The 144,179-nt window shown below is 41.6% G+C and overlaps 4 protein-coding genes across 7 annotated transcripts; 3 read left to right on the top strand and 1 right to left on the bottom strand.

Annotated features, from left to right (window-relative positions):
* The first annotated feature begins 32,894 nt into the window (after window positions 1-32,894).
* Window positions 32,895-48,324, top strand: LOC141739558 (epidermal retinol dehydrogenase 2-like). Its single transcript, XM_074577060.1, has 7 exons — window positions 32,895-33,035; window positions 36,008-36,351; window positions 42,666-42,797; window positions 43,818-43,917; window positions 45,121-45,265; window positions 45,866-45,991; window positions 46,534-48,324. Exons 2-7 carry the CDS (start codon window positions 36,031-36,033, stop codon window positions 46,625-46,627), a joined length of 918 nt encoding a protein of 305 aa, XP_074433161.1. The 5' UTR covers window positions 32,895-33,035; window positions 36,008-36,030; the 3' UTR covers window positions 46,628-48,324.
* Window positions 48,325-66,768: 18,444 nt separating this feature from the next.
* Window positions 66,769-71,642, bottom strand: CHCHD7 (coiled-coil-helix-coiled-coil-helix domain containing 7). Its single transcript, XM_074577059.1, has 4 exons — window positions 71,449-71,642; window positions 68,483-68,560; window positions 67,815-67,913; window positions 66,769-66,989 (listed from the first exon to the last, which is right to left on the bottom strand). Exons 2-4 carry the CDS (start codon window positions 68,534-68,536, stop codon window positions 66,888-66,890), a joined length of 255 nt encoding a protein of 84 aa, XP_074433160.1. The 5' UTR covers window positions 68,537-68,560; window positions 71,449-71,642; the 3' UTR covers window positions 66,769-66,887.
* Window positions 71,643-71,829: 187 nt separating this feature from the next.
* PLAG1 (PLAG1 zinc finger) lies at window positions 71,830-123,906 on the top strand. Of its 4 annotated transcripts, none has more exons than XM_074577057.1 (5): window positions 71,851-71,998; window positions 72,861-72,949; window positions 112,830-112,929; window positions 116,732-117,090; window positions 117,686-123,906. In XM_074577057.1, exons 4-5 carry the CDS (start codon window positions 116,849-116,851, stop codon window positions 118,947-118,949), a joined length of 1,506 nt encoding a protein of 501 aa, XP_074433158.1. In that variant the 5' UTR covers window positions 71,851-71,998; window positions 72,861-72,949; window positions 112,830-112,929; window positions 116,732-116,848; the 3' UTR covers window positions 118,950-123,906. The 4 variants fall into 4 exon arrangements, with proteins under 4 accessions (XP_074433156.1, XP_074433158.1, XP_074433159.1 ...); XM_074577056.1 differs by having other exon boundaries at window positions 71,913-71,998; window positions 72,182-72,949; XM_074577055.1 differs by lacking the exon at window positions 72,861-72,949 and having other exon boundaries at window positions 71,830-71,998.
* Window positions 123,907-133,682: 9,776 nt separating this feature from the next.
* Window positions 133,683-136,563, top strand: MOS (MOS proto-oncogene, serine/threonine kinase). The gene has a single exon (XM_074573624.1). The coding sequence runs from the start codon at window positions 133,744-133,746 to the stop codon at window positions 134,791-134,793; it is 1,050 nt and encodes a 349-aa protein (XP_074429725.1). The 5' UTR covers window positions 133,683-133,743; the 3' UTR covers window positions 134,794-136,563.
* The last annotated feature ends 7,616 nt before the right edge of the window (window positions 136,564-144,179 follow it).

The following is a 144,179-nucleotide window of genomic DNA, read 5'->3' as shown; positions in this document are numbered from 1 at the left end:
TGCTCGGTCCAGGCGTCATCAGCCTGTCCCAGCGGTGCTGCTCATCTGCCACGAGCTGCAGCTCTTAACATGTTGTGTGTAATGAATATGCTCAGAACTGTCAATTGTAATTGCAGGCATGTATTCCCCATGCAGCCAGCGAAAAGACCTAAGAAAAGGAGACTGAAGGAAGGTAACAAATCTGAAGTACGGCTGAGATTTTGAGACCTCTTTTTGTGTAAATTAAGTCTGCCTTCCCGAAAAAAGAGTCCGTATCGCTGCAAGAAACTGAACACGCAGAGTCTCCTTCAGCTGGCCCAGATTAGGCATGCATTTAGAGAAGCAGAAGCCTGAATATTTATACATAGCACGAGTTAGTAAACATTTGAACAAGTCAGTTACTGTGGGAAAGAGTCCTATAAATTTCATCAGGCTCTGGAAGTAGAGCTGCAGGAGTGTTACTTATTCATTGTTAAAATCTCACAATGTCTGCAGCTGTTCTTACAGATTTTATTGTCAGGGAACTCTGTGAGACTGGAGAATCGATACTGAAATAACGTGTTTTAAAGTATGGAAACTTGAATGTGAAACTTCACCTTTTTTGAAATCCACATTTCTTATTTTATCAGGTGCACGTTTTCGTTTGCTACTTTAGACATAGAGTACGCCATCAGGAAGATCGCGCTTGAAGTTCAAGTGGAAAAACGCAGGCACATTTTTACTTAAGCACTTAAGAATGTCTCTTTCCTCTTCACGGTCTCCTTCTTTCTGCCAAATATTGATTAGCAAAATATTGATTGTTACAAACCTGGTAAAAATGTGCAATAAGATAGACTGTCAAGCTCACAGTCATTTTCAATCTGATTCACAAAGAAAAAGTGTTTTCAAACCTTGTTATGTTTTAGGTGAGTAGGATTCCTATAGAAACACATGCTTCGTATATATTTTTCCAGTCCCATGCATGCATATATTTAGTCCAAGAATTTCCACGAGTCTCAAGCAGAATTCTCTGGCAAAATGCCCTCTGAGGGAGGAATCAACAATTCCGAGTTTCTGAAGCCGCTGTTACTGACTGCTCTCTGCACTACAGGGCTCGATTGAGGGAGGGTCCTTCTTCATTTGCAGCCTGAGAAGGTCTGATCCATCGTGAAGAACGGTGTCGGAAATGTAAATGCAGGATCGTTAAATTTATTACTAAAGAAGACAGTATTCTAGTAATGTCTGAATACCATATTGTAATAACTATATATTAAAATAGATATTGTGAATTTAACAGGGGGTTTTAGATACAATTAAGGGGGTTTTAGATCCCCTTAGAGAGGGGAACATACAATACTTTGGGGGCTAACTAAAAATGTCTCCTCAGTTTGGCACCTTCAAAAGCGATGCTAAACTCTTTCATTTACCTTGCAATCATTCATCGAGTGAAATTACTCAGTTTGTTGAAGACTGACTCACTAAAAGAGAAAAGACTGAAAGCAAATGGCTCTGAAGATCTTAAATACCAGCAATTCAGCCATTTCTATAATTGCATCTAGCCTGTATTCTTGGTCATGTGGATTCATCTGCTTTTGTTGCCTCCTGTGCAAAATCGCAAACATAAAACGAAAATAAAACTGAGACGTAAAGAAATACTGTGAAGTATAACTTAACCATTTCAATTTTAGATTGAATTACTGAGGATGAGGAAGGAGATGGTGACTTCTACAGTTTTATGGGCTAACCGAAATTCTGTATTTGCCACCTCAGTTTTGCACCAAGGAAAACAATAACGCTCATTTTAAATTACTTTGGGATTTTCAACCACCTGGATAACGTCATTGTTCAGAAAAGGAAGGACTGAAACTAGATAGCTTTAAAACATTGGTATGAATAATTTAACTTCTTCTCCAGTCATTAGCAGAATTAATGAGTTATTTAGATTCAGTCCTTGTTTAGGTAATATTTTCTGTATGATACTGAAGATTTTTCAGGATGTTATTCTTAATGTCTGTTAAATAAAATGATGCTGTGAAAATTGCTCTTTACTCTTTCACAAATACAGTTCTATTCATTATTTTTTAAAAAGCACATAACTCACATCAAGTCTCACACTAAATCTAGCTGGACTCAGCTCTTCCTTATTAAACAGTAAAAGTAAGTAAGTCATTTTAATATATATTTACACACTGCATGTAAAACAGTAAAAGAAATACTTTCTCACAAGGTTATTTTTAACTAATCTCTGCATAAACTCTGTAAACTGTGTACTCCATTTGTCAGTAAATAGTTGAAAATTTCTCCTGTTTGTAATTTCTCTCCTCCTCTCTCATGATGTATGGGGCTGTGGAGGATGTTAGATCAACATCTTCAAATAATAGGCCATGAAAATATTTGAATGCAAACAAGCATACCATTAAATAAATAATCAAATAAGAAAGATGAACTATGCTATCATGGAGCAGGCGTAATTTCTTTCCTCTCTAGAAACTAGTTTTCTCAACTGATCTAAGTATAAAAAAAATAAAAAAAAATGCATCCTCAAAAATAAACTATGGCCTTGAAGTTTCCCCTTTTCAATTGCATTTTTCTTTTTTTAATGAGTATTCTAAAAATGTCTTTGTTTGCATAATTGGTTGTAATTTCTCAGATTAGAGAGTGATAAAAAGAAATCATAACAAGAATTCCCTGGGTTATGGTGTTCAGCTGCAAATTCCACATCGGTGTGCACAGATATGCACACAGTTATGTATAGGGTCAAATAACAGGCTCACTAATTTCACGTTTAAATACAGAGAATGTTAGTTCATGTCCCAGAGTCTTCTAGATGCATAAAAGTGACAACAGACAGTCCCGATGCAATTCACATTTCACCCCAGAATAGAGAACCAGTATCCTGGCCAACTTCTGAAACGAATTTGCTGTGTCTCAGCCTTTTATTGATCTCTGAAAACTGCAGCAGAGGGTGCCTGGAGAAAAAGCTTCTTGCAAAAGCGAGATCTCACCTCTGGGAAGGGCAGTGGACATCTAGCCAGCTGGACCTGCCTTCTGCCAAAGCACCTCTCAGCTTCACCATCCCAAACTCAGTCCCACACCTGAAGAAGCTGGAAAATCAAGATGGCATGCAAACGTGGTGGAGTGAGTCGGTATGGGATAGTAGCTCCTGCAGGCTTCATACTGCTGGGAAAGGGTAAGAACATATAAAGGATAAGAAAAGTGCCAGGAAAGATTCTGTGCTGACTTTGGAATTTACTTAGAGTCTAAAAGAAAATAAGCTCAAATTAACAGTGGCTAGACTTGTTACCGTCTTTATTATCTGAGGTTTCAGAAGTGTAATCTTCAGCCTGGCCTTTAGTTTTCAGTAAATCTCCATATGAGTTAAATTAAATAACTGCAAATTAAGTTATGAAGCTATCATTTAAACTGTGAGTGTTGAAATGTTTTAAACGTGTGTTTTAAATGTTTTAAACTGTGAATGCACGACTTGTTGCATGCTGTTTGTTGTCTCATCTTCTTCCCAAGGGAAGATGCTTGGTCAGTGAAGTGTCGTCTTCTGGTAGAGCTGCTTTTATTATAAATATGTATGGTGCCTCAATGTTTTTGCTGGAGAAGGCCAAATAAATGTCTCTTGTACTTTGAACAGAAGGTCAGGTTTGTGACTGTCCTTATATCCCAGGATATTTATTTCACAACCTCAGAGTGGTCTCCAAGAACATTCTGTCTCCTGGACATGCAACTTTTATGACAGAATTTACCCCTACCGAGGTGCAGATAGGGAGCAAATGGTCTGCAGGGACAGACGAGCATAGTTGTCAACACTAAGCTGTAGATGCTTTTTGGCCATTGTGGGAAACCCTGCTGTGATGAGAAGGACCAAATCTTGCTTTTGACTTCATTGTGGGAAGAGATTGCAGGCAGCTGAGGACAGGTCTGATGATACAGTCAAAATAAACAGCATGGCTGAGGGCCTTTTATTCTAGGTGAATGGTTCTAAGTGCTGAAAAGCCTTGGTGACCAAATACATCAGACTCTTGTAGCCCAGCCAGGAAGCAAGTGAAGCATGAATAACTGAGTAACGTGTCATTGTCTGCCAGCATGGGATGGGGTCTTCTAGCCAATCAAAGCTCATAGAAAGCATTACTCATGGGCAATGCTATGTCCGAACTTAGCACAATCAAGGAATGCAAAAGGACTTCTAAATTATAGATTCAGTTGATCAATTACAGATGTGGATCGACTAACTCCAAAGTAGACTGCATTTTGCACTCCTCAGAAAGGCTTTCCTCACATCACGACTCTTGCATGGGTTCTGTTTCACACAGCTGTTTTTCATCCTTGGGCTAACTTTGTCCAAGTACAGAGCCAACAAGACAGAAACAGCAGCATGGTTGTACGGAGTAACGAATAGACAGAGCAGTGTATCATCTACCTTTTTCTAGTATTTGAGTTTATGCTGCCTGAGCAGTTTAGCCTGATGATAAAAAAGATCCAAGCGAGATTGTTCTTGAACTCCACATGTGAGCAGTTCGATAGTATCTAGTAATTATTCCTCACTGCAAGCCTGCAGAAAGGACTCAAAGCAACTCCATTCTCCCGCATCCTTCCCTTTCAGAAGAAACAACTTATTTTCATGGCTGACCATCCCAAGTGCTGTGGGAGGATACAGGAGGGTGTGAATGTGCTAGTTCTCTGTAAGTAGTCATTTCTATTAATGTTAGTGACGTTTAGCCACTCAAGCTAAATGGCTCTGTAGGTCAAATGCCAGCCCCGAGGTCAAGTAATCCTATTTCTTCTGTAGACTAAGTGCTTGCTTGTCGGAACCCACAGGGGGCTGACATGTCATCCATACCTGAGATCTGTAATGGCTGCCATTTCATTTTCTTTAGTTAATTGATCATAATGAAGACTGAAGATTTAGTGACTGGAACAGTTAAATACAATGAACCTGTCAGAATATTTTTTCAAATTCTTTGTCAGCCATAAGAGTCCTTTACTTTCTCATTCGCAGCACAGAACAAACCACTGTTTGGTCAAAACAGATATTCTGTAGCATTGCTTTATATTTTACACATCTTCGTTGTAATGGAATAGGAAAAAGTAATAATATCTGTTTACTAGTGCTTAGTTGCCTCTGCATAACTACTCAGGAATTTTTGACGGGAAAATATAACTTGCATCAGCAACATTTCTTGACTGAGGAAACTGTGAACGGTAGATGTGCAGCATATACATTGTTGTTAATTCTGTCAGAAGATTATTAAAGCAGTGCAAACAAAGCAAACAAATTATATATTCCAGAAATATTTTTCCTGAATCATTTCAGGCATCCATTTCCATTCATATCATTCAATATATCGCTACCTATACTAAGCAGAGGCAGTATCTGTTTCCTGCAAATGACTGACACCAGCAATACAGAATAGACAGAATTTCATATACTTTAGGAAAGCCACTACATTGCCTCACAGATCTATTGTTCTTCTTTGAAGGAATCAAGAAGTCTATAAGGGACACAAAGAGAGGAAAAATTAACATAGTCTATACATATACAAAAAAGACATTTGACAAGACTAAAAAAAAATACGCTGACAAGGGCTAGCAGGAAAAGCCCTTGTGTCGTTACAATTGTCCAAAAAAACAGGAGACATAGCAGTAAATGCCAGCTGTCACAGACTACATGGAGCACCTCTAGGACCTGTGCTCAGATCCAAAGTGCTCATCATATCCAAGATGACCACAAAAAGGTGTGACCCAGAAGGAGGCATGGCGTGCTGCTGATGCAGTTATACGGCATCATGAGGGCTGAAAACCAAATGCAGAAGAGCCTCAGGAGACTGAGTGACTAAGAACGAAAACAGCAGAGGAAATTACATTTATGTAAACAAATGTAAAATGATACATGAAAACACAATCCTAACTTTGCGTACAAAACTAATGATGGCTGCAAATTGGCTATTATTACTGCAGCGTGAGATTTTAAAGATATAGGTAGTTACATGAAAATATCAACACAAACATCAAATATCAGTGTTGAATAATGATTTTTAAAAAAATAATAAGGGAAATGCTATGAATTTTTAGGAAATTAATAGTGAACAAGACAAAAAATGTCATTATGCCACTGAGTAAAATCAGTTATGTGTATTACAAATACCAGGAGAATGACTGAAAGGGCGTAGCCAAAATGATAAAGTAGAGACAAACCTAGCAAGGATAATTTTGAACCACAGAGTGGCCTTCCTATAAAGAAGAGGTAGAATAGATTAGGATTAATAAACCTGGTGAGGAGACAGCTGGGAATATGATAAGAGGTCTAGAAATCAAGGGTGGCATGAAGAAGGTGAATAGAGAATTTGTTCTAAAATATCTGGGAGACATCAAATGATACTAGCAACAAAATGCACTGTAGATACAAATGTGTATATTGTTATAGCTTCTTTTTCACCAGAAGGGCAGCTGCAAGCTCTCGAATAATCATAGAGACAATAGATGAGCAGTTTTTATGGTACCTGAATCTACTAGCAACACTTCAATGTTTGCCACTGAATCTTCTTTCTGTCTACTGAGACACCTGAGAAACCACATTCTCTTACTTGACTCCTTGCACATAGATAGAACTTTGGACATTTTTGTGTTGCAACAAGCACGTGAATAATAAGTAGGATGTCAAGCTGCTGAGGTCTACAAACTTAAATCCTCTTCTCCACAAAAATGGGGTGGCCTCAGGGAACAATCCCTGGCCTGTACCGTCCTCAAAACCATAGTCACGCGTTGTCTGGGAGAGTGCTGACTGGTAAGGACAAAAACCGCATCAGGTAGGACACTAATCATGCCACAGCATAGATGACCATGGGAGAGTGCTCAGGCTCCGATGCTGTTTTCTTTACTAGTACAGATGCAGGCACTGAGAGATGAAAAGGAAAACCAAGGGTATGATGCATCTTTGCACAGTCCCAGGGGAGCCAGGGAAGGCTGTGGTGACTGATCACTTCCTTCTTGTGATTCATGAACTACTTGCTGTAGAACCATTTAAAAAACTCACAGTGTAGAGGTGTTTTCTCTTCTTGTTTATGGAATTCATATCCACAAGTAACCTGGGACGAGGACTGTAGGGGCTTCGTAGACATTTCTGTTTTAAATTTGTGCCATATAGACATCTATCGACCGCCAAAGAATGATAGCAGTGATTCTTTGTAACCATTGTACAGTCCAGAGCTGTGTGAATGATGTCACTGTGTTTGGAATAATTTCTAAATCACATGAAAAATACTCATGGGCTGTACTAAGCACAGCTGAGTGTTGCCAGCTTTCATTTCAGGCAGGCAGAATTATCTTTTCTTTTTCACAGGACTTATCACAGAATCATAGACACATTGACTGGAAGGTATCTCTGGAGGTTTCTAACCCAACTTCCTACTCAACACAAGATGGTCAGTCAGGGCTTTGGCTATCTGAGCCTTGAAAATTGGAAGGAGATTCCTCCATCTCCCTGGACTCACTCTCTAGTGCTGCGCTATCAGTCTAATAAAGAAATTTTTCCTAATGTCTGTCCTGAACATCCCAGGCCAGAGTCTGTGGTTACTGCACCTTGTTATTAGATGATTAGATGAGGACAAGAACTTCCTGCAACCTGCTGGCCATGCTCCTCCCAGTGTATCCCACTATGCAGTTTGCCTTACTGTCCGCCAGCACACAGTTTTGGCTCAAATATGACTCCAATTTGTCCCCTGTAACACCCAGGTCTTTTCCATCAGGGCTGCGACTCGGGCTGTGGGTATCTCTCTGCTGTTAGAGGAGCATGTCTTTGTGTCCATAAAAATAGACAGGTTGCTTTTTCCACCACATATTCAAACACTGAGTGGGATTCAGCTCTTTTGTGACACAGTTAACAACAAAGTTCAGATGAAAGAAATGTGAATTAACTGATGGGTCAGCAATTATGATTTCGTTTCGTTAGGACATGCATCAGGAACCCAAACTGTGGTGACTTGTTGTAGGCCTCACCTGTCCTTACTTTCAGCTGATGACTACATAGAAAATGGCTCAGAATAAGAAATGTAATTCTGTTTTCTTAACATGTCCTGGGGAAAAAAAAATGTGGCTTTCAGACAATAAGGTTCTGGACAAGTTGAATATATTCATCCAGCTCTACCACTATCTTTTTAACACAGAATGAATTTACCACATAAGATGTGTGAAGTGAGGTATTCTCCAGTGCTCAAGCATTGTAGAAATGCCAACCCATCAGATAGCTGTTCACTGCCATGACAATCTGTTCCGTACCTGATTCAGAGTGATAAAAGCCTCTCATTGAGATTGTGAGTATATTTGTTTATACTGTATGAGGCTGTGACTGCATAATCACTTTGATAGTCGGTTTCTGTAAATACCAAGTAGCACATATGTTGAAAGCTAGATTTGCTCTTGCAGACCATCTGAAGACCAGCATATTATTTTCAGCAGGGAAGAAAACAGAAGAACTTAAAACTACAATCCATTCCCTAGGAACTGGAAACTTTTCTGAAGAAAAAGTTGTACACAGAAGATCAGCAACATACTGAAGCCAGCAAAAAAATTGAATACATCCCTATTATTCGGAAGCCAAGTTTACCGACTATAAATCTACAGTGAAATGCCTGGAAAACCACACAGTAGACTTTCAGCCTTGACAGTGCTTTTCCCCACTTCTGATGTTTCAGCATCAACAAGCACAGGGCACTGCTCAGACTCTCTGAGTGAAAAATGGTGCCTCTTCCCTATCATTTGTCCAGACAGTATGTGTTTCACTCAGACTTCTCCCCATCACTGTAGCCATGTCTACATGTCCGCGTCTATCATGCCCACGTTGTTATTTTTTAATTGTGGAATAGGCTCTTGAGCTCTGTATTCTCCACTTCTGTTTAATTATGAAACAATCAGAAGCAGAAATCATGACAACTGAGACCAAAACTGTCCAAGTTTTCACTGGATAACCAGGCAGTCTGTCGCCCTGTCCCGCTGGATGGGAAGCCCTCCCAATGATATGAGGTTTTCGGAGTCTGACTGCGCTGTGCACACAGGCTGAAAGGATGGGATGCACTGTGCTCACTCCAAAACCATTACCTGGGGCAACCACACCAGTAGGCCTCAACTATCTCTGTCGGGAAGGCTGAAATTTCTTCTTTTCCACTCAGTTCTGTTCTCTTTTCTTCTCTAAATTTCATAGCCCACTTTTTAATGCATCCAGCAATGACTAAATCAGAGTTCTTCCTACAGACCCTCAGAGGGCCAGCCTGGAAGCTAACCTTCTTTTCATCCCACTCAAAACCATTTCTCTCAGATGAGCCAAACTCCGTACAGAATCGCCTGCTCCCACTTTACCCTCTGACACACCAAAGCCCATCTCTCATGCATTTACAGCAGAGCACCACAGCATCTTTCCTATGCCATGATCTCCCACGGCATGCAAAGTCCTCGTCCTACCAACCAGCCACACAAGGGCTCACAGAGCAGGACTGGGGTGGCAGCACTGCTCTTGACACCAGTGGAAGACCATTAGCAGGACCTCATGTGGAGCCTGCTTCCACCTGCAGCCTATAGCACTACCCACAATACATTACTGTCTAAATTAGCTTAATGCCACCTTCCATGCTGAAATGAAGGAGAATCTTCTCTGCCAAAACCATGATATTTTGCTCCTGATTCTTTTAAAACCTGGTGTTACCGTGAGACATTTACAATAATTCATTGCTACAGATTGTATTGATAGAGGTGGTAGAATAACCGTGTTCTGTTTAGATTATATTTCACTGTGGATTTTGCACTGAAATCAGTAGCCAAATTTCTACACATTCTTTCATCACTCGTACTTTTCCATACCAACAGAGGGAAGGGCTGTGGAAAAGGAATGGAGAAGAGCCGAAAGGCAGGTATCTTCTGGTGATGGCATTCCATCTTCGCAAAATACTCTACTACTTAGACAGGTTTTTGCAAGTCAAGTGGTGGAAAAGATCAGACATCAAGAACATTCAGCTCTTGTAAATCTTTCAGTTTTACAGTCTGGCTACACTCATACGAAATTCTCCTCAAGACAGTGCTGAAAGTGTGTTACACTCAGCCAGAATCCCCTGACTCTGCACCAACATTTATAAGGTCTGAAGACTCTCCTGGACTGATGAATTTGCTCGGGAAGAGTTGTATTTTAAAGCTGAAGAATATACGCTAAATTTGCCAGTTTGAAAAACAAACTGCGTTTTAACAGAACTAAATAAGACCAATGCCTAGCACGCCAATTTTACTGCTACGTTCTTCTCAGAGCAACTTTGCCTTAAATTGAAATTAGCAAATCCAGATACTAAATTCATTTTAATGATTAAGTTAAAAGGAATCACTCAGTTATATAACAGTTAGTCATCATTTCTAATCTCTTGACCACACTTCAAGAGATAAAAATGCCCTTTTCCTACCATACCATCATGGATGAACTCTACTATTTGGTTTGAATGGGTCTAGTTTAAAGCACCAAAATTAACTGGTTTGTAAGTTGTCTTCAAGACTCCTTTAGGACAACCTACTTTGTTTTTACAAAGGGGAAAGATGAAGATAGGCTTTCCAGCTAGGATAGCAGACTCCAGATCCAAGGAGTTGCATTACTCTGAGCACCAGCTCGGTCACGTCACTTTTATTAGAGCACACAAGATCATGTTATCATTGGAAAAAATGATAACATCCCTTTGGAGGACTGATAGCCACAAAAAAAACGAAGCCTCATAAAAAGTTCAGTTTCTTTTTCTGAAACTTCTTAACGAGCAAAAAAAAAAAAAATCTGAGTTCCCAGAACATAGATTTTATATCTTTTTTCACCTAGGGTTTTTTTTTGGTTGTTTTTATTTCCTTTGGTTTGGTTTTTTTTTTGGTTTTTTGTTGTCATTTTGGGGTTTTTTTAAGACCATGATAGTTCACTTATTTTGTTTTGGACTCTTGCCAACTGACTCTTTCCAGTTTTTCCACCATTTGCTCTGCTAATTCAACAATACCCAGTAGGTGGCCTCAGTGTATAATGTATTTCTTTACTCTTTTTTTAGTAATTCTGCTTTGCTTTTTTCAGTGCAACAATTCTATTTGACTTGGAGTCTCCTGCTTTTGATCACTTATTTTCAATATTTCAGCATCAGCTATTTTTTAAGTACTAATTCCTTTAAATATTACTCTCTTGGTGAATAAAAAATCATGCAATTGCTAAAGTGCGACTAATGATTTGGAAAAAGAACAAACAAAATCCACACAGTTCTGCTCTGGTTTAGAGACATCACCCATATACTTCATGATTCTCCCTTTACCTGTCATTTTACTTTCCTCAGAGCTTAGAGAAACATTTTCTTTAGAGAATGTGACATATTATCCAGGTCCAGACAGATATACTCATATGGGCCGACAAACACAGATCCTTGGAGTCTTCAGCTCTGGATCTTTCAAAGAACTATTGCTAACGCTTGTGGTTCTCCCACATCTCCATCTTCAGAACTCAATTAACTTTTGGGATACAGCCAGTCCCTGCTTATAAACAAGGGTGTTACCTACATTCGTCATCCTGTGTGAATACCCTTTCAGATAGGGAGGTTCCTTTGATATGAAAAGTGTGAAATGCACTCTTGACTGATTGAAGACGTTAATTATCCTATTTCTTGTTCTTGTGGGAAACATTTCTTAGTTTCTGGGCAAGCAAGACTACCTATAGCTGGGATCACTGACACAACATATTGGCAGCTTTTTGTATTTTCAAAGACCAGAATGAATTAAATGCAAGCATCTGAGACATATTCAAAGTCATGTATCTACCCGTTATCACAAAATAGGAAATTCTGAGCTCTGCCAGTTAGTGGAGTCATTTCTATAATATTTTGCCTTGATAAGACTCCATATTCATTCTACCTTGTCAAACATCATGCAATAAATCCTGCAACGCAAGATCAGTTGTCATTTTCACTGTGACCTTCCACACTGAAAGAAGTGCCTGTGTATTTGTGAAACTTATTTGCCAATGAAGTATATTTATCTACCACGGATTTCCCCAAACTTCCTGGCCCTATTTTTTGTAGATAATTGATATGTAAACTCAGTCTTTGGCTATTACCAGTAAGCTAATAAGACAGACAGTCTTATAGTTTCCCTACCATAATGAGGCCTGAAACCAATTTGGCTGGGATCAAGGAAATATGAAGCCTCCAAATATTTCTGGAATTGCCTCACTATAAACTTTTTCAAAAAGGCAGATTGAAACGTTCTATAATAGATGTGACTGTTTGCATCAAGAAGCAGATATTTTTAGATTTGTGTTAACAAGGGCTTCCTAAAGAGAAGTCGGTGTCTGGTCCTATCGTACCCTAACACCACTCTCAGCTAAGCTTGGGATCTTCATTGCCCAACAGTGTGGCCCCAGTACTGTCTTCACTTCAGGCTTCGTTTTCATGTGGATGCTAAGGAAAATGTCTAGTCAAGACAAGTTAACTAGTCAATGTATATAAGTGAGGCTTTATTACATTTTTATTCAGAAGAAAGGCTGTTTTATTTCACAGTAGGCTAAGATATGGTGACCTAAGTTACAACAAATGAGAGCATCTGCATAGAGGTTTAGTGCAACTTAGCATATATGCATCAGTTTATTTCATTTCAACATTCCTGAGTGTCCCAGTGCAGGCAGGTCCTAAGAAAACAGCATTAGTCGAAATGAAAACTTGGGTTTGCATTTGTCCCCTCCATAGCCTGCTCTGCTACCATGGAGACAGACAGCTCTGTCAGAATCTAGTAATCTCATCTTCAAAGAAACAAAAACATTCTTGGTGAAAGAGCCAGCAAAGCTATATTTGCCTTAAATGTGATCTTGTGCCCTTCATTGAAATCCCACTTCATCACAAAAGGAAACAGAACTATTCTCTGTCACCCTTGTTTTCTTCTCACCTCTTTCTCTGAATGGTAATCAGAACTCCTAAATTATAAATTGCTCCGTGGACAGCACAAGTAATCGGCCCTGTACAATGCCCTACATCTCCCCAGCAGCAGCATCACAGCACCCCCATTCCCTCTCCTGCATCCCTTCTGCTCCTCAGTGCAACTCTTCCAGCTCTTGCCCACCAAGGGAGGACCCCACAATACCTTCAGTCCAGCCTTGCATGCCCAGCTCAGGCTACTTAGCTCACACCCTTGTTGTCTCCTCTCCATAGCTCCTGCCGGTTTGACAGCACCCTCTCCAGATAGCACGGGAGGACTGGCCAAGTGTTGGCTGCCTCTCGGAGCCGGCAGTGACTCAATTCTTCCTGCATTTCCCTCAGTTTGACTCTCTTGTCTCCTTCAACTCTTCCCCAAAAGTATGGAAAAGTAACTTCTATGTCTTTCTGCCAAATATTCCTGATTGGAATACCAGCAGGGCAGCCAAAAGACATCCTGGTTAGTAATGTGTCGTCATGATCAGAAGCCAGGCCTGTGAGATGAGCGCCCTGGGGTCCTAACCCGAACTGACAACCAGCTTTCCCTGTGCTCCCCACAAAGGGACTTCACCTCACTCCTTGTTTCTTCATCTACATAATAGAAACATGAAATAACATCAAAACTAATGCTCAGAAAGGTGTTGGGAGTTTAAGACACTGGTTGAATATTGGAAGACTGCTGTTCTTTAGCACTGAAGACAGAACAGAGCAGCTCTTCTAACCCAGAAGAAGATATCGAAATGAAAAAATTAAAACTATATGCAAGTACTTGGGGATATTTTTAAAGAGAAAAGAAGTGACACATGGAAGTTATTTTCATGTTAGCTGGAGAGACATCGAAGGAAATGCAGATTTAACCCTCAGACTGGGAAGAACAGAACTCCAGCACATTCCAGTTTCATGAGATTTAAATAAGCCTCCTCTTCACCACAGAGTAGACGGAGCTTTCACAAGCCATCACAGATCTCAGCTCTGTTTCTTCCAGAAGCTGCTGCCAGAAAATCTTGAGCTCTTATTTCTTTCCTGGAGCACTTTATACCCATATGGTTATACATGATTTGGGTGACTATAGTGATCACAAGCTCTTTGTTAACATACCTGTGCTGTGCATAAATTACTGAGGAGTCACTGGCCTGCACTCATCTTCCAACCAACCCACTGATCTACTCCAATCAATGTAGTGATTTAACTACTGCAATTCATTCTCTGTTTTGATCAGATCTTGGTACAAATTCACTAGGCTGAACCCTTTCCTTTCCAAAGAAAAACAGTCAAGCTAATCACCCCATTATAAGAGGCTTCTCCAGATGAAGCACATCAGGTACCCCAGGTAACCCAGAACTACTGAATCCCAAACTAAACTGATGTCTATGGTATGTCCAGTAACAGAAAATGCGAGATGGAAAGCACCAGCTTTTTACACACAACTTTGCCACTTGCAACAGTTCAATGGGAATTAAAGAGGGTGAGCTGGGAATGCTGCCAGGTGTAAGGATGAGGTATCTGGGGGAAAGGTGAGCAACTAAGTGGAAAGGACAGTGATGTCCCCAATACGTTGTCAGGATTTGGCAGAATTAGACCAAATATTTTGCTTCTCTCACTGGTCCTAACATATTTTAGCTACTTTAAAGTATGACCATTAGCCCCGTTCCACTACAGAGAGGTGTACAAGGAGAGGAAGGATCAGACTAGGATCACATACCAACCATGCACTGAGTTCAGTGTCACTCAGACTTCTGAATTCAGGCAATAACTAGTTAAGATACACACCAAAACCACCTAAGTTCTGCTCTCTTTGAGCAACTGTAGTTTATTTCACATAAATATATTTTTGCCTGTAAATATTATAGATATTGTTCTAGAATTGAGGCTCTGACACTGTTTCTACCTCATTGATAAATCTAACCGTATGTTTACATAAAACATACTAAACCAAAACGTCCCACAAAACTGTGCACTCAAACTTTTAGTCCCGTACCCACAATTAACCCTGTTAAATTTTAAAACTGTTTTATTTTATTCTCAGCAACATAACTCTTACACAAAGTTATACTTTCACAGGTCCACACCATGGACCCCCACAACCTCCTCTTCCCTGTTCATCAGCAGCCCTTACAAGACCATGGGAGTCCACCACTGACACATGGTATAAAACTTGGCTGTGGCCATTCTGGATTCCTTAGGGAATCTTTCTTGTCTTCTTTTGATCATATAAATGGGGTGAATCATCTCATGTCCCAATAACAGCTCTCTCAAAATGCTCCAGATAATCCCCTAATCCCTCAATTCAGCATCATCTAAAGATGAGGACACAGCTGGATACCAGCAGACAACAAGTGATTATTGTTCATTCCGGGAGGCAGAGCTAAGGTTGCATTAGCATGTACCTTGATTCCTCGCTCTGGTTTTCAGAGAACAGAGTGTTATTGAACTGCACATCCTGAAGGAGCGTGAGACATTACAGAGCAATTTTGACAATGTGTTAACACATTTTTCTGCAGTGAAACCAGCAGGATTATTGAGCTAATGACCAAGCTTTTTAAATCACAAGTTCATTCACTTCCCCCTCACCCTTCTGCATGAAATCCTCTCTTCCCTTGTGCGACCATCCCATTCAGAAAAATTGAGACACTTTATCTCTCATGAGTCTATAACGCACTGCTGTCCCTGTGTTTTCTGGTTTAAGAGCTTATGCATGGTGTTCTTGTTTGCTGTAAACTTAGTCATAAGCCAAACAAGCTTGTATTTTACCTATGCAAACTATTCTGTAGAGTACAAAATATGTACTTTTTTTCCGTAAAGAGAAATATGATGGCATTTGAAACTGATGTGGAATATTGGAAAATAACATCCTGCAAAGACTGTAGCCACTTTGAGTTTTGACCTGCAACTGTGCTTCTAAGTGTTGGAAAATAGACAAAGTGAAACCTGAACAGACCGTAGAGAAATGGGAGAAGTTTTAATGGGAGAAGTTTTAATGGACACCTTTTTTATTCAGCTGGTGAAACTCTAATGTGCTTGTGTGCTTGTGCGCAGGACTTGCAAAAGAGTATCTAATTTTCACAAGAAACACCTAGTACTGTGCTCTTATTGGAAAAAGGAAAGCTCCTAAAAGTTGCATTTTCATATCAGTAAACAAAGAACAGGACTGTACAGAAAAGACATAAGAAGTTCAAGTATTACAATAATATGGAGTGTAGGACATGTAGAACCATGCGGATAACAAAGAAGGAAAATAAATGTAAAAGAAAAGAAATGTGTTTAAATTAAAAATAAACATTTTACTTCAAGCACCAACAGAAAAATAACCCACAAGGGAAGAAAATCTTCCCTTCCTAGCACACCTAAGTCTCAGAGAAGGTGTGCAACAAGGTGAACACAAGCTTAGGGCTAGAGGAACATTGCCTTGGAAAAGAACCCTTCTTTTCTCCCTTTGACAATAATATAAAGTTATTTTACAGGTGTATCTGTACAAGGTGATGGTATATATTTTATGACTAAACTATATTGACCTATATGAGGTAAATAAATCTAGCTACTGCTGATACAAAGTTATCTTAGCCTGTATGAGTCAACAAATATATATCGTTTCAAATCTAAGGCGGCATTTTGACTTCTGCCCGTGGTGAGCTCAGGTTCATATTATACTTCTGAGCCTTCTCATCTCTGATGTCTTTCATTCATCTCCAGTTCTGTCAGGCCTTGGGAGACAGTCACCAGGAACTGGAACGGTAGTGAGGTTAGGTAAGGCTGAACACAGCATGATGACAACCTTGCCTGCTCCATTTCGCACACGTTTAATTACACGAATACGAAAGCCCGGAACTTCCTCATTACATTTGTCCCGTTTGTCTTGGTAATAAATCAAATTAAGGTGTGATTTTATTATATGTTAAATATCTTGGTGTGTCTTTTACTGTGGTTGCTACAGGTCCTAAATAAATGAAGGAATGCATCCTTACATCTATGCAGGAGGTGTCAGAACACACAAAATGAAGTTCACAGGATTCATTCATAAAGAAGAAACAGGAGAAACCAAATGAAAGTAGAAATTTGGCACAGGGACTTTCTACAAAGGGACACCAGAGACAAGATGACGAAAACAAGTAGACAAGTAAGAGCTCCACTGTAAGGACTGATTAGTCTGGGCATTAGATCTGAAAACCAGACAGCACTGGCTCAGCTGTTCAGGATAGACAACTGCTGGCTCAACTCCTCAAGGAATCACATGCCTGTCACTGTGTAGGTTTTTCACTTAAGATTTCAGTCATAGGAGATTTAGCCATAATAATAAAATTACACACTGAGGAAATTCCTCTATACTAGTACAAATGTATCTTCTTTAAAATTACATTATTTTGTGAATCATATCAACCCATCAAATATGAAACCTGCGTACTGCACTGATCTTCAAATATTCAACAGTGCCTAGATTTAGACATTTCATGCACAGTTAATGTAATGAGAATATGTCTAAATACATAAGAACGAGATGAAAACTACACTTTCCAACATAATTCTTCATTCGCTGACTAGACTAGACTAGACTAGAACAGAATAGATCAGTTGGAAAGGACCTACAATGATCATCTAGTCCAACTGCCTGACCAATTTGGGACTGAACAAAAGTTAAAGAAAATTATTAAGGACATTGTCCAAATGCCTCTTAAACAGTGACAGGCTTGGGGCATTGACCGCCTCTCTAGTTCCAGTGTTTGACCACCCTCTTGGTGCTGAAACGCTGCAATGTTGTTCTTTTGGATTAAAAGTGATTCATTTGTGGCTTTCTGTGGCTCCACCAAGTATATGCTGTTAAAGGATAGACATAGGTAATTTCCAGCAACACCTAATGACCATCACCTCATAAAGCAGCCACTGTATCTGAGTTATGGCACTCAGAAAGCTTTTAATTATTATTTTTTTTAATTATAGGACCATCAGGAAATAATGTTCAGTATTATAAACTTTGCTAGGGAATATGTTAAACGCTTCAGAGGAGAAGTTAAAAAGACATCCTAGTTTCAAAGTGGTTACAGATCAATTTTCCACATGGCAAAGGGAGTTTGCCAAACATGAAAGAGGTTTACAGGGAAGTACATGAAATAAAACCCAGTGGGTTTCCCTTCCTATTACACCTGAACACAGTGATAGCAGGATAAATATTTGGCAGATGAAGAAACACAGATCTTTTTCTCAAAAAAAACCCCAACCAAACAAAAAAAAAACAAAAAACCAAAACCACACAACAAACAAAGCAAGCAAGCCAGCCTCTGGGCAAATTGTTCTTGAGCGCTTTGCCTCCTACACAAATTTCATTCACGTTTCATTACATGCAGAAACAGCCATATGGTAGTGAGATACAACAGAAACAGAACTGATGAAAAGGTGGACAACAAACATTAGCAAATTGTGGAGACAGACCTAAATATTCGAATGTTCAGCAAGATGTGGGAAGAATAGATAAGTCAGACATTATCTGTATAGGTTTTGAAAGAATTCTGCCTGTCACCAAGGTATTCCAATAACTTCTTGTTAGAAGAGCTCCGCGCTTTACTGTAGCCTTTTAGTATGTTATGGTAGGTAACTTAATGGCTGGCATAATTCAGGCCAGCAGCCTTCCAGTGCCAAGGAAAAGCAGTCAAGGAGGAATGGTGCCAGTAAAATGTTGCTGCTACCCCTCTTCTCCTCCTCACTAGCTCCTGTTCAGGCCCATGCAGCAGAAGGCTCTCTCATACTGCAGTCCTAACCTGTGTAAGTCAGGCTGGCAAACCGCGATCCTATGTGCTTTATTATCCCAGCTTTGACTACTGTTGTTCCCCCTCCTCACACAGCCTCCTCTGAAGGGGCAGCAGGCATGTGTATCAGAGGTCCTCCTGTCCCTGTTTTCCAGACCTCAGAGAAGGAATGAAGAAAGAAGCAGATCCTGTGGGTCACTAACAATGCATTCTCCATGCTCATACCCCTCATGCTTAAGAGGTTCTCTGGCTTTGCTGTATGGGAACTGATCTGACACCAGCCTCTCATAATCTCCTATACATTTCATTGTCCTGGTACTCAAGCGTCTGGCCAACCTCCTCTGTGGAAAGTCTTTCCTTAGATTTCTGAGGTGAATGGGGAATGACTGAGACACGGATAACCATTTTAGTAATGGGACTGGCAAGTGAAGGATTGATGTCCTGGTTTGAGGTAAAACAAAACCAATTTTCTGATTTGTAATTTTACTTTTTAGCTGGGACTCTTCTAACTGACTAAAGTCTGAAATTAACAGCATATTGTTCAGAAACTGATCACTCTCGGAGTGATAAGACCTGATTATACCAAGGAACAGTATGCACAGAGGCTCTTGCTTATACTTATTGCTATAACAAACAAGGTCATCTAACTTCGTTATTTGCCCCATTGGAGGGTCGGAAGAGGAGAAGCATAGAGGGGTTCCACCTACAGGGAGGAGCGGACGGGACAGGTGACCCAAAACTGACCAACGGGGTATTCCACCCCATCTGCATCACGCTCAGTATAAAACCTGAGGGATCAAAGGGGCAAGGCTGCTCTGGCTCGCTCTTTCTTCAATGGCTGACGTCTGAGGAGGACCCTGTCTGTTCGTCTGCCTTTGATCCCGATCTGAGCATTCCTGATTCTAGTTCCAGAATTCAGCTCCTGTCCATTGCTGACTCCAGTCTGGGACTTTCCCTGTGTCTGCTGGTGACGCGATCATCATTTTGGGAGCTGGATACGGTTTTGTATATATTGTATACTTTTTTCTTTAATTTTTATTATTCTATTATTATTTACTATTTTCTAATTTATTATTATTTTCATTAAAGTAGTTTAGTTCTTTTTCTAAACTTGTAAATCTCCTTATCTCTTCCTCTCCTCTCTGGGGGGGGAGGGGGCATCTGTCGTTCTGATTGGCCAATCCGACCAAAACCACAACAATTGATTTATAAGATTTAAAGAGGTGAAATAAAATAAGTTGAAGAGGACAGTAAGGGGGGAAAGAATAAAACAGTGGTCAGCTTGCTGAACAGGAAGGACTGTTGAGTTTTGGGAGCGCTGAGGATAGTAATGCACAAAAAGGGAATGGTGAGAAGAGGTGAGAATCTGTCCTTAAAAAGGTGTGTAGGAGATAACAGCCAAATGACGAATACGTGATGCTTATGAGAATGCTAGAATTACAACATGTAGTAAATACGGATTAGCTAAGGATCTCCAAACTGTTTCACTGGAAGTAGAAAGGGCTCCCCTAAAGGAGGAGGGACTGTGATCTGTTTCTCATACCAAGAGCTGAGGAAAGCATGACACCACCAAAGGCAAGGCCGCAGGGAACACAAGGCAAGCCAGGAATTGTGGATGATTTAAGCCTTAAACGTCACAGATGTGGAACGAGAGATACCAGCCCTGGCAACATGGAGAAGCAGGTCTGGTTGTAATGTGGCCTGTAACACTGAACCCCGGCAGCGTGAAACTTGTAGGGTGTAAACCTGCTTACATGTAAGCGCCCAGGTGCTCTTCCCACTCATGGAAATGCCACCACAGGGGCACACCTAAGCTCTAGGCTCAGGGAAAACATTTCGGGACCTGCGATACTCTATCAGATGCCAACTGCTTTTTCAGAGCCTGTTGCCCAACTGCCATCATTGACACATGGAGGCTCGTCCGCCCTCAGGGATGTGACTGAGCTTCGCGCCGGGACCGAACGCCCGAACGCCCGGCACCTGAGCCTGCCCGCCTGCTCCGCCGCAGCCACCGGGTGCCATTTTGTGCCACAAGCGGCCCCAACACCTCACGCAGCCTCTGCAGCGGCGCCCCCGCCGCTGCCCAGCCTCCCGCCGCCCAGGCCGGCCGCCCCAGGCGGGGCTCCGGGCCGGGGGACCGCAGCGGCCGCCATGCCGATGCCCGCGCCCGCCCTCGGCCCAGAGACCCAACGGAACCAGCAGCGCCGCGTCCCCCTCCCGGGCCGCGCCCCCCTCCCCGCGGCCCCGCGTCGGCACTACATTTCCCAGCAGCCCCCGGGAGGGGGACGGGGCCGAACAGCGCCGTGTCTGCCGCGGGGGCTGCTGGGAGGAGCCGTTAGCGGGGCGTGGCCCACCGGCCGCCCCTGAGGGGAGCGGAGGGGTGGCGCTGGGTGTCGTTAACTGGTACCGGTGGGCACCTGCAGCCGCCGGTAAAGCTCGGTGGTTGGCATATAACGTCATTGCTTATTGCGTAAGGGATGACGGCGGGGGCGTTGAGAGGGGCCGGCGGGGTTCGGCCCCCTTCCTCCGCCTCCTGTTTTTCCGGGGGCTCAGCGGCTTGGTGCACCGTAGGAAGGAAAGGTTGGGTTCGGTTTGGTTTGGGTTTTTTTTTTTCGTAGGTGCAAAGCTGAAAGGGAAGGTCCAACAGCCTGGGGAAAAACAAAAAAAGGGAACTCCGCTGACTCAGTCGCCATCGCTACTGGGACCAGTAACGGTAGTGCCAGTCGGTAGGAAGGAGGCGTTCATCTGTCTCCCAGGTGGTTGTATACATGGGGGAAGCCGCTCCTTCCTCTTGAGGGCTGTGGCGCTTCAGGGACCACTTCTAAAAACCATTTATTAAATTTACAATCTCTATAATCGCTTCACAGACATCCTGGGGAGGAACAGCTGTTCAAGAGCTGCCGTGCCTATGGGCTGGGACTTCATGTACGGGCTTTTGTTCCAGATACAAAGGTTGGGCCCTGGGAGGCACACTTCTTACGTGACCTGAGATTAGCAGATACATCACACATCTTTTTGTTTCTTGTGGCTTTTTGGTCTTTTCTAGGAAAGACCAGGAACGTGAAGTTGGTGGCTGAGCGATCTCTTTGGCAATACCTTCCTGAACACTGTTTTCTCACCCAATGTTACAAATAGGCAATCTATCAAATAACCATAAACAAGTGAAACAACACTGTACCCTCAGGTATTTGGGAGTGCAAATTAAAAAATGCAGACAATGTGAAAATGAGAACAGAATCTTTAAAGCTAAGGTTTGGGTTTAGTTGCTTCTAACTGAAAACCTTTGGGACAATACTGCACAATCTGGCCTGTGGATTTTCTTTGCTCAGAAAGTTAGTAGATGACTGTTTTTCTCAAGAAGTTTTGCGTGGCCTGTCGTCTAAAAAAAAAAGACAAAAAAAGGATGGAGGTCTCTGTTGAACATGATGGGAAGCTGTTTTCCACCTTCCTTGCTGATCTCCCCTTCATATATTTTTCCATCTCATTTTGCAGATGCCTAGAATTTTTCTAATGGAGCTACAGGTGCACATATGGCAAATTTAAGCCCAGTGAGAAGAGGTTTACTTTTTTAGTTACTGTTGTTATTATGATCCGCAGATGACACAATCCATGAATCACAGTTTAAAATGCAGCAGATAGATAGGCTAATATACATTGTTTTCCAATTCAGTGGTGCCTTCAATAATTAATTGGTTCCCCTAATTGCACAGTATAAATATTATGTGCCTGTACTCTAATGCCTACAAAGGCAGATGATTAGATAAAACCCTGTGACTTTAATTGTACGTGGGTGACATACTAATATGGACAAACTGACAACATGGACTTTACATACAAAAGGTCTTTCTTAGGGGAAATTCACACAGATTATCCAGAGATCAAAAGGCAGAAAAGTAACATTTCCATAGTTACTCAGAAGCTGTTGTAATGGGTAAGCACGTCAACTGCATTTGCTCCATTTATCCATCGGGACCATTAAACACAAAAATATTTTCTGTGGCTTCAGTCATCCCTGAACTGAATGTGTCTGTAGGCACTGAGGAAATACCACTTGTATGCTTTCCCTGTTACACTCTTTTCCTAAGTACGTGCTGCTGGTTACCCGAGAAGTAAAACACTAGATTAAATAGGTGTTTTGTCTAACACAGCACGGCTGTTCTTCTGTAGAGAACTATGTCACAGCCAGTACTGTATATAGGTACATGACTCAGTCATGCCGGATCAGCTATGTAATTTAGCTTTCTGAAATGAAATGCTTTTTTCTTCAAATTGCTGCTCTGATCAATAAGAACATTCTCCACAATCACTTTATATGAAGTATCTAATACATAACTTAGCTGACTGCTAATCACTGAAAAGGGGCTTCTGGTAGACAATTACTAGAAACGCTGGTTAATAAGTACACTTTTATGGGTATGCATTTGTTTTATAAATAACCTGCATAAAAGGGTTAAAATTTGCAGCAGGCAAATCAGTCTGATTTCCAGTGCAAGGGCAATTACTTCTATTTATAACTTCAGGATGGTGTTGACTCGTTATCACCTACTTATTTATTGTCAGAAACTGAACAATCATTCACTTCACCCATGCCATTAGGAATTTTATATTCCTCTATCACACCCCTCCCCTTTCAACTCTCTTCCAAGCTGTTGAAACGTCTCTTAAGCAAAAGCTATTGCATACTGTAACGAGCCTTATCACTCTTCTGCGTACCTTTCAAGTTCTACTAGATCCTACATGGGGGGAAGATGCAGGAGAATTAGTCTTCACTCAGGGTTGAAGATGTGAGTGTGCTATGGATTAAATCATGGCATGATCATTGCTTTCTATTTTATTACTCATTTCTTCCCTGAAAAACTATTACTTCATTTCACATGTTAACTCTCACATTCTTCCCAATGCTCCCACAGCTCTTTCCCTAATTCAGAGACAATTGTTTTGGATTTAGAAAGCAAGTGATTGCCAGTCTGACAGATTTTGAAACAAAGTCCACTCTAAAACCAGGTTCAGTAATCGTGTTTTGTCCAAGCGTAATTTTCAGGGAATGGGAAGGAGGCTGAGGAAATTAACGTTAGTGGAACTACCTTTCAGCTACAGGAAGTTCAATGGGCAACAGTGAAGCTTTTTAAAAATGGTTTTGTTTGGCTTTGAGCTATGGAATTAACACATTATAGATTTTGAGTCTAGAACAGAAAAATATTTCAGAAATTAAATGAGCACTGTGAAATACAGACATTTTAGAAAATATTAGGAACCTACTTCAGATAAATGAGAAATGCCACAGTGAGTGTTAAGATCATATCCTGCATTCAAAAGTAACCAAAAGAAAAAGGGAAAATAATTCTGCCTCTGTAATATTGAGCTGATTTCATAGGATTCTCTGTGGGTGAAGTTTCACACTTAGCTAGGTGATATCTGAAAAAAAAATACATCACAGAAGTCAAAATCTCCTGTAGCTATTCAAAGTCAGTTCTGAAAAAAAGTTTTAATTGAGCACTGTTTTTCTAGGTTTTCTAGTATAAAATACAATGAAAGATAAAGGGCTACCAAAGCAGCGATAAGCTTTTTCCTTAGAGTTAGCTGAGAGTAAAGATCTCCCGGACAGGTTTCCTTTCTTCACCAAATTCATTGGTGTTGATGTATTTTAGAAAGTGAGACTTTTTTTATCATACCACTTTGTGTTGCTGTGGTATCAAGTGCATCAGCCCTTTGTCACCTAACAACATGATGCTCAGTTTCACACCTCAAAGGCCAGGTATAGGAATTAAAATCAGAGCTGGAGTATGACAACAGTGACTTTTTAAAATACAAATACACAAAGATACAACAGTTTATTGTAGGAAAAATGTATTAAAAAATGCAGTGTATGCATTTCAAATAAATGTAGGCAAATTTATGTAAAAAATTAACAAAGTGTAAAGATAGTAATTAATATACACCAAAATGTTGTACAACTTACAAAAGGGTTGGGAAATGTGTCTGAAAGAGGTAGACAGGATTTTTTTCCCCCGCTTTTATATTCAAAATGTCTTTTTCCTTATACTCTCTAACTCTCTAACCAATAGCCTCGTTAGTACTCAAGACCTCAAAGTCCTGAATACAAATAATCTCCCTGATTTAGATCAGAATTTTACATCATGAAAACAGTGGCTTGCACTGCGCATAGTATCATATGTACCATGCAGCATAAGCGCGTACCACCGAGGCACATCCAGAACCACCTGGTGGAAATCAGGCCTTATCTTCTTTTGGGCAGCTGTTCAACTCAAATAACTATTAAGTGGACCACAGAAATCCAAATCTGTTAATGGGGGAGAGTGATGTTTAAGTTTGAACCAAACCTGGCAAAGCAAAGGTGATTTAATCCCTGGTTCCTCAGATACCGGCTGGATTACTCAGAAAGTAGCAGGTTTGGGGCTCTTCTGAAGTAACCAGGACAAGGTAGTGAAACCTAGTACAAGCCAGTGCACTCCTGTAAATACTTCATGATCAATGTTCATGAACTTACATGTTGTCTGACAAAATGGTTTCACCAAGGTTTTTATCTGTGGATTTTCTGTGCAGCTGAAGACCCTAATAATTTAGAAATGATAGAGAAAAAGGCAAGTTAAAATCCAAAAGCACCAGCACTGGAATTCTGCAAATAGTAGAGACTCAAGGGTCAATGTCATTGCAGCTGGTAACTAAGTATGAGATCATGGACATAAAAGTTAATATAAAAGTATCAGCAGTTTTTCCCTTCATAGCATTTTTCTTCAATTTACAGATCAACAATAAATGCAGAGAAATGTTGCAGCCTTTACTCCTCTCACAGCCATTTGCAGCATTATCTCAACTTCTGAGAAATATACAAGCCAAAACTGACTATCACAAGACATGCAAGTACACTCTGGATTTCTTCAGAATAGCCAAAAAAACCCCTGATGCTTAATTATCACATCAGCAGATATCCAAGAGACCACAGTGCACAGAGATAGAAACTCTCATCTCCTGTAAGACAGCCAGTAATGAAAGATGGGGGGGAAAAGCATAAGTTTCCTTTTTTATGGTAGTTTACAGTGATACGAGTATGGAATGAGGCTGAACACTCAAGAGAATTTGTGACCACATGTTACAGAGTGCATTAGAGTACACTGAAAGTTTTGTACCTCACTGCCTCTAGACTATTTACCATCTAAAACAAGACAAAAAGCAACAGAGTTCAAAAAGAAGGAAAAGCAGAGAAACTAAGATTAGGTCTGGCACAGAATCATTATCTGTTTTCTTCTCCCCCTATCATTTATCTCCACATGCAGCCCCTGCCTACCTGCAAGGCTGCCCCAACTTTCCATCCAGGCACAGATCTGCAAGCCCAGATGAGGTATTCATCACGGCCTCACCTGGAGTCTTCCCTCCAGCGCACAGAGGTTTAAATTAGTTCTCTGGTTTGTTATACCCTGCTGTTTCCATCCTGTTTTCCTCCAGTCCCTGCTTATTCCTGTATTAGAACACACTCTCCCACCCACTGCTTTCATGCACAATTAATTAAAACCTTGCTAACTTTTCTTTCTGTTAGCTGGCTATCAGCCTTGCTGCCTCATTTCCCAAACATCACTACAGACCTTGGATCTCTTTTGCTAGTTTTGCTTCCCTGCTGTGTCTCTAATTTTTCCATGTCAGAAACCTTGAATTACTCTTTATTAGGATGAAATTTTTCCAAGTCCCAAATGGTAGGAAGCTGCCTCACTCTGTTTACTATTTAGTGAGGACTATATTATTGTTTACTATTGTATAGTGTTTACTATTTATAGTCTGTTTACTATTCAGTGAGGATTATATTATTGTAAATGATGTTTTAGCCCAATCTCCCCAAGTAACCACTCACAAATACATTTTTTTTCATGGAGAAAGGACGTAACTCTCTTATTGGCCACTTCCTCCTGCAGTACAGGCAGGTTCTCTGAAAAGTAGAGATACTATGAGGAATACATACCACAGGCGCATAGGGGAGCATGCAAAAACAGTGAGCAGAGCTACACAGCAGCAATCTCTTTGCAGCCAACAATGGCAGGCTACTGATTATCTGTATTCATTGCGCCTCAGTTATAGCTTGTGCATTTGCAAATAAAATCCTAGTGGAGGGATCAGAGAACATGACGCTGCTAGATGAGGTCCTGACTTGAGTACGTATCCAAGGCCACTTGGACACATACTCAATATTTGAGCATACGCTCTTAACGCTTCTGTATCACACTAGAATTACTTGCACGTTTTCTTTCTGAATTAAATGGGTCAGCTCTGGGGGCAGATGCCAGTTCAGCCAATGCTGCCTGCTTACGTGAGTGAGCCCTCAGCTGCCGCTCCCAGCCGGTTCATGCCAAAGCATGTTGGGATCCACAGCCTGAACACTTCTGCACCAGAGGGGATCAGAGTGTGCCAATTCCATCCCCATAGCAGGGAGTTCAATAAAGTTCAGCGCCGTTAGCAAATACAGCTTCAAAGTGGTGATGCTGCTGCTGCCATCCACTTTTACACTGCAGGTTGAGGGTAGTTATCAACAAGGCCAGATACCTATGTTTGTCCACCATGACGCAAAGCTCTGCAGATCTGATGAAGAAATTATAAACAGCTATTTTATTTAAATCCTTCACACCATCATCGTCATAACCCTACCATAACAGAGACTGGCATAGGTTTCCATGACTGAGGGGCATACACTGCTTTTACCATCAGCAAACACCGGTTAATCCTAAGAGCTGATGTAGCCACCTACAAGGAATAATTGGACTTGAGCATTAGAGGACTAATATAACAAGCGCTCCTGTCTGTGTAAAGAACGTAATATGAGACACACCCCTGTCTATAATGCTACCTATTGCCAAGGTTAGTGGCTTCTGCCTATGCCACACTTTCACGTCGCATGGGAACTCCAGGTTAGTCTTGTTTTGCACGCTCTTCCCACGCAATCCTCTGTGCTGTCTGGGCACATAGTAATTTGATCACAGAGCTGGCCCAGATGAAAAAGCAAACCCCAAATATTTTCTTGGCAGGGTTTTACTCACCAGTTCTGTTGAGGTTCACCATGCTGCAGTAAAATGCCCAGGGAACGAAAGACAAAGTGTCAGGTCCTGACACCAACCATCACACTGTAAACATACTTGCTTAACAGGCTGTGAACTCTGGGATCTGGGCATCCAATGGATACATCATGATGGTAACTTAGTGCTGGCACGTTCCTCTTCCCATGAGGATTTGTTCCCTTCTTAATTTGATTTGCAAGGGGTAGAAGCACGCTATTCCGTGCACTAAGCTGCTGGTTATATTTGCTGTGTATGTAGTAAATACCTTGAGCAGAAGATGTTAGTGCAGCACATCTCACCCCCTCACTCTCACTAAACTGGACTTGGCACTCTTCCCACATGTAGTGAATGGGGCACCAGTGGGTAATAGTTTGTCACTTCTACAATTCCTGTATTTTCAATCTGCTGATAGAAGGAACTAGAGTTCAATAAACTCCCGTTAGAGGATAAATATAAGGAAACTCATACGGTAAATGAAAATTCAGAATGTAACTCAGTATTCTGTGTTCAGGATGATGATCCTTCCTTTTGACTGGAGTCTCCTTTGCCTCAGCTGTTTTTCTTCTGCTGGAATAAGTAGAAAAAAGTCAGTTTTGAAGAATTCTGGCTTAGTGGTGTTTGCCCTACTTCCTTCATAGGCAACATGGGAGACATTTGACTTCTATTAGCAAAGCACTAGTTTTCAAAGTAAGACCCACTCCTCTCTGGCCAGTTGCAAAAGGTGACTAAGGACAAGCTTGTGTAGGCTGCAATTGCAATAAGGTACCTGCAATTGCTAAAGCAGCTGACACTGCCATGGGAAAATTATTAGGATTTTACAAGTTTCACTGTAGACATATGGAATAAATCACAGTATATAGGCACCAGTGGTATCACCTGTACTGCCTTTCCTACTTCTTGCCACTTAAAAGAAAGCAGGAAGATCCTAGTAATTTTCCTAGCAGCTGGTACAGTGCTGTGTTTAGTCTTTTAGTATGGAAAAGATGTTGATGTCACAGTGTTTTGGTAGCATTTTTCCCAAGTCTGGGACTCTTCAGTTCCCCATGTTCTGCCAGAGAATGCAGGTACACAAGGAGTGTAAACCACAAGATGAGGAAGCTTCAACCCTCAGCTGAAACTGCAAATCACCAAGGTAAAGAGCCTGCCTGCCTGGACACAGAAAAAGAATCCAGTAAGATGTCAGAAGACCCCGGACAAAAAATCACCATTGGACTAAAAGACGCATGGGCAGCGCATGGAGGGTGTGTGAGGGGCGGGTGTATGGCTCACAAGGGTATAATTGCCCAGGGATTTCTTTGTCCAAGGTCCCTCTCTTTGGAGGTACCCAGCCCGAGCTGTCCTTGCTGCTGTACCTTTCAATTCAAGTAATTGTTTTATAAAATCTGTCTCCTGAGACTCTGCTGCGGGAAACCTAGGGTTGAGCATGAAGAAGGAGGAAGCACCTGAGCGTAAGCGTGTGTGTACAACACCATGAATGATGTGTGAATGCTTGGGCAGCGGCTTCTCCTTTAACATATTACGCTATTCCGCTTCAGCGGCTGGGGTAGGTGAGGGGTAATTAATGCTTTAAACTATTTATCATATTTTGAGTGCTCTGCTAAAAAGAAAAAAAAAAAAAAAAGATGAGAGCGCTTTTAGGAGAATATGGCTCCAACAAGAAGCCAGGCTGTTGTTGTTTTTTATAGTTCTAAAGCACAGATGAGTATCCTAGTAACCATTGAGTTGCATTTATCCAGCTTAGACCAACCCTTACTCTATTTGCTTTATCCTCATTTGTTGTGACACAACCATAATGAAGATTAAATGGAGATGAAGTCAGGTGAGTGTAATAAAGATACTACCACAGATTCACATGAAGCATAAATAGCAATTTAGCGTGCTCCTGGTTACACTGTTCCACTAGAGGTGCCAATATCTATCCAACAGCAAGTGCCAAGAGCTCTCTGGAAATTAATGTAGGCCAAAATACAGTGCAGCCCTCGGTAAAAAACGTCTACAGCCCAGCAGCACACTTAGGTAGCACAAGTACTACAGGCAAGCAAAAGTGAGAGCACTTACAAAGCTCCTCAAACTTGTTCGTATGACTTGAACGTCCTTGGGTTCCTTTGAAAACATCCAACACGATGTTACACCAAAACGCACAAACGATGCCAGTCTCGGTTCTGCACTCCTGGGATTTTGCCAACACTCACAAATTGGTCCAAAAATAATGTGTGGCAAGAGGGAGACATCTTCATCTAATACAAAATAGGTAGTTCCATTTCTAGATTTGAATCGAGAGTAATGATTCCACTTGGGTCTTCTCTGACCCCAGATTCTGGAAGACCCTAACTTGGCAATCTTTAAAAGGATTTCTTTACCTTAAGGCTGATTTTAGCCTTTCGTCATATGGACTAGTAAACTCAAGGTATTTGATGAGTTCTATTTTGACAAGTATTATTCAGTGAGTTTATTATTTGCAGGAAATCTTTCTACAAGCTGGGGAAAGGAGCCAGGTCTCCCACCATCTAGCCTCCAACTCTGATCACAGGGTCAGTCTGAATGTTAAACGTTATTAATTTCCAAGTATTACTACAAAGCACATATTTTATTCAAACATTTTTGAAAATTAAATGAATGTGGGGGTTTTTTTTACACTTCCTTGTTTTAAGCAAGCCACTGTAAATAATACAATCCACAAAAAGAAAGCAGCAGCCAATCTCCAATTTCATCAGAAAGGTCTTCCCGTGCCTTTTTGATATTTTTTCCGTTTCTTACTGGTGTTACTGCCTTTCATCTGTGCCAGAACCTCTGCACACATTTAGTCCCATTTCAAAGAGAATGAAGAACAGAAAACGTTACCCTGTGACTCCTCTTCTTCAGAAAGAAGAACTTGTTTCCCTACCCACTATGTTTTTGACAAATATTTTTCTGTTATCAGAATAGCTTTACCGTGTCCTAATGTTTCTCCCAGAAAACTTTCTGAAATAACTTGCTCTGTTCCAGCAGTGGCCTATCCCTTTTTAGGACTGGCCTTGTCACCCGAGTACAAAACCTGAGACTCATGATAACACGTGTATGTCCACATGCGGAATTTCATGAACTTTGCTCAGAGTAGTAGAGATCTAAGTAACTTACCTCTCGGCAATCGTCAAACACAATTACCTATACACATAGATAGCAATGTTAACTAAGAGATGTGATCCAACTGGGCATGTAGTGCTAAAGGTTGACGTGTAAGCGCCAGCGTGCTCCACCTTTAGCTGAGAAGGAAGATATTAATCCTTCATATTGTAGTTTGTCAAAGATTAAAATCGTCTTTGACCAAGGGTGCATTTGTTGCATAGCATTTGTGTCCTGGGAATTAATTGCCGTTCTTTCAAGGACTTAAATGCCTGCGTGGTGTCAGCATTACTGTGGCGAGTACAGCAAGAGAAGTATTTATTTAAACAGCACAGGACCTTTCAAACCCCTGTTCTTCTCATGGGGAGCCTTTTGCTCAAAGACAAGCAAGCAAATAAAGCAACCTGCTCCCTCACCAGTATGTATCGCCAAGCGTGCTCTCCATCCTTTCTCCTGGAAAATGTTTGTGCACAAGGGGTTTTCAAAATTTCTTTGGAGATTACTGGATCAAACGGCAGATTTTTAAAGCTGCCTAAAGAAGATCAGATTATGAATTGCTGTTCCATATTCTTTATTGTGCAGTATATTAGAATCATAGAATCATGTCGGTTGGAAGGGACCTTTCAGATCATCTGGTCCAACCGTCAACCTAACTCTTGACAAAAATCATCACTAAACCATATCTCTAAGCACTATGTCTGCCCGTCTTTTAAATACCTCCAGGGATGGGGACTCAACCACTTCCCTGGGCAGCCTGTTCCAAAGCTTAATAACACTTTCAGTGTAAAAATTGTTCCTAATAACCAGGCTAAACCTCCCCTGGCGCAACTTGAGGCCGTTTCCTCTTGTCCGATTGCCTGTTACTTGGGAGAAGAGACCGATCCCAACCTCTCTACAACCTCCTTTCAGGTAGTTGTAGAGAGCGATAAGGTCTCCCCTCAGCGTCCTTTTCAGTTAAATTAAATCTAGTCTTTCATGAGGAAGCATTTGTTTAATTGATCAGGTGAAAATAACATTCAGAAAGCTGTGTTCTTGAACTTCTACAGAAGTGTAACAGCAACACAAACATGCCAAGCTGGAAAGGAGGAATATTAATGATCTCAGTGCCACGAAAATTCCTTCAGTCATATTTTTTTCTGGTGGTACTAAGCATCCTCTCCTCATACAGCCTTTCCTTGAAGTTGTGAATACTCAGCACCTTACAGTTCTGCTGCTTAAGGATGAGCAAGTTAAAAAAACCTTCCAAAACAATGCTGCTCTAAGAGATTAAGGTATCTATAGCAGTAAATATAGAGCACTTCACCAAATTAGCAAGCTCGTGACTCTGATTGCAGCTAGAACACGTTTTGCAAGCTTAAATGTGTTCTCCGGGGAATGAGAATTCCCTTAGTTCCCTTGAGAGGAAGGCCCCAGGAAGGGCCACATTTGCCAAGTTAAACCTTTTCCATGGAGCATGGCTTCATGCAGGGCTTGGCCTTACAGATCTCCTCACACCCAAGCGTACCCTCCAGTGCAGGTCTCTCTGCGTGGAGCCACAACCACCCCAAGCTCAGTGACTTCTTCACATGGGCTACCCTAAGTCCTGCACCTCCCGGAGCTCAACAGGTTTCTCCAAACTTCCTCCCAGGACAAAATGCGCGCCCTCCTCTCCCTCAGCACCACCCCTCCTCCAGCTCCCCCTGAAGCCCACCTGCACCAGCCCCACGAAATCCACCTTCTCCCACTCCACCGCCTCTCCAACAGACGTTACTTCTCCCCTCACAAAAATCAAAAGGACGTAATAAATACTGCTATCTTTTAAAAGCAAAGCAGGCGGCAGGGGGTAAGGGGAGCTGCCCCGAGAGCCCCCGCCCCACAAGCTGCTCTGTCCTTAGGGCTCTTCTCCCTACTCCGGCCCCAGCGAGGCGCTGAGGCGGCCGAGCGCCTTCACCGGCCCCGGGCCTCGGCTCCCCGTCGCCTGCCCGGGCCGGGCGCGGAGGCTGACAACCCCCCCTCCACCGGGCCGGAGCTCATCCAGCTGCCGTCCCTGGCCCGGCCTCCCGCCCCCGCGGAGCCCTCCCGCTCCGCCCCCGGGCATCCGGTCGTCCCTGCGGCGGGGGCGGACTGCCGGCATAAAGGCCGGGCCGCCGCACCTCGCTGCGCTGTTTGCTTCCTTCGGCCTGCTCTCTCCTCCCGGTTGCCCCGGAGCGACCGGGCTACACTACGCCGGGCAGGCAGAGGTACCCACGGCTGCGGGGGCCCCTGGGCTGGGGGTCGGGGCAGGTTGCGCCCGGCGGGGGGGAGCCACGTTCCCGGCCTCCTGTCGCCCTTGCGAGGGCAGGTCCCGCTGGCGGGGCCGGGGCGGGCAGCGGCGCGTGTCCGGGAGGCGGCCCCGAGGGAGGGCGAGGAGCCGGTCGCCACAGCTGAAAACCGCCTCTAGGGTTGTTTTGGGCTTGTGTTTTTTTTTAATGACACTAATTGGGGTGGCAGATGAGGTGTACCAAGCGAGAGTAAGGCAGTCCAGCGTCTTCCAGGTGGCGAGGAGGGCACTGCTGCACCTCAGCCCTTGGACGCCCGTGGCTACAGGGCTGCTGTGGGGTATTTTTGGGGGCGTCACACACTGCAGATGCAGTGAGCAGATTCATGCTGGCCAGCCTCCGCTCGGGTGGCTGCGTGATCAGCCGTTCATCCCCTTGGCTAGCTGGCATTTGGATGCTGGCCTCAGATCTGCCCTTGTGCCCGGGGAGTGCGGGCAGCCTGCGAGAGCTCACAGGGCTACCACCGTTGGCATGCTTGGCAGCCCCTCCATGCTGGCAAAGTTGTCTGCTCTCAGAAAGAAATCTGTCTGCTAAGCTGTTGTAACACCTCTGGTGCTTCACTACAGTGTAGAAGCCCTCCACATTTATGTCTGTGCGGGTGTAGGCATGTTAAAAAAAACGATACGTGGTGTGAGAAGGGATCTGAGATCTTATGTGTGGCAAGGGTACCCCTGGCTAATTCACCTGTAAGTAGATTCCCCGCTCGCTTTAGTTGAGGAGCCGAAATCAGACAAGTGTGTTGGCTGATTTTAATTATCTGTATGGATATGTTTGGTAAGAGTAGCTGGTGTAATTAGCAGCACTAATGCAGTGAACCAGTGAGAATGGTTCCAGTCAAAGCTGGGTTGGGTGAGAGATGTGTCAGTGGAAATTAAGGGTCTCACTAAAGGATGTGGGGTTGGTGTTCTAACACAGTCTCCTGTGGTCTGTATGCCTAAACAGCTCTACTTCTCTAAGAGAAAGTCAGTACTTCTCTAAAATCTAATGTGCCTCTGTCCTAGATAAGCCTAATACATGATTATTTTACTTAATAAATTGCTGATGTAAGTTCTAAACTGGGTTTAGGTCAAATTGTGTACTATACTTTGAAGGCCATTGCCTCCCTTGTTTTTCCATAGGGACTAACTGTAACATCCTTATCTATTCCGGAGGTACCCATCTCCTTCACATGGAGGATATTAAGTGCATTAAGTTAGTTTAATCAAGTTAAATTCAACAACTGCATTTATTTTAAAGATTTGTTACTTCTGGTTTAGACCCACCAAAGAACTTGTCTTGCAAAAAACTTGCTGGGTTTTTGATGTACATGGAATTTAATAACACTTTTCCTGTGTAACCCTAGTTCTGCTTATATATATAGTAGCTTTATAGCTATGAGAGCCTATTACAGGAGATGTCAATGTTGGCCCTAGAAAGATGTTCCTGTGCCTTTTTGACATTTCTTCCATTTCTTACTGGTGTTACTGCCTTTCATCTGTGCCAGAACCTCTGCACACATTTAGTCCCATTTCAAAGAGAATGAAGAACAGAAAACGTTACCCTGTGACTCCTCTTCTTCAGAAAGAAGAACTTGTTTCCCTACCCACTATGTTTTTGACAAATATTTTTCTGTTATCAGAATAGCTTTACTGTGTCCTAATGTTTCTCCCAGAAAACTTTCTGAAATAATTTGCTCTGTTCCAGCAGTGGCCTATCCCTTTTTAGGACTGGCCTTGTCACCCGAGTACAAAACCTGAGACTCATGATAACACGTGTATGTCCACATGCGAAATTTCATGAACTTTGCTCAGAGTAGTAGAGATCTAAGTAACTTACCTCTCAGCAATCGTCAAACACAATTACCTATACACATAGATAGCAATGTTAACTAAGAGATGTGATCCAACTGGGCATGTAGTGCTAAATGCTGAAGTGTAAGCGCCAGCGTGCTCCACCTTTAGCTGAGAAGGAAGATATTAATCTTTCATATTGTAGTTAGTCAAAGATTAAAATCGTCTTTGACCAAGGGTGCATTTGTTGCATAGCATTTGTGTCCTGGGAATTAATTGCTGTTCTTTCAAGGACTTAAATGCCTGCTTGGTGTCAGCATTACTGTGGTGAGTACAGATGGTGAAGTTAAACGCATACCTGAGATGGCATGATTCAAGCCCATGACACTTGCTTAATGCAGGGAGGTGAAGGGAAGAAAGTCAACAGCTTTGCAATGCATCCCTAAACAAAACACTGCTCAAATGCAAAAGCAGGCTCTCACCAGTAATGGTACCCCTGGTAGTTGAAAAGCTAGTAGTCATATACAGTGTCCTGGTTCCGGTGAGTTCTCCAGCAGGGTGGAGACTATGAGTTGGTTTGCATATGATTTCTGAATGACAGGGAGTCCCTACAAAGCAAAAAAAGTCATGGTCCTAAAAGGAGAATTCTTCCTGACCTAAAATAGTAGCTTGTGAGTACTGAAGTTGTTTGATCAAGCCATAAGCTCTGATTTGTAATTGTCATGCATTTCTGCTTAAGATGCTCAAGAGACAACTATCACTCTTTTGATTCTAGTTTTTGAGTCCACATTCTGTCAGAGCAGAGATGGAAACCCGTGACATGAGAGGTGGGGAATTTCTAAAGCAGATGAGGGGAGGTGTTTCCTGCCTCTGCCCAATGGTAAATCAATTGTGTGTTGTGTTCTGGAGGGGATTAGGAGCAACCTGGAGATGATACAGAAACAGGACAAATGCGTCAGATGTGCAGATGTAAGCCTATGTATTTTTTTTGAAACAATACTCAGAAGCAGGTTAGAGGAAATATTTAGAATGGATCTGAAAGTGCTCTTCACTTTTGAAATACGCATGTTGGCATTTAATCTCTTTATGGTTTATTCTGTTTAGTAAACATTTTTATTTTATCAGGTATCTGAAGAAATAGCCTCAAGATGAATTTCTTCCTGGAAACACTCAAAGTCATCGGACTTTCTGTTTATTACATTCTGGAGTCACTAGTGTTCCTTATTGTGCCTAAACGGAAGAAGAGTGTTAGTGGTGAAATAGTATTAATAACAGGAGCGGGAAGTGGCATTGGAAGACTCTTATCTTTAAAGTTTGCCAGCCTTGGAGCCACGGTGGTTCTCTGGGACATTAATCAAGAGGGGCTCAAGGAGACAAGTAGACTGGTCAGAGAAAACGGAGCGGTGAGAGTACACAGTTACATCTGTGACTGTAGCAAAAGGCAGGACATCTACACAGTAGCTGATCAGGTAAAGTATCTTATTTGCATCTTTGACACTAATCTGAGTGCATGCATGTGTGTATGGTAAGTTTTAGTGACCTCAAGGTGAGATTAAAGTTAATTTATTCAGAATGTATTGTGCATGCTACCTATTTTAAGAAGACTGTTTTTTAGAGTTGAATTGTACCTCTGTTCCTTTTAAAAAAAAAAAAAAAAAAGCTGGTTCTCTTTTTCAGTAGCTAATTTCAACTGGATAGCTTCTCATTCATTCAATTACTGAGCAAGCACTTACTGGTAAAGTGCAGAAAATCAATTTATTGAAGCTAAAGCAGTATTTCAAGTTCTGGCATCCTTTTACCAAAAGTAAACCCTAAAGAGCATATGCTGTAAAAAGGATTAACTGCTTAGGCAATTTTCAAATAATTCCGTGGCTGTGAATAGACTCTTGCAGACTTGCTTTATCAGAATTAATAAATGTATCTTGAAGTCTTAAGTGTTTCTTACTTTCCTTTCCGAAGAGCATTGTGAATGTAGCATGTGGTTAGATATTTTGGGCAGAGTGGTAGAATTGCCAAAAGCTAAAATTGCTTAACAGTTTCCATTATAAAAACCTGTTCTCATTTGCTTAAAATGTTGCTAAACTTAACTGTTGGACTAGAAAGTTTCCACAGTGAGTGTTTGCCTGAGGATGAATTCTTAATAACAATAAAGTTCAGCTGTCTTCAGTAACATCTTTTGACTGAAATAATGTTGCTCTTTTGGTGCTTTTTAAGAAGCTCTAGCTTTCTGCTTTTTTTTTCTATCTGTGCAAAAACGACTAGAACAAACTTTCTGGTAAGTGAAGCTTGTGTATGACTTGCAGCTTGTGAGATGCTGGTACTATTGGGTTTGTATTCTGGTAATGCTGATCACCCTTGGTCCCCCTTGCAGCTCTGTTACACCAGCTGAGTTGCACATCTGCTGTACACGCAGAGCAGTTGCCTGTGTCTCGTTGCAGGCCTGTAACTGTGCTTCCCACTGAACTGGGAGGAGCGGAGGAGAAGGAAGATGAGGAGGGAGTATTGCAGTGTGAAGGACACTGGAATGAAGAAGATGGAAACTAACTGTCAGTTTTGAGGACTCAAGGGCTAGCACTTCAGTCCCATGGGGGAAAAGCAGTAGCAAAGCCTTTATGGCCAAACACAAAATGGAGAAGAGGGTGTAGATACGTGTGTGATGCAGGTTAGGGATGTTAAAAACAAAGGTAGACAGGAGTAAAGAAATAAGAGGGTCTTGGTGCATGAGTCCTCACTTATAATCTTCTGTCAGCAGTTCACTAACAGCTGCTCTGCTGACAATCCTCCTGCTGATCCACACAGAAGAAAATACCCTACTACTGTTATTTCAGAAGTGTCATGTCCCACTGACAACTGATGTAGGACCACGCTGACAACTTTCCCATCTTATTAGTGACAAGAAGGCTGGTATTAGTTAGTGCTTGGTGCCACTGTTTACTTAATGTGCTGTGGTAGACTTTGCAAGATGAGGCAGCGCGGTTCCAGGTTTTGGGGTTTTTTTCCCTGGTGATTCAGCTTCACACAGTGACTTGGAGTTTTGCAAGACTATAGCGAACTAAATTCATGCAGGCAGGGCAGGATATGGTTGAAAACTTTTGCCCAGTAAAACAATCTCAAAGCCAAAATAAAATGTATGTGAACCTTAAATACCTGCTTCTGGTACTTCATCAGCCACACAGAGAGACTGGGGAAAAGTCACTTCAGTAGGAAGAAAACCAAAAAGCCCTGCACATGTGGTGTCCTTGTTCCTTTCCTGTACCAACAGGATGAAGGACAGCTTTTTGCTATCAAGAGCCATAGCTTAAAATTTATTTCTAATGTTCCAGAAGTACCCAACCCCTAAAGGAATGTGGCCTTCTCTGATCTATCCCTCCCTCGAGTTCAGCTAAACTTTAAGAATCTGGGGCTTTGAAAGAGGGAAGTAACTCTCTGTTCTTTGATCCTCCTACTTGTGAGGAAACGGAAGCTTTTTTCTCATTGTGTTGGGGTTCACATGTACTTCCAGTATCTCTCTTGCACAGTACTTTTTGCCATATACACTGTTTTTTCTTGCTTGGTAGTCAAGATGACAATTTGCAGTCAGTTCTTCACTGAGAATAGCCTTTCCTGTGCAGAGGAGCAACAGTAGAAGCACGCTTCCTGGTGGCATTTCATGCTGCCTATAAAACATACGAAATGCTTTCTTCTACCTCCTGTAGGCTGTTATGGAGGGATTTCTGGTTCTTAGAACACAGATGCTTTGGGATGCTTTTTGTGAATCATGGGAATTACTTACTATTAAACTTCAATATAAAAACATAAATATAAATGCAGAAACAAAGAGGAAATAGTTTTTATACCTGAAAAAGATGTTTAACCAGATTAGCTGTCTGCATAATGCTTGCCCTACCTAGGCCTGAAATAAACACCTGGAACATGCTTTCCTGTACTGCACCAATGGAGACCTCTAGAGCTCTGAAAAGTTGACATTACACCCCACACATGCACACACACACCCCCTTAATAGCTAGGGAAAAGGCTTGATAAAGGTCTTCCGTACTTGGCCTCAAAACAAAGTGTGGGAGCCTGGGCTGAGTGTCTTGGCTCTGTCATGCACAGGGGAGGGCTGAGAGGAGAAGGGAATTAAAACAGCCAACTTGCTGAAGAAAAGAGCTGTCGCAGCTAGTTAGTGGGGAAGCAGCATCAACAGAGGTGTTGTAAAGCTGGAATTATTTGTCCAGGTTGCAAGAAGGCCCTCAAATCTGGTTTGAATTCCATCCAAAGCGTGAATATATCTTGGAAGACTGAGTAGAGACAGATGGCAAAGGAAGAGATTGTTTAGGTTTTCGCCACTAGTTAGAAATGGAATGATCAAGGTTCTGGTTTTATTTCCCTTCTCCCATCTAATCTGAATGCCCCAATCACCAAGTTATTAACTGCATGTACCACATCACCCCCACCTCTGTCCATCTTTTGTTCACACAAAAGAAGTGTGACCACCTATTAAGGTATTTGTTATTTGCCTCAAAGGGTAGATTTGGGGTACTGGTCCAGTCTTCCAGAATTGCTAGATCATCTGGCATGAGGCAGTATTAAAGCAGCATTTGCTAATGATTGCATCTATATCTCTGAATGCATGCTATTCTTAATTTGTGATGAGGGGTACATACTCAGGTTGGTGACTAGAACAACTTGTCTAAGGCTACCTGTGGAGATCATGTAGTGCTGCTTCAGAAATATTTAAATTGTTACATGACAACTTTTTGAGAGGTGAACAGACAGACAAGAATGTGTGAGTAATGACTGAGGTGGAGAGGGGCTCTGGCTGATGAATTTATTATAAAAGCTGTTCTGTGTAATCCTACAAAGGCTCCTTTCTGGTTTTTAAACCCTTACTTAACAAAAGTAGGTGAAATTGGAGCAAGTTTAAGGAAGATGAGTAAGTTAAGTGGGAATAGAGGATAGGTAGTAAATTATCCTCTAATTCTTTACTAGCTATACGGGCTAGTCTATCTCGTCTGCCTGTTGATTCTTCAGTTGCTGTAAGCACCTTACAAAGGAAATGCCATAAGAAATGAGGTTCTGTAATCTGCAACCACATGGCAAGACTGCATAAAACCAACATGGTTTCCCAAAGCTACTGATCAGCACATGTTTACCACTTGATCTGAAAATCATGAATTAAACAACATAAGGAGCACTGATTTCCTTTTTGCCAGATATCTCAGGTTAATAAACTGTACTTCAAATACTGCATTAAATATTTTCATTCTCCTTTTGAGAGCTGGCCCCAATATCTTGATATCAGATGGCCTACGGTTGTTCTCTCAAGTGAGTCTGTTCATGGAAGTCCTCAGTCTGGAGCTAAAATGAGAACTATACTTAGAATCATTGAATAGTTTGGGTTGGAAGGGACCTTTAAAGGTCATCTAGTCCACGCACACCCCCCCCCGGCAATGAGCAGGGACATCTTCAACTAGATAGGTTGCTCAGAGCCCCCTCCAACCTGACCTTGAATGTTTCCAGGGGTGAGGCATCCACAACTTCTCTGGGTAACCTGTTCCAGTGTCTCACCACCCTCACCGTAAAGAATTTCTTCCTAATATCTAGTCTAAATCTGCCCTCTTCTAGTTTAAAACCATGACCCCTTGTTCTATCACTACATGCCTTTGTAAAAAGTCCCTCTCCAGCTTTCTTCTAGGTCCCCTTTAGGTACTGGAAGGCAGCAGTAAGGTGTCCCTGGAGCCTTCTCTTCTCCAGGCTGAACGACCGCAACTCTCTCAGCCTGTCCTCACAGGAGAGGTGCTCTAGCCCTCAGATCATTTTTGTGGCCCTCCACTGGACCCGCTCCAACAGGTCCATGTCTTTCCTGTGCTGAGGGCTCCAGCACTGGACACAGTACTTCAGGTGGGGTCTCACCAGAGTGAGGGCAGAATCCCCTCCCTTGACCTGCTGGCCATGCTTCTTTTGTTGCAGCCCAGGATATGGTTGGCTTTCTGGGCTGTGAGTGCACATTGCTGGCTCATGTCCAGCTTTTCATCCACCAGTACCTTCCAAGTCCTTCTTGGCAGGGCTGCTCTCAATCCCTTCATCCCCCAGCTTGTATTGATACTGGGGCTTGCCCCGACCCAAGTGCAGGACCTTGCACTTGGCCTTGTTGAACGTCATGAGGTCTGCACAGGCACGCTTCTTGAGCTTGCCCATGTCCCTCTGGATGGCATCCCGTCCCTCAGGCATGTTAGCTGCACCACTCATCTCAGTGTCATCCGCAAACTTGCTGAGGATGCACTCAATCCTGCTGTCTGTGTTATTGATGAAGATTAAACGGTACAAGTCCCAGTACAGACCCCTGAGAGACACCACTTGCCACCAGTCTCCATCCAGACATTGAGCCATTGACCACTGCCCTCTGGATGCCACTGTCCAACCAATTTTCATCCACTGAACAGTCTACCCATCAAATCCATACCTCTCCAATTTAGAGAAAAGGATGTTTTGGGGGACCATGTCTTCCTCTTACTGAACTAAATGTGTTGATATTATTCTTTAGCCAACTTACTTTCTGGGAACCATCTTACAAGGATTCTTGAAGCAAATACGCTAGAAACAAGCTTCTGCACTGTGAGCCCCAGAAGCTTATAAGGCTTTTGCCTTCTGTGAATGCACGTGTTCTAAAATCTTCCTTTATTCAGAACCTTGCAGCTTTTGTTTAATTTTCATAACAAACTACTACTCTTCCCACAGGTTTTTTATTTCTTGTGCTGTCGTGAGGGCTAGCGTCAATGGAGACATGGTGTCCTTTCAGGCTGTCTTCATCAGAAATAAACTTGTAAAAAAACCTTTTTCGTTTAGTAAGATAAGCTCTTAAGTTTCTGTAAAGTTGCTTGAAATAGTCAAGATACTTGAATAAATAAAAAGGCTGTAAGGAGGAAATTAATTTTGCAGGTGGTTTTTCTCACTGCCTGTGCGGAATACTGCTGATCGAATGTGACTGCCCATTCTAATTCCAACACACTGAGGGCAGAAAACTCCACCTGCTCCCCCAGAAAGTCTGGTTTAACATGCGTGCTGCGTAACACAAGTTACCGCTGGTGAAAAACTACCACGTAATACATGTCAGTGTTTAACAGTCACAATCAGAAGTGGAAAACAGCATGGACAATCTTCAAATAGCTGAAATATTAAGATTCTATTAAGTAGCTGCTGCTCTGTCCAGTAGGAGAGATGAATCTGTGGACTGTTTGGACGCAGGCAATTAACAGTGCCAACAGGGAATCCAGTTTTCCCTCTGCTCGTCAAAAGACTCAAGTACTGTGCAAGCTGGCTTCAGCCTTCAAGTCATATGGCAGCACGGCTTCTGTGCTCAAGTCGCTCTGTGGAAAACGCAAGAGGATTTGAGTACAATGCAAGGAACGTCGCAAGTGAAAGTTTAGGTATTACAGCCCTCACGCAGATTTGATGTACCTCCTTCTGGTAAACACAAAAAGAATTGCTCATTGGTTTTTAGATGGGTTTACTGTAGCAAAATCCTTGTTGAATGAGTTAAGCTCTCTGCAATAGAGACTTAGCTGGAACAATTGCAGCAAGAACCAGAGGTGCTGAAAGCAGAAGCCTGCGTGGAGCTGTTGGGCTCCACACTTCCAAAGAAAGTCCAGCTGTAAGCTCAGCTCTAAAAAGGCATCAGGTGAGAATGTGCAAGAACCTGGATCTGTTTGAAATGTGCGATATTTCTATTTCTTATGTTTTCATATATAAAATTTGGAAAGCGTGTATTTATTGCATAACATCTTGAGCCTTTTTGTTTTAGGTTAAAAAAGAAGTTGGTGACGTTACCATCCTAGTCAACAATGCTGGTATTGTAACTGGGAAGACGTTTATTGATTCTCCAGAATCACTTGTGGAAAAAAGCATGGAAGTGAACATAATGGCACACTTCTGGGTAATACCTGTACTTTGCATATACATACAGCATCATCATAAAACATCCTTTTAGCATGTTTTCATTGTTAATTTTGTCTTTTGGAATTGAGGAAAATATGCAAGGATATGTAAGGATGCTCCTTGTAAGTTCAGACAGAAATGATGCAAGAAGTTACTTTCTATGCCTGGGAGTCTGTAAAATAAAAAAAAGGTGGAAGAATGGATCCTTTGGGAACTTCTGGGGTAGGTAGGTGGAAGCAAAATTGCTTCATATTTAGAAATGCTCTTAAGAGCTGAAATTTACCATCTGAAAATTCTGAAGCTAGTCATATGTTATAATCCCTCAATATTAATTGCCATGAAGCAGGTCCAGCCTAAAAGCTGCTGCTCTAGTAACAGAGAAGTGTTCAGTTCTGTTAGTGTTCTAATTGCTTTGTGGTTATGACAGTTTCAGTGAGAAAAAACACGCGTTCAGACAATGCTCTTAATAAGTGGGGCGTTTGTCCAAAATGAGTAACTTAATTTGCCTTTTCTTCCTTCCAGGGAAGGCAGGTCATCTATATGATATTCCTATCATAAAGAATTGGAAAGGGGATATTAAAACATGCTCCAGGTTTTTCGTAAATAAATTTAATCACAAAGATTAAACGAATTTAATAGAAGGAAGACATGAAATTCAAATTTTTGCCATTTTACAAAATTTGCAGTGAACGCTTAGTTCTCATTTGAAACACTGCAGTGCTGAGCTTTAGGCTGTAAGAAACTTAACAACTAGCTGAAGCTGTATCTTCAGCTTTCAGCAAGTTACCATCTGTCTTTGGTGTTGAGGAGAAAGTGGTACTGGTGGGGCCTGGAACATCCCACCTTAGTAGTTGAAGGTTACAGTTCAAACAACAAACTCCTTTTGCCCCTCCTCCCCCCTTTCCATAATGGAAGGGAGGGAAGCTGTAGGGATACTTTAAAAACAAGACTTTCAAAATATTATAGTATATAGTTTACTTAGTAAAATATTTCATTGCAACTCTCGTGTACATTGCAGACTTACAAAGCCTTTCTCCCAGCAATGGTGGCCGCTAACCATGGACACTTGGTTAGTATTGCAAGCGCAGCGGGAATTATTGGAGTCAATGGTCTTTCAGGTAGTGTATTAAATCTTACATTCATTTAAACAATTAATTTGATTTAAGCTGCAATCAATACTCATGAAAAAAGAAATCCTAATTTTGAGTTTCTGGGTCTTTGTGTATAGGTAAAGCAAATGGACATACTTTCAAACCAGCTGACCTTAAATAGACCATTTCTTTCAAAAGAGTTTTCCAGATGCTCAGTAGTGCTGTGAAACAGGTTTTTCTGTCAAGGCAGTTAGAGGATCTAGGAGCCATACAGAATTTTGGAATCTGAGAACTTCAATGTTGTTAAATTTAACCTGAAGATATTTGGTGGGGAATAGGCCCCTTTCTTTTTTCTTCTTTTCCCCCAAGGATGTTCTCAAGTGAAGCAGAGTCCTGCACAGGCTTCCCTAACTCAAAGAACTACTAAAATACAGATGTGATACAGAGGTAGAGGTGCGATACCTCTTTTTGCATTCTCTGTCTCTCAGCAATTCATTCAAGAGGACCCATACAGTTATTGAAAGAAAGTGTTGAGATTAGGGCAAACTCAGAAGGCATTTCTGTAAAACACATGCAAAGGGGGAGGAAAATGAAATAAAGCAACATAGCAGTAAAAGAAATCTAGCTTCAAGGCAGTGATAATGAAGACTAATTGAGTTTCAAGTTGAAACCACATTAGAGAGTCTTGAAAGCTTGAGTTTGATGCATGAGAAGCTAGTGCATGGATTCAAAGATAAGGTGTGGTATGAAAAGATAATTTCATTTGCTATTGTTCAGTAGAGGGTGGAAAGATGATAGCAGGGATGCAATGAGAAACCCTCTGGCTGCCAGTCTGGAACAACAGTTAAATTAGGAAAGGGAAATTAAAAGGAGTAAATTGCATCAAAGGCAAATTTTATTAGTAACCTCATGCTGAAAACAGTTCCTACTCTGTTGTAAAGTATTGTATTATCAGACAGTAATTTCCTGCAGATACTGCATATGTATCATACTATATCTATCTCATTTCTCTACTATTTCTATAGTACAGTGCTGCTGTTGTATACTGTAAAAAAGACCTGTGGCTACTTAGCTTATTTAGTAGAGCGTAGCTTTGTACCTGTTCCCTCTCAAAAGCTGTTACTGCTCCTGGGTACATGTTCAGCGGTAGGACTCACTGAACCTGTTTGGTAAAGTTTATTTGGTAAATTAAAATGTTTAACTGCAATTAATGTTCTATTTATTTTACAGATTACTGTGCAAGTAAATTTGCAGCAGTTGGTTTTGCAGAGTCAGTTGATTTCGAGATGAGAGTTCTGGAAAAGTCTGGTATTAAAACCACAATTGTGTGTCCTTACTTCATAAACACAGGAATGTTTGAGGGCTGTAGAAGCAAGTGAGTAAACTCTTGTGAGGTTTTTATGCAAGGTGCATGTTTAGCATGTTACATACTCCTGTTTCCTTTATGAAAATCATGAGCTAGGCTTTTCTCTGCTTGTGTTATTTTTAGGGCCTCAGATGGGCGTTAACAAGTGCTGTGCAGTGACTGGGCAACCCAAATGGCGAAGCCCTCAGTACTTTACTATTCATTTAAGCTCAAATGTGAAACGTTAATTGGTGTCCTTTCCTCTGCAGAAGCCAAATGCTCTTGCTGTCCTCTTTGGCTTCTAAACCCCCATTCATCTCCTGAAATCAGTGGCATAGCTTTGCTCAGTATGCTTGTATAATGACAAATTTAGGAGCCGAATAAAAGCCTAGTGTGTCATAATGTGAAGACTATGTGGATTTGTCTTATGAGAGGTCATAGGGATCATAGAGATCAAGGGAAAATAACAATGGCCACTCACTCTCTAGCATAATGAAGCTTCTGTTGTTCATGGGATTTGTGGTATTTATTTCTTCTTTCAGTTGAATAACTGCAAAATGGAGACTTACTTTGAGTAAAATGTGAATCCAAAGCAATTTGTATTACAGTAAGAAATGTCTTCTCTTCCAGGTGGCCAAGGCTGCTTCCTGGTCTGGAGCCAGAGTTTGTGGCTGAGAAGATAATGACTGCTATTCGGCGGGACCAAGAAATATTGCTGCTACCACGCATTCTTTATTTTTTACTCGTTTTGAAACAGTAAGTGTTTCCTTCTTTTCCTCTCTTCCTTTTCTGTCCAGAGATGTTTCAGTTATGTTTTTGACCAAAAGTGCGAACCAGGCTTCTACTTGGTGGTGATAATTTTCATTAAGTTCTGCACATTTCTGGAGTTTTCTTTTTTTTGTTTCTAGGGGTTCAGTCTACCCTTGGATCATAGAACAAAGACAGAAATGTCTGTCTGTGACTTGCTGACTCCGTTGGGGTGCAGTTTTACTGTGGGCTGTAGAGAAGGGGCCTGCTCCTCAGTGGCTGCGTACCTGGTGTCGTGCCCCAGCATTAGGGCAATTCTGACTCTGTTGCGAGCCAGGTTGGGAAACTGATCTGTCTAATAACTCAGGCTACCAAATGAGTGTAATGGATATTTTGAGAGGAGCGGTGGTCCTATATTGTAGAGAGTACACTGTCTTTGCCAATATTAGCCAGGTAAAACTAATTCTGTGGTAAAACTGCACAACTCTTCTGATGTCTGTTTTGTTTTGTTTTGTTTTTTCCTCTTCTTCTTCAACTCCCCTACCTTACAGTGTCCTGCCAGTGAAACTGACTGTTCTCTTTTTGGACTATTTTGGAAACCTCCGTATCATGGATACCTTCAAAGGTCGAGCGAAGAAGGACTGAAAAAGCATAAAATTCAGAGACCAGCAACTCTAAAGTGGACCTTGTTAAAGGTGGTGGTGGGAGAGGCCTGCTTCTCTAGCAGCTGTGAACTTAAGGTGCCTCACTTCTCATTAGTAACAATTTTTAAGGAAATTGCTTTTTATTTTGCTCTTAATCACCAGCTTTCACTTAAACTATTTTTATAATCCAGTGAACTGATTTCTTTTCACCTCATTATGGAAATGCATTAATTGAAGTTAGTTCCTTTGGTCATGTCTGTTATAATGCCTTAAATGATCCTGCATCACAAACTAATAATGGGCAACTTTGGGGAGAGGAGGGACCAAGAAACCACATGTATTTGGCAGGAAGACAGGAAAACCTCTACTGGACCTGACTTCTTACTGCCCTTCACTGGACCGTGAGGAGGGGCTGTGCTGCCAGTACCGTTACCACTCTCTGGGAAGCTGAGGAATTCAGGAGTTTCCTGAAACAACAGATTCGAATGTATACAAATGGAAGTTTTGTGAAATGAAAATATGTGCCGTGTTGGTGCAAAACCAATGAAATGTATTAATTTCTGGAGGTGGTGATCTTGGGACTCACAGATGGCTATGGATGTCAGGATGGGGAGGGGAAAGGATGTAAATTATGTATTTGTGTTGCTAATCTACTTTTTGTCTCATTTATTTTAAAAGCTAGAACTATGACTGCAACTTTGTAGTGAAAGATTTTCTATCTTCTAAGTGCAATACTTTAAGAACAATTTTAAATTTTCATCTCCTAAGCAGAATAAACTTGTAGTTATAAAGCGTAAGACTGCCAGTCTAAGTGGGCCGTCAGACATCTTGCTAAGTAAGACACTGAGCTACTAAAAGCAAAGATAATACATTGTATAATCAGGGCTTCTCTTGGGTTTATTTCAGAAAGGAATGATGCTGATGGAACTGGAGTGAATGGGATTGTTACACCCATAGCCTGAGTAACAGCATTATGTTTTGCTTCTCTGAATTGGGTGGCAGGTTGCCTTGTGGCTACAGAGACATGTTTTACTTTCTCTTTACTCTTAGGACTATCCATTTATTTTGGACATAGGCTGAGAAGGTCTTGCCCCTTTTGACAATGGCTGCTTAGAAAACTGAAAGCCCCTTTGACTTTTGGTAAATCGAAAATGAGAAAAAGAAAGATTATGCTTTAAATGTGTGCCATTTATGCACATGCTGGCTAAGCCCACCTCATGTCACGGTCCTCTTCTGGCAGTTGGTAACACCTGCAAACTAAGGCTAAAATGCATTAGCATGCAATTAATTGAAGGACAGTATGGAGAAAAGGGTGATTTCTTTAATGGGTTGGGTTTTTTTTCCACAGTGGCCTACAAACTACCTTTATTTCCCTTGTCTATACAATTAGTGAGGTTTACCAGCGAAGTTTACATAGACCTACTTTACTACTGATGAGCAAGAAACAGAGTAAAACAAATGTGTTGAAAATGGCCTTACCTTTATGATGGATTAATGAGAGTCAGAATTCAGACTGAAGAAGAAAAGATTTGTCTTACTATCCTTTCAGATTTGCAGATTTTCTGCCTCAGAAATTCTGCTGATTTTACACTATACTTCAGGAAATGTAACTTACTAATTAGAAAACAGATCTTACCTAAATATGCTGTCCTTATGTACATTGCACTGTTCGCTGGTAATAAAGTCAATCGCTAATAACTGTGTGGTCTATCTGTGTCTTGCAGACTCTTCACCTTTTTATGCTAACAGCATATTTTTCCTCCTAACTATGAAACACTAGGTGTGCAGGGCTCTGGAGCAAAGGAGAAGAGAAATGGATTTTCCATATGAACAGTATGGATCAAACTCCAGCTCTTGTCAGAGCAAGTAGCTTTTCATTCTTAGCGTCTCCACGAATATGTTGTGCTGAGGGAAACTGAAAGCAGTGAGCCTGGCTGTGGGATTTGTGGATTCTCAGCAGTTCCAGGTTTGTGACACCACTAGAAGGATCTTACCTGATACTCTGTGCCAGAGAAGTACATGCCCAGAGGGATTTTGTACTTCACAGAATCATTGAGCTTGGACAGGACCTCTACTCAGAGCAAGGTCAATTAGAGCATGTTGCTTAATACTGTGTTGAGTCAAGTTTTGAATATTTCTAAGGCTGGAGGCAACTTGTTCCAGTGTTTGTTCACACTCAGTTTAAAAACAAGTAAATGAAAATCATGTTTAAATTGAATGTACTTTTTTCTAATTTGTGCCTGTTGCCTCTTGTCCTTTCAGCGGATACCACTAAGAGTCTGGCTCTGTGTTTTACACCTTCCCATCAGGTACCTGTGCACATCGGGCCTGAGCCTTTTCTTCTCTAGACTGAGCAGTCCCAGCTCTCAACTACTCCTTGTGCAACAGGTGCTCCAGTACGTTAATTGTCTTTGCAGCCCTTCACTGGACTCACTCCAGTATGTTCATATCTGTAGAAGAGTAGGTGTGACTTTTAGAGACCGAGTTCTGTAATAGGTTGAGCATGAGGTTGAGGTTTTCAGTGGTGCCCAGGGACAGGAAAAGAGGTAATGGGCACAAACTTGAACATAGGAAGTTCCACCTAAACATGAGGAGGAACTTTACTTTGAGGGTGGCAGAGCACTGGAACAGGCTGCCCAGAGAGGTGGGCATTTTGTCTCGATTTCTGGAGACGTTTAAAACCCGCCTGGACGCGTTCCTGTGCCACCTGCTGTAGGTGACCCTGCTCTGGCAGGGCGGTTGGACTGGACTAGATGATCTCCAGAGGTCCCTTCCAACTGCTATCATTCTGTGATTCTGTGCAAAATCTGTCATGCAGAGCTCCACTAGAAAATCTCTGTTAGCTAGATGTCCTGGTAGGAGTACACAAATACTGCTTTCGTGCAAGTATGCTGCTACCACTTTGAATGTTATGGTCACCGTCAAATTACTTTGTGTGACCGGAGAACAATAGCCTGTCCTCTTGGTGGTTTTGATCTCCCACATCTCCTGAGATGGCATGGCAGATAATGTAGAATTGTATCCTGGAGGTCAAGTAGCACAAATCCTTTTCCTGTGTTCAGGGGGTTGTATGGGTTGAGTGTTTGGATCTTCAAGTGACATATGAACTTCTTGAGATAAAAGATGGCACGCTTCCAGCATAGCAGTGATCTTGATTGATTGCTTTCCTGATGCCAAGAAGGACTCTTTCCTCCTGCTCTCTGCAAGAAAACTCCTCACAGAGGGATTGCTGTGAGACCCAAACAAGAATATAAACGTGAAATGGAAGGGCATCTCATTTGTTGACAGCAGCAGGGAACTGCTTTCTGAAGTACCTCAGGCAGCTCCCACAAAGGAATTCCTGGTTTCTTGACCATTACTTGAAATTCTAAATAGTCTCTAACAAAATGACTGGGTCCTAAATTTGACTGGGGTGGCTGTATTGGCTTGGTAATCTCTGATACAGTGATTCAAAGACAGGCCAGAACATGGTATTTTGTTGCCTGTTGTGTTTCTTTTCCATGTGAGTTCATATTCCTGTGGTAGCAGAAATCTTACTATCCTCTAGTGCTTCAAAGCACAGAGAATATGATTTTTTTTTGACACTAACTTGATCCTCTGAACAAGACCAAGGAAGAAAACAACAGCAGCGACAACAACTAAAAGCAGCTGAGGTACAGGCTCTATTATTATTTACAGGGTAGCACCCTGGCTGCTAAGAACCCACACTCAGGAGACAATGGCATGTTCACATCTTTTTTTTGTTCACCCAGCCACAAGGCTAGCCTTTTTGCCATGATTTTTTTAGAACATGACATGGAAATAATGGATTTTTCACATCCGAAGGAAGAGGTGTTGCATTATTTCCACTGCGGAGGCCTGTCTCGTGTTCTCTCGTATACATATCCTTTTTGTCTTAGTGTATTAAAGCCACAAAGATGTACCATGAACATCTATCCATGTTCTCCACCTGAATTATAGGTTAGTTTGTTGGGTTTTTGCTTTTTAATAGTGTTCTCTTCATATCCAAAAAGGAGCACTAAAAGTGCACATAGATCGAGGGAACAAGCTAGGAGAGATGTCTGGGGATCACACCATTCCTTGGCTGAAGATTTTGGAGGAGGTATAATAGAACTATCCTCCTTCTTCTTCTTCTTTCCCCACTGTATAAGCAAGCAAGAAGCTTTGACTTTTGTTGGGATGCACTGATAATAGCTGCTAATCAGGGGCAGAATGATCCTGCATCTAACTTTTCATCAACCAAATATTCATGGCACTGCGTCAGTAACGACTTACTAGCACTTCAAAATCTCTGGAAATTCCTTGGCTCTCATACTATTACCACTCCCAATTTGAACTGTAAGGAGACTCGGATGGAAAATATTAAGAACCTTTGTATTTTGTCTGCGTAGAGAAAGGACTGCTATAAATTGACTGCTGTTATCTTAGAGCTTTTTAAAGAAGACTAGCAAAACGGATTGATTGTAAATGGTGTATAATCCCTTAAGAAATAAGATCCCTCTTAACAAAAGCAATTCTCTTATGAGAAAAAAATAATACCTGTAAACTTACATACACATAAATTGTGCTTAACTTTAGAATAAAGTTAATAGAAGGGTAAACAGTTAGCTTCGCTAATCTGGAGACTTCCAACATTAAAATGGCTGATGGTTTGAAAATGAATTGAGGTAGAAAGACAAAAAAAGGCAAATCACGGTCAGTACGATGCAAACAGTACTTGTTTGGCTCCAAGATTTGTGTTTGCTGTCATGCGACTAAGCACACAGCTTAGCAGTGGCTTTCCACTGAGGTTGGAAGGGTATCGGAGTGCACAGCGTCGCACGCCACTTAGAGATGTCTGTGTACCCTTACATTTGTTTTTCTGCAGATACTTGGATATCTGCATTCTGCATGTGTGAAGTTTTGGAACATTATGTCTCAACATCATTACGTCTCCATGTAAGAACATCAAATAGCATCAAGTCCAATGTCTGCTACCCCAGACAATGGAATATTGTTTGATACTAAAGATGTGGGGTGTTCGTGGAAAAATATGTGAAAGAATGCCTTTGAGTAGATCTCATATCTGTTTCTCAAACAACATGCTTATCATAAGACTAATTTGAAGGTTTATTGAGAGACAATAAGCACGATTATATGAGCAAACCTGGCTCATATCGGGATTCTGCCACATCCTTGGACCTTCCTCCACAAAAATGTTAACAACAATCAGACTTGTTCCAAAAGTAAGAATTGATAGAATTACACTTGTTCATTTAGCTTGGTCCTGCCAGGTGATAAACCCTCTGGCTTTGCTACAGTGAGGAGTTACACAGATACATAACTTTGAATAATCCTTTTTGGCACTGTTTTCTCTACCCTACACGACTGAGAATTTAACCATCATTGTGCAACCATTGGTTTGCAGGAGGATTTTGGCTCAGAGGACCCTGACAAAGATGATAAGAAATATCTGTTGGGAAAGGGTGATCTGGCTAACCAGCTCCACAGGGGCCATGATACTGCTGCTCTCCATGGGGAGGGAGGGAGAGCTGAAGATGTGCTTCTCTTGAGGATGGAGCCAATCCCCAAAATATATTAAGCCGTATAACAGAGAGTCCAAAGTAAACAACATCCAGCAAAATAATTGCCATTGTAGGTAAAGCTCTGTTTTTTCCTTTGCACTTACTGAATTCTATCCTCTTGATGGTGGGCAGCCAAAGTAACCAGCTGTGACTCTACTTTCTTCAAACTTCAGCCGCTCAAGGAACTGTTGCTGGTTAGATTAAGTAGTACAACTCTGTACCGCAGCAGGTAGAGAACAAAATGCATCCTGTTTCTTGCCAAGGTTCACAGCAAAGACTCGGAGATGATCTTCTCACAATATCTGCTTGCTTGTCAGCAGGGGTGGTTGGTGCTACTGTCGCTGACAACAGGCAGCCGGCTTGTACACTTCTTTGACTGTTAAGGGAAAGAACGTACCGACACTGAAATAGTCCAAAAGGCCCATTGACTGCATTAGTTAAAGATTATTGTGGTAAACTATGGTTTTGTATCTCTCAGAGCTTCTGTTTCTAAAGGACACTTAGACTGACCACATAGTGACAGGATGTTCCCCATGTTTTTCTCCCTGGCAGCTGGTTGGACACATGCAGTCCCGTGGGCACGTAGAGCCTGGCAAGTTTTCTATATGTTTTTTAGTTTTTCTCCTGTCTTCCTCCACCATCACCAATCCAGAAAACAGTAATTTGAAACAGCAAGATTTCTGATGGCTTTTCTAGATCTTGTCTCTTTTGGGGAACAATCTCTCCGGTTAGAAATACTCCATTACTTTCCATGTCGCCAACTGGAAAACAGTGAGACATTCCCTGACCAGTATTTCTCCGGTTACATTGTACATGAGCTATTCACCGACTGGTTTTCTGCTAAAGGAAGCTTTAGCAATGCCTGTGAAAAGCCCTATCATGCACGAGCAGTTGCACAAGGAAGCTTTTATTAAACAAGATCTCAACAGGGACTGTTGAAGGCACAGTAAAATCTGTGCAACGGCTTCTAATTGCAGCGAATCTAGATGTACAAGCAGGAAAATCCTCCCAGCTGCAGAAGACAATTTTCTTGCTCGTCTGCCTTGACAGCTCACTCTTGCTTGAGGAAACGGAGCCAAGCCACCACTTTTAGCACTTCAGCAGGTGATTCACCAGCAGCTGAGTCATCCCCGTCCAAGGCTAGCACATCCAAAACCCAGGGAGGGGTGGATGGCTGGGAGAAGGTACATAACAAACCGTCCTCCACTAATTCGTGCCATCTGGGAGTGACAGTCCATAGGCCTGCAACTTAATTTGCAAAATATTGTTTACAAGTTTTATTACAAAGTCCATAGGGAAAAAGACTTAATTTTATTTAACAATTCATCATCATTACACAAACTGTTGTTCTGGATTCGGCTTCAGAAAACAGGAAGCGGTACTCATAAGACTGGTTTGTCAAACTTTTTTTTTTTTGCAGACTTTTGTTGTTAAGAAGTCAAACAATTAGATGGGAAAACTGGAATTGAACCCACTGTCATGTAGTTGGAGTCTTTTGGTGTTAGAAGTCTCTCTGGTGAGCCACAGAGGACACAAGCTGTTGCAGAGTCTTGACTCATCACTTTGGTTGGTGGTAACCCAGGCTTACACGGGAGGTCTCCTCACCTAAATGTTCATAACTGAACAGAAGGGCAGAGATCACGAATGGTTATCTGTGAGCAGATGCTGGGCCATGCTCACGTGTCCCAGTACTTGCACAATCCCTTTGCTTAAGTGTGAAATTACGTAAAACCAGTCATTAACCCCACAGAAGCTGTTCCCTTTAGCCTGCTGGGTTAGCAAGTTTGATCAGTGCAGTGAAGGATCCAGCAAGGAACTGGCAGAAGTTTGAAGACGAGACTGTCCCTAGGCAAGGGGATGGGGTAAAAGCAGCAGGGTGTCCCCATTTGAAAATGGTGAGCTGGTAGATAGCTCAGCCCTACAATTTAACTTACAACGTTTTGTTTACTGATCTCAGATACCACTTTAAAAAAAAAAAAACGGAAGCAAATCAGTAATATTTAGTTGCTTTCTATCTGCTGCAACCAACAATTAAACACCAAACTTTGCAAGATAAAGATAGACAGAGGATTATTCATTAACCCAGAGTGCAGAAAAAGCAAATTCACAGACTGTGTAATGCTTTAGAACACTTGGCTACAGTCAAAATACGTCTTAAAAATCACTTTGATCTGTAGTTTCCACTAAAAAGGAGCATCCACCGCACTTCCACTCTGACCGCGCAGCCTGGGTTGTAAACAGTTTCTACCATCAAGGATGGGCATTAATGGAGTGGACACGCTTGCCTTCTCAAAGAAAAGGCAAACTTTGGCTTTACCTAAAGACAAGAAAATTGGACTAGAACTTAGGCTCCAGGTTCCCAAATCAGCTCAGTTTCTGTAAGGGAGCATAAGCGGAGGCAAAGTTTTCCCTTGTCCTCTCTCCCTTTTTGCCCCCACTTCACCAGACACAAGGAAGAGACAGGAATTTAGCATGTGGTGCAGGTTCCTGAGGAACTTAAATGAAGGTTTAAAAACATCAGGAGTGTGATATGAGAAGTTAAAGGTCAGGATTTGAGACGTATCGAGTGGTTGGGCATTTCCGTACTACGAGTAGAGCCTGAGGCATACCCAGAGGGCCAACACTCATAGGGAAGAAGCACTGCCTAAAATCACAGCTTTCCATTGTGAAAACCTCATCGGAAACTCATAATGTTTGGGCCCGGGTCTGTGGATACAAGAGTCCTGTGAGGATGCCACAGGTCTACAACGAATAGGACACAGACCGCAGTGTTCCCCATCCATGTGCTCTAATGGAATCTATCAACCGTGATTGAGGCTCCAGACTTTGCCATTTACTGATGTGGGAACTTTGATACTACAGGAGCATATGAATTTCTAAAAGTTATTTGAAAAAGTGAAGTATCTGTGGCCTAGGTCTGCTTTATTTTTTTTTTTTTAAATCCAGATTTTACGTTAGCATTAAAACCCCTATTCTAGAGGACTTTTTTTTAGATAAAAACATAGCTCTGTTAATAAATACCAAGACAAGTCTGCAAATACTCTCAAATATTTTTTTTTCCATTCTGTTTCCTCTTGCTTGAATTATCCTCACAAATGATACTTCACTTAGTAACATCCAAATAGTTTAAACAGATCTCAAAGAAGGAAGGGGGGGGGGAAAACACACTTACTTCTAGTTTTGAGAGCTAAAATGTGATCACTTCACCAGAGAGAAAACATGCACATGATCATACACGTGCAGTGAACACCGACATGTAAATGCCTACTTAGATGTGTGGTGGTTTCCCCTCTGGTTTTGCTCTGTTTTTTTTTGTTTGGTGTTTTGTTTTGGGGTTTTTTTTTAGGGGAATGAAGCCTAGAGGTTTGAACAATGAAACCACTGGTACAGGTTTACCTGGGAAACTACCTGTCTTCTTAATGGGGTTAGAGATGGCCTCTGCAGAGGTGCCATTAGCTGCTGTTCCTTGCATCAATTTTTTTCAGCACAGCTGGTAGAACATGGTCTGTGTGAGGAATATGGAAGTCATTTTTCTGCTCTTGGTTAATAAAATCTCAGCTGTCCTTGATGGTGGGGCAAAATTCAGGGCAAACATAAGGAGCACAGAGCTACTGCCAGATGTCTTTTTTTTTTTTTTTCTTCCCCTCTCTCAAGAATTAGGTTTTCATAGTGCCCGAGGAAGAAAAGTACCAGTTACATGATCCGGCTTCTTAGGAATAGAAAAAATACTTTGGTTTCCTACTGTCTACTGAATCAAAATACAGTTTAACTCTGCTGGGTGGCCAGAGGTTGTGGATACTTTCTTTTCAATGTCTATAGGTGAAGTTCACGTTCAGTGATGCTGTTTGCTACAGCCCCAGATAAGTTGTTCGGAGCAGATGACGCACCTGCTAATAAGCAGGATGTCACACTTGCATCTCTCTCAAACGGCTTGGATTCTGTTTAGCAGAGAGAGAACATTTCAAAAGGCTCTTATCCTCATTTACGGAAACTTGTGACATTCTGAGGTTCATTTGGAGGAAGAATAACGTCTAAACTCCCTGACAAAAGCAATGCATTTTCTTACACGTAACTAGCATTTGATATTTAAGTGTTTCTCATCCATCTCACAGAAGTGAACTTTAGGTCAGATATTGTGGATGTTTCTCAATAAATTAATACCATTTTATGGACACCCAGTGACAGACATCTTGTTATTGGGTTATATTAGTGGATAATACTCTTAAGAGAAGAGAAATTAAAATAAAATTAAAATAAAATAAAATGAGGTTATTAAATGAAACAACAACAACCAGTTGTCCTTCATTTTGAAATGTCCAGATTTAAGAAATTGCTTTTAGAAGCTTTTTTCTGTTGTCAGAGTTGCTAAACTTTAAGAATAACCAAATTGAATCAAAATATGCTCCTAATTTTAGAAGAACCAAATCTAAACTCCTTTTTAACAAAAACAGGTGACTAGGAAGAAAACCAATATTGTTTCAGCTTCAGAAACCAGGAAATTATGGTACATTCTAAGGAATATGTATATTAAGAAACATAAAATTAACTTGGCAAACAGACACCTTCACAACCAAATGCTAATATTTCAAAACAACATTAATTTCTATCTCACTTTGCTAACAAACTCTTATTCCAGTGGCTGAAGTAGTGACATCTAACATGGGTTTGCCCGATTATTTCGCATAACATCAAGAAAGACTTATTAAGCCCTAACAAAACAGAGCAGCCAGCATATGCTGGGGGACGAAGGTGTAGAAGTGGTAGGTTAAAGTGAAACAAAAGTGTTTCACGGGCAGTGAAACAAAGGGCTTGTGGATGCCTTACTCTAAGAAAAGCCCATGCTAAGGACCTGCCTGCACGATACAGTGTGACATTGTCATTCCGGCAGTCTAATCAGCTGTGTTGCACACCGGGAGAGTGCTACCTACCCAGAAACACCAGGACATATTAAACAATTGCTGTAAAGTAAATAAGGGGAATATAAACAGAGTCTTCTTCCTATATCTCTGAAAGAAATCTGATCTTTATGCAGCTCTTCGGGGGGTTGAGGTAAGGAGGGAAAGGCTGTAACCTTTTTTATTTTTTTTTTTTTCTTTGACTGCATCATTTTAAGGTCATTTGGATAAATACCGCAGGAGTCAACATTATCTGTGAGCTGCCTGACAGGCTCTGTGTGTGTGTGGGACAAAATCCAAAGCACATGATCTGTAATGTCTCATCCAAGACCCAGTGTGACAATACGGCATATCCCGCATCCCACACGCATCTTTCAGTAGAGAAAGGGATATAGGGAGGCAGTTTCTGGAAAAAAAAATAAAATTAAAAATATTCCTTTCTTACGGTACAGTCATCTCCCTTTGGAGAAATCACACTTAATTATAAAAAGCACTCAACTTTTGTGGTTCTCAGCCTTTGGGGATACAGAGATGACTTGCTGTCTGTAAACGTTGAAAACTGTATTGAATATGGGCTTTTGAAAGAAGAACTCCGCGTACGCCAGAGCATTCACTCCCCACGGAAGGGTTTCTGCATGTGAATTTAACACGGTGAATGGTTCCCCGCATTAGAAACCCCAGAAATTACTGTGAGATTGGAAGCAAGAGTCCTAGGACACTTTCTGGTGCGGTGACAACTTCCTACTCCAGCCCGCCTTGGGTTTTTATCCCCAGTGAGATGGAAAGCAGGGAGCTGGGCATATGAAATAGTTCATCTTTCTTTGGCTTTATTTCAAATTATGATATTATTATTTTTTAAGTTTCAGGGATGGGTTGTGTAGCACAGTGTGGATCCCTGCTTTAAAACCCTGGAGAAGGAGCAGTTCTGCAGTAATTGCTGCCGCCGCGCTCCCATCGGAGCCGCCCTCTTTCGGCAGGAAACCTCCCAACGCCACTGGCTCCGCTCCTTCCCCTCCAAAAGACCGCGTGAACCGGAGAGCTCAGTAAGCACCAAATTATACTGCCCTAATAAAAATAAATTTCTTGGCAAACTACTGGATTTGGCTCCATGCAGTTTGATGAAAAGCAGTTTATTAAATTAAGTCAATTTGCTTACCTAAGATTTGCTGATTATGTTCTTGCAACGCCACATGTCGAATGTCCTTTTAAAGGCTTGTGCAAGAACATCTGCGAGCCTCCTGTGTCAGAAACATCTCAAAAATACTAATCCCTCACTGAGCAGAAAACGTTGCTTCTCTTGGGTTAGCGCAGAATCCAGCAATGTGAAAGCTGAACTGAAATAAATCACGAGGAGAACCTTGCGCATAAAATCATTCTCTACAAGTCAGCAGCAATTCTAGACCCGATAGAGGATGCAAAGAAAAACATAAATTAATCTGCTAACGTTTTAAATTAGCAAATTACTCAAATTTTAGAAACAGGGTCAGCCTCTTGCTGCTTTACAGAGCCCAATTGGTACCAATAATCAGCAATAAAGGACCTCACCAGCACTTTCAAAAATGACCAGTCTGCATTTCCAGACCCGTACAAAGTCTGTACCTGTTTGGGTCCAACTGAGATTTCCCTGACACAGGGAGAGGCTGTTCGCAAACATCCAGCTTGACAGCAGCTTCTCCGGCAGGCCCATCTCCTGCAGCTGCCAACTGGAGACCGGGAGAGATACGGATGCTCTCTGCCAACTCCCGACTGGCAATTTTTCTACACCGCAGAAAACCAAAGCGTTTCGTGAACTCTTCTTGTGTCCCACAGCAACCCTAAAAGAGCTGAGGTGTTAAAAGTATTTATTAATGTAATTGATTCTCAGGGTTTTGAACATTAAAATTTAAAGGGCAGAAACCTGAAAATTGCTTTTAATGCACATCCTTCCATCCTGTAAAACCCACCAGCGAGCCTTTTCAGTGCTTTTCTGCTCCTCATACACAAGTTCTTGCAGCACTTAATTGCAATGTGATCACACCCAGGACTAAGACTGGTATGCCGTCAAGGAGCCTATTTAAACTGCCCAACTGGAGATGTGAGGAAATTGTGGCTCCTTCCGGGTTTTATCTGCTTTTAGCTGCCTGCCACCTGGAGAATGACAGCCCTCATGTAGTCACAGCTTTGAATACCTAAGCCCCTTTTTCAGGCACAGAAAGCCTTTGCTCCCCGTCTTTTGTTGCTCACGCAGACACCCTGGCATTGTCCCTTCCAGCCCAGGTTCACAAGTGGGGCTGCAGCTGCACAGCGAGGTGCCCAGGGGTCCAGCTGGGCTGAAAAGCAATGGTCCTCCCTTTCCCCCTCCATTTTCCCTTTGCTATTTTGCGGCTGGATACATTCCCCAGGCTGGAGCCCTGCACCACCACTGATGGTGGGGATCACAGAGAGGCACGAGTCGGAGGGCAGGAACAAGGGACTTGCAACGGCAGTTGCTGGAGGGAATCACTGAAAGCGTGACCAGCAAGTAACACCCTGCAGAAAAACACACGTCTGCCTGCTCGCCCACACCCTAGCAGAGTTCACAATTGCTCCCCAGGGCTGATGGAGTGAAATGTTTATTCCGTAAATCGCAGCAATGCCGAGGTGGGGACAGACACCCAGCACTGCCAGCACCAAAGGGCAAAGCAGAACACGAAGCACCAGGGACTTCTGATAGCCAAGTGTTTGGCACCCACAGGCTCTAGACGTCTGAGCACAGAGACAGCCAACGGGGACAGGCCTTCACAGGGCCTACAGGGACAGGCCTTCACAGGGATCTACATTTTAAATCTGAGAGTCAAAGTGGTTCTTCCATCCTGTATAGGACCAGACCAGGATATCTTAAACTGTCGTCTTTAACTTATTTAAGGAATTGCTTTTGATTATCTGTCAAGCAGAATACTAAAACACAGCATTTCTCAGACCATCGGTAACATCTGTTCAAATTCATTCACCGCGAAGAAACCTAGAGCCAAAGGCGACTGATACTGCAAGATACAGCAAATTGATAGCGCACCACCCTACTTTAGGATCTGTCCCTTTATCTTCATTCCATCCTTTTGTTACCTACGCATTGAAGCAAGCGCTGTACGGCTAACATATTCCAGTGCAGCAACTTCCCCCAATTCCACTATTTAACAAAAATCAGGAGAAAATACCACAAAACTCCTGTCATCCTACTTCTCACGTGCAACCACATTCACTGACCACTTCAACAGTCGCACTCAACTTGAGAGCCACGGACTGCTCTGGAGTCCGCACATTTCAAGGTAGGAAAAGTTTTGAGACATGTGGCACAAGAATAATAATAAAAAACAATATTACCAGCAGGCTTTTTCTGTGAAGACATTGCAAAATCCTTTTTTGTCAAAACAGTTGCGATCTTTTATCATCAATGAAAAAGGTTTAGATTCTTCATAGGTTTTTGAGTGTTTGCAAGCTCGAGCTGATGCCCCCTATTTCTGCTGTTAGCCTAACTTTGTCTTGCAGCTGTTAATTGCTTTCACTATGTTCAGTGAGTACCTCTTTTCTGTCTTGAGCATAATCTTTTTTTGTAGTACAGAGAAAAAGCTAAACCAGAAATCAATATCTGTGGTTATGTTTACCATAAAAGGGTAAAAACATTTTCCAGGTAAAATAAGAGTTTGGCAATAACAGAAAACATTTGTTACATAGCAGCTTCAAAAGGTGGCTCATAGCTTGTATCTACTGATGTGACCCAGAAGAAATATGAAATAGAAAGAGGCAGCAAGATGTTTTTGAAACTGTTTGAAAATGAAAACAATGTTAGAGAAAACAGCAAGGATTGAGCAACTTTCATTTTTGTTTCAGTCTGCGTTCTGCCAAAGTCGCTTAAATATCAGGAAGTGTTTGCAGCGCACAGCTGTTTATCAAAGTAAAATAGGTAAAGAGGTAGCCCAAGGGCTGTGGGACATTCAAGAGAGAGCAATGATTGGAAGAACAGTGCAACGCAAAACCTAATTCGCCAACAATTAATGTTTGGGTTTGAAATAAAAACAAAACCAACAACAATAGCAGGTTCTGGAATAGCTCCAGATAGATTTCTATAGGGTTGGGGCTCCAGACAGAATCTACTCAAACTGACTGTTGAAAAAAAAAAAACACCAACAAAAAAAAAAACCCCAAACAAACAAAAAAAACCACCCCAAAACCAAACCATGCAGCCCCTGAAAGAGGGAGGCTGTGAATATAAGCAATCTTTTGGCATATAAAGGACCCAGACATTAATGCAAATATCACAATTTACTTAGCGACAGGGCAATAAGCCTACATGTAGAAAACAATTCTTAAAGTTTATTTTAAAATAACGTTCTTGGAGAAAAACAGATGTATGCCTAGCTTCATTGACAATGAAGACTTTATTAGCTGTAAAAAAAATACCACCAAAAGAAACTTCTTTTCTATTGATGGAAGAGCCCTGTCACCCAACGTGTCTGATTTTATTAGCTATTATGCAATAAATTAAGGAATTACTCCCACAGACAGCATTGGGAGAAAGCATTTCATATTAAACGGCCCTCACGTCTCTCCTCAGAAGGGATTTTTTTAGGGAAGGAACGGCTAATAATAATTAGGCCATCTGCCACATTACTTCAGTAACAGAAAGACATGAAAATCTCCATCTAAGCAACTTCAGTATTATTTTTACGGCTTCTCTGGTGCCACAGCTGTGTACAGCACTCTACAAACTAATAAGAAATGGCAGGTTGCTGCTCAAGGAGCTGACAGCCCGAATTAAACATGATGCACCACCATACAATAAACGAGACTAGAAAGCTTTTTTGAAAAAGGGCTACCAGAACTTTAAAAAAAAAATATAAGGGGCTACCTAATTATCTTCTTATATAGATGCACATGTAGTCTTAAGAGTTTGCTGCTAGAGAAGCCTTGGTTTTTTTTAAATAACAGGGAATTAGCTACAGGAGTGCATTTTTGGGTAGAAGGGGAAGATAGTGTTGTAGAAAACAGATATTTAGGAAAAAAATAATCTGTTATATAATGCATATATGAGCTGGGAAGATATTCCAGCCAGAGCTAATAGAAATTAGCTTGTGACAGAGATGACTAGGCAAAAGGCAATTAGGGAAGATAATGCCGTAGAATGGAACCTCCAAGATGAACTTTGACTCTCAGGCATGGATGGTGATCACAGCATAACAAGACAGGATGGGAAGCAGTGTAATTAATAAAAGAAAGAAGGTAATATAGAAATCAGGAGATGAAACAGTACTGCGCCCAAGGGGAAAAAAAATAATAAAAATAACATAATAGGAGAACGGTGTCCACAGGGCAGAACGTAGCATCAGTGTGAGGAAGACAAGAGGTTCGACTTATTGAAAGGGACGCTGAAGGGAGAGACAGGCAAGTTGCAAAGGAATTTCAAATTAGCTGCCTTCAGTTTGGCAGCTCAATTGTCAAAAGGGAAGTAATCATGCATGATTTGAGAATCATTATGTCAAAGGCTTTAAAACCTACTACAGTTTTATTTCAATGACTCACTGCATTTAATCAGTATAAATACAGTACTTCCCCTCTTACCTTTTTTTAATCAAATAGGCTGCAAAAATTAGAAGAAATCTGTAGTATGCTTGTTTTACTTTTTAGTACTTTAATACTTAACGGAAGTATTTCCTCCAGTTGCAGGCTTTCATTCTCTTGCAAAAATTTGAGGCAATAGTGTACTATTTTTACAAACTTTTTTCCACACTCCAATTACTTTTTTTCATAGCTATTTTGGAAGACAGACTTTAAAGATGCAGATACTTTTAACATGAGTTAAGGGCTGCCTCCAAAGGCATTAGAGTAGAGTAACATTGTATACTCTGAATTCCTCTTACCTGTTGTACAGAAGTTTTAAGGAAACCTCCCCTATATGTACGTCCTCAGTCACACAGGAGCGTGTACGTTTTATTAGGAGAAGACCATGAAAAAGACTCGGAGCTGCAGCACATGCGACTCCCTGCCTTTCAAAGCTTCGGCTATTAAACCCAAAGGAGTTTTCAGGACACTAGAGCTAGACGACTTTGTCCTAATGCCTTCAAGAGCACAGACTCATCCCAATTGTGGCAGCAGAAAACTTCCAGAGCCCAGCACACGAAGGCCTTACGCTGTAGAGTAACAGGAAGGTAAGATGGTAAATGTAGAGATGGGAGCCTGGACATTCACCTGGGCCTGGCAGAGAGCCCGTAGCTGCTGCTCAGTTGCGATCAAGTGACCACAGTGAAAAATACTCTTTCAAGGATCATATTCCAAAGCTCCTCAGGCTGCACAGAAACCTATTTTCCAGCAGTGATTTAGACTCGTCCTCCTCCTCTTTTTATAGTGTAGAGACAACACCAATCTTCCCTTTCTCCTTCATGGATTCTGCTATCTCTGTGGGAAGAGGCTAAAAAAAACTCAAAAGAGCCAGTAGTGGGTGGAGTGATTCTGTTTTCATACAGTCTGTTGTGCAACAGCACCATCCAGCTGTCAAGCAAAAAATAATGAAACAATAATGCCACTATCCAGATTTGATCCTTATACCACAAGCAAAAATGAAGAATTACAACTATTAAATGAAAGAAAACCCACGGGTCTTTTCCCTGCTTCTGAATTAATTACATTGTGTCCACTGTGTTATGTTTTCTGGGTTAGCACACAAGCAAAACTAAGAATTCAACCCAGTTTATTCCTGCCCAGTAAGACTGGCAAGCTAGGGCTTACCTCTGTGTTTCAGTGAAGTGTGGAATATAAGCTCTCAGGTATGAGGAAGAGACCATTTTCTTTGGCTCACAACCAACAGTTAATCACACTACAAAAATTAATGGAAAAACCTCAACCATTTCATACATAAGAGCCTATGTTTTAGCTATCAACTAACCACTCTTAAGCTTCAGTGGTGAAAGGAAGAACAGCAGTGTCCAGTAAGGGAGGAAAAATGATGAGAACTCAGACTTAACTAATGGATTACTCGAGAGGCATTATAACATAAGGAAGAAAACTTGTGCTTTCCAAGATTTTCATAAGTTGTGTTCTTTAACAGTAACTATAAGGCATATGGAATTGAAACAAATGGCATTCCCCACAATAGATGACTGATTACCTGAATTAAATCCACGAGGTCACTGTTTAAATTGCCCTCAATTCTTCACTAAACCCATTTTTGTTGTAACACTCACAGGGAGCCTATCATGTGTGTCCACTGATGATGAGGAAGTCTAATATTAGAATATTGTTCTTGCATTACATGTGCCTTAGCCTGTCCTGTGATCCCACATTCTTTGACACTTGAAAGCAGGGAATGCATCTCCTTTTCTGACTTTCTGAAGTCCAGTCCTGGTTCTTTACAAACACTTTACAAAGCAGTACAAGGTATCTTGAAGTCTAAAGATACATCATTCATCCTTTAAAAGGAAACAAAAACAATAGCAACTTTCGAAGTAAATATTGGCAGGGAAAAAAATTGTGAATGCAACAATTAACCTAGGAGAAAGGGCATTTCTACACTCAAAGAAAACTTGGAAGGAAAACCTAGGATAAGTGAGATGACTTTGAGGAACTTAAGCTTATGCAAGGAAGAATCAGCATAATCATATCAAGAGGAGATGCCGCTTTTCTTGCGTGGAACTAAAACATACAGTAGACTTTAATATAAGCCCAGAATATAAGCGCACAACAACAGGAAAACAACAAGCACTAGAATAGTAGCCAAAGCCATAGGAGCAAAGAACATGCCCAAAGATACAGCAGAGGTGCCAAATGACAAACCTGTGCCAAGTGGGAGAGAAGGTGCCCTTAGACAAGCAAGACAGCAAAACCAGAAGAGTCCAGAGAGAGACACAGCCCTAAGGAGAAGGGGACAATCAGCTCCCCAAAAACTGCAGATGAGCAAGATCAAACAGAGGCATGGACAATGAGGAAGTAGTTTGGCTAAGTTTGACTAGCAACAGCAAGTTCTCCTCTCACTAAGACAGGGAGAGCAGAGAACACAAGACCTTCAAGGGGAGCTGTATTAGAAAGTTATTGCAGGAGTTCATTAGATCAGACACAGAACAGAGTTATTAGGAAAAAAAAAGCTAGAATGAGAATGGACAAAAATGCTCACATCAGTAAAAAAGAATTGGTGCCAAATGTGAAAAGAAAAAAAAGAGACTGGTATGTAGGAGGGTATTGGAAGAAGGTGGCAAGGAGGTGGTGGTCAAGAGAGAACCTTTGACTCTATAACGAAAATTTATTCTCTGTTCCACAAGAAAAAAAAAGTCAGCAAAGTTTGAATTTTAAGTGCAGAGAAAGTAATTCAAAATAAAGAATGTGATGATCTTCATTGAAGAAAGCTTATTTCCCTTGCCAGGAACTGAGCAGAGAACTTGTGTCACGGCTTGGAGGCTGCACAGCTACGCTCAGAGAACTGCATACTCAAAAGGCAGGGAGTTACACACTCATTCCAATAACAGAAAGGGTAGAATCAATCCATTTCAAAATGCAGATGTATAAGCAGAACAGATAGAAAGAAGCAGAGGAGGAAAAGCAGATCTCCATTAGTTACCAGTCAGGTCAAATAACAAGGGGAAAGGTGGAAACAGCATAAAAATCCCACTCAGCATAGAAATAGGCCTCCAGTGGAAAGAAAGAAGACAAGCCAGACAGAAGGAGAAACAGGAAGCCATGAAGTCTTTCCAAAACAGTCTAAATAGAGACAACACTTTTACACCATCCTCCATGAGGTCAGCCAGAGTTCTGCCAACTTGATCGCAGTAAGTCCTAAAGGATTTCACATGGAACTTGAGCTCATGACAGTGTTTTTTCTGTTTCACCACAGGGTGCAAGCTTTTAAGCCAGGACATCTGAAGGTACTAAAGGTAAGAAAACGGCGTTTCCATCAGACAGCAACCTGTTCACGCTTACTAGTTGTTCAGTTTAGTTAAGGAATCTAACTTAAGATTAGAGTACCAGTTTGACTGAGCTTTGTAGTCTTGTATGAGTAAGCATTTCCAAACCCAGGGCTTCAGCTGTCCCGAGAGCTAGATAGATGTACTATAGTTAAACCTGCCATGTCACTCAGAGTATATGTTTACATGTCTACAAGTCCCTCTGCCTCCCCGCCAGCAAAGTATCTATTTACTATCCACAGAAAGTACTATTCAGTTCAGACCTGAGGAGTTCAGTTCTATCTTCATCAACCTCTCTAACCTTGTAACAAGCAAAGCTTGCAGATCTGATTTATTGCAAGCTTCTGCTGTCACTGATGAGTGCAGTAGCAGACCTACTGACATAACTTGTTGGATTCGGGATTTTAGTTCATGATGTGTCTTATTTAAACCAGGGACGCAAAATACAACTCATGTGAAAATAGTGATAGGATCACACCTGATAAACCCAGAATATTAGGCATAACAGCTGGATACAAGAAACATGTTGCACATATCAGCCTCTCAACCTGCTCCATCCTTAGATCAACACTGCAACACTCACCAACACTCCTCTTTTCAAACAGACTTTCTGAGAGTCCCATTAATTTTATATTTAGCATTTCACAGCAAATTAGTTTCTACTTCCAAAGTGTCTAGACATAAGCTGTGTTGATACCCATGTCTTCCAGTGACGGGCCAAGTTCCCATGACATGGAATATGAATAAAACAAAGAAGTTCTATTCTAGAAAGCTCACACATTTCAAAATTTAAGAGCTTATTTTAATCCAAGATATGGCAACTGTAAAGTCCAGTTCACAAAAAGGCCATTAAGTCTTCATATGTACAGTGAAAACAGTCAATCAGTGCAAGTTTCTGGTCAGTAGGGCTTCCCCATTGATTCCAATATTTTCTTTCTCTCTTCTGCTGTGGGCATCTCCGGTTTCACACCATTTCTTTTCCTCTGCATCATAATGTCATGCTGAAAACAGAAGAAAGTGACCATGAGAACACAGATTTCTCAAAATTCTCTGCCTCTGAGCTCCAAATGAATAAGATTCTTTAACAGAAGTACTCTTTATATACCAGGAGCCAGATAATCTAAGTCTGATTAGCAGATAACTAAATGTACTAGTATTCAATTGATGACATCTGATAGTTTACCTTGCCGCTTCAGAAGATAGTGAAATTACAGTATTTCCATTACACCATATAAGACTGATGTGCAATTGTCTGTAAGCAGTTTTTTGGTAGTTTGCACAATTATTTAAAGATTTAGCTTAAAGTCTCTTCACTACTATGGCATAAAGCAAGAAAATAGCAGAGGACAGCTTAACTGCACATAGTTCCTCATGATACTTTTCTACCATAAGAGAGGAAATAGGGACACCACCAAATAAGAATGAACTCTTCCTAATTTTTATCTTAGGTTAAAGTAAACATGACCCAAACCAATGGAAAAACAGATGAACTTAACTCAGTACTTTTTCATTATATCCACTGAAAACAGGACTTATTACTAGAAACATCTGACTCAAATTCAGAGGGAAACAACTCAGGTACTGCAAGAACAAAGAACACTGACTTGCAATTTAAGAGGGTAAACTCCGGGGAACCAAGTACTTTGATGTGCATCTGCTTAAGTCTTCCAGCAACACATATCGGGACTACCTAGGCCTGTAAGTCACCATAAAAACAGCTACAGTCAGCACTCGCTAGGTCTGAAGAGTTCAGAAATCGGTGTGTCAGAAATAATGTACTTAAAGCAAAGCATGGAGTAAAATTTAGAAAAATCTACTGCGCTTACCCAGAATTTCCTGCAGCTTTTGTACTTCAAAAAATAAGCAGTACACATATCCTTCTTATAGTTGTTGTCATCCATGCATTTTCTAGAGGCATCTGTTTCCTTTAATAGGGAAAACATACTTCAGAGCTGAGGGAAGTTACTGTGCTCAGTGTCTAAAAATTCTAACAAGTCCCAGAATATCTATGAAGATAGGAGGCAGCTTCTCAGATGAAAGAATGCTATCAAAGAGAGCAGAGGAACATCTATCACAAAGGATAATCTGTAATACCAAGCAATGACTTCATTTAGAGATAACAGACATGAGTACTCTTCAAATAGTAAGGATAGGGTCCACAGAATACTTGTTTACAAAGATGCTTGGTATAACCCACAAAAGACACTTAAAAATCAACAAAGCTTGTCTAACCAGGATTTCAGGCTCTGGTTTTACAGGCAGAAAAATGAAGAGATTCCTATCAGTTGTACTAGTCCTATTTATGAGGAATTACTGGTTGTTATTTCACATGTAGTGTAACAGATGTTTTTCAGCTTTTCCCACCTTCAGACTCTTCAAGAAACTTTTCATGCAAAATGCCAATACAAGAGTGCTATCCACAAAGAAATCCTCTAGAAATTGTATTATTTAACTTTGAAACATACAAAGAGAAATCCCAATTTGATCATCTTACCGCTACACATGGATTTATATCATGGTCTCTAAGCTGTTGTGCGTGCCTGGACATTCTAGACAGACACTCGTACCTCGGCTAGAAACAGAAAAGAAACAGGTTAAGTATCTACTTTTAACAGTAAATCAGGATTAAGTCTGAACTACAGCATGTAATAAAGGCCTTACAATAACATACACAGTTTGGTTGCCTGTAAAAAAAGAAAAACACACCATCACAAAACTTCTTTTACAAAATGTTATTTCAAAAGCACTAACAGCAAGACAACTCAGGCAAATTCAGCCTGTCACCAAGACTGCTCACTCCCTGATAAATTCCTGCAGAGAATGGAGCCACTGTGGTGACTCTCATACCAGCCTGTCATAGCATTAAGGAAGTGAACGTGTCCAGGAGAAGCAGTTCTACAGAAGCTGTTCACAGCCAACACACTGTAGACACTTCAATTAGTAGCGTGGGGGAGCAACATGCAAGTAAACTTTTCCGGATTTGTGCCTACTCCTTAGCTGGATCACATCTCTATCTTCACTGAGCTTTCCCAGGTGTAACAAGTGCCCTACCACCTCCTGTGTTGCTGTACATTAACAGAAAAAGAAATGGCTTCACCACAAGGAGGGACCAGATCCACTTGCACTGTGTATGACAGCTTGAATCACATTTTTCACCAGTTTATTAGTTTGACACTGACTCTAGGAACTTTAAGCTTGAGAGACAGAGTTCAGCGCCAAGAACCTACACTGATCCAAGATGATGACATCAAGATGAACAGCAGACCCTCATTCCCTTTACTACTTCCCATACATTGCCTCTGGCACACATATGGCCATGCAGGTATTTTTCCAAACAAATACTAAATCTAACAAAAAATAAATTAATGTTGACCAGATGATTGTTTGAGCCAATGCAGGCAGAAACACAGGACTGAAGAAGAGTGCGCTCTTTCCAGCAAATTAAAGTACAGCTGATGAAGGAAACTGTGAAAGAACATCCTTGCTTGATCTTGTTGGGTGTTTTTTTCCTAAAGACATTGCTACTAATCGTAAACTTAAACCTCTTTCTGTTCATGTTAGAGATTGATAACTGCAAGTTTGCACTAAATTGCCAGTTTTGCTTGATATCAGCCAAAAAAAAAAAATCAAATCCTGTTCTTAGTGGCTCACAGACAGAAAACAATATTTTAGAGGAAGGTTCTTCTTTGAGTAAGCTATTCCAGGTGAATGAGCCCTACATTTTACATCCTGTGCAAGTATACTCTGCTGGTGCTTGGAGTATTTTTTTGCATGCCACATGACCGCTTTCTGCAAATGGGCCTTTTGAAGAACAGCACCAGGAAACCCTTCCACTTACCTTTGAGAACTATCCAGTGTTTAAGTTAACTTTACAAGCTAGGCAAATGTTTGCTTTTTTGGGGGCGCAAGAGGATTTTTGATCAGGCACTTCCAACTCAAATGGAAACAAAAGCATGTAGAACAATAGCATCACTCAGACTTCAAGGAGGAGGGGGATGAAGTAGAAGAAAACAAAAGCAGCATATCACTATGCCTCATCTAAGTCAGTACCACAGACACAACAGTTTCAGAGGTTTGTTTGTGTCCGTGTTACAGCTCTGTTTCATTGACATTAGAGGCATAAGTATCACTTAAGCAGACATGCCTCAAGGTGTACGGTATCAGACTGACTTCAGCCTTACTCTCGAAAAGAGTATTCAGCCTTACTCTCTAAAAGAGTCCTAGGATGTGTCATCGATGTCCATTATACAAGCTACAATTAACATTTTCAGTTTGATTACGCTAGAGACCGCAACCGTGCCCAGTTTAAAGGAACAATGCACACAATGCATTAAACACCTACTTAATGAACAGGCACTTCGGGTTCTCCCGAACCTCCTTAGTTTAGAGTAGGCAAATGCTTAAACATACTTAGCACTACCAAAAAGGTCTGACAGCTCCTGCGCGCGTTTCCTCTCTCTCCCTCTCTCCGAAGCACTTCAGGATTTGAAACATTAGCGGCGCGAAGGGCAGGCAGGTCACACCGAAGCGCTGCTGCCCGCCTGAATGAGCAGTTGAGCAGGAAGGGAGCTTCCCCCCCTCCAGTTTCGCCCATGCACGGGCTGCCTGCCCTTCCTGCTTTCAAGATTACAGGTCTGAGCCCGACCACAACCCAAGGCTTGTCTATTCCACAGTCCTTAATTACGCTTTGACACATTAACAGTTGTAAACTGTACCACAGAGAAATACATTTGTTGCGCGCGCTCTTTAACCCTAGGGCTTTTCCAGTTCATAAACCATCAGGATATTTTTCTACAGGCTCCCTCCCACTGAAAAGCGCTTGTGTTTTTTTTTAAACGCGCATATACATACAGCATTGCTAATTACGCTGTAATACAGACCAGCTTGTCAAACCTTAAACCCTGGAGCAAAGGCCGTATAAAAATCCGACTTTTTTTTTTTATCGCTATGACAGCGGGACGAGCGGGGGGCGGCAGCCGGCGGGTCGGGACGCTCGGCAGGGCCGAGCCGCCTCAGCCTCCATAAGCGGGCTGGGGGGCAGGCCAGGTGCGGCGAGGCCGGGCGGGCGGGCCGCCACCGGGCCGGACAGCGCCGGGGCCACGCCGGCGCCCTCCCGTCACCCGGCCCCCACCTTCCCCCCACCGGCGGGGGAGCCCCGGCGCCCCTTTCTTCCCCCTTCCCCGCCTCACGCGGGTAACGGCCGCCGCCCCAACAGCCGCCGGTGCCCAACGGCCGGCGCCCGCAGCCGCCTCCCCTCAGCACTACCTGCCGCCGGAGCGCGGTGCCCGGGTCCCGCCGGGGCCCCCGCGCCCTCCCGCCGGGCCAGGCAGGGCTCCCCCAGCCAGCCGGCGGATGAAGGGCGAGCGGAGTCTTCCCGCCCCCGGCGAGGAAAGGCGAAGCGGCGGCCGGCCGCAGGCAAGGCGGACGAGGGCAGCGCGGGTCGCCGGCGGCAGCACTCACCTCCGTCGCCGGCCGCGTCCGCGGGAGCCCAGAGCAGGAGGGGGGCAGCCCGTCTCCAATTCGAAAGACGTCAGCGGCTCGGGCAGCCCGCTTAAGTACGGGCGCAGCCTACCCCGCTCCCGGCCTCGCGGCTCCCCCCGGCCCAGCGCCGCCACCGCCCACGCCCCGGCGGCGCTGAGTGGCAAGGCCGGGCCGCCAATGGCGGCGGCGGCGGGCCCGCCCCGGCCTTGAGCGGCGCTGCCTTCCACCAACGGGGCGGGCGGAGCGGGCGGCAGGCGCCGGCGGCGGGGCGCGGCCGCGGCCCTGACTGACGGGGGGAGGCGTCCAACCCGCGGTGCGTGTGGGCGGCGGGCGGTGTGGGCGCGGCGTGTGCGGCAGGCTGGGCTGCACCGCAGCGCATACACTACAATGGCTGCTGGAAAGACGGGAAAGCAAACAATTTCCAGGCCCGCCGCGTCCAGCCCGAAATATGGGGAAAAAATTACAGAAAAATCGGAGAACACTGTAAAGGGTGGAAACGGGGCGCAGAGGGGATGCTGAGGCTCCCGCGGTGAGTCTGCTGCGGGTTTGGGGGGCAGGCGCCGGGGTTTAGCAGGGAAATATCAGGGTTATTTAAATTATGAAGGGGGAGGAGGAGAAGGAGGGGGGAGAGCAGAGAGGAGCAGCGAGCAGTGAGGAAAAGTTTGTGTTAACCATCCCTGCTTTCCATCCCTCTCCCCCCCATCTCCCGCAGCCCCCCGCCGGCCCGCGTCGGACCCCCCCACCGGAGGGGAAAAAGCAGGGGAGGGGAGGCGAGCGGTGCCCCCCCCCCCTCCCCTCCACCCCCCACCCCTTCCCCTCCCTCGGAGGGAGAAAGAGATGATTTTCAGGAGGAAAAAAAAAAGAAAAAAAAAACCCTCTCTCAGGAGTTTTCTCCACTCCTCCCCTCCCTCCCCGCGGCGCTATGTTGGTTCGCGAGCGAGCGGGCGAGGCAGCGGTCTGCCCGGGGGACGGCAGGAGGGCGCGGGGTGCCCGCCGCCGACCCCCGCGGCGGGCCGAGGCCGGGGCCGCGGCGGCGGCGCGGGGCAGGGGCAAGGAGCCGGGAGCGGGAGCTGCGCGGCCGCCCCCTCCCCTCCTCGCCTCTCCGGAGCCTGTGCTGTGAATGCAGTGACAGCGGCGAGAGCGGGCGAGAGGGAGCGGAAGACATTAGAGACCGCGGTGCCGAAAAATGAGGGAAAAAATTAATATAAATTCGCCCCTCGCCTCAAACCGGCCGAATTTCGCACAGAAATTTTCCCCGTGGACCCGGCTACCCGTGGGGTGTCCCCTGGACCTGGCGGCTGCGTCTTTGGGGGGATCCGGAGTGACTTTGGGGCACTCGACCCCCCTTTTCCGTCGTTTTTTGGACAAAAGTTTTTTTTTTCGTAATAAAGAAACGAATTTGCCTGCTCTCCCACTCCGAGTGGCCCAGAAGCTTTTCCCTTCCCCATCGGTGTGTGTTTAGAGAAAAGTGTGAACCCAAGTAAGTGCCGAGTCGTGTTGCATTGGGGAGGGGGGTTTGCTAACTGAAAGCAGGAGAGATCCGGAGAGAGAGAGAGAGAGAGCAGGGACAGCTTGTTGTCAGTATCATAAACAACCAAAATGGAGGGAGAACTGAGGCATATAACAAAATAAAAATCAGAAAAAAATGCCAAAAAATACCTAAAAATCGGGGCTGCTCCCCCTTTTCTTCCTCAAGGTAATAGAATAAAACCCGTGTCTTCCCGAGACCGTTTTAAGGTTTCAGGGAGCAAGGAGTTAATATTTATTATTTTTTTTTTTGTTGATGAATTCTTTGGAAAGGCAAAAGCCTCTTATAACTCGCCACCGACAATGAGAAAACGTGAAAATCGCTTTCAGGAGAGAGAGAGGTAGGGGGAGATGATAGTGCAGAAAGTGCATAACTTGGGGGTAATGTGGAGTGATCCTAGATAAGATAAATGCTGTATGTGCTGCTTTATAACTTCCTTTTTTAATGCTTTTTTGTACGTTTGGGGGGGGGGGGTTGGAGATGGGGGCTCCTTTCTTTTCCTCTTTTTTTTTTTTTTTCCTTTCCCTTTTTTTTTTTTTTTTCGGACCGGAATGTAATGCCTTTGTAGTGTCACTTTCCTGATCTAATTAGGATGTGTGAGGCAAAGAGTAAACCTTTCCGGTTTATAAAGTGCGTTTTCGTTGCCTTTGAATTTCAAGTTTTCCTGGTGGCTCCCTCCTCTATTTAAACTGGATTCTTAAGAGTAGTATGGGGTTGAGGTAGTGCTCCATAGGGAAAGCAGAGAGGGCTCAGGGGCAGGGCACCTCTTCTGCGGGTGGGTGCTGATTTCCCTGGCACGTTCAGTTCACCTGTTTGTCTCCTACAAAAAATGTATTCTGCAGTCTCCTCGTTTTATTTATATAAAATAATGATGCCTCATCTCGCCTCACGTTGAAGTTAATGCGAAAGTGCTGCTGATGTTGGTTCCACGTGGGATCACGGACATAGCAGGGCATTTTAAAGAGACAGCTTCTCTTTTCCTAGGGTTATCATCACCTCTGCAGCACCTCTGCCTCTGGCAGAGGGATGGTTCGTTGTTGGTTTTTTTTAATGGAGAGGTATCAAATCGGCCCTGGGCTGATAAATAAAGGCAGAATAATGGGGGGAAACGTGCAGATTCGTTTGGATCAAAGCAATTCTTTTGTGTGTAGCAGGTCTTCAGGGGAGTTTTCTTGGTGTGTTAATGAGAATGCTGTGTTTTGGAGAGCGTTTTTTGGAATGGGTGTTGCAGAAATGAAATAGTCTCAGGTTGTTTAATATTAAAAACTAGTGCTGTTTGCTAGCTGTGAATTCCCTGGGAGGAGACCTATGTGCATAGGGCAGTTTCACAGACATTTTGTAAAAGTTGTGGAGTGTGTTATTTTTGCTTTTGTTGGGGACACCTCAGTTTGTTGACAAGTACTGTAGAGCTTCTTCTATACTTCTATCTTCTGAACAGTCCCAAAAGGTTTTGAAAGTAGTGAAAATAACTGTAGGTTTTAATTGGCCAAACCAGGGGCTTTTTACAAGTACACCTTAGCTGTGTAATTATAACATCACTTGGAAGAATTGCCTCTGGCTTTGTTTAAAAAAAGAAAAAACATCCTAACTGCGGTCTAGTTTCATGTATATGTGTGCATGTGTGTGTGCATGCATGCTTTTAGCATGGGTTCTGGCTGATACAGTTTTTTGCTTAATTTTTAACTTGTAAATGTTTAACTGTAATGATGTGAAATGCTCTGCTTGTCCCTATTATCTCTTGTGTATTTTAATTTTCAGTGAAATATCCCATTAAAAAAAAACATTGCCTCTTAACATGGCAATTTGATATTTTTATGAGGAGTTAGGATGTTTCCTTTACACGTGCCTTGTTTTTGTAATCTTTGTATTTAATTCTAGATTAAAAATTGCATACAGGTATATGGTTCTCAAGCGGGAATATGGAGTACTGAACTTGTAGGGAGGCTATTTCAGCAAATGTTTTCTTTGAACTTGTGGAAGTTGAGTATCAGTTGTGATAGCCCTCTGTGTTGAATAGCATGTGTTCACAAATGATCTGTACCTTTTCTGCAAGTGTGACCAAAGAAGCTGTTGCACAGTAGTTGTTGACTAGGCTGTTCTTGTGGTTAGAGATTTTGGAAGAAAGCTTGGAGTTTTTCAGCAACTCACAGTTGTGAAAATTAAATCACGTTAACTACTCTTAGGCTAGGCAAAAATGCTCATTAAGGAAGAAAGATTAATCAGTTTGTATAAAGGAATGAAATTGAACATTTTTCCAACACTGTCTTTTATGGTTTAGAGATATCTTTTATAGTTAGCAAGAATTCATACTTCAAAGCTCCTTTCCAAATATTTCTTACACTGATCTCTTCTTTTTATTGACTGAAATAACATTATCCTGAAATGCTTAGAAATTTGATAAATTAATAGCAGTACACCATGTGTTGGTGTTCTCAGTGTACCAGGGTAGACAGATAGTAGTAGATATACAGAACTAACTTTAATAAACTAGTTAATGGTACTGAGAACAGTATTTAAGAATTCTTCAAATACTGTGTCTGTGACCATCAGTATGAAGTGTTTAATGTGTTACTGCATTTTAACCTAATTAAGAGCTTCTAAATCATTAATATTGTAATGCTGAAAATAGGTATAGGCACTGACAATAACAACATGAAAGAAGCACATGTTGTGGAGTATATTTCTTTACTTACAGTTATGTATTACAAAGTAAATTCAGTGTATCCAACCACAGTACAAAATTCAGGACATAGGCAGGAGGAAGAGGAAAGGGTGTTCTCACAGAATTTGATACCCCTCTAAACTGGGTTTAGTTTTGAGGTATAATCCAGATGGGGGTAATAATAGCAGAAGATAAATGTTGTTTAGGATTGGTTTTTACAAACTTACTTACTCTCTTTTTGTAGAAAATTGAATTCTTCTTACAGGGATGATGTGGTGTTTAATAAAAATAGAAATAACTTTCAAAGCTTCCTTACTTCTAAGAGTTAAGATAATCTTCTCTATTATATGTTGTTCCCGTTCTGTACATGATTCAGTATGATTTTTTCAAGATTTTCTAAAATTAAAACACCTGAGGAAACAAATAGTATGGGCTGTTGTTGGTAAAGTTATCCTGCTTTTTGTAGGTAAACTGGGGAGCTGTAAATGTATTAAAATCCTTCTTAGATACTTATCAATCCTATTCAATAACGTTTAAAAGTTAATAACTACAGTATGCTACAACAGTACAGCAAATAACAGGAATATAAATTGACATACATTCAGCTTCTTTTGAATGCTTAGTTCAAATGTGTCTGTTGGTGTGTACTTTTCATTTAGTAATCATCCTGAAAAATGAGTTTCCCAATGTAGAACTTTGAGATTTAAATTAAGAAACTTTTAAGAAGTTTGTGTAATTCCAAAAGGCGCTGCATACAAAGTGCAGCCACTTCTAATGGTCGTCCATCTCTGCAGCTAGTCAGTCAAAATGGTGCCCTTAAGTCTCCTCCTTTCAGGGTAGTGCATGTGTTTTAAAATTAATGGGTTAAAGAGGGCACTGCTGATATTCTAAATAAACCACTGTTTGTAACTGTTCAAGGTTGTTTTATTAAAAGTGATGTTTTATTTCAGAGTCTAAACCATAATTTTAAAAATTTTTTTATCTATAACTTCTTATATCTTTAAAACCAGTTTTCGTCAGCAAATGCCTTTTGGGAGGGTTCTTGAACAAGTTTGTCTGTTTACTAAGGGGAGATATTCTGGAAAATGTGAAATATGTTAGAGCAATTAGACCATTCTCAAATCAGTGTAGAGTTAAAAGGAGCTAGCAGCCACCACCACCAACGTGACAGAGCACTTGCTTTCAAGGAGATATTCTCCAAATATCTGCTACTAGTGAGGTTTTAGCTTGCATTGCTTCTGAAAGAAATGTACAGTATCTGTCCACTGAACTGTTAAAGCATCTTTAACCAATTACCAAATGTTTAGGTAGCCTTAAAAAAACTATTTAAAAATAATTCAAATATTAGAACAAAGTAACATTTTGTACTGAACAAATGTAAAATGTTTAAATTTCTGAAGTGTAGGGTTTTTTTTTTCATTTATCTGACCATTTTGATAATATAGAGTTGTATATTTTTCCTGCTAATCGAAAAATCACATCTAGAATTTAATTAAATTTATATTGATTTTTAAACTGTGCGAACTTGTAGCTTGAATGTAAAACATTGATTAACTCTCAATATAATCACTTATACAGCTGCCTATATTTTATTTTTAATTTTTCAAGGCATACAGTGACCCTTTATCTCAAATTTAATAGATTGCAGTTACTAATGCATTTTAAATGAACAGTTGTACACCAAACATCAAATGCAAAAAATTCTAATTGTACGCAAGTTATGAAAACCTAATACTGAACAGAACTGGTCACCATTACTGCAAGTTCAGTTTTACTTTTATTTAGATTGGCTTGTTAAAGTATTTTTTGTCTCCTTCAGTGTCAGTGTTCACCTGTTATTGTCTCATCTTAGAAGGACAAATTATCAGAAATGAATAGAATTGGAGGGGTTTTAAAATTTTTGACAAGATATAACATGCTTTTAAAAATAGTTATGTGATAACCATTATAAAGGATGGGGCCTTCTCATAGGATATATTAAAAATGTTAATATTTAAATGGACCCTGCCTGTCTTGTAAACAGTTGCTCTAGGATCATGGCATTAAAATTAAACACCTTACACAGGGTTTTGAGATGACTGCATAAGTACATATTTGACACTGAAGAGTGAAAAAGCTTATATAGTTATTCTCAAGTTGAAGGGATAAATCAGTTTGTATTATAGCCTTCTTTGGAATAACTTCTGTCCCTGTCCTACTTCAGTGTCTGTCCAGAGTGTAGAGATACCTTGTCAAATACATTAAAATACATGGCCAGAATGATGGGCTATTTTACACGTAGCCAACCCTGGCGGTTTTGATAGACTTACAAGGGGGCATGAAGAGAGTAGAATGTGGCCCAATGTCCATAATTCTATTTTATTTGTTTAAAGGAAAGGAAAAAGAAAAAAAAAAAAACAGGGCTGAACCTAGTATAAAACCAAAAAATGAGATAGATAAAACAAATGATTGTAGATGAGTGTGGCTATAATACACAGAACAGTAACTCAGAACTCCAAAGTAGAACAGCTCAAATCAGCTTTGAGAAGTCAAGTGGGAATCAGGAAAATAAAACCTAGAATTGCCATCAGATGCTATTAAGAAATAACTACGTAAAGGAACTTGGAAAAATGCAAAAAGTGTCTGTTACAGTAAACTGAATTGCTATAATCTTCTTTTGCACTTAATGTGCTAAATTCCTCTCTCAAAGGAGAATATCCCTAGAAATCAGATTAGAAAGTGTTTAAAGGGAATTATTTGTCAAAGTTGGTTTTTTTTACTGAAGGTAGGATAACTAATAATCTCTTCCATATTGCTGAAATAATAGTTTATTTGATATCATTTAACCATGCAGATTGCACAAAGACTTACATATTGTACAGGTAGTTTACCTGGTAGCCTGACACTGTGTATCACTAACTTCCATGCTAAAAGCTTTTCTTTATGGTTGTGGGTCACATTACACTTTGGAGACTGCCGAATCTGAAGTATTTCTCATGAAATAAGATTTAGATGGTTGATTTTGTCTTATGCACATTTACTGTCAATTGCCAAGTAATCAAAAAGCAAGGAGAATGTCAGAGAGCTGGTCTTCCCTCTTCATGTACTGAGTATGTATTTGTATGCCACAGGGTATCAGATTTACTAGTGCATGAGTTCTCTAAAAAGCCCTGCAAATCATCTGGTTCTGAATTAATGGTATCCCATTACACTAAATGTTTGAACAGCAGAAAGACCCTGTGTATGCAAATCAGATTTTCGTGTCCCCAGTGCATGTCCCTTCTAATAAAACTGTTTATTGTGTGGTATATGTATTTATCATGAATGTTACATTTATATGTAATATAGATACACACACGCGCATGCACATGTTAAGGAAACATCTGTCTGTTTAGGTAGAATGTCTTGTCTTTTGAATCAGTTGTGATATAGGATTTTTTTTTTTAGGAGACCTTTTTGAAGAAAAGGCAGGAAGAGAGATTCTGGTAGCTTACTATTAAATTTTAATCAAGCCTGTATAGTTAGTAATAAAACATTTACAAGTTTGTAAATGTTAAGTTTCTTCAAACTCTTACTGTCACGTGTGGAATTTTCATTTATACTAATTGTGCATTTACTACAGATGCCTACATGCAAGGCTTAATAATAATACTGTATTTATCACATGGAAGTATAGGTACAATATAAATATGTAAAAGTAGAAATTGCCTACAGCTGGTCTTATGTTTTCGTAAGATGATGCACTACAAAGGCATAAATTTATGGTGTTAGCTACCTGTTATCAGTTACTGGTGCTCATCCCCTCACAAGTACTTTAGGAAGAGTGAGCATTAAACTACAATAAAACAAATGTAAAATCCTGTCAGGGTTTTGTGCGCTGTTTAAAAGCTAAAGATAGACATTGTTCAATCTTACTTTGTTCACTGGAAGTTATTGTGGTCAATGCGTGCATAATTTGTTTCATCTAAAACACTAGGAAACTGTGAAACCACGTAGCTTAGAGAAGAGCTTAGCCATAGCTGATCACAATAAATGCCAATTAGTTTGAATCTGTAGGCTTTTTTTGCTTTGGACTTGACAGTTTTCTTTAATTCTTGTGAATACTGGGATTGTGTTTAGTCTAAACCACTTCTAATTATACTCCAGCACAAACATATAGCTTATGGCTATATTTTAATCAGTTTCAGAAAAAGTAATAAAAATATTATTGCATCTGTCAAAGGATGGTGTTGCTACATGCTATTTTAAATGGTGTTTAAGTACAGTTATAAGCATACCAGTACAATGAAATCAGCTGTATTCCTAAACAACAAAGTTACATTATTTGTTACTTAAAAAGTTAGCGAGAATCATAATATGTTAATTATCCTAATTATTCAGGCTGGGTTTAATATGTGCTTAAGTTGCTTTAAAAAGCATATATGAAATATTTATATCAAATTCATTTAATTTCTCAGTACTTGTAAAATATAATGTTTTCCCAGTTGTAATTTTAAAGGGTTTTTGTCTTAGCTGTACAAGCATACCCTTTTCTTTTGTATACAATCTTTTCTGAACCCAGCAGTTCTTTCACTTTTTTAAAACTCTTTAGTTCTCTCAAAATGAATTTGTGTCCCATTAAGTGTTGATATTGATCTTTTTTGTACTAGAGAAATTGTGCTGAGGAGTACTGTGGAATTAACTTGTGCTGATGATGCTACAAGTGTAAACATTTGGTGCAGAGTAACAAGGGAAACTTAATCATAGTGGTATTTGGATGGTGGGAATAGTCCCAAACTATGTTAAACTAGCCTACGAGGAAAAGATGTCAGCTTTTGCAGCCTTGTAGCCTTAATCAAGTATGTGGTATCACTCTTTTTCCTCAGAAATACTCAAACACACTCCTAGCATCAATTGCTGTAGAAGGCAAACAGAAATCTAGATTACACTTTCAGAAATGATAAACTATTAAATAAGTTTATTGGAAAAAAAATCTGGGTTTAGAGGTTTACCGTGTAGTATAATAGTATTTTACCTTTGAAAAGTTGACCACTTCAGAATATTTGAGAACAAGTTAAGTAAAGTCCATCTTGAGTAATACATTTTGGTTTCTAGTACATTTTTTATCTATGCATCATGTAAAACAAACTTCTTACTCTTCATTATACTTAAATATTTGTACTGAAAGGAGAGTGCATTTAAGCAGTTTTAAACTGTGTTGATTACTTGTGCAATTGATTGAAGTAGAAAAGTGCTTTAGTTTGGGGAAGGTTGAGCGTGTATTATTAATTTTTATTTTTCTGTAGTTTGCCTAATAAAAATACTGAACATCAAAGGAGACTGGATCTTTCTTCAAGCCTTGAGTGAAAAGGGAGGTGTGGTCAGGAAGGGGTTCTGATGACTTAAATCACTGCCCCTCAGTCTCTCAAAATATTTAAATCCTATGAATTTGTGGTTTCAGTCACACAGTAATGTTGCAAACTCGAAACTGATAATATATTCAGTTATCTTGAGATGAACTCCACAATTCTTCGTTAGGCAGACTGAATTCCCTAAAGGTTTTGTCTGAATAAGTACTTGAGTATTGTACTGTTTGTTCCAGTTTTCATCAGGAATCAAGCCATAGGAAGTCTCTCAAATCTGAGCAAACCCTCAAAGACTTCACGGATGCCCTGAACCTCCCTTATTCCTGTCATAGTTTTAGTTGTTAAACTGTGGTTGAAGGTCAAATAAGCCTTTCTGCGAAGCGTCCGACTTTTATCATAAAGGAGGTGGTTTGATATTTGGTGGTAGCTTTAACATGAAAGTTTTATGTAGGAAGCTTAACAAAAAAGCTTAAAGGCAGGCAGAAATTTGCTGTCAGGTTGCAAGTGCTCTGTAACTGTTATGTGAAGTAGTGCTTAAATCGCATTTGTTTCCTTGAGATAGTAAGGTTCATAGTTTGAAGAAGACAGAGCTTAACTGATTTGTTAATTCTTCCTTCCCGAACAAACATAAAAATTTACCACCACTTTTGCTGCCAGCAATGTTCTGAAGATTATTCATCCATATCTATCTATATGGATGAATATATATAGATATTTATCTTCAGTATTTTTGTAACTTAGGCCGAGATGATGATGTATTTGTATCCCGCTTATGAATGAACTGTTACTTAGCAACTTTGTAAATTCATGATGTCATTTTTTGTTTGGGGATACATCTGAGAGAGTATGTAGTCGCAAATACCTATATTCCCCTGCCTTGTGCATGGCAGAGCTCAGGCCTGAAGAGCAAGTATTCTACCTTGTTGGTTTGGGTGTTTTTAGATGGGTTCTGCGGAGATAAAAATTTATTCTTTTTTCTCCCCTCCACTTGTTGCATTCATCACTTGTTTAGCAAGTCTGTTTCTTGATATTTGTTGAGTATTTTGCAGTGGCTGGCAAAGTTATTAAATGACCTGAACTACAGAATTTGTAGATGGAACAGGGAGACTTTTTTCCTGTCTGATCTTGACCAGATTATTTGGAAGTTTCCTTGGCCTCTTCAACAGTGCTTTGCTATAAATCAAAACAAATTAAATTGAACAAACAGTCAATAAAAATGCATCTCCCAGGTTCCTCTGGCAAAGCTTACTAAAATCCAGTTGGATGCTGACAATTCTTTTCACTGTGACCTTCAAGATATTCAGCCTCTACTTCATGCTTTCCTAATATCATCATTTCCATCTATCAAATTCTAGGTAGTTCATTAGTAAACTACAGTGCTAACTGTAGAGTCTGTAATGCTGACATTTTAAGTCTGTCTCAGAATGAGAGATCTATGTTAAAGTTGAAATGCTTCTCAGGGAGCAAGGGGTATTTCCCCATCTGTTTTTTTTATTGCAAGATGCATTTGAGATTGTTTCAGGTGGCACTCATGAAAAGGGGTGATCTTTCAGGTTGTCAAGAATCAAGCTGTTCAGGGTTTTGGGTTTTTTTGGGGTTTTTTTGTTTTTTTTTTCTTATGGGTTAAAACCAGTATTTTTTTTTAGCATCATTCAGAAACTGGTGGTCATTGAGGGTGCATCATGGAACAGTAGAGTCATGTGCTTCTCAGCAGGGGATGCTGCTTAATGATGGAACTGCAATGTCCTGAATGTGGAAGGAGCAGAATTGCAGTGAAGGATTGGTGTCTTTCTACAGTGTGAACAGGGAACCGCTTTACTCTGGCTTTTACAAATAAATTAATTAATTGTTTGAAATAAGATCCTTCCTTCACTCACTGAAATTTTTATTTTTTCCTGCACTATCAAAAATGGACACTTCAGGATGATTTTTACAAGTCTGTCAACTTGAAAGGACAATTAATGTAGTCACATATGAAGTTAGAGTGTTTGAAAAGGACAAAAATCCTTTTACTAAAGATCTTTAAAAAATATCATCAGATTAGTATAGTATTTTTCTTTGCTTTAAAGACAATTAAATTTTTTTTCATCGAGTAAATAATACTTAGATGTTGTAGGAGACGGATTTAACAATAACTTGGATCTCTCAGTAAGGAAATGTGTGTTATATATTTTTGAAAATAATGCATAATCTAAATTTAGAAGAATGTAGTTTTCTTTGACAAAACCATCTGAATTTGATGAAAGCAAAAAAAAAAAAAAATATGTTGTGTCCGTGGACATCCATAACTTCTTTTTTTTTTTGAGGTAAAAAGGTTAGGTACCTAGACATGCACAGCTAATGAGAACCCTGCCATGATTATTTCTGGGAGCTGTACAAACACAAAACTCTTCCACTGCATTCAGATAGTGCATGATAAAGTGCTTTCTAAGGTTAGTGAGTTTGTTGTTTTTGTGGGTTTGAATTCAGAATCAAAAGCAATACATAGAAAAGTGATACGGTACTGACTTGGTAGCACACAGTATTTTAGTCCAGTGTTGGAAGTGTATGTTATAAAACCTGAATGTAGATGTTACATGGCTGTGGAGTTGACTTTCTAGTAATATGGATTATACCTAGGAAAACAAGTGTTTTGTTTTGTCAGAATTACCATTTCCCTCTGGTGTATTTACTTTTAATTGAATTCTGCTCTGTGATTATTTTTTTTTTGTTATTTGCACAAAATTGTGCTCATGCTTTTTCCTCCAAACAAATACAAATAGCATTATACTCCTGCTGTGATTATTATGCCTAACACCTCTGACTCAGCAGATCAAAAGTTATGTTTATTGGAAAACAGGATTAATGTTTTATACTTTTTTTTAGACTATGTAAAAATAGCTGTGTCAAAAAAAGATTATTGCTTTTAACATGCTAATCCACTAAACCATTATACATCATTCTGTAGGCAGTGTTTTTATTCCAGGCAGTGTCTTCTTACTAGAGTCCATCTGAAAGGTTTCAGGTTATCACAGAAATATATCCGTAAACTTAAATTCTTAAGGAGAGAGGCTTCTTTAATAGAATGCATAATATGTGCATTATCAAATTGCAGCCTTTTTTCCAAGATTTTTTTTATATGTCAGCATGGTTTGGCCTGCTTTAAGGCATTGTGGTTATTTGAGACAAATTGCTGATTAAAAATGGCATACGCAAAAATAGTTTCTCAGTGTGGAGGGGTACCAATTCGTAATTTTAATATAGAGTATTATATTGTAGTAGCCAAATACCTGAATGGAGTGCCCTACTGATTATGGGAAAGGTAGGGTAAAGGAGGATGAGAATTTATGCCATCTGGATTGGAGACTCCGAGATTCATCTGGATTAGTAGTTTCAATTGCTAATTTTGTCCCATGTTCCTCTGCCACTTTGTTTTCTGAAGTTGAATTTTCCTCATTCAATTTTTGCAATTGTATACTGTTGCTGTGTAAAGAGTCACGCAAACGTGGGGAGCGGCTATTCTGACTTGGCAGAAAATTCTGTAAAGTGCAAAAAATACAACCGAAAAATATAGTTCTGCCTTATCTCTTGACTTCAGAAATCTTAGATGTTACTCATAAGAGCAGTAGATATGTATGAGTCTGAAATTTGACTATAGGTTGACTGCCTCTGTGTACATCAGCGACTAGAATTTTTTAGACATTAAATACCAATACAAGGAACTTGCTTGTACTTAGTTGAATTACAGTGCAAAGTTGTCTGAAACAGCTTAACAATAACCATTTTCATTTAGTTTTACAAATGCTAATTCAGAATGGTACAACATGAGTGTAAAGTTTAGATAGTTGTTACTACTTGATACCCTATTCTGTCTAGTTACGGAGCTCTATTTAACGTTATCTGACAGATTAGAGTATTTAACTTGAAAATGTGCTGCTGCTCAACTGGTGAGCGGCGACGTTGCCTACTGTGATTTCTTACTGGCAAGAAGTCTATAAAGACCATTTTAAGGCAAGCTTGGCTGTACTTGAAACTAATAAGGGTTAGGTAAGGTGTGACACGCTGCTTTCTTCCTCAGGCACACTAAACCCTTTTGCAATTCGGGCCAAGATATTTTTGAACTGGAGAAGTATGTTTCATATAATCTAAAAGACTCCTTGGTTTTGGTGGCATTGGCCTTACACCTTGAAGTATGATTCTGTGGGGGTTTTGTTATGCTGGTAGTCTATAAACACGCATGACTAGAGCATCATACACTGTGTTGTCGGTCACTTCCATATACAACCATCTGCAAAGAACAGTGCCATCATGAGACACAGGGAGAATACGAGGAAGAATATGTGAGATAAAGTAAAATGAGACATCATAGGGCCTACATTGAGGATGCAGTGAGTCTAAAGAAGATTATCCTCATAGTGTTTTGCTGTAAGGCTGTATACTGTTTGTATGTGATATTACCTCCTACGTAGTGCCTGTAGATTCTGTTAATAAATAAAATATTTTCAACAAGGAATTTTATCTGTCAGTAGAGAGAAGTGCTGTATGGAAGTAACTGTGCCAGTCTTTATGTAAATTGTTTTTAAATAGACTGTTGAATAAGGTGGTGTTCCAAACAGTCACAGTTTAAAATCCTGATAAGGAAGGAATTGTTGTAAAGTGTTTTGCTCCAAAGCTGTATACTGAATCCTCCTGGCAGATAAGAGTTCTTAGTTCTTCCAGGGCTGGATTTTCACTGAACTATTAGATAAAGTTACCTACATTTGAAGCGATTCCTGAAGTTAGCCTAACTGGAGTGAAAACAATAATCCTGAAAACCGGTACATAAATCACTTTATGGAGTTGGGTTGTTAACTGCATTAGTAAAAAATATGTTCTTTGGCTTACTGGTTTAAATTAAAAAAAAAAAAAAATTCAAGAAAAAATCAAACCAACAAACACCTAGAGTTTTGTGTGTGATTAGTATAGGGTATTACTCAAGTTATATGTATGGGCAGTGCAGAAACAGAGAATGTCTCTAAATTCAGCAAGTGGTGTGTGTTGCTCTAAAGGCAGCAAGTGACTCATGTGACTGTCTCAGCAGCTGGGCAGCAAGATTAGAGAGCTACTACGTACACATTCCCTTACTGAGGGGTCCAAGCTATTGCTAAATGAAGTTGTATCACTGCCAACTACTGAATAACGGGCATATGAAAATATAGTAAATAAGTGTGTCATCAGGTTAGTGCAGTAGTTATTTCAGACAGTTGTTAAAGTGAAGGAAAAACCCCAGCTTTTCCAAGATTCTTATTGAAAATATTTTTGTCGTTTTTCAAAGACTCTAACTTCGTATGAGATTACACGTTAATTGTCCCTTTCAATTTGCAGATTTGCAAAAGTCATCTTGAAATGGCTGTTTCTGACACTGCAGGAACAAAAATGAGAATGTTAGTGAGTGAAGAATCTTATTCCAAAGAACTCATTTATTTGTAAAAGTACTAAAAATATGCTTGTATCATGAAGTATTTTGATTTGAACTGAAATTGGCAAAGCGTATACTTCTTGGTCACTTGCTAATTTGAAGACTTATTCATGATGTTATTCCTCATGTATTTCCTAATTGTAAGAATTTGTGAAGTTTGTTCCAAATTGTCTTTAAGTTTTCCTGGCATGCCAGTATGGATTAGTGGAATATGTATTCTTTTTTTTTTTTTTTTATGTTTCCCTAATCTAATTTTTTTTCTTCTACTCAGATACTTGCTGTTCTTAAGAGTTGCTAAACATTTGTGAATGCTTTGTCCTTTATATATATATATATATATATATATATAAAATTTACAATTACACATTGATATTTCAACTATTATTTATGGATTTAAACTCAAAAGTGTCACCCTGTCAAAGATCTCTTTAGGACTAACCTTCATAAGAACTCCTTTTGGTCTTGAGGACCAGAGGACATACGCTTTACTGTTGCAATCAAGTAAATTGATACAGAAATCAAGAAGACAGGGATATGAAGCTCCTTAGTCCTATTTTTAGTGTCAACTTTCAGACCATAATTATGTTTTAAAGATGAGAACATATTTACTGAAGAGGAGCTTTTATATTTAAAAAGCCAAGACATGTGAGATGTCAAGCCCATGATAAATTCCTTATAGCAGAAGAGGACCTGAAGAAAGTGTGTTCCTAGCCATCATCACTGTGTCCCACTGCCCTCAAAAAGATTAAACTGGTTGCTATTCTTCTTCAGGTTTTCTGGATTTCTGCTTTCTCTCTTTTCCTGTCTAGTAGTGACTTGTTTCCCATCTTGTTAGTCTCGCATGTTTATTCCAAGTTTGTGCAGTTTTCCTCAACAATGGTTTTAATTTATATCTCTTAAGAAAAAATGGAGAGCAGAAAATAAGGTTGTCCAGTCGCAAGTTGTCAGTGCATCTGAAAACTATCTTCTCAAGGTAGACTATTATTTTGATAATACTTCAAAACACCTTGTTGATCTGGCTGTTTTATTTTTGCATGTGTTTAGATTTCTTCATATCAAGCCTGTTATTGTTTAGTATTTTGAAATCTTTGATTTATAGGAAATGTTCAGTTTGGTTTTAGTTTTGATTCATCCTCCCCTGCATGTTTCATTACTACTATTTTTTTTTCAATGTACTATTTCCCCGTACGAGATTGCTTTTCTACTCTGCTTTCATTATTTTTCAGTCCCATATTACTCATCAGTTGCAAAAGAGAAATGTTTGTGTCTTTATTTCTACACCGCTTAGTCTGATGGTGCTCTGTGACATAGTAGCACTAGGAAATAGAAGGATACTTGTGTTATTGGTAAGTAGTTTATAGATAAAGCACTAGCAGCTTGTGGCTGAGGATATACCTGCAAAATATGTCAATCCTCTGACCACTTGAATGCTTCAGTGGATTCTTGTGTGCTGTTCTTAACACATTCCTTGAGATGAACCATCAGAAATGTCCCATCTGCCAACAGAGTTTCAGGTCCTGGGTCTTGCTGCCCTGTGTCGTGCCACAGCAGCTACTGGGGCTTGGGCTTCTCGCCCACCAGGGAAGAACTCTGCCGTACTGCAGGTTGTGTTGAGCTACTTCCCTTTCTTCTGTGGCATGCTCTGTTTGTTTAGAGCACCTTTTGCACAGCTGGAAGAATTATATAAATAAACAGCTGTCCTGAGAGGTTATTTGCGTGAACTTGGACTTTGGCTTGTTTGTTTGTTCCTTTCAGAATTACACCCAGAACTTCTTAGCCGCAAATTTGTGCTGCTTGACTGAACTGAAGAGGGAAGTGTCTTCTCATAGATTCTAAGAAGGAAAGCTCTTAAACTACCTCTATCCAAAAATACAATATCTTCTTTAATAAATTTCATTTCCAAATGGACAAGGAGAAAGATCAGCCAAAAAAAATCTCGTTTTTGTGCAGGATTGCCTCTTGTAAGCAGGCTTGGTTCAAGAAAGGAATAGGAAAGAGTCTTGCTTGATATAATTGTCCTCCTCCTGCTCCCTCATGACATTCTCTTCCTAGGATGGGGGATTATTGTGGTGTTTGCTTCTTAGGGCTGTTAGAAAATCATGGATATTTTGGAGGAAGTTGAGATGCTGTTTCTGATGCTATTTCTGTCCTTCTGTTGAGAGTTTTGCAGTGTTACTGTGGTGGTGTGTGCCACCTGCCCAATATCCTTTCCTTTGACAGGAAGACCGACGACTAAGAAGAAAAAATGTTTTGGGGGAAGTTGGTAGCTCTTTTATAAAAACGCTCTGCCTGTGCTCTCTGACAGCATTTCTTACGGCTAGAGTTGCATACCTTTCACCGCTTTCCTTGCGCTGGCAAGTTGGCTCAAAGTTTTAAGTTGATCAGAAGTGACTCTTCAGCTCGTCAGTATCAGATGTGATCTCGGTATTTGGTTCTTTTAAGGAGTGACAAGCTTCCCGGTGTGATGAGAGAGAATTTCAGTAGCTGCCGTTGGAAAGAGAGAAATCTTGTTTCTGGTATCCTCTGAAAAGGAAGCCTTCTGGGGTAAGCTGAAAAGTAAAGCATGGGAAGGATCGGAGCCTAGATAACTGAAGCACTCTTCTCCAGTAACTATAGATACTGTGGTCTTTCACAGGAGAGCAGTGGACAGGAAGAATGTTTGTTTCTAAGCACTGATGACCGGGTAAGAATAAATAGAACTAAAGGAGGCTTTCGGAGTTGTATTGCTTTGTTCATGTCTAAAAAAAAAAAGAAAAAAAAAGTAGCATCCATTTTTAGGATTCAGTGTACTAGAGGCTGAAAAGGAAAACACAGCAGGCATCTGTCCTTCCCCTGACAAGTTTACAGCGTTACTCGAAGTAGGAGAACTGAGACATGTGGAAAGGGAGGGGGAAAAAGCAGCTAAATTACTTGCGGTTGCAAATATGCACCCTGTTTAATTTTGTGTGTTAATTTAACAACAGTGTCTGACACTACTGTTTTTTAATAAAGTAGTTAATTCATCTGTCCCTCATGTACACATAGCCGAATTATGTTCCTCTCAGTCATTGCCATGGGCACTCCTGTGCTGTCCTCCTTTTCAGGCCGTGGATCACTGAAGGCAAATACCTGGTGGGATGCTAGTTCACAGAGCTGTATGTATCCCGCAGATGGGAGTTCACAAGCCAGTTTGCTGGCTGGAAAACTTATACATGGATCTTGACAATGGAACATATTTATGCAGAGTTCTGGTATGCTCCCTAGCACGTTTGATGTTTTGCCTCAGGCTCTGGATACTTTGAGAAATCCTGCCCTACAGCCACAGTCCATACCCTCGTGAAATACCTTGCTGCATGTATGTTGTTTCTCACTCTTGTGATGGAGAGACACTACGTGTCCAACCTGCATCATGAAACTTGTACTCCAAGCACCTTGAAACCAAAGCAGGAGAGCCTGCAGTGCATGCACAGGATAAAATGCAGAGTGAGAATGAAGTAAATGGCTCCTGTGTTTTTTTCTGAGGGTTGTTTTTTTTTTAAGAATTAAGTTCCTGTGCTATTTTTTGGGAGAACCTGTTTTGAGATTACTAGGCCGAGTTTTTCAAAACCCTTGTCTTCATAATCTGTTTAGAATGCAGGTTTCACTACCTTCCACTGCAGCTGCAGGCACTAAGTATTTCTGCAAATCACTCCTTATAGACCCATGCCAAGGACCTGGAAAGTTAATGACATCTCTGTAGCATTCAGTTTAAATGACACAGAGATCTCTAGTAGAATCTGAGTTCTCTAGGTCAGCGTTCAATTATCTGACTCAAAAGATTGGGTTCTGAATGACTAAAGGGCTTGTGGAATAAGTAATCAAGAATTTGGGTAGAGTTCACAGGAATGACAGCTCTACCTCTATCCCTGTCTGCTTTCACGTCTCCATCCCAAAGGACAGGGGTTCAAAACTCTAAGAGAAGGAAAAGTAGAAAAGTCTGCCATGATCTTTTGACGCAGACAGAACTTTTTTACATAAACCTTTATTTTTTTTGAAATGACTGTACTGTTTTGAATGAATAAAACGTGAAGAAACAAAACACTGAAGCAGACACTAACTTGTGAAATTTCAGCCCAAACAATGGCACTTTGGCAAAGCTGTAAGTTGTCTTATGTAGAGGAGTTTGTCTTGTAATGGCAAATGTTTGGCAGCACAGTGAAATGTGATCCTCCTCATTCTGCCAATAGTAAAATATGCTGGATTTGAGTTAGCATTTGTACCTACTGACAGCAGCGTCGGTTCTTGTGTAAATTAACAGAGGAATTGTCCTGCTTTCAAATCAAGAGTTGTTAGGGAACTGTTATCATGGGTTTTACCACTGACATGACAAATACCACTTTTAATCAACCTGATAAATGCTGATCAAATTCTATGTTTGCATTTTATTTAGTAAGAATAATTACACTTGTATGCATATCAAAACCAGTTGTTCTGTTTCTGACGGTGGCAAAACAAAAGGTGTGGTGAAAGGCACAGGAGCAGGGCAAGCGTGTAGGGATGGCTTTCCCAGAGTATTCTCTGACCTTCAATAATTTGCTTGTCAAAGGCTTCCTGAGCCAGACACGGTATGTTTGTATTTACTAACACTTAACTGGACTCTTTCCATGAACTTTTTCCTGTGACCTTGTGAGCCTCTGTAAACTCTTAAGTGTCTAAACACCCTGTGGCAAGGCATTCCACAGCAGAAACGTGTGAAGAGCAGGTACATTTCCTTCTTGAGCCCGTGTCCTCGTCGTGTGATTTCACATCTTCAGCTTGGAAGAGGCAGTAACCACCAGTCTGTTCAGCTTTGTCTGTCAGTCTCTAGCTACTTGATATACCTGGTATACTTGGTATACCTGCATGCTGTTCGATTCTATCTCCCTTATCTACATGTTTGTTGATTCCTTCAGAGAACTCCACTTGCTTCATAGAGCTTGATTTCCTTTTCCAAAAGTTGTGTTCCCTCTTCAACAATGTGTTTGTTGATGAGTCCCTGACTGAGCCAAATGTGTCTGTCTCTGTGAAACTATATAGATACACTTGTGAACTAGTTACATTTTTTCCCTCTATTCGCATCCCTGTCTTCTGACATGTAAACTTAAAGCCAGTGTTTTGTTGTCTAGGAACCCTTTTATTTTCTGGCCTAAACTCAATTATGGTGAGCTTATACTTACTGTTTATGCCAGCCTTGCTGTTTGTCTCATTGGTGTACTTACTAAGACCTTTTGGGTTTGTTGTTTTTTTCTTTTGTCAGATGTTTTGTTTTGCTATCCCAAATAAATCTTTTGTGAATGTATAGTACCAGACTTATACATAGCGTTCCCAGCAAGATCTTGGTTGTCCACTATAATGGTATGTGTATGTCCCTTTCTGCACTGGAAATACAGCTGATTTTTGAAATCATTATGTTTTCTTTCTTCTGAACCAGGTCTCTTTAGTGACTTTTACCAGCTGCTTATAGGATGATTATACACAAACCTTTTGCTGCTACTTCCAACTAGTGATTTGTCACTTTTCAGCAGAAACCTCTAGTCTCTAAGTGCGGTGCTCTGTCCTTTGTTGATACTTTTCATTCCCTTTGTGTCGTGGCTGTCCTTAAGATTTGTTACAGTGTTTCTTGTGCGTTGTTTCAGTATGCGCTGTACTTCTGGTACCTCCTAGTTCTGTATTTTCTACACATTTTTCTAGTGCCCACTTAAAGGCACGAAGAAATTCTAAATGAAAATGTTCACTCAAAAAAGACAGAAGACCAATCTTGGCAGAAATCCATAAATAACATCCTTCAACCTTTCAGAAAGAAATCTGTTGTCATCTCCTCTTGATCTGCAGCTTTTCCCGCCATACTATTCTTGAACTAACCCCGCTCTTCTCAGCCTGCTCAGGTGGTAGTGTATCAGATTTCTTACTGAGTGAGATGAGAACTGTTGTGCTTCCTTTGTATAAAGGCTATTTTGTCATGTTGCAGAAAAGTTGGATGTTTGACATGGTTCAACTTTTAAAAATCGTGTTACATTTTATTCGATTTTCTCTTTGCGTTCCGGTTTTCATTCTTTCTTTGAAAACATGCTCCAAGCAGGAGGCCGTGCTATCATCATGAATTGTATGTCCAGATAATTTTTCTCTACCTTTCCTCAATACTGAAATGTGGCAAAAAGTATTTATTTGGATTTGATGCTGTTCTGAGACTCTTCCAGCTTGTTACATGGCAGCCTTGCTTTCTGTTAAATCAGAAGATAGTATTTCAATATGAAAAGTAATGTTATATAAATATAGTAGATACTTTTTTTTTTTTTTTTAAATTCACACTTCAGAAGGCCCTGTGTTGGTCTCTGTGGTTGGTAGCCATCTGTGGTGCAGAAGACTGTAAACTTCTACCTTATTTTCACTGTAGTGGGAATAGTGAGTTGAAGCAATTGCCCAGGGCTTCTCTCTGTTGTGAGTGTAGATGTTTGGCAGACTTAGTTCTGACCAAGTTTATTCAAGGAGATATATGCACCGCCAGTAATATGAACTTAGTCATTTAGTACCTCTCATCACCCTTGCTAAGGTGAGACCATCTTGTAGTGCTGTGATGCTCCGTTCATGCTCAATGCTCAATCTGTTCTGCCAGGTTGTTCCTCTCACCGCACTGTTGGACGCTGTGTCCGTGAGACAGAGGTGATGCTAAATCCCCTTGTTTATCAGGGTGCTGAAATTTCTGCTGCTTCTGACTCTGAACTGCTTCTCAATCGGGTTAGTGCCAATTGGTGATTTGCAGTTTGGGTTAGAGCTGCAGGAATTCTAACCAGTTCATCCCCGTACTTCAGATGGCTCATCCTGCCTCCTTCTGTGCTGACACTAAGCCACGACAAAGACTTAGACTGCAGAGAAACAGTCTGCATTTTTTCTGTAGGGTTAATTTGGCCGTTTTAACTTTCTAGGGTTAATCTGACTATTTTAGCTCTCTGACCTGGGACGCTGTGTGGCCAGACAAGCACCAGTGCAAGAAGGAAGGGGAGGAAGCCACATAACTGTAATTGTTTCAGTGTGGAGGAACCTTTAAAATAACTAAGCTCTGGACAGGCTGACAGAATGCTGTCCTGTGCTCTGTTCAACATGTCAGCTGGACAAATGTGTCCATCTCCAATCCTGAAACCTTGGCCAAAGTGCTGTGCCAGAGCTGTTAGCCCTCTGCCTCCAAGTTGCTCATGGTCACTTGAGCCTGGCACTGCTTTTGCCGCGCAGCCTGGCCTCCAGCAAGGAGGTGGCTTGTGTCCAGCCACCTTTGGTTGTTGGCTAGTCATGGTTGCCTCAGCCTATGGTCGACCCAGTAAACAAGGTGCTTGCTTAGGTGGAGTAACCTAATTCTGGAGATAGCTGCTTTGCTTTTGGGATTGGGTCCAGAGATGAGAAGGTAACTGCTGAAGCTACTTGCCAAGGCAGCTATCAAATCTGATGAGGGATCAGGCCTTGAGGTTAACTGGCAGCAATTATCTGTACCATAGCTATATCCACGCTGAGTGATTCCTCAGTGTTTTCTTTTGTGTTGTTCTTGGTTTGGGTTTGGGTTTTTTTGTGTTTTTTTTTTTTTTTTAAACAAAACAAAAAGGTGATGTCTCACAGTGCTGGTTTCTGTGGCCCTATAATTCAAGGGAAGTATCAGCCCTCTCCTTTGCACATACAGCCTTTTGGGTACAAACCCTAGAGTTCTGGTGACAGCTGTGATAACAATGAGACTGAAATACAGATGTCTGAAAAGTTCTCACATTCTCCCCTGCTTTGGTAAAGAAACAATTGATTTCAGAAAGGGTCATACTGAAATCATCAGGCCGTTGTACCTGTTTTGGTAGTGTTGTGTCATTTTTCTTAGCCGTTCCTTTGCATAACCGTAACTCTTTTTGACCATTTTGTACCCGGCCCTTCAGCAGATGTTTCCCCCCAGTGCTAGTCGTGGTGGCAGCTTGTGCTAACTGGCAGGGCTGGGAGACAGCAGTGTGTTTGGCAGGGGTGGGGGGGGGAGGGATGTGGAAGACCATCATCACCAGGGGTCAGAAATAAGTGTATTGTGTGTGGTCGACAATATGTAATAAGTGTGGTTTAGCAAGATGAGCTTCCAGCTCTCACTGCAGGAGAAGGAGATGCATACCTGTCTTTACTCTAGCAGATTTTTGCGATATGATAGGAGGCAGGAAAGAAAGGTAATTTCTACAGCCAAGTTTTTATGTGTTACTTTCTCATGTGTTCTTAATGATGGAAAGCTTGGGTGGGTGCCGTGCTGTCAGACTGCATTACCCAGCGTTAGCTGGTCCTGAATCCACGCTTCGTGTTCACAAGTATTTATTTTTTCTTAAAGACTGCTCGTTTGTGCAGTTACGAACACTGATGGCACGGGCACAAGTCTCCACATCTCCCTTGAGTACCCTCTGGTACTCAGGTTTGGGTAAGCAGGGCAGTTGCAGTTCAAAATTTGTAGTTGTAACATTATCTGTTAGAAGTGGAAAAAAAAAATCCTGCTAAAACAAGTAGCGTAGACCACACTAGATCTGCTTCAGATAAGTCTGCCCATTATTGTGTGCAATTAGACCAAGTGTTTTAAAAGATTAGTAGATATTATATTTTAAAAGATTGATTAGTGGTAGGAAGTAAGGCTACCAGTGAAATTTTTCTTCTAGAGTCCGCATGCAAAGATCTCTTATTAAAATTTATCCAGTTGTTTAGCTTTTCCTAACAGAAAGTTCAGAGGTCATGGAAACAAGTGCAGTATGAAATTTCAAACCCAATAGTCACCTGCTTTTACAGAAAAATAGTTGTGTTCCCTCATTTTGGAAGGCAACACAGTTATTTAAGTAATACTTTGTGCTGTCAAGATATGCCCCCGTTTGTTTGCATTCGTGTGTATTCCAAACTGTTTTGATTTTTGTTTTAGTATTTGTATTTTTAGCTGTAGAAGCCTGTACAGGCTCCCAAGGATTTCATTGACTTTCTTTCTGACGACTTTTTCCTAAGAAAAGGTGACCATACCAAGTCTGTGAATAATCCTCTCTGTATTCCAATCTGTTGGACAGTGAGCGTTGCCTTGCAGAACTGCTGCCTTGCCTCTAGTTTGCTTCACTTAGCTTTTTAGGCCCCCTTCTCCTCTTCACGGGATTCTCCATTTTGGGGATTTTTTTACCAACTTGTCACCTTTCAGCTAAAGGGAAGGCGAGGGGAGGCAATTGCTTTCTTATACCTGTTTCATTAAGAGAGCCTTGTTGTTCCTAATCCACCTATAATTTGTTTCTGTTTCCTCTTTCTTACTTTCCTTTTGCCTCCTTTCTCTGAACCTCCTCACCTTCATTCCCATCACTCCTCCATCCCCGATCTTTGGGTTTGGAAGAAGCCAGGAGGTGTGGTTAGATGGCAGAAGAGCTCAGTTATTACTTACACAGGGAAACTTCATCCTGTCCAACAAGTATGCTATTCGTAGCCTTGAGGGATATATCTAAAGGGCACAGAGTTTCCACTCAAAATGTAAGTAGATTAGATTATGTATACATATTTGTTGTGAGTTGGCAGGTATCCTAGTGCCCGAGGTCTTAAAACATATACTTTGCTATACTCAAGGCAAGCTCAACTGCATGTTTCCATAGATGCTCTGGAGAGATGGGAGGGTGCTGTTTGGAGTTCACAAAAGTGTTATCCTCTCTAGATCTGATACAACACAGGAATTCTGACTACTGTTCTGTCTAGTCCTGTATTTTGTCTTGATATTAGCTACTATCAGATGCTTCAAGGGGTGGTATAACCCTAAGATACAGAGGAGATCGTCTCACTTAACTCTCTGCTGGTTTGGATTTTGTTCTGAAAAAAGAGGGTTGGTATTATTTTTTCTGAAGCCCTCTTGAAATCGTATTATAATTCTGGATGATCCAGTTATCTATATGAATCTTGTCTGTGTAACTGTATGCTACCTTCTCACAGTAAATCTCACAGGCTAATACTTTGCTGTTTAATAAACACCAGTACTTTAATTTTTGTTTAAAATCTGCTGTGCTGTGGTTTTATTGAATGTCTCTCGCTGTCATAAGAACAGATGAAACCATCTGAGCAAGTTACTCTACTGCTCATAATTTTAATAGTTTTATCTTGTTGTCTTGTTTAAAGAAAATACCAAAACAAAACATAAAAATGCAGGCCCAAAATGCAGGTGCTGCAGATATGCTGGAGGGAGCTGTGAATTTAAACCAGCTGTATTTTATGAAATTCTGTTTGGTATGGCACTTTTCCTTATAAGGTCCAATGACCAATTGTTTTGATTATTTAGAAGGAAAAAATTCCATGAGAACTGTTACTGAAAATGACTAACTTGGCATTAGTGATCTGTCGCTCTCTTACAGCATTTGATGCAATACTGAAGTTAATTAAGATAGCTGAAATATCCAGTTAGCCGCTCAGTGCTTCAGCTGTTCATATGTGACCTGTTTATTACATTTTCTTGTAAATTGCTAATGATATCTGTAAATAAATACTCCTTCTATTTGTAGTGGTCTCTTCTTAACATCCAGGCCTTTGTAAATAAAGAACAGCCTGTGTATCTAATAGAAAGCTCGAACACTTGATTCACGGCGCACAGTGACCGATGGGCTTTTGCAGTGCGGAGCTGAAGTGATTCTGCCAGTTTTGCCATACAAGCGGTGAAACCTTTGAAGGAGGAGCGCAGCGCTGCGATTGCTAATGCTCGGTGGAGGATCTGCAGGGGTGAAGCGGCTAGGGCTGCACGTTAGAAACCAGGGGTGGTCAGGTCAGGTTGCAAGAGAAGGGCATATTTGACAGAGAGGTAGGCTGGATTTATTTGAGTGGGCTTGTTTCTTTATTTAAGCAAGGATTGGAGAGTGATAAAATGCAGCAGCTGATGCGCAGTAGTTACAAGCTGCTTTTGCTCAAAATGGCAGAGGGGCATGCGAGAGAGATGGGATCGGGACTTAGCAGATCTGAAATGTACGTCCACATGACCCATTCTTTTGGCATCTCAGTGACTTAGAGAAGATGTGCTTGAAAACAGTTACTACGGTCACTCAGACCCGTTTGTGTTATCTATTAGTCTCTTAAAGGCAGAGGATGAAGAATAACCTGTTGTGGGGATTTTTTTTACCTTCTGCATGATATTCTTCCTGTATGTTGAAAAAAAAGATTTACCCTAACTGTTTGTTTCCGTTTGAAACTGCATGCAAAATTTACTGCATTTTCTTTTTTTTACTTCTATTTTCCTTTTCTAAGTATGGAAACATAGGATTCACTCAAGCAGATAATAGGTAGAATTGTCCCTTTGTGAACCTTAAAATGGAGGTAGTGAGAAAGAATGTCTAGGCTGTTGAGCACTGGGAAATAATTAACAAAAACAATTTACTATGGCTTAGTCCACAGTAGGATGTTACCTTGAACACGCTTCAGTTCGTCTTACAGCATCATGTGTCCATGCTGAACTTAATTCTCAAAGTTATATCAAAAAGGACTGCTTACTGTAGTAAATGCAGTAAATGCTTGTTGCGGTGAATTGGTGTCCGCTCTAAGGTTTCTTTGGGTTAATTGACTATGATGTGCTGGAGTTTGTGTTTCTTCCCACCTGGCTCACCACCCGTGTCCTCCTTTACTCCAGGATCATCCTGACTGGAGGTAAATGCTCCATACACACTGGCAGGTAGCCAAGAGTGCTGCTCTTTGTGGTGGGGGTTGTGAACAAGTTGCTTGTAACGATTGATTAGTTTTGAAGAGTCTGCCAAGGTTCTGGTGGCCTCCGGTTTGTGTATGTCTGACCCTGCTCGGATACGGATCATTACGGGATGGACAGGTACAGGTCACTGCCTGCATAAATGAAAGTGAGAGAGCACACCTGGACCTGGCCTCGGGGATGAATCAACTCAAAGGACCACAAAGGATGTAGCAGAAGACTAAGAAATGCAACGGATGCTTGATCAGTGCCCTCATATGTGCTCTGGGCTGTGGTTTTGCAAGTGACATTGCCACTGAATCCAGGAGTGATTTCCCCCCCCTCACTCCCTCCTCCCCCCAAATGGTGCTGCACAGTGCCACAGCAGAGGCCTGAGGTAACCGGGTAAAAACCCAGCAAATAAAGGTCAGTAGCCTCACCTATACCATAGTGTCCAGCTGGGACTGGGCCTGCTGCAAGCACTGTGACTCATCAGACGTGAACAATACCCAAGAAACGGCTACAGGATCCTGCAGAGGCTGGAGGAGGAAACCGATCCAGTAAGTATTGCATGCCCAATTGCACAATAACTTCACAGGAGGGTTTGAACTACGTTTTCTGGAGCAGAGCTCTCTGGCTCAGGTAGCAGCCTTCCCCTTGCTGTTTAACTAAGCCGTTCTCAGAAGATCAGACTCTTGTTTTATTTATTTCTTGTGGGCTCCTCATCCACATAGATGCACTGTCACTCACTGACCACTGCAAACTTCTGCACTCTTGCTACTGTCCCTGCATCCCTTCATTTCTCTTACCTTCTCACCCAGAGTAACAACCTTTAATGTTGATATCCCCTACCCCAAATTTTTTGCATGTCAAATACAGCAAATTCTCTTCCATCTTCACTCAGCTACCCTTGCCTAGTTATCAGTCCTGCTGTACTGAAGGACTTTTCAGAAACTTTACTGTATCACTTCCATTGTACCTCCGTGTCTTCTCCTTCCTCGAAATCTCTGCACTTTCTACCCACTCTGTAAAAGATCCATCCCATGAGGAGTAGCATCAAGTTATCTTCACTCCCAAGTCTTTGCAACTCTGTCCCGTAGATACCTTGCCCTATTTGGGAAACCTCGAGATCTCTAGAAAGAGAGGTGTCCCTGCTCTTGGTGTCATCTCAGAGCACACTGCCTACTCCCTGCCTGCCTTGGGCAGCCCTGGGGCTCTGAGGAAGGCAGGGAGTGGGCAGCTGAGATAGGCACAGCAAGGAACACCCCCATCCCAGCTGAGCCAGAGCCAGGCAGGGCTCACCTCCACGCTCCGCGGAGCTCCGATCCTCATATGAGTGCAAGGGGAGAGAGTTTGAAGGCTGAAGTGAACCGCGTGTTCAGGGGGATGCACAGCCATAGAGAATGGGTGGCATTACATGGGACTCTGTGTTTCCTCCTGCTGCTGCCTACACCCCTGCCCATGCGACGTCCTTCAGTTTAACCAGTGTTGGTTTGCCTTCCTCCCAGTCAGGGTCATCTGTCACATCTGTGCTGCTGAATCAGGGCTTAGTTGTTTCTCCAGTACCTGACTCCACAAATACAAGAGCTCTTGATCGCTCTCTTTGATGCTTTTGCATTTTTCATATTGTGCTTTTTGTTGTTTGGTTTTTGTGGGTTTTGGGTTTTGTTTTGTTTTTTTTAACTCTTGCTCCCATCCCCCAAATGGCATCCTCTCATGAGTCTCACTTTAAAGCTTTAACGGTATATTTCTTTGCTGTGCCAAGTCCCAAACACGAGTTGCACTTTTCTGCCTCCTTTCTCAGCTGATTTGATCTCCTCTCATTTCCTCCTCACTAATGACAGCCTTCCCCAGCTTTGGTTATGCTGCCCCCCTGCTCCAGACTTTAGTCATGCTCAGAGTGTTTATAAATCTTAATGCAGTCTCAAATATAAAGCTGTGCTGTCACGGAGTTTCATTAGCGTGCTCAATCTTTGCTGAGGGTGAAGTACACAAGGAATTTTGAACTGCTTTGCTGTTCTGAAACTTATTTATTAGAGTGAGTTTGTGGATGTATAACAACTGCTACAGAATTTTCTTGATTTTGCAGTGTACAGTAACGTGTAGGAGCCATAAAAAGATGTGTGGGAGGGAGGGTTTGACACAAACATTGCAGGTAAAGGATGCACTGGGGTTTTTCATTCTTTTTCTTTATTTTTTTCTTCTTTTTTTTCCCTTTTTTTTTTCTTTTCTTTCCTTTGAGGCAAGGCTTCTCTTGCACTCCTGAATGAAGTTTGTTGATAGGTAGCCTTGCAGTGTATTATCGCAGTTTGCCTGTTGCCTTTATAAATGAGGCCCTGAAAGTCTCCCAGGAATTTGCTAGGGAGTAATATTCCTCAGCATAAGGACAGCTAGTCGCACATGTGTGCAGTTACAAATGTAATGCCTACTGTTTTTTTTTTTCTTTAAAAAAAAAACGACACAAAGGCAGAGCCCTTTATACTGAAATGCCTATCCAACAGTGTCTGACCATTTCAAGTTTTGAAACAATAGCAACCAACTTACCCCATTACGTATGTCCCAGAAAAACCTACAACAGCATATGTAGTATGTGGAAGTAATTTGGAAGGCATCTTGCAGTTTTGAAGGGAACACGGTGAAAAGAAAAGTTGGGGGAAAAGAATTTGGATGTGGTCATGAGGGAAGAAACTAGTTAGCAGTATTAAAATAGAGTTTGTAATGAGTGGGGTGACTAGTAACATCTTTTATTTTTTCTGATTTCTCTTAGCACATAAAAAAGCTGCAGCCCATATGAAGAGGGGAATTATTAGCTAAAAGATAGACATCAGATTTCAGAAGATAAATGAAAGGTGGATCTGAACCTTGACATTGTCAGCTCAGCTCAGCGGGAGGTTGCAAAGGCAAAGTGGTGAGAGGAGGGTTTCCTGGAGAACTCCCGGAAGACTGAAATGGATTATGCGATTCTGGAAGGGGACAAGAAACAGGCAATACAAAGGTGCTAAACATAAAACAGTTGTAATAAAATGCTGGTCAAGCACTTCACTTCCAACACTCTGCAACACATAGGAGATGTTCCATATTGAGACCACTATGTCAGTTGCGCTAATTAGAAATGTTGCCTGACAGTATTCGGCTCTTGTGTACATCATCTAGAGGAGCACTTCTTGCACGACCTACTTTGCTCTTAAGGTTGTTGTCTTTTCATTGAAAAAGCACCATCAGCTACATCAGTAAATAAATCCATTTTCTAAACACCTGTCTGAAAAATAATTGAACACATGACTATTGTAAAACTCATCTCTTCACAACTTTTTAAAAATAAAATTAAACTAAAACATACCTTTTGATTATAAATTTTTTTCTAGCCTACAGTTACTTTCCCACAGTGTGAAAGGAGCTGAGGTGTCTTATTGGAGAGCACTTAGAGGAATATGTTCTCCGGGACTCACAAAAGCATCTCCATTTCATGTTTCCATCTGCCCTCCAGGATTTTTTCCCATATCGTGCATGAAACATTGATGCATACCATACAGTCATAAGACTATTTTTATTCCATTTTTTTTGTCACCATCTTCCTTCCACCTTTCTGGAAGCCTGCCCCACTGGCAGTCTGCAGCTGTTCAAGGCAAAGTCTTGCATGTGCTTTTTCTCCCATTATTTAATGTAGGCTTGGAAATAAGGGAAGCAGAGTCTGCTAAATTGCTTTTATTTAAAAAAAAAAAAAAAAAAAAAAAAAAAAAAAGAGCTCTTAAATGCCCTGATGTCTTGGACTGTGGAGAACAAAAATTACCTTGCAGGACATAGTTCTTTCATTGTAGACCACCCATTATCAGTATTGGTGAATGCTTACTGTGGTGATCTGTGTCCGGCAGGACTGTGAAGGAATATGCCAGTGTGTTGATAAGTCTGAAGCCTGTGTGTTTGGGAGGTGGAGCCGGGGTAGAGTAGGGCAACAAGTACGTGTCTCACCACCTGCTTCTGTGCCAGTTGGGAATCCTATCCCTTCAAAGCTATCCGTGACCTCCTGTGAAATGACAGACATGGAGAAACCTCCTTGTGCTACTGTCAGCCTTCCTGACTTGGTTGCCCTGCCAATAACAAGCTGATTACCTTGTGATTTAATGGTAAAGTTGTTTGGTGACTGCATCGTTATGACATTTCATCAGGCTGGCAGGAGCTCCCAGGTTGGTTTTCTGTTGGTGCGGCTCCAGGGCATAATCTGTGTGGACTTCTGGCAAGTTCTGCTTCTGCTGCCTGAAACTAGTAGTTGCTGCCAGTCACCTGAATCCAAAAATTGTACTCCAGGTAACTGTTCTGGATACTAACTGCCTGGCTTCATCTCCCTCTGCTGTGTTCAATCATGTAGCTCTAAATTATGCATGAATGCTTTTAATTGTTCATTAACCTGGCATAAAATCTCAGAATTCTTAAGATGTGCATCTCAAAATGCATTGCATGACAAACTGAAGCAGAGCACTGTAAGTGCTCAACATGCCGAATGGGAGGTGGGAACAAATGCAGAACTATGTACTTACCTCGTTAACAAGGATGTTCTCATAGCAAAATGGCACGCAAACACTCTGTGAAGTCACAGTAATCAGAGTAAGCTGATGAGGTGTATGCTAATGTCATTGCGTAGACAAAGCTGGTACGTATTGTCTGCACTGTGCAGGTTCTGGAAGGCTCACTCATTACAGCTTTGAAGAGGGATTTGCTTTGGTGTTACCCTAAGTATTCTGCATCTTTAGTTATCCTTTCTGAAGGCTTTTGTGGTTTTAATACAGTCATCCAGCATCACAGCTGTAGCAGTAGTAGCAAAGACCATAGTGACTAAATGTGACACTTCTTATTTAATGTAATGTTACAATAATCTATGAAGTATTTTCAGGTAGAACAGCAGTTCCTTGACTGTAGGGTGTATTGGAAGATCAGTGGCTGCTTGGAAATTGGGCACTCTTTCTTATTTGTAGGTTTTCTCTGGGGGCTGGGATAAGAGGCAGAGGAGATGGGGCAACTGAGATCAGCATTTTAATTGGAATAGCTCCAATAAATCATATGAAAATCCAAGGTTACGAAAAAAAGCAATGCTAAACCCTGTCACAGTTTTTGCCCCCGGGCAATGTTGTTCAGGCAGTGTGATTCAGGGCAGGATTGGGCGTCCGCTATGTTCTTTGGAATACTGTGTGGTTACCATCTACACACAGGATTCGGTGTGTGTACTGGGGACTTTATTTCAGTCCTTCACGAGTTGTCATTTTGTCCCAGATGTGAGCTTCCCAACCATCTAACCCAACCTCATGAGGGAAACGTCAGTTCTGTGAAGGGTCTTGTCCTAGTACAGTCCTTGCAGCTTCTATGTGGTAGTACAATTTTTTTTTTCCAAAGAACACCACCTTCCCCATCTTAGTTAAGCTTAAATTGGCCAGGTGGGTAAGTATTATCCTTTTCCTTTTCCTTGACAAAAATTGAGGTATGGTAGAGGATTTTTCCAAGCCCAAACGATGAATCACTGGTTGGATTACTGTAGTCCCATGTTTTCTGACTTCTAGTCCATCCTTATTTTACAGACTTTGCTATTTAAAACCTGTCCCGGCCTTCTGGCATCCTGTTAATTTCTCCAGCACAGCCAGTTCCTTTGTGCTGTCTGCCTAGCAGACCTTTAAGTGAAATTACTGAGCTCTTTGGTGAGGTTTACTTTTTCTTCTTCAATGAGGAGCACAGCACAAAGTGGAGTGACTGGTGGCTGCTTTTTTCTGTGTTGTTCCAGTTCAGACCGTCTTTCTCTGACCGATCACTACCTGCACAGGATTGTGTTGTGTGGTGATGTATGCAAGTGGAGTTCATCTTGAATTCCACCGATGTCATTGTGATTTCCAGCTGGCAGACTGGAGCTCCAGAAACCCTTTTACTTGACCCATTACTGAAACTGTTAAAAACATCTTGCATTACGATTCAGGTTAGATGACTGTCTCAAAAAAGAAAAACTTGTAACTTCCTATCCTGTCTAGTTGTGCTCTGCAACCTGATTTTCTTGTTTAAATGGTACATCCTAAAGTATTCAGGTGTAGAAAAAATCATCTGAAATGTAAGTATGTAAAATCATGGTTTCAGGGGTGGTCTGGACCAGGCAGGCCTGCACCAGGCAAATCTGAAATCTGTCTGCGGCAATTTTGGTAGATGCTATAATAAAGCACAGACTTGGTCTCCAGCAGGGTAGGTATGATTATTTGGGAAGAGTCAAAGCAGCATTTGTAAGAGTCCTGTCTTAGGGAGTTGGAGTTTTTTAGAGGCATCAGCAAGAACTGAAGATGTTTTGGTTCAAAAATCAAAGTGAACTTTATCAGGAGGGCATTTTTAAGGAAACTAAGGAGCCATAATGTAAGAGGGAAGGTCTTTGCACAAGTAAATGACAGATTAAAAGGTAGGATCAAAGGGTAGAAGTAGAAGGTCAATTCTCAGTTTTGGGAGGGTCCCAGTTACGTTCCCCAGAGATCTGAGCTGTTCAACACAGTCATAAATGGTATCAGTAAGGGGATGAGCAATTGTGTGAGCAAGTTTGCTATGAAGAAGAGAGCCAGGTGTGGAGAACAGTAGAAGGACATTAAAGTGCTGAGGACTGTGCAACAAAATGGGTCATGAAATTCAGTGTAGATAAATGAGGATAACAAAGGATTCTGGGTTTGAACTGAGTAAGAGTAATCTTACTCCATTGAGGAGTAAGAGTAATCTTACTCCATTGAGGAGTAAGAGTAATCTTACTCCATTGAGGAGTAAGAGTAATCTTACTCCATTGAGGAGTAAGAGTAATCTTACTCCATTGAGGAGTAAGATTTGGGGATTGTGACTGGTGATTCTGTGAGATCATGAGCTCATTGGTCACCAAATACAACCCAAATGTCAGAGGAAATAAATATAGAATAAAATTGAGAATGTCATTACAGGAGTGTGTGGTTCGGTTGCCTCCTGAGTGCTGTGTGCACTTCTGGAGCCTTCATCTCAGAAAGGATTTATTAGAAGTGGAAGAGGCTTAGAAAAGGTCAGCAAGGATGATGAGCTACGTGGGGTGCCTTCCACGTTCTTCCTAGAACACTTCTATAACCTGGGACTGTGGTCTGGGAAAGGAATTAATTGAAGGCAATGTTATGGACATCTGCAGAGGAAGGAAGAGGCAGACTAACCACTGCCTTTCAAAACAAGAACATACACAGTTAGGAAGGAAGGCAGATTCAGAGCCCTCAAAAGGAAGAGGTTCTTCATAAAATCAGTAGTGGAAAGACCTGTGGGATGACTTTTTGAAGGTGTGCTGTAGATATTAGAAATTGATAAGGTTTTCAGGGGGAGTGTGGACTATTGCTTGGAAGGGTGATGTGCTGAAAGTTGCTAAAATAACAGAAACCACATATGGCTCAGGAAGTCCCTGACATCAATGAAGTTGGAGGTCAGAAGAGCATCAGTGAGAAATATCACATGTTCGTGACCTGTTCTGTACTTTTGGCTATTACTGGAGGCAGAATACTGGCCTAGATGTACCATTAATCTAGCCTGCCCACCTAGTCTCATTTTAAGATGTCTTGGGACAAAGGAAAACAAAGTTCCTTACAAACATCAATTACTTCTTGATCATATTGGTGTATGATCTTATGAGCACCTTTAGGATGTGTGTTTGTGTTTACTTGTACATATACAGGATTTGCTTTTGATTTTATTAAAAAAATGACATGGTCTTATATGCAGATTAAATAGTAACCAAAGTTTGCTTTCACAGAAGCATCATCACTTTAAAAATGGATGCAGATTATTCTTGGCAAGGGTGTGGTGGCGGTGGTGTGATTCCAAAATACATGAAAGCACTTTTGCAGGTTTTTAACGTTCTAACAGTAATTATAGTATCAACGTTATTTGTATCACAGCCTCTCCAAAGTTTTTAGAAAAACATCTATGCAGTGCCATAGAGATTCTTAAAAAGCCCATAAAACCACAATCATCAGATGGGTTAACTCTGGGCAGCTCTTGTTTCCTTTAATTTAGTATATAATCAGGAACCCTTTGGAACATTTAGTAACCAAAAGTGAGCCCTCAAGATTTGAAGTGGACCTAAGTAATTTGAAATAATAAGAGCCCACAAAGAGATGCTGGATAGTATTGTGATTTTTTTTTTCCTTTAAATTACAGACTATTAGGTCATGATAAAATAAATGTTGGTAAGCTCATGTTCTACTTTTCCAGAACTTAAAAAGAAAAAAAAAAAAAAGACTGGCATGATAGAGTTTTTCTTCTATATTCTGAAAAAGGTTATGTAATACTCTTTCTAGTGTAGCATATTATAAGAATGACTTATTTTCTAAAATTAAAAATCTGGTTGTCCAAATTTCAACACTGTAGTACAGCTTTCAAGAATTGCAAATAGTCTTATGATCATGAAAAAAACCAACATGCTGTATTTAATAGTCAAATCTATATAAATACCTATTTTTGTATGATGGCTACTGTCCCACAGCAACCTAGTTGTTTTTTCCTCCAAATGCTTGCTTTATTAATTTCTAAAAGGTATGTATATTTAATAGATGTTCACTAGTGGAATCTGTATATTTACTGCCCAGAAGAAAAGAAATGGGTTTAATAATTTTAGTGCATTTGTTCCCCTTGCTACCCATATTCACACTAGTTTGAAAGGACCAGGGGTTTTTCCTGCTCGACTCTATGCACTTTCAGTAAGTTTCTCTGTTTTGTGGATGTTTAAAAAAAAAAAACAAACCACCAACCAAAAAAGCACAGAGACTTTGTTAAAATTTTGAATTGATGAAATATCTTAACTCTTGTATTTTTCTACCTTCTGTATAATATTCTTTGCAGCATAATCATTATTCTGCGTACAGTAGATACTAGTAATGTGCTGTCACTAACTGTAGACTACAATGGGTGCCTGGTTTTAGTTTTCAGTGCTTATGTTATTTCATTATGTTCTAGATGTTAGGCTGTTTCCCTGAGGGGTAAAATCTTATGTGTTATTATCTCTAAGTCATTCTTATGTTTATACCTCAGATCGCTGGATAGATATGTTCACTGTTTTGCCCACATCATTCTGTTTTCCTGCAGCAGCTTTCCCTGGCAGTTCTCCTGCTGCATGCTTGGATTTGGTTGTATCTTCCTCCAGCCTGTGGGTGCTCTCGCTGCTCTCCTACTGCATTCCCTTGGCCACCCCTCTATACTTCTAGGCTAGAGCTTGAATCCGTGGAGAAGGATTTCTCTGAACTTAGCTGCCTGCTATAAGGAGAAGTCCTGAAGTTCAAGATAAATACAGCCTTGTATATATTAAAACAAAAACAAAACCACAACCCAACCAAAAAAACAAAGTATCTGTTCTTTTGTGATTAGTTTGCATATGTGTGTGTGCTCCCCTTACGTGGAACACTACAGTAGGGCCAGTGCCTACATCTTTGAATGGTTATTTACAATAACTGGTGTCCAAAACTGCGAAAGGCCAAGTGGCTTCACCTGCCTCTCAATGCCATCTCGTCTCCTCTGGGCCCTCGGTGTGGACCCCTTTGTCTTTTCACATCTCTCCATCAGCTTGTGAGAGAGCAGGAGCTGTAAAACCCCAGTCGATTCCCGGCTGTTGTCAGGTAAGTGTACCTGTTGGCTGTCATCTTCTCGCTGCCTGCCATAGGAAAGGCCACAGTGGCTGGAGGCAGAGCTCCAGGGGATTGAGATCTGTCCCTCCTGCCATTTGGCAGTGCCGTGTTTATAGACAGTCGTGCCAGGTGTCTTCTTTGCTTAGGGGAGAAACATGTGCATACATGTTTCTTGCTGATCAAATCTCTTTCAAATTACACAATAAAACAGGCAGAAAATTAAATGAAGGATCACTTCATGAAAGTGCAGGCACGAGCCGCTCCTGGCCTAGGCAGGCTCCCTGGTCAAACCCCCACCTTCTGGTTAACAGCCTCACCACAGCAATGCCCATTCTTCCCCCTTCTTGTCCTCCAGCATCAAAGCTTCAGCCTGAGCTTCCAGATGTAGGAGAACTCGGGCCACAGAGAGACACCTTCCTTTGTTGTCCCCTTCCCCCTCCAGCCCTGTCCAGCCAAGAACAAATGTGAGAGAATCGGCATCTTCCTACCAAAGGCAGGATTTTCCTTCTAAACACAGACATCAAAGGTGAACAGTCATCAATACTTCAACATCTTTGCCAGTTAAGCATGGATTTTTCTTACCTGCTTGATTATTTCCATTGGTGGGATCAATTTCTCCAGCCGAGATGCTCCCTTTCTGAAGGTTAATTCTCCATAAGAGGGTTGGCAGCTGGACCTTCTGCTACCTGCAGCTACTCTGAGGTGAGTCTTCTGCTGCAAAACGTCTGGCATTTTTCTACAAAGTCAGTCAGATGTACCGCTCACTCCGAGGTCAGTGCAAGTGTGCAGCTGGCACGTTGATCCTTAATGATCCAGGAAGGATGTCTGAGCCTTGCAGGGCTGCAGGTCCCAGTGTGCTGTCCTGGAGCGGTGCAGGCACTTTGCCACTTGCACCCTCAGGCCCTTCCAACAACCGTCCCAGCAGAGGTGTCTGAGGGAAGGAGGGTTAAATCTACACCTCCACAAACTGAACTGCCGAGCGAGAGGCTGCTGCGTAAGCCCACAGCACAAGGAAAGCAGGAGGAGGCGAAGTGATGCTCTTTCTTTGGTTGCCTTAACCCAGGGATCTTCAGGAGCTCTGGCAACATCTGTGGAATTTTAACAGCCCCGGCTGAGCAGGCCAGGTGTGGTGAGATTTGTAGTTCGGTTCTCTGTAGTGGAGGTGCTGGCTGACTGTCACTTTGGCTCTTTGAGCCACAGTTAAGTGCCCGCGTTGACTGTCTCTTCCTGATGCTTCCGGCAGCGCAGCTCCCCCTGCTATCCCTGACTGCTCGGACACAGCAGGTTTCCTCTGTCAGTAGTTTTTTAGTCAGGTGACTAAAAAAGATACAGGAAAGAAGAAAAATGGTGACTTTATACTATAGTAATTGTGGCTCTTCCAGGCACCTTCTCCATCGAGGGACCACAAGAGATCTCTTGTCCTTCGCTCTGAAGGAGTCTTTACTGGTGACAACCTGAGAGACGTTAGACAGGGGCATCCTGAGCTTAGTTTGCTCCATTACCACCCTGAGCAGCAGCAGCGACTCCTGGCTTCCTTGGGCTGCACGTGTTCATCCTCCCCCCCAAACCAGGGTGCCAGCCTGTGTTTCACCTTTCCCATCCTCAGACTGCGCTCCCAGCTAGGACATCAGCTCTTGTCCACATATTTCTCTCCCATGGCCCTGCTCCCTTTCACCAGCCACAGCAAACCGTGCCAGCTCCTCCACATCAGCATCTCAAACCCCGAGACGGGAGCATGGGTTTGGGGGCGGCGGGGCTGCAGCGGCCACTGAAGAGGGAGGTTGCCGCTTCCCAAGGCAGCACGTTGATGGCAGTGGCACACGTAATGGCTTTTGCCCCACAGGGTGAGTGAGGAGCAGAGCTGGGAGCTGCCATTGCTGCAGGTGGCATTGGGTGGTGCGATGGTGTGTGTGGCACAGTTCGGGAGACCTCTGCCTTACACCGCTGCCAGTAGAGGTTAGGAGGGGTCACAGGCACAACCAGGATGGACATTACTCTCTTCAGAGAACTTGATCCTGTTCATGTGAGTGCGTGCTCACCTGGAATCTGCTGTGTGGACAGCACTTCTTAAAGAATTGCACTTTCCATAAGGTAAGTAACCGCTTCTCATTTTGTTTCCTTAAACAAATATTTAAAACCCAGGGTGACTCTGTAATACTATTAAATCCTTAATTAATTCCTCTGTTACTATGATTCTGATGTTTCTAGGACCCTTCCTCTGGTTTAAAACTGATCAATTTCAGGAACTGGAGTTAGATTCACTGTGCTGTATACAAGCTGCAATGACAGATACTGTGTTCTCAATGCTGTATTCTCATTACTGCTCTCTTGTTTTAAAAGAAAATAACCATGAAACTGGTGTTTTCCTTTACTGTGCTTGGACACTCTTAAGAAAAGTAAGAAATGCAAGTCAGGAGGAGGATTATTGGTTGTATTCGTGTAATGTCTTCATTATCCTTTTAGTTTAGATATCAAATAACGTTTTAAAACATTTTCAAGTGCAGCTATTTTTTCAGATTTTTAAAGATGAACTGTGAGTTTTGAAAAAAAGTATGTTACTCTTTTTTAATGGTAAAACCAGGAATAAATGATTTAGCTTAGGGTCTGGGGGCTCTTTTTTTTTCTTTTTTTTTCCTTTGACTCCTTAGATGGTAGAAATTCAGATATTGTGTAACCTGGAATTATCAGGGTGTTTGGAGAGTTAGCAAAATTAGTGCCTCACAAATACTGGAAGATCTGAAAAATTCTAACAATCATAATCTGACAAATTACAGAAGTCGTATTTTGTTACTAGTTCCCAAGTGGGTTTGGGGCATGTGCATGTGACAATGCTTTTTGCAGTGTGATGCTTCTCAACTTCGTATGGAGAATAATTTGAGCTTTGTTGCTCATTAAAAATTGTTCCTAACTCATCTAGTTGAGAAGAAAACTTAACGACATTGTAACTATAAGCTGTTACGAGAAGAATGGTACATCTTTGTCCAGTATTCTGCCTCAGAGATTTTCTAGCACCAAAAACTCCTGAGAAAGGTCATCTAAAGATCAGCATTATCATGGACAACTTTTGTATTGTGTGCATAAGGAAAAGTCTTTTATCTAGTAGGTAACTTATTGTTGCAAAGCATAGAAATTTTTTTATTTTCTGTTTCACTTAATCCTGTCAAATGTAGCAGATGTTTTCATTATTCATACAGAGTTATCCCCTTTTGTGTGTATGTTGTTAAGCTCTTTGCTTAATAATGGTCTTGTAGAAATTAAGATCCCAGCTAAGTGTAGGTACAGCATTGCCCTCATCTGGATCCACTGCATTGTGATATTGCAATATTCATAAGGTAATGAATAAGAGTACCTGACCTTCCTCCTTCATTCCCTTCAGCATTTTAAGTACATCTGGTGTTTATCTTGCTTATTTACTTGTTGCAGTTGCTTCAGTTTCCCCTGATAAAATAGTCTTTCCATGCCTCTAATGACCCATCTCTGAAGGCACGTGCTTTTTGCTAGAGTGACTTTAGATGTGTAGTGAGAATTGAGTACCATAAGCATTTAAGAGAAAAAGTTGAATACTGTTGAGAGGGCATTATAATATTTTTGGGGTAGAATTTGGGGGTTTTTTTATTGGAACAGGAAATAGTCTGTAAATAGCAATGGTGGAGGGATGAAGTGCATGAGGACTTAGTCTGTTACCTTTATGTGGCTGGCTTAAATATTGTCTGCTTATTGTGAGCTACGTTAGTAGAAACATCTGGATAATGAAGCTCTTCCTTTCTGCTACAATAGCGGAAGATGCTGAGCTAAGCATTGCAGGATAGCTAATTTATAAGGGTCTGGCTGGGAGAGGGAGAGAAGAGTCGTCAGCATTTTATCCCCGAAACAAGGTGATTTGGGGACCTCCAAAAGAGGTGGTGAGGGTTGTGTCCCCTCTTTCCCTCATTAGTTGAAAGCAAAGCTTTCACTTTTTCTTTGGGTACCGGAGCTGTTTCTACCTCCTGCCTGTATGTACGAAACCACAAACAAATGTTTCTCAGCTGTCGGAGAGCTTCTGTCGGTTGCTCTGAAGCACTTTTGCCTTTAATAGGTGTTCAAGGACGCCGGTTTGCTAACATTCGTGCTTACCAGCAGAGGAGGCTGGGGCTGTGCGAAGCTGAACTTGGTACCGAAAGGAAGAATATTTTACTGGAGTGAATGGGAAGTGAGAAGGGAAAATGGTTTGTGTGGGGGGAAATATTACATTACTCTGGGGCTTCCTGCCAAATATCTTCAGTCTGTTCTGCCACGTGGGGTATGTGCAATGTATAGGGCTTCGCCCTTACACATCCGGAAGAGTTGGCGGGGATAAACCTCCCCGTTACAATGAGGCATTGAACATGTTTTCCGTGTATACCTGTGTCATCCAGGAGGCCTTCTAGCAAGAAAAGGAAGACGTGCTGCAAATTTACAAAAGGAATGGTGGCAAGGGAAAAGGGAGATAGAAGGGAAATTCCAGAAGGGCCCTCTGGATTTGCTCAGGCACACCTAGACTTGCCCTCTATTGGGACTTACCTGTAGCATGTACATCGTTAAGAGGTGCTATTATTTTTTTTAAATTAATTTTATTTTCCTTTGCAGGTGACCTTTTAAGCTGCTATTTCCTGTATAATTAAGCTGAATGAAGGCATTAGGTTCTAGTAAAGTTGGGCCTAATCCAGAAATCTTCTCTTATTCAGTCCTTTCTGAGTAAGAAACCCAAGTCTGGGCCCAGCATTTTACATGTTTCGCTGTTATTTCTAAATTATTTGTGGTCTGTGGATTTTTTTGTTTTGTTTTTAACTGTATTGAAAACTCCTTTGCTTTTGTCTAATTTTATCTCTTTATATGTTACTGTCCAGCGTAGCGTTAGGTGAAACGATGTAAGTATACTGCAAATTGAAGTGTATAATTGCTACTGATAATGCAAGAACGATTGATTCCTACAGTTTATAATTAACAGTACATAATGTTCTGTGCATGGGTTGGATCTATCCCTTTTAACTTTGCCTTTCCGATTCTTTCCAACCCCTGGTCTTGCCGCATCCCAGCCTTTCTGAATATACTACTTTCGCTGGAGTCTAGTCCGTTCTTCCTTTTGTTTTTCAGACCAGTAAAAATGGGAAGTACTGGATTCTGGTTTCCTCCAAGAAGAGTCAGCGGAACTGGTTAAGACCAAAATCTGAGGACTTTAGTGGGCAAACATCAGGTGTGCATTGAACAGAGGCTGCTTTAATCCTACTTTAAGTATATGCTTCTTTTAAAATAGTAGTATATATGAGCTTTTGTGTAATGTGTTTGTTATATTTGATACATATAATCATTCATCCTGCAGTTGTGAAAGCACCAGTAAGAATGAGGATTTTAAGTGATAATATGTTGAGACACAAACAGGCAGTATTACTCATAAAATTCTTTCAGCTGGTCTTTGGAAAGTGTAATATTTGAGGATCAGTGTTTTTTTAAGTTTTATCTCCATTGCTCAGTCTATATATCCACAAGAAAAAAAGAAAGTGGTTATATCTATTCAGAGATCAATACTGAAGTTCTTAATTGCCTCATCTGTTGAGAAATGGTACTGAGATAATAGTGCGTACATGTTTTTTAATAAAACTCTGTCATTGTCAAAGATTGGATCCACACTATATTTGTTCTGATGATGCATTTTTGAGGACACTTAAACACAGTTCAAAGTCAGCTTAATTAGTTTCATAGAAGAACAAAACCTGAATTCTTCATCCATGTGAATGTTCTGAGTCACTCTGGTACAGCAAGTAGGTTACCTGAAGTTTTGGAGAAGGTAACGGTGTTATATTGGCCTGAATATAGGATGGCCTTCAGCCTGTTGCGTGATCTTTGCATCAAGAAAAGGAGTGAGAAGTTGTCAGAGTTGTTAATTTAACAGTTAAGCCTCATATGCTGTTCCATAACAAACACTGCTTTTGGCCTCACATCAGACCTTGCATATTACCCTTCTGCATGGCCTAATATCCTGCATCTCCCCAGCTTGATGCATGTTCAGTTCCTCCCCCCACCTGCCCCCAGAATTACCAGCTCACCCCTATCCTTGTGTCCTTAGATATTCCCAACCCCTATGCTGCGTTCCCTGGCCCCACAGCCCTATCCTGGTTCTGCCTGTTGTCCCCCCCTGCAGCAGCTCATCCTCTCTCCCTGTATCCTGCCAGCTGTGCCCGCTTCCCTTGTCACCGGCTGGCCACAGAGGCCACTTGCTGCTGAGCCCTGGACCCAGCATGACCAAATTAACCACACTCCCCTGCAGCGGACTGTGGAGGCAGTTCCCTTGCCCTTCACCAGTAATGCTGCCTGCCCTGTCTCAGGCTAGGCGTGGATTTGGCAGGGAGGCAAAATGGGTCGTAGCCCTTTCTTACCCCATTGAGCCTGTAGGTGCAGTAGCCACGCAGCGAGGGCCACCACTGCTGCACTGTGGGCTCTGTGTGGCGGGTCTCATATAGGTGCCTGTGGGGTATAGATAATACCCTGTGTAAGTGTAGATCAGGTTGGATTATTCTTTCTCTCCCTCCAAACTTCATTTGTCAGGAGATATTAAGCTAAAATGATATTTCATTCTATATTCAGGCCAATATGCATAGAAGACCAGTGTGTTAATTTACAGGAAAGGAAAATTAATTTTATTACCGGATTCTGATTAAGGCATATATTGAAAAAAATCTTTCAATCCACAAATATATCACAACTTTGATGTGAATCAGACCCACCTTTTGATTACATTGGTGGCTTCATTGAAGTCTTTGGAACTGGTCTTCATTTACTTTTATTGCAGAAAATTATTGCTCCCAAGTCTCCAAACAACTCTTTCATTTTTTTCACTTATGAAATAGATAGTTGATTATGAGAAAGAAGATAAAATTAAGCTGATACTTTGAAGACCTGTGCATGTTCACACTCATGGAACTGATGTCTCCAAGCTTCGTCCCATGAGTGGGAATGAGTCCAAGACAAATCTGAAATCATAAGAGTCCTTAGAGAAACACCTTTTCTGTCACTGGGTATCTTTAAGGAGGTTAGTGGTTCCATATAAAATTTGGGGGAGTAAAGGTGGTCTTACAAAACTTCTTGCTTAAAGAAAGTAGTCTAGTTTAACTTGCCATTCGAGAACTTTAGGGTTGAAAGGCAGCAGATTTCCATCTTGGTGTTCCAGTGCTTCTCTCCTTTTGTAAAGACAAGAGAAAAGTTATGGGGAGGAGGGAAGAAGAGGCATAGGAAAAGACATACTCTGTGTACACGTTTCAGTCTGACGATTTCATAAAATGCAGATGTTAAAGAGGGGCATCCCCTTTTCCCCCTCCCTGCCGCTCCTGTCCTGCCATGCATTGAGAAAAAACACAAGCTCTCCTTTCTCCTCACTTTCTCCTGAGGCCACGCTGGGGCTCTTGCAAGGACCGTTGAGTTTTGCCGCCATCACACCTGAGCGCTGCTCTCTGCTCCCCTCTGGAGTGGTTGGCCCCCTCCCTCTCCGCTGAGCCTCGGTGGGGGATGAGGACAGCTGAGACCGGGCCCAGGCCACCTCCAAGCCATCCCGCCTCCCCTGACCCAGTCCGTTTTGTTTATCGGGGAGGCGGCGTTAGGCTGGAGCAGCTGCGGCCTGGTGCTCCCTGCCCGGCTCCACCTGTTCCAGCAGCTGCTGCCTTCCCCTTGCCCTGCTGCTGGGGGCTGTGGGGGCGGCCGGCCGCCGAGCCCCCAGCCCGGCCGCTGCCTCCGTGACGCCTGGCCCAGCCGCCCCTCGCGCAGCTGCCCCAGACGAGGCCGTGGTGGACAGCAGCTGGCAGCCGTGACACCGGGGCCGGGGCGGAGAATCGCTGCTTTTGAGAGAAAAGCCAAATTCGGGGGCTTTCTGGCCCTGCCAAACGCTGGTGTTGAGTGCCGTCCTCCTGCCATCCTCCTCCTCGCCCCCGTTGCCGCAGACCTCCCGCTCGGCCCTTCCCATAACAGGCAGCACTGAATTTTGGTATCTGTACTAGCAATTGTGCACCAATGATGGGGGGGGGGGGGGGGGGGGGGAAAGGCTGTCGGCTACTCCTTACAAAGGAGGGCTGTTGAGTGCCCCATAATGGCAGGCGCCCAGTTGCTACTATATGTTACCAGATGATGAATTCAAAGCTGTTCGCCCACGGGTCAGACACAAGCGTCACGCACCTCCTGTAGCTGAAAGCCTCCAGTTTAGTTCACGGTTTGCAATACCGAGAGCCTCCATCCTCAGCCAGCCTAAATCCGGACGCTTACAGCCCCCACGTCTTGGCAGGGTAGCATGAGGAGGGGTGGGGGTCTCCAGGGCCGGGCTGATAAAAACCCTGATCTACCCGATCTGTCCCTAATTCGTGGGATTTCTGTTGTTAACATGTCAAGTCTCGGTTAGCAGAGGGTAAGTTTACAGGAGAATTTCACCTGGTGTTAGCAATCATCGGCAGGGCGTACATTTTACTAGAGCAGAGGCAGTAATGACGGTGAGGAGGTACACCCCAGAACATGAGCTTTGTCCCCTCAGACTGTCACTGTGGGTACCGCTCCTTTTCGCGCAGGTTTTCAAACATTTCAAGGCTTACAGATTTTCGCTTTGATGCCCGTGTGCCTGCCTGCCTGCGTGCGTGCGTGCGTGCGTGCGTGCGGATGTCTGTGCGAACACCACAGGCGCAGCTGTAATTCCTTCGAAATCGGAAGCTGCCAAAAGCTGCCGGGGTAGGTAGGCTCTTTGCCTGATGCCTCCCGTAACCCGACAGAAACTTTGCTGTTCTCCATACGGTGCCTGAGGGGAAGGTTGCGAGGTGTGATTTCAGGGCATATGTGGATCTGTTCATCCTGAGCAATGCATTTTAAGAGTTGCAGCAAATAGTGTAAAGAAACCTGCAGGTATTACATTAGACCAGCTGAACCTAATTTTATTTTTAAGTTTTATTCAGAAGCATCACATAGCAAGTAAACTTCAAAATCTAAGTTTAGTTACAAACTAGTTGTTTCTTATTTTTTTTTTCCAGTCCCCTTTTGCTTTCTTTTACGACCACATGAAACTTGAGAAGCCATCTAAAGCTAAATCATTTAGTGGAGTTGGGCAATTCCCAAGTGTCCAACAAGAAGGCCTGGTTTAGGCTGCGATGGCCACTGTCATTCCTGGTGATTTGTCAGAAGTAAGAGATACCCAGAAAGTCCCTTCAGGGAAACGTAAGCGTGGTGAAACCAAACCAAGAAAAAACTTTCCTTGCCAACTGTGTGACAAGGCCTTTAACAGTGTTGAGAAATTAAAGGTTCACTCATACTCTCACACAGGAGAGAGGCCCTACAAGTGCACACAACAAGACTGCACCAAGGCCTTTGTTTCTAAGTACAAATTACTAAGGTATTAAACTCTATTTATCTTTCAGATTATATTATCTATTTTATGTTGGCCGTGTTAAGCCGTGTAAAAGTATATATTTGTGTACGCCTTCAGCTGATTGCAGAGAGGATGTGTTAATTAAAGTAGCCATTGGATTGTTTCTAGAATTCTAAATTACCTAAGTTTGCAAGCTAATGTCTTTGATTTTGTTTCTTAATTTGTTTTCTGCTTTTGTTTTCTGTTTGTTTGTTTGTTGTTTTGTTTTGTTTTTTTTAAATGAGCATAGAATTTTCATTTGTATAAGGAATTGTCACAAGAAAAAGAGTATGGACTGAAAATTTTTTGGCTATGGACTTTTACACAAGTACTTTCATACTTGCCCATATACCCCTGTTACAGTAGCTAAAACCCACCAAAACTAAAGTGTCGATTTAAGAGAAATGCCTCGCGTTTTGCTATATTTAAATTTGTCAAACTGTCTTTGTAGTGTCATGCTTTCAGTTAAAAGGTTCTGTTGCAAAGCAGCCCTTAGTGTAGTATTTAGCTGCCATTAAAAAATGAGCACATGTGTTTTTTGATCAAAATAATTACTTACAGAATATATCTGTGTTTAAAGGCATATGGCTACTCATTCTCCTGAGAAAACCCACAAGTGTAATTATTGTGAGAAAATGTTTCACCGAAAAGATCACCTAAAGAATCACCTACATACACACAATCCCAACAAAGAGGCCTTTAAGTGTGAAGAATGTGGAAAGAACTACAATACCAAGCTTGGGTTCAAACGTCACCTGGCTTTGCATGCTGCAACAAGCGGTGACCTCACCTGTAAGGTATGTTTGCAGACTTTTGAAAGCACAGGAGTGCTGCTGGAGCACCTAAAAACTCATGCAGGCAAGTCATCGGGTGGAGTGAAGGAGAAAAAACACCAGTGTGAACACTGTGATCGTCGGTTCTACACCCGAAAGGATGTCCGTAGACACATGGTAGTGCACACTGGAAGAAAGGACTTCCTCTGTCAGTACTGTGCACAGAGATTTGGGCGGAAGGATCACCTCACGCGCCACATGAAGAAAAGTCACAACCAAGAACTTTTGAAGGTCAAAACAGAGCCAATGGACCTTCTAGATCCCTTTACCTGCAATGTTTCTGTGCCTATTAAGGATGAGCTGCTTCCAGTGATGTCTTTACCTTCCAGTGAACTGACATCAAAGCCATTTACAAACACTTTGCAATTAAATCTCTACAACACTCAGATTCAGTCCATGCAGAGTTCTGCATCTGCACACCAAATGGTTGCCACATCGTTGCCATTGGGAATGCCTTGTCCAATAGATATGGAGTCTGTCCACCCTTCTCACCAGCTATCGTTGAAATATCCGCTCGGTACTACCTCATACGCAATTTCTATGCCTGAGAAAGAACAGCCATTGAAAGGGGAAATCGAAAGTTACTTAATGGAGTTGCAAAGTGGTATGCCTTCTTCATCCCAGGATTCTCAAGCATCTTCATCAAAACTAGGGCTGGATCCACAAGTAGGGACACTAGATGATGGGTCTGGGGAGGTTTCCCTTTCCAAGGGCTCCGTTCCTATTAGCGAACCTCTAAACACCCCGTCGTTGGACTTTTCTCAGCTGTTCAACTTCATACCTGTAAACGGCCCTCCTTACAATCCTTCTGTTTCAGTGGGAAACCTCGGAATGAGTTATACGCAAGAGGAGGCACATTCTTCTATGACTCAACTTCCACCGCACACCCAGGATCCACAAGATCCTAGCAATAGTATAGGTCTTGGGTCTCTGCACTCGTTGTCTGCAGCTTTCACAAGCAGTCTAAGCACAACCACCACCCTACCGCGATTTCATCAAGCTTTCCAATAGGATGTACAAAGCTGGCTTGTTACTGTCTATTTGTAGAAATGCCTTAGGTGACCATTTTTAACTTAGTGCCTACTATAAGACATTATAAATTCTCTGCTTTTGTACAGTACCAATCTCATGAAGCCAGTAAGAAATTTAAATTAACTTTTTAAAAATGTTTTGAAAGTGTTTATTCTCAGCTGTGTTTACTTCGTTGTTTTGTTGGTTTTTTTTTAAAAAAAACAGTCTCATTGTATTGTTTTCAGTTTCACTGCCAATTGACACATTTAAAATGTTCAGTAGAAAGTCATCCCAAGCAAACTCTCAACACTCATACCTTTTTAAAAACTTTTTCAGCCATACCAGCTATTCCGTTTTACTGATGTCAGTGGTAGAACTACCACTTTTACCTTTTAATATATTTTACTATTTGCAAAGAATCCAGTTTAAATATGTATCACAAAGATTTGGGAAAAAAATTATCCAGTCCATTTCCAAACAAAACCTCTTCCCAAATGGTGACACATCTGATCTGTTCTACAATGACAAATCTAAATTTTTTAAGTAAATATAGAATTCAGACTTTTCTGAAAACTCGTGTGTGTATATATAAAAGTCCATATATACACACGTACTTATATATAGCATTTTGACTTGTATTGAAGTCATTATAAAAGGTGTTAAGAATTTTGCCATTTTCTGGCTTAAAATTTTGTGGCCTGTTATGAATAATGGAAGAAAAATAATTTAGTTTAATTCTCTAAAATCATGGCTGAACAGAATTTCAACAGAGAATCTCTGCTTGCCTAAATGACAAATGTTTCAAGTTGAATTTGGAACTGTGTTGTTGTGCTTTCATGACTCTGGTAGAGGGGAAACAGGCGAATGGCTGATCTTGAAATATAAAAGTGTTGTAATGTAGTAATGCAGAATATTTTGTCGCAGTTTTTGTTTTAATTCTTAACTTGCTGTTTTTTCTCTTTAGTAGCATAGAAAGAGTACTGCATAGGAATCTTCCAATAGTGTATTCACATTTGTAGGCATCAGTCTTCTCCCAGCTGCCACCGCCAAAGGGTGGATCAAGTCCAGCCAGAAAGTGTGTATCTATTTTCAGTTCAAAACTAGTGTGCAGTCAGAGAGTGAATGTAAATTTGCAAATACCAGGTTTTTTTGGTTTTGTTTTTTTTTTTATTGGAATGATCTTTTCAGTTGTGTTACATGGTGTGTTATGTCCTCCTAAGCAACAAGTTAGATGTTAATCACACTTTCTACACCTGGGTACTTGGTTAGGGACTTTTTGCCCATTGCCAAGATTTAAAGACAGGACTCTTAGGAGTGAAGTAAAAGCATATTGCTTACACCACTTTTACCTAATGCAATATATTCTATTCCCCAATCCCTAATAACCAAAAGAGGAAAAAGAAAACAACAAAACTCAACCCTGCGATGCATGAAAGCAAACTAGATTTGTTGTATTTCAACAATAACATTCTTTTCCTTGTCATTTTTGTACAAGGAATTAAAAAATAGAAATCAAGTACAGTAGTATCTTTCAAACAATAATGAGGATTCATACAAGGTTTTAAGTGGTTAAACTAAATATACTTCACAGAAACAAAAGTTGCTCCCATTTAAGGAGCTCATGCTCCGGATGTTTTATCAGTAGCTCCTACGTTGTTTTTTTTTTAATTCTAGGAGCAATATGCAGGTGTAGTTTTACTATTTTATACATATGTGTATTTAAATTTTATTACTGAAAGATAACATTTTTATAAATGTGTTTGTGTTCCAAAGGCATTAAAATAAGGATGTATTAATAAGGAAAATACCTTTTGAAATTCTGCAAACTACTCCTACATTTTGGGTTTAGGAGCACGTTATCTCAAAGTGGGCTTTTAGCTCTGCTTCATGACTGCTTCCTCTGGTTTCTGTGAAACAGATTGCTCGCTTACTTACATCTTTAGTTGAATGATTTGTTCAATATTGCTTTTTTTCTCTTCACCTTTCTAAAGGAAAGAAAAACACAGATGAACAGAGCACAAGGTGAATGCAACCGAATGTAACTCTAGTTTAAATCAGCAACCGTAACGTATCTAGGAAGAACTCGGGTTTATTCTCAATCCTTTAACTCAATCTGAGATGAAGATAAATGGATTTAGTTCCTCCAGTGGGTTATGCCCTTCGTGGAGCCGAGCATCTGCAACTCCCCCTGCAGCAGAGGAAAATTGCGAGCGCTCGGCATCCCGCAGCGTGGCCAGGCAGCGCTGCCTGTCCTGGGCAGCCTCCGGCACATGAATTCCCAATCCATAGCGACTGTTTATCAGTCTCAGTTTCCAATTAGACTTCATTAAAAAAAAAAAAAAGGCAAAACAAAACCCAGCAGACGCTTTGCCAACACCCGTTTCTTAGTGCGTAGCCAGAATCCTTACTACTTTGTTCGTGCCTTAGCTTCCTGAAAAGGGATTGACATTTCACTTTGGAGTTAGATGTACATTTCACGTGAGAAATAGGGACCTCAGACAAGATATTGAACCTCATTCAAGTCAGGGTTTCGGCGGGTGGCTGCACCGAGCGTGTTTGCCACTGAACTAGGATGTGCGGTAAGGCGGAAGCAGCCCGACACTGTAAGCAATACTACCACCACCAGCGTGCTTTTGGATATCACTTAGGCAGAGTCGATATTGGCCACTACTAAACCGTCAGTTTTTAAACCCTGGTTTCTCGATTTCAGGCGGATTCTTGGCGGGAGGGGGGAGGGCTGGCTGATCGTGCACCACACTTTGTGCAACTTCTAAATTTCTAGTAAGGTTTGTTTTTTTAAAAATATATATATTTTTGTGTACTTGTTGCTTGTGCTTTATTTAGTAGTAAATTGTGGAATAGAGTGATTTATTGTTAATTTGGCAGTAGCGGTTTTTAAAAACCATATACTGACTGAAACATGAGCCAGAGCTGATTGCTTTATTAAGCTAATAATGAATGTTAAGAGTACATATTTTCAGGATCATTTGCCTAGTGAGCTAAACATGTATTATAGGCCAATATTTTTTAAAATAAAGCTTGGTCAACCTCTATGTTACACATATTACAAGATATAGCACTTTCAAAAAGAAAACCTAAACCTTTTAAGAAAATTTCTTACAGGTTATGCTTTTTATTATAAAACCTTTTATTATAATTTGTTTCAAGTGCCATTAGATTACATATATGTAGGCCTTTGGTATAATGCTTTGTGTACAAAATGGTAGACATTGTAATTTTAAACAGGTACATTTTTACAGTGTTTTCTTATCAATTTGCTATATTGCACAGAACCAGTGTGTCTTTCTTAAGGGTTTTACAATGGTTTTTACTAGGTTTACATGTTTCAAACTACACTGTCTTCTACTGCCATTTTGAATACCAGTCAAAAAAAAAAATTAGGAGTTTGTCCTCGCCAATTGCAAACTGTGTCCTCTGGAGTTCTGGATGGTAAACTATGGCAAAAATGTTTAACATGCAGTATTTGATACAGATTATTTTTTTTTTATCATATCCTATCATCGCTATGCTGCTGTCTTAGTTAACTTAGGGCCTGATCCTGCATCCGTAAAGGTCGAGGGGAGCAGGATTGCATCCTTCGTTATGTCTGTCTCATACACTGGTTTAGCAGCTCATCCTGTATTCTTCTCAGTCTATAGACAAGCCTCTGAAGTAAGTGTACTTATCTGGTATGTAGTGAAGCGTATAGGCTTAGCTGCCCGTCCTGCATCTTCCCAGTGTGCAATTAAAACCACAGCCTCCTTAGCATCACGCGCAACGTACAGAGAACGCCACAGTAGTTCAAAATGTGTTTGGATAGTCCCAAAGCTTTTATGCAATAAGGGTGTCTTACTTTTGTTGGAAGGCAGTGTCTTTTGATAACAGTTATCTAGCCCTGGAAGTGACACAGAACTATTGCTAATCATATGTAAACACTTTTCAGTATAAGCTTCAGTGGTACAGTTGAACCAGAGTGAATGTTTATCTCCTCAGAAACACTCCTGCAATATTGTTATATTGGATCATGCTGCTAATGTAACTTGGGATACAACTCCTCTCATGGTGCTACAAACCTCCCTGTCTCATTCAGATGTATTTTTACCCATAGAAAAAAGGACTATACTAGACCTATAGTTGTATGATATATTTTTATACTGTGACTTAATTTGTCATTAATGAACTTTGTGCAACACCACAATGTATTCATATGCACTTGCAAAAGTAAAATTGTGGACATGCAAATTTAAAACGCTGACAAGCCCAGCTCTTGTTCATAAAAATAGGTGACTGCTAGTTAAAATTAAATGTGGGCTTTTTATATGGTGTGGAGTGAAGAACATACTATATGTTACTAAAAGCCTTTGAATTTAGACAAAAACTGGGAAAAGTTTATTGGGGAATGATGACACACCCAAACCTGACTTGGATTGCTGAAATTATATTTTTAGCTAGTGGAAAAATTGTTTGGACTTGTATGCTAAAATGTTTTTATGATAAAAGTTTTGAGTCAAAAATAGAGGAAAAAAAAAAAAAAACCAGAACACAGAAAACCCTGCATTCCAGACTGAATTTGTATATGTTTCTTGCATTTAAAATTTGCTATCCTGTGATATGGGAAATTGAGTTGCTTATCATGTATATGTACTTTAAAATGTATTCACAAACTACTGTTGTATTTGTATAAAATATAGACAAAAAGATTGCATATATATTTTTGTGTATAAGCTCTGTAAAATAGCAATCACATTATGAAGCTGCAGCAGAACTTCATTTTAAACATTCACATCCAAAGAAACAGACTATTTATTGTCCACATACCCTGATTATAAAATATACCTTGCTGCTATTAAACAATAGTGCTGCAGCTTCTTGTGGCCTACAGTGTTATGTTTGCTGTACAAAAATATGTGAACTCCACAAAATATATCAATAAAATTACAGAATGGTTTTAGTTAATGAATAATTTATGCCTGGCATTTCAATAGATAATCTCGATCTGCATGTTTGGGATTACAATAAGTAATTACAGAATACATCCAGTTTTACTGGGTGTACCTGTTCCGAGTTTGCGAAGGTACAACTGTCTAATTTATGACTGGTAAAATGTCAGTTTTTCAGAAAATCTTAAAGCATAAGTGTCTGTGTTTCATGATTTCACCGAGGAACAAATTGGATGATGCTACTGCAACTGTGTCTGTGACGAGACAGATCTGAGTTGAAGAAGCAATTGAGTTTGCCATCAAATTGCACTTTGAAATGCTGTGAGACACTGGAAGGTGAGTTTGGGGTTTCCGTAGTGGCACCACTCGTTTGGGAGAAGTAGGTGAGTGAACCTCCATCATTTCAGATAAATGCAAGTAATTTACATCAATTGTTACGGTTTGCAAGGTAAACTGTAGGGATGCGGCGTGTGTTAGCCACAGGGTATGGGTTGTCTCTGGAATATTTCCAGGAGGAATTCTGTTGCTTTGATCCCATAGACCTGCCGTCTGCCCGTGACACTGCGGAGGAAGTCTGACTGTAATGCGGGGGGGGAAGGTGCAGCACAGCCAGACAAGCAGCCTCTCTGCTTCCACACCGTTGTTCCCTAGCGTAGGCTGTTTGCCAGCAAAGAAAAAGACTAGCATTTCACATTTTGTTGGTTTTTGGAGTATACTGTCTTAACATCCTCAGCATTGTCTGGGTTTTCCTCCTTTGGGGTTCCTCTCTTTTCCAAGTCTTGACTTTTTAGATTTCTTGCTGTAACCCAGCCTGAGATAAATGATTGTTACAGAGAGTTGTTGGCTTTCGCCTTCTCCGTACATGGACATTTTTCCTTTCTTGCAGTCCCTACCCCTTTCCCCTGCACTGACATCACTTCTGTGTCACAGGTTTCTGACTGGCTTCAGAGGGTTGGCCTTGTTATATTGACAGTCAGAAGCTCTACAGATGCTCTACAATAAGAAATACTCTGCAAAACCATTTATTCCCTGCCCCAGGAGAAAACCACCCCATTGTGTCTCTATTACAGCTGATCTCACTGTTACTGAATTAACATGTCCTCCTTCCAAACGGACACTTTCTAGAAACTCTGTCAGCCTCTGGAATAAGTGGAATGTGATTGCATGGATGATGTCTGTGTTATATCCAGAGATCTCTTGAGAGGTGCAGTCCCTCCAGTGCTTTCCTTGTTAAATTCAGAGCCACAGGCATCGTCCCTTCTCTCTCTCCTGTAACCACCTCTTTCCAAAACTTGCATAAGAAAGTACAGAAACATGATCCTTCAGTACCCTCTATACCTGATCTCGCTGTCCTCCAGGAGTGCAAGAGGAAGACTATTCCATTTTTTCCCCTTTCACTCTCCTTTTCCTTCCCACGTATAAGCATGCCCTAGGATAAAGGATGGTTTTTTGACAGGGAAGTCCAGAACTGATCCAGAGCTGCTGCTGGACTAGCAAGAACTGAGCAGCTATGTGCTCTTGGCTTCCCCACTTTGCAAATCAAAACATTGTATTAAATCAGATAGAAATTAAGTTTCCCAGAGGAGCAGTTGCCGTAGTTGGCACAGCAAGGGTTTGCCATCACAAGCAGGCAGCAAGTAGGACAGCAAGATAAGCTGTATTACAAAATTTTGTCTGTGCTTAAAAGTTTGAGAAGTGTATTGGAGGATTAACTGCTGCTTATCATCATGAGCCGGGGCCTTTCGCAAATAAACAGCAACGCTGTATTGCTCTGTTTTGAACAACAATGGAGATAGTGGTGATGGAAATGACAGACCCCAGCAGTAGCGTGGAGTTTCAAGTTCCTGCTCATGTGCTGTATCCCAGGTAATTCAGTATAAACTTCCTCTACTCCTAATAAAGGTGTAACGTCTTGCCCAGTGTTTTTATTTTTATATAATTGTATTTATTTGTTTTAATGGTCTGTGTGTCCTCAAGAAATGAACACTTTCAGAGAAATAAGTATTTAATTATATTTTTTTTAACAGTTGTGTTCTTCATTGTCGTCATCATCCCACAACCTTGTCTCCTTCAGGGATATTTGTGTCATAAAATCACCAGCTACAAAGCTAGTTTGCCTCAGAGGGGCCTGAAGAGACATCAGGTATCAGCTGAGCACTCTGAAAACAGGACTGTAGTAAAATGTGGCTGGGCTGGAAATCATTGGAACTTATCCTTGATAGTTTGCCCGTGGCGCTGATTTTCACTGTTGCGCTGAACTGCAACGTGCAAAGAAGAAGAATGGTTTAGTCATTTCATATAAATCGGTCAGATCTCTGCGTGATGCGTGTAAAATAATGCAGAGACCTGCAATAGTCACAGTTTCTGAAAATCAGCACATTGCTTAAACCTTTGTGTATGCATGTGTGTGTGTGTATAGATGTATGTGTCTGCCTATGTGTACGTGTATGTATGCCGTGGGAGGGCAGCAGTCAAACCTGGGAAAGCTGAGAACTTAGTTTTATTTGGTTTTGGTTTACTTCAGCAAGTTTTAAGTCTAAAGTGTTTATGTTTTACAAGTCCAAAATGAATCATGCAATTTGTAAAGGTTACCTCCTAGTTAACACAGTGTGTGGTTTACCAGGCAAGTGGGATGTTTCTTCCAAATACTTGATTAATCTATGAGAGACAGCAATTTATCTATGGGGTGCACAGACTGCTGCGAGGAAGGTGTTTGTCAGCTCTCCTTGTGTAGAATTAGATACAATTTCAGCAGAAGAGTTGATGTAGGCTGTGTCTCGTTAAGCTCAATTCTGGCTTACTGCCTTTGTGTTAAATTATTTCACGCATGGTCATGGATAAATCCTTAAATTTGCTCACAAGTACTTAACATTGACGATGAAAATAAAATACAGACTCTGTATGGCTAAGGGGGCATGCTGTAAATGAGCAACATCAGAGCTCTGACATAGAAATATCAACTATCAAACATTAACGACAAATAAACACAGACTAACCCCCCAAACTCACTGAAGTGTGTCCTCACCTAAAAATTGTCCCCTCTTAATTTGTCAGTGTCTGACTCCTTAACCAATAAAGCACAGAATTGCCCAATAGTTTACGCGCGCTCTTCAGCTTAGGCGTATTTTTCTTCAGCAGTATTTTTACAAGAATCTTCTTCTTACTCACTAATGCAATCCATGTAACAATGTACTTACACTGTATGACCCATTTTAATCAGGCGGGTTTCATACGCTATAACTTAGGGCAACTTCTGATAATTTGCAGTGGCCCACCAGAATCATAGAATCACAGAACGGTTCAAGTTGGAAGGGACCTTAAAGATCATCTAGTTCCAACCCCCGGCCATGGGCAGGGACACCTCCCACTAGACCAGGCTGCTCAAAGCCCCATCCAGCCTGGCCTTGAACACTTCCAGGGATGGGGCATCCACAACTTCTCTGGGCAACCGGTTCCAGCATCTCAACACCCTCTGAGTGAAGAATTTCTTCCTGATGTCTAATCTAAATCTACCCTCTTCTAGTTTGAAGCCATTACCCCTTGTCCTATCACTACATGCCCTTATAAAAAGTCTCTCTCCAGCTTTCCTGTAGGCCCCCTGCAGATACTGGAAAACCACTTCTAAGGCCTCCTCAGAGCCTTCTTTTCTCCAGGCTGAACAACCCCAGCTCTCTCAGTCTGTCCTCATAGGAGAGGTGCTCCAGCCCTCTGATCATCTTTGTGGCCCTCCTCCATGGCCCTCCTCCACCGCTCCAACAGGTCCATGTCTTTCTTATTTTGGGGGCCCCAGAGCTGGACACAGTTTTATGTCTAGAAAGTATTGCTACGGGCATCTCACAATGTATTATCTTTATCCCTAAGTTTAGGGATGTTATTCTATAGCAGCAGGTCACAGATTGTTATCCCTGGTCCATTTGTGGTCACTGAGGCCCCAGTAAATTAGCTGTGAAACCTCTCCTGCCTTGCCAGTGCCTCCAGTTAGAGCCTCAGTGCTTTCAGTTAAGGAGAGCCCTTGCTTCGTTCTCTTGAACACACGGAGTAACCTTACTGGGAAGGAAAAAATCATCAAGCAGCTGTTTGGCAAAGTGTGTTTGAAATTTGATCTTATTATTTATAAACTAACGTTTAACCTTTTTAAATGTTTACTGTTATTATGTCTTAGTTCCAAAGATCAGCAGTAAAATGGCATCACAATTCTTGCAACGCAATTTATTCTTCGCATTTGGGTTTACCTCTGACTGCTTGAATGAAAAGCTGCTTGCATTTACTATTCCAAGGTGTCATTTGTCTCACCAAAACAACCAAACTCTGAAACATGAACTTGATTCTTTTCTGGCTTGTGCTTGTTGTTAAAAAAAATAAAATGGTTAATCAGTGCCTTGTCTTCAGAGCAAGCCTGTGTATGGACTGGCTTCAAATAATGGTATCACTTACACCTGTGCGATTGATCATCTCAGAACTGCTTTCAGGCACCTCTGAATATCATTTGAGGTCTATGAGGTGTGACTGGAGGCAGCATTTGGACCATGAAACACTATATGCGTAAGGAAGAATGTACGTTCATCATCAAATCCTAACCTGAGATCACAGGGACTGACAGTAAATGGAGAAAAGAGAAAATTTTGATTTGAAACTGGGAAGAAAACCTCTCAGAAGTCACTAAGGCACAGGCTAAGGAACTGTGTTGTTTTGAGAGTAGGACTGTAATTTAAGTACTTAAGAGAGAAATTTGTGAAGAGATAAATCTTTAGCAAGATTATAAAATAATTTAGTAGAAATAAAATGCTACCTCCATATTGCAAAGCAGTTCTCAGAAGCCACTGGACAGCCAGGCCTTCAAGGGTTTGTTACATGGTGCACCAGCCAAATGTACAAAGAAATAAAGTAATGATTGTGAAGAGGAATATAACTACACTCTTCAGCTCTCTGAAATCAGTTCCAGTCCCCAGTTCTGTCCTTCTCCTGTTCTAGACAAAGCTTTGGCTGTTGAGAACCACAGTCAATGATGCATCTTGATCAAAATGAAACTCTGATGTTTGGTTTGTGTCCTCTGTTGTGGTGGGTTACATCCATATCAGTCCTCTAAGGCCCTCGATATCAGGGCTGACTTCTTCTGACCAGCAACTCAAAGACCAGCAGTAGTAACTAACAGTAACAGCAAACAACGAGTTTCTATATTCCTGATATGTAAGTGAAATATAAACGGGTGAACTGAGCGAGACTGGTTCTGTGTTCCTGCTCAGCTGGAAGCACAGATTAGGCTGGGCAGCTGTTGCAGCATCAGACGCGTGGGCATGTTTCGTTTGTGGAAATACGACACACAAGCTTGGAATAAAACCATCGCTGCCGCAGGTTACGGTAGCTGTGACGTATTGCATAGCTGTGACATATTGCAGCCCTGGGGACGCAGGCTCTGTGTTTCCCTCTTGTCACTTGTAGAAGTTCCTGTTGCATTCTCTGCTGATGACTTCTGGTTCATGCAGCTTCCATTTCGCTTGAGGAAATAGCAGGGAAATGGCAACAGTGTGGTTGGAGGCTGCCGTGGGTGCTGGTGCGATGCTGTGGGTTCCCCTGGGGAAGGGGCAGCTTGTCCCCAGCAGACCTGTTCCCCTCTGAAATGGGGGACACCCCGTGGCTTCCTCCTCCAGCACTGCTGGAGCTAAGCGGGGCTGTGAAGTGTCGCAAGGACATCCCAGAGCAGTTGTGTCTCTCGGCCGAGTCATCAATGGATTACAGGAAAATAACATTTATTAAGATCAAACGACTGCTTGCTTTTACATCTGCTTTAGTTACATTCACATTGCAAGACACTGGATATCCCCCTGCTCTGGTCCTCAGCACTCAGCTTGAGACAGGACAGTAAGTTACATTAAGTCTGTTTAGATCCCAAAATACGCCCATCTTCCTGTTCAAAAACTCAGTGTATTCCCCAAGAACAATACAACATCCCTGCCATGACAGGGGCAAAATAGGAAGTTTTTTAGCAGAAAAGGGTAACAGGAAAATTACTAAAACGGGGACAACTGGAATGGGACAGGAGGGGGGAGGCGGAGCAAGGAGTTTCAAAAAATTAGTATGGGAGGTCTGGTATATCCTTCGGGATGAGATTTCAACCAAATACATTTGGGAACAGTCCTAACTCTCTGTTTTACAAACATAGATCTCTGATTTACAAACAGAGATACAAACTATCTCCATAGAATCATAGAATAGTTTGGGTTGGAAGGGACCTTTAAATGTCATCTAGTCCAGCCCCCCCTGCAATAAGCAGGGACATCTTCAACTAGATCAGGTTGCTCAGAGCCGCCTCCAACCTGACCTTGAGTGTTTCCAGGGATGAGGCATCTACCACCTCTCTGGGCAACTTGTTCCAGTGTTTCACCACCCTTATTGTGAAATATTTCTTCTTTATATCTAGTCTAAATCTACCCTCTTTTAGCTTAAATCCATTACACACAGGCCCTGTCCTATCACAACAGGCCCTGCTAAAAACTTTATCCCCATCTTTCCTGTAGGCAGCCTTTACTACTGAAAGGCCGCAGTGTCTGCCCAGAGCCTTCTCTTCTCCAGGCTGACCAACCCCAGCTCTCTCAGCCTGTCCTCATAGGAGAGGTGCCCCAGCCCTCTGGTCATCTTCACGGCCCTCCTCTGGACCTGCTCCAAAAGGTCCATGTCGTTCTTATGTTGGGGGGCCCCAGAGCTGGACACAGTACTCCAGGTGGGGTCTCACCAGAGCGGAGTAGAGGGGCAGAATCCCCTCCATCGCCCTGCTGGCCATGCTTCTTTTGATGCAGCCGAGGATAAGGTTAGCTCTCTGGGCTGAGTACACATTGCCAGCTTGTGTTGAGCTTCTCACCCACCAGTACCCCCAACTCCTTCTGGGCAGGGCTGCTCTCAATCCCTTCAGCCCCCAGCCTGTATTGATATTGGGAGTTGCCCCAATCCACATGCAGGACCTTGCACTTGGCCTTGTTGAACCTCATGAGGTTCACACGGGCCCACTTTTTGAGACTGTCCAGGTCCCTCTGGATGTCCCATCCCTCAGGAATGTCAACCACACCACTCAGCTTGGGGTCATCTGCAATCTTGCTGAGGCACTTGATCCTGCTGTCTACATCATTGATGAAGACATTAAGCAGTACTGGTACCAATACAGACCACTGAGGGAGACCACTTGTCACCAGTCTCCATCTGGACATTGAGCTGTTGACCATTACCCTCTGGATGCAAACCTCCAACCAATTCCTCATCCACCAAACAGTCCACCCACCAAATCTGTATCTCCCCAATTTAGAGAGAAGGATGTTGTGGGAGATCATGTCAAAGGCCTTACAGAAGTCCAGATAGACAATGTCCGTAGCTTTTCCCTTATCTACTGATGTAGTCACTCCATCATAGAAGGCCACTAGGTTGGTCAGGCAGGACTTCACCATATCCAGACTTGTCCAGATATGTTCCTATAATTGTCAGCTTAACAGGTCCATTCTCAGGCCCTTCACCCACACATCCTTCTACCTACTCCCTCAACCAGCTTTCCCTTTGAACCTTCTCTGCCACCTTCACCCGGTGAGAACAGGTTGTAACAAGTGCACTTCTCCCATGAGAAGGCTGAAGTTCTCAGAGAATTCATAGCAGACATTGCTTCCCTGCTTTTGTATACTATATGGCACAGAAGTCCATGCAAGAACTGGAGCCCTAATAGTCCTCAGAAAATAGGCATAAAAAAATCCTTTCTCTCTCCAGTATAGCTTCATCTGCTTACTGCAGCTTTTCATTTCCATCACAACTCACCTGCCCAGGAAAAATTCTCTGCAATGATCAGAGAAGTGAAGACTTTTGCACACAAGCATATTACAGTGCTGCTCAAAAAAAGGAGTGTAAAATACCTGTTGCCTCCATGGCTTACTTTACTGCATATTTAAAACTACACTAAAACTCTTTTTGTCTCCCCCCCCAGCCCCAAAGCATCCCTGCATAACTGATGTTGAATCAGTGCCTCGGGCCAGAGAGCTGCCCCTAGGAGAGGACAGCAGCAGGGTATTACCTGTCTGGCTTGTGCTTTACAACAGAAAGCTTGTAGGGTGTGATAGCACCAGAGGAGTCCAGGCGTCTCTTGTACCATTAAGAGTCCCCCCTGGGAGGGCAAGGAAAGAGGAACCTTGTGTTGTAAGGCAGTCCCATCTGCAGGGACCCTCCCACACAGGGCCACTGAGTGTCTAACTCCTGGCACTCTCACTTGTTAACAACTCCTGTAATGTGTATTAATGCCTATTTATCTAGTTCTTCCCCAGACTATCTGTTTCACACTGGCAGGTGATAACCCAAATTCCCCATTCTCATTCATCTCTGGTCTAGGTTTACTTCCCTGTGAATTGCAATGACAAATTTCTCCTGATAGTCCTAAGTCTCAGTACCGGGGAAGATCTCCATCGCTTATTTGCTACACTGATGCCTTTGAAACCCTCTGACTGAGCTGATACAGAGTTCCAGTAGGGTCAAAAGATGTCTTTGGGACATTAGGTTTGGCTGTTGAGGTGAACAACCGAACCCATCTCAAGGTGGAGAACACTCCAGTTCTGCTTGCACATGTTCTGAGCACCCTTGAAACCTCCCTCAGCATGTCTGTGCGGCACCTTCCTCATCCAGAGAAACAAAAAGTGAACAGAAAACACCAGGAAAACTGCAGGAACTGCCTGCGGAGCCAGTGCTGCCCAGAGGTAAACTCTGGAGAAACAGGCACCGCCAATCTTTGAAGTCCCTTGGCAGCATCTGTATTGGCAAAGCCAACATCCAGAGGGAAGTTCTGCAGGGCAAGGAGATGGGAAATGGCAAGCAAGCTTTCTAAGATATTTGTCAGCGCGTACATAAACATACTTACTGGAATATTCAAAAGCACTTAGCTGTATAGTTCTCGTGAGTGTGCTCTGATGCACGGGCAGTACAGCAGGTACCAAACACTGAGGCAGTTAGCATGAGCACTGTGAATATGTGAAAGCAGGGTCAAAAGAGCAAAAGCCCCTCTGAAAAGACACTGGGACCAGCAAGGCAAAATTGTGCTGGTTTGATTTCTGCCAGAACAGCTCTGTAAATTTAGCAACAAGTTTACTAAGGAAGATCCACATAAAATACACACCTGTAATAACTGTGGGGGTGTGTGTGATGGGATGATGACCAAATATTTATGTATAATTCTAGTTACTGTATCCAATGGGTGATACAGAGCAATCATTTGACTTCATGGTGCTATTGAGGCTGCTGTCCTGCATGGGCAGAGTTGAGCAGCCAAACCAGTCCCCTTGTCCCAGTCATGTTTAACCGGTAAGTTTCTACAAACACACTTTTGTATTTGGTTATGCCTGCCATAGGCATAGCCTCCTCAAATGCTAGCACTCGCCATTTCAGCTGCTTCCTCTGACAATGACTTTGAGCTGTTTAGTGCATCTGACGATGATCGCTCCTACCTGGAGCCATGGTGAAACGCATTCACCAATCACCGCTTCATTTACTCCCAGGGCATTTTGCTAGAGGTATTCAATGGTCAGAATGCCTGTCTTTTCTCTTGAGATTAGAAATCGTGTGAAATACATATGACTTAATATCTTTTTAGCTTTAAATCCATTTGCCTTGACTTTCTAGAGATTTACTTCAGGGTTGGAGAAGAATGTTTCCAGGTGAGCCTGATTGGGTTCAGCGAGTTGTGACAGATGCAGTTCATTTGGGGGTGGGAGGGAGAATGGCAAGAGAGGATAAAAGGCTTTGGAAGCTGCTGTAGAGCCCTTTCTGTCAGGGAAACTTTCCAGTCTTCTGTCTTAGTAACTGAGTAACTAACTGCCTGCTGTTTTCTCTATCTTATTATGCCATCACCTATTCCTCTTAACTGTTTTCTTCCTTTGGAGTTTTCCCCATCTGTGGATTTGCGACCCTGCAGCAGCCCCTTAGTTATCCCTGGCAAAGACAGCAAAAACTTCCTGGGGGGAATTCCTGCAGCCAGGACTCGCCGCTTGCCTCCCCGCCTGGCCTGGTGCTCCATCGACTGGGATCAGCTCTGCCTCCTGCAGCCCTTAGGCTCTGGAGGCTTCGGTTCTGTCTACAAAGCCACCTACCACGGTGCAACTGTGGCTGTGAAGCAGGTGAAGAAGAGCAGCAAAAACCGGCTGGCATCACGACAGAGCTTTTGGGCTGAGCTGAACGTAGCCCGGCTGCAGCACAATAATGTGGTACGTGTGGTGGCTGCCAGCACGTGTGCCCCGGCCAGCCAGAACAGCCTGGGCACCATCATTATGGAGTATGTGGGCAACATCACCCTGCACCATGTAATTTATGGCACCGGTGACGTGTGGAGACGGGGTGAGGACGACGAAGGAGGATGTGGAAGGAAGGCCCTGAGCATGGAAGAGGCTGTGTGCTATGCTTGTGACATTATGACCGGCTTAGCCTTTCTTCACTCGCTGGGCATTGTGCACTTGGACCTGAAGCCTGCAAACATCTTCATCACTGAGCAGGGAGTGTGCAAGATTGGAGACTTCGGGTGCTCCCAGAAACTGGAGGAGGGCTTGTCCCAGAGCCCCCATGTTTGCCAGCAAGGGGGCACGTACACGCACCGTGCCCCCGAGCTCCTCAAGGGGGAGAGGGTCACTGCCAAAGCAGATATCTACTCATTTGCTATCACCCTCTGGCAAATTGTCATGCGAGAGCAGCCCTACCAGGGTGAGCGGCAGTACGTGCTCTATGCTGTGGTAGCCTATAACTTACGCCCTTCGCTGGCTGCTGCTGTTTTCCACGAGTCACCCGTGGGCCAGAGACTCCAGGGCATCATTAGCTGCTGCTGGAATGCTAAGGTCGAGGAGCGCCTGAGTGCAGCCCAGCTGCTCCCCAGCCTCAGGGCCCTCAAGGCCAGCCTCTAGGAAAACTCAGAACTCTTAACGTTTCTTTTATTGTCGACTTTTCTTTCCTTCCGCCTTTCCTCCAAGTGTTTAGCCCCTGCGTGATCTAAAGGCTTTATTGCTGGTTTTTATACTTAAAAAAAAAAAGAAACTGCTTTGTTCTAAGAAGATTATAAATAAAGAGATTTAACAAAACTGTGGGGTTTTTACCAGGGGGGGGGGTAAGGAGCAAGGATCAAGATGTTGGCAAATAGGACTTTTCCTGGTTGATCTGTTGTGTGCTGCCTTGCTCAGGGAGAAAGTGGGGAATGTGATGTGCAGAAAGTAAGTTGTTTTCAAATAAGTGAAGTACAAAAAAGGGCTGCTTTTAGAAGGTTCTTTGTACATAATACCTTTCGGTATTTCCAAAATGTCAGATAGGAGTAGTTCTTTACACTAGCTAGGTTTGTGCATTGGAGCTTTTCCTCTTCATTTACCAAGGAATGAGTACGCATCACAAATCAACGAATGCAGAAAAAATAAGTGGAGTGTCAGTGGCTTTCTTTTCTTGTTCTTAAATGTACTAAATTTCAATAACTATGCTGTTTTCTGAAACACGAAGTGTGAACTACCCAATCTCCCCATTGAAGTAAGGAACCTTTCTCACAGTCTAAGGCTGTTAAGAGTAAGAAGATACATTAACAATCTGTGCTTTTATAAGGCCTCCATGCTACCAGGTGTGTTAGATGCAAGTTGCTAGTTGGTGTATTGTATATTTTGGTATCTGAAGTACTGTAAGAGCATCTTGTGTGGAATAGAAACTTCCCAGGTTTTGGAGGTACAGAGGGAGTTTAAAAAAAAAAAAAAAAATTGGAAAAACATGAAGGGAGATGTATAGGTACAAAACCCTCATATATCAGGGGAAGGGGAGGATTACTTGCCCTTCATGATGCATGGGTCGGTATTAGACAAGATACTGGACGTACTGAAAAGGAAGATTGCTTAAAGCAGTAATAATGATACTCCACAGGTGCTCAAAGCATACACTATTGAACTATCCTCTGTGCTGCTTATGTCTGATCTACTATCTTTCCTAATCTGGTTGTAACATGTCTGGGAAAGGAAGTGCTGTAGGCAATGCTGAAGAAAAAGAGCTCTGATCCCTGATTTATCAGAACTGATAATTATCGATCCGAGATCTCAGCCCTTATCTGGAGCTACGAAGATCCAACTGCTGTAGCTAATACTGCCGTCCTGCTCAAAGACTTGCTTCTTTTTAAGACAGGACAAAGAGTGATGTTTCAGTCAAATTGTTTTTCTTCTTTCCCTTTCCTCCCCCTTGCTTCCATTCTGGAAAAAAATCCCAAAGGAATTGAGCCAGTTTCCTGATTTCTGACACACATCTGTTCTTAGCCCCGTGAAATCCTGGAAATGAGCAACTATGTGAATTTGAGAGGATTCTGTAGGTCTTTATGGTATTTGGGTTGGTCATTAAAATTAATGGTTTATAAAGCATATCTAAGCTTAACTATTTCCTGCTCTTCTGTCCCCCTTAAGTAGAACTGTAAAATGCCGGGTGGAATCAAAAACCCTAAGGTAAATTCTGGAATAAGTTTCCTGTGTTTTCTCTGTCAAAATAATTATGCTGTAGAGCCAGAACTTATGGGGTTTTTGTGTTATGTAACTTTTTTTAATAAACTATAAATAGCTTATAAAAGTTATCATAATAAGACACTTACCTCTTAAACTTATTAGCTGAGGGCATGTAAGATAAAATTTCGGATAAAGCCACTGGCATGCCTTACCTTAACATGTTTCCCCACTCTTCAAAAGAATATAATAAAAAATTGCAATTAAAGTTTTTTTTAGTAGTTCCTAGGTGCTTATGTGTTGCATTTATTTTGCCAACCTAGGTAGCTTGTTGCTTAAACTGTTAGAAACTTAATGGTACTTTGGAACCAGTAAGTGCTACTCGAGTCTCTGTGAAAAATCAAGCACCCTTCAAATTCTCTGTCATACTTCACAGAAGAATACTGAATGGCCAAGCCCTATTCTTGAAGCATAATCAGCTCTGCAGATGTCTCCGTCGATTTTACTGGATTCTCTCTTTTGAGAGCTAGTAAGAACTTTGCACAGCCCTCAAGATGTAGGCACATCATTATCTGCTGTCATCATGATGTGTTTTATTTTTTAGTAGCTTCTAAGATTTTATTTGCTTCTTTTTGATTGCTAATGAGCTTTGAGCTAATACTAATCAAGAAACATCTCAGGCCTGGTAGCTCAGAATCCATGGTTCTATGTGATGAGGATTATTTTGCCTGTGTGCCTCACTTTACATCAACCTACCTTGGATCTCCTTCTGCCTGTTTGTAGCTGGCCCTCGCACTCACTGCCCTAACTAACTCCAGCATCAGCAAATTTGTTTATCTTACGGGTCACTTTCTCGCACTTCATTTATGGGTGTGCTGAGCAGTACAGGACCCTGTGAAACACCCGTGGACGCTTTCTCTAGTTGAGAAAACTGACACTTTACCCTCTGCTCCTATCTTTTGACTTATCCAGTCCAGGATTTTCTCTCCTAAACATGTCTACTTAGTACCTTTAAAATGTTTGCGGTGAAGGGTTTTTCAAATACCTTTGGGAACCCAAAGGGAACGTATTAACCATCTCCTGCTCTGCACGCTGTTGGTGCTCCTCAAGAATTCTAATATAATTCAACACAGTTGTGAAGCACAACTCCTTCCAACCAAAGCAATATTGGTTCCTCCTAAACAAATAATATCTATGTGTCTGTTAATTCCTTTAATATAGTATCTGCTAATGTATCTTGTACAGATGTCAATCATGTAATTAGAAAAGTTATTTCTTAAAGACTTCCATGGGATATGGTCCTGGAGAGAAGAGAGGGCACCTAGTTGATTTTCAAGGATTGTCTTCTCCAAGCTCAAGACTGGTCCATCCCAATGAGCAGGAAATCAAGCAAAGGTGGCAGGATGCCTCTGGGGATAAACAAGGAGTTCCTGATTAAACTCAAACATAAAAAAAAACCCAAACATGCAAGAGCTGAGAGACCAATGGGAAATTGGGAGCAAAGAAGACTTACTGTTGGCAAAGAAGGATGCACTCACAAATGCTGATGGAACTCACTGATATCACTGTGAGGGCACTCATGATTATCTTTGGAAGGTCGTGGTGGTCAGGAGAGATTCCTGAGGACTGGAAGAAAGCAAATCTCACTCCTACCTGCAAGATGACCAAAACAGAGGATCTGGAAAACTACAAGCCAGTCAACCTCACCTAAATCCCTGGAGAAAGCGGTGGAACAAAAAATTCTGGAAACCATTGCCAAAAGTATGAAGGACAGCAAGTGATTGGGAGTAGTTGTCATGGATTTATGAAGACCAACCTGGTAGCCTTCTGCAATGAGATCACTGGCTGCTGGATGAGGGGAGAGCAGTGGCTGTTGCTTATCTTGACCTTAGTCTGGGTTTTGGCATTGTTTCCCATTTCATCCTTATAGAGAAACTGATGAAGTACAGGCTAGGTAGTGAAAACTGAAAACTATCTGAGCTGGTGGGCTCAAAGGGTTGTGATCAGTGGCATGAAGTCCAGCAGGAGACCAGTCACTAGCCACATATCCCAGAGATCGATACTGGGCCCAGTACAGGTTAATATCTCCATTCATGGCCTGGATGATGGGACAGAGTGCACCCTCAGCAAGTTTGCAAGATGATCATAACAACACGTGTATTGCTGAGACACCCTATGTAGGGGAAAACACTTGTGAAGTTTGCTTTCAGCCTCCCGAGAGGGAAACAAACAAGTTCGCTCACTGTTCTGTTTAGCTTTTCCAGCACACAAAGTTTCTATAGTCTTAAGACTGCACTGCTGTGCATCTCCTATGGTATATGTATGTCTGTTTTCTCTGGTACTGAATTCTGCCACCGGTCACAAGATTTGCTGAGGTTTCATCAGGGAAAGCTCGGAGAAAGGTTTCCCTGTACATGCGTTCAAAGCAAGGAGTAATAAAAGTGCACCTGACATGCAGAGGAACAGAGAGGCAGAATTGAACCCAGTGTTTCATGGCCAAAGAGATGTATTCAGGTGTCTCCAGAGCAGTGAGATGTTTTCAAGAACACAGACTTCCATCTTTCTCTCTCACATAGTGTTGGTAAGGCCTTTTATGAAGCTTTAATCTGAAAAGTAGAAGACTCAAGCTCACAGCCTTATTCTATCTGAAAAAGAAAAATCCATATTAATTAAAAATTATGCAGGTTCTCAGAAGACCAGCTGGATCAAGTCACATAAGTTCTAGGTGAGTCCAATGTGGAGATCTGGTCAGAAACAGAAGAATTAGTCCATGAGACATACTCTCCAGTAGCACATGGCTGATCCTACATTAAGATTTGAGATGCCCTGAACATATCAAATAAATTCACATCTATGCCTTTGTGTTCTCACTAGTGATGAATGAGAGCAAACAGAATATCTGTTACCCACACACTCAGCATCGCTCAGGGAGGCCTTATCGCTCTCTACAACTACCTGAAAGGAGGTTGTAGCGAGGTGGGGGTTGGTCTCTTCTCCCGAGTAACAGGCGATAGGACAAGAGCAAATGGCATCAAGTTGCACCAGGGGAGGTTTAAATTGGATATTAGGAAAAAATTCTATCTACACCGAAAGGATTATTAAGCATTGGAAGAGGCTGCCCAGGGAAGTGGTTGAGTCCCCATCCCTGGAGGTATTTAAAAGACGGGCAGACATAGTGCTTAGAGGTATGGTTTAGTGATAGTTTTTGTCAGAGTTAGGTTGATGATTGGACTCGATGATCTGAAAGGTCCCTTCCAACCTAGGCAATTCTATGATTCAATTCTATGATACAGAATTGGATGGAGTGGTCAACACCTCAGATGGTTGTGCTGGTATTCAGAGGGATTTTACCAAGCTGGATGGGAATAAACGCAGCAAATTGCAAAGTCGGGCACCTGGTGGAGGATAACCCCATGCAGGAGTACAGGCTGGGGGCTGACTGGCTGGCTGGAAAGCAGCTTTGCTGGAATGGACCTGCAGCTCCTGGAGAACCAAGCTGAACATGAGCCAGTGATGCACCCTTGTGGCAAAGGCGACCAACAACGTCTGGGGGTGCTCTACCAAGGGTGCTGCCAGCTCTCCCAGAGCATTGCCAGAAGAGATTATGCACCTCTGCTCACTCAGCCCTGGCAAGACACATCTGCGGCTCTGTGACCAACTCTGCCAGAAAAAGAAAGTCATGGATGTACTGGACCAGGAGTGCAGCAAAGGGCCATTAAGCCGATTAGGGGATTGGAATCTTTGCATGTGAGGAGAGGCTGAGGGATGGGACCATTCAGCGTGGGAAGAGAAGGCTCAGGGGAATCTTACCAATTTGTATAAATACTGATGGGAGGCAGCAAAGATGGAGCCAGTCTCAGTGGTATCCAGTGACGGGACAAGATGCAATGGACAGAAACTGAAGCACAGGAAACTCCATTTAAATGCAGGAGGAAAAATTTTTACTGTGGGGGTGGTCAAACACTGAAACAGGTTGCCCAGAGAGGCTGGGGAGTCTTCATCCTTGGAAATGTTCAGAACCCAACTGGACGCGGTACTGAGCAAGCTGTTCTAGTTGACCCTGCTCTGAACAGGGGGTTGGACTAGAAAATCTCCAGAGGTCCCTTCCAACCACAAAAGTTCTGCAATTATAATAACATTTATAGATGCTTGAATTTCAGACAGCTCCTGAGTTCTCCTACAAAAATGTTTCTACTATGAGCCTATTTTGTGTTTCCTCCAGGGACAACACACATGCAAGGAACACACCTTGATTCTTTGCAATAGCTTTGTTGTCTTGGTGGGGATCAGGTTTCAATGATGAGGGGTTTTTTGGTTTGGTTTGTTTTTTCTTTTAAAAACCTAACTTCAGTAGATCTATCAGAAAGGCTTGACAAATTTCTTGTTCTTGATATTCTGAAAATTAAAAATTATGGGGTTATGTTAGTTCCTTGAAGTTTTTTTTCCATCTATTTTTATATTTAGTTCACCACAGTTTCAGCCTTTCCATTTTCTTCATCTGGACGTGGCTTCAGGTTTTTAAAAGATGCCTTCTTGCTTCTAGAGCTGGCATAAAAGCTAATGAGTGTAACTGCAGATTGCTCTTTAACTTTGTCACACTTGCACGCCTCCATATAAAATTTTAGCAGAAGCCACATGATGCTAGCAGAGCAGTTGCAGACAATTGTGTTACAACTGTTATGGGCTTCTGTTCATCCGAATTTTCCCCCAAGTCTTTCTAGAAGCTGGTTTTTTTCTTTATCTCTCCTTCCCCATACACATGTATGCAGCCCAGTTCCAGATGGTTAGCAAGACATGGTTATAAGTCAAGATAAACCTTAAGGGCTATTCGTACCTACTTAATTTATTCTCCTCTTTCCTGAAACTGATCACCAGCAGCTTGATCAGCCTAAACAGAAGATTTATTGACGGCCTGGAGAAAGTGCTGCAACCAGGTAACTGCAGTTTATCAACATCTTGCTGTGCTTTCTGACCATGAAACACTTGTGAAGCCAGTGGTGAGGATCCTTTGTGTATACATATAGAGAGGTATGTACAAAAGTATAATGAGTTTGGAAGGCTGAACTAGCATTCATGTCCTGGTTGGCTCAGTAGGGTCTAGTAAATTCGGAAGTATGGGATGCAATATTGCACAGATTAAGATGATGCAGCATCAGTGTAAGTCTGGGCACAGTGGTATTGTCATGTGTCTTTTGGCTGTGCCCTCCGGCCCTCTACCAGCCAGGTATGCTTTCGTCAGGGCACGAGATATTTGATGCTAAGAACAGGCTGGACATCCTCAAATAAGAGTGACCATGCATCTTGGCAGTGCTTTTAGGAAGGAACAAATCCTCATTTGTCCTAACTGGCAGATGTCAGATCTCTCACGTCTTACCATCGACCAAGTTCCACAGCTTGATATAATTATTTTCCTTGGCAACTAAACTATTCTTATATTTAGGTTTGGGGTTTTTTTTATAGCAGCAACTTAAGTGCCATTTCTGGGACGCTGGGATGCCCTGACACAGTGGCCATTTTCCCAAGGTGAGCTGTTCTTTTGGTTTTGTTTTATGTTCTCTGTTCATAAGTAGCACACGCTGCCTTTCAGACTTCCAGCCCTGCAGCACTGAGAGCTAACTATTCGAAACCAGGTGCATTAGCTCCTGCCTCATAGCAGTCTGGGGTAACCACAGCCTGCACGGAAACTTCAGCTAGTTCTCATCAATCTCCCAGTACCGAACTACCAAATCTGGCTGCATTTACTAATTTCAGAAAGTACATATGAAGAAGATACTGTAGAGTGCTTCCACTCTCATGTCTAATCACCAACGGCAGTAGCTCTGGACATCTTAACCATATGAGAGTGTTACATTTTGTGCTTTCTTGGTTATACAGATATCACCATCTACTAAGGGAAAGCATGAACTAAAAATCCTAATTCTGTCCTTTTTTCTTTTTTTTTTATAACCCATGTCATCCACCACCCCCAACCTCCCCCGCGTGTCTCCTCTTTTCCCTCAAATCGGCACATGTGCAAAACTTGACAGGATGCAGTTAAGAAAGAGATTTTATGTCATTTTATCTAACTCAAACTGAATCCCCAGGTAAGAGTCAATACCAGTTAGTGCTGAAATGGTTTAGGTCAAAATTAAGCTTTTTCATGCTTTTCTTCACAATGAAAAGCAATTTCCACGTGCTCTCTTGAATTCTGTGAAATGCAACAATTACTTTAGCAGTCAAGTGATTATAAGACAAGAAAAGACAGCTAGAAGCATGGGAAGTATGCAATTGTAATAAACAGTTTCTAGGAAGAATGAGAAAGGAGGAAGAGGAAAAGCATGGAAGTGTAATTTCATCGTTCTGCATTACTCTTCACTTACTATAGCTATTACTGAAGGTTTAGGGTCTTTGGTTGCCAAATAGAAATGTCGACAGATATTTCATCAACAGTTTTTTTTAAAAAAAAGTAAGCGTAAGCTACAATTCTGGTGCTATTCTCTTTATTTGGGTGTGGGGTGGGTGGGAGTATTACAGTTAAGCATATTTGATAATTAACCGGGGAACAGTTATCTGTTTCTCTTTGATGTAGCCTCTGGCTTCCCATCAACGAGGAGCCTCTGTAACCCTGCTCCTGGCTTGTTCTGATGTTTGCTTCACTTTCCTTGGAGGCTTCCTCAGTGCTCACTTATTTCATATTCTTTTTTTTTTTTTCCTTTTTTTTTTTTTTTGGTGTCATGCTTTATCTCAACCCAGAAAGAAAGAGATAGCAACACTATCTTCAAATGATAAAAATACTGTATCACTTGGAGGTGGGCACATCCTTAATACAGCAGGTGGAATGGGAAGCATGAAGATGTAAGTGTGAAGATGTGTGAGTTGTGTCTGTATTCTGTGGTAAGATATGTCTGCAGCAAAGAAAACAAAACAAAACAAAACAAAACAATGTTTTATAGAATATACTACAAATATTTGTAAATTCAATGCGACTTAAGTGGATGCTTAGTATTTGACTTGTATATCAAATTTTGCAGCATTAGCATCTGTGTTTATAAATTCATCCACTAGAACAAAGATGAAAATAGGGGTAGAAAATGAACAGTTATTTTTAAAATTAACTGTACTTTGAACATGTTGCTTATACTTTATTTTACCCTTTTATCTGCTGCAAATACCTTAATGCAGTGCTCAAAGAGCCTCTTTCTATGCTTCAGTTAACCCAGCTGCCAAATATTTGTCTGCCTGTCAAACGAAAAGCCTTAAAAACCAGTTAAAGAAGGAAAATGGAACAACAAAAAAAGTCTACTGGCATCTATCCCAGTCTGCCATCAGCTAAGGATGCCATGGGACGATCTGATAGTAGAGGCACCATCTGCCCCTGGACTTCTCGGAGCACGAGGCTGAGTTTCTCTCTTTACCCAGCCTGAAGTTCAATAGCCTGAGTGTTCGGCAGAGCAGGGAGGTGATCGCATTTGCCTTTGCAGGGCACCTGGGATAATAGGGTAATTCATAACTTAATAAATATTCTACTGCACATGTGCCAGGCTACAAAGAGTAAAGTAGGCTGCAAATTGGAAAGGTAAATGTCCAACTCTTTTTAAGTTACTCCCCCCAAAAAGGGCGGAAGGAAAACCAGTTTTATTTTCAAGCCATGTCTTTTTCTCCACCACTTGCTTAAAAAATGGTGAAAGGGTTTTGACTCAGATATGGCCCAAGTGAAGCTGGCCCCAGAGACAAGTACAGAAAGTTGCACCTGAACAGAGCTAGTAAAAAAGCTGAGTGTAAATACGGGAACTGATAGGCTGGAGAGGCTGGATTTTTTCTTTAATAGTAGTTACTAGCATAGATTATGTAATACAGTA

Source organism: Larus michahellis, chromosome 2, assembly GCF_964199755.1.
Source record: "Larus michahellis chromosome 2, bLarMic1.1, whole genome shotgun sequence".
Taxonomy (NCBI): domain Eukaryota; kingdom Metazoa; phylum Chordata; class Aves; order Charadriiformes; family Laridae; genus Larus; species Larus michahellis.
Note: the sequence above shows the minus strand (reverse complement) of the source record. Positions and strands in the feature narration are given on the sequence as shown.

Excerpts from the sequence above, each read along its gene's own strand:
- LOC141739558 (XM_074577060.1), top strand. The coding sequence starts at position 36,031 with ATGAATTTCTTCCTGGAAACACTCAAAGTCATCGGACTTTCTGTTTAT. Across the intron at positions 36,352-42,665 it reads TCTACACAGTAGCTGATCAG|GTTAAAAAAGAAGTTGGTGA; the intron begins GTAAAGTATCTT and ends TTTTTGTTTTAG. Across the intron at positions 45,266-45,865 it reads TTTGAGGGCTGTAGAAGCAA|GTGGCCAAGGCTGCTTCCTG; the intron begins GTGAGTAAACTC and ends CTTCTCTTCCAG.
- CHCHD7 (XM_074577059.1), bottom strand. The coding sequence starts at position 68,536 with ATGTCCAGGCACGCACAACAGCTTAGAGACCATGATATAAATCCATGT. Across the intron at positions 67,914-68,482 it reads ATATAAATCCATGTGTAGCG|GAAACAGATGCCTCTAGAAA; the intron begins GTAAGATGATCA and ends TCCCTATTAAAG. Across the intron at positions 66,990-67,814 it reads AAAGCTGCAGGAAATTCTGG|CATGACATTATGATGCAGAG; the intron begins GTAAGCGCAGTA and ends TTCTGTTTTCAG.
- PLAG1 (XM_074577055.1), top strand. The coding sequence starts at position 116,849 with ATGGCCACTGTCATTCCTGGTGATTTGTCAGAAGTAAGAGATACCCAG. Across the intron at positions 117,091-117,685 it reads TCTAAGTACAAATTACTAAG|GCATATGGCTACTCATTCTC; the intron begins GTATTAAACTCT and ends CTGTGTTTAAAG.
- MOS (XM_074573624.1), top strand. The coding sequence starts at position 133,744 with ATGCCATCACCTATTCCTCTTAACTGTTTTCTTCCTTTGGAGTTTTCC.